The sequence below is a fragment of the Pyrgilauda ruficollis genome, unplaced genomic scaffold, assembly GCF_017590135.1.
Source record: "Pyrgilauda ruficollis isolate IOZ18807 unplaced genomic scaffold, ASM1759013v1 scaffold154, whole genome shotgun sequence".
In the NCBI taxonomy this organism is placed as follows: Eukaryota; Metazoa; Chordata; class Aves; order Passeriformes; family Passeridae; genus Pyrgilauda; species Pyrgilauda ruficollis.
The window spans coordinates 310,694-432,059 of NW_024514099.1; the positions used below are offsets into that span (position 1 = coordinate 310,694).

At 37.8% G+C, this 121,366-nt stretch overlaps 4 protein-coding genes across 6 annotated transcripts; 2 read left to right on the top strand and 2 right to left on the bottom strand.

Annotated features, from left to right (window-relative positions):
- Positions 1–33,274: 33,274 nt before the first annotated feature.
- Positions 33,275–37,100, top strand: SCOC (short coiled-coil protein). Its single transcript, XM_041461772.1, has 4 exons — positions 33,275–33,379; positions 34,027–34,098; positions 34,199–34,282; positions 34,844–37,100. The coding sequence occupies exons 2-4, from the start codon at positions 34,077–34,079 to the stop codon at positions 34,984–34,986; spliced, it is 249 nt and encodes an 82-aa protein (XP_041317706.1). The 5' UTR covers positions 33,275–33,379; positions 34,027–34,076; the 3' UTR covers positions 34,987–37,100.
- Positions 37,101–37,783: 683 nt separating this feature from the next.
- On the bottom strand, positions 37,784–63,022 carry CLGN (calmegin). Of its 3 annotated transcripts, none has more exons than XM_041461771.1 (16): positions 62,687–63,022; positions 58,228–58,398; positions 57,378–57,448; positions 55,553–55,611; positions 53,361–53,502; positions 53,084–53,165; positions 52,084–52,333; positions 50,129–50,318; positions 49,424–49,537; positions 48,705–48,861; positions 47,629–47,844; positions 46,107–46,226; positions 45,791–45,929; positions 44,276–44,356; positions 42,086–42,210; positions 37,784–39,865 (listed from the first exon to the last, which is right to left on the bottom strand). In XM_041461771.1, the coding sequence occupies exons 2-16, from the start codon at positions 58,387–58,389 to the stop codon at positions 39,794–39,796; spliced, it is 1,980 nt and encodes a 659-aa protein (XP_041317705.1). In that variant the 5' UTR covers positions 58,390–58,398; positions 62,687–63,022; the 3' UTR covers positions 37,784–39,793. The 3 variants fall into 3 exon arrangements, with proteins under 3 accessions (XP_041317705.1, XP_041317704.1, XP_041317703.1); XM_041461770.1 differs by lacking the exon at positions 62,687–63,022 and adding an exon at positions 62,424–62,646 and having other exon boundaries at positions 52,141–52,333; XM_041461769.1 differs by lacking the exon at positions 62,687–63,022 and adding an exon at positions 62,424–62,646.
- Positions 63,023–65,781: 2,759 nt separating this feature from the next.
- MGAT4D (MGAT4 family member D) lies at positions 65,782–101,418 on the bottom strand. Its single transcript, XM_041461786.1, has 15 exons — positions 101,259–101,418; positions 91,166–91,327; positions 88,990–89,118; positions 87,153–87,286; positions 84,818–84,864; positions 82,879–82,992; positions 81,490–81,565; positions 76,625–76,736; positions 75,943–76,073; positions 71,850–71,957; positions 70,818–71,011; positions 69,075–69,153; positions 68,889–68,967; positions 67,769–67,881; positions 65,782–66,867 (listed from the first exon to the last, which is right to left on the bottom strand). The coding sequence occupies exons 1-15, from the start codon at positions 101,347–101,349 to the stop codon at positions 66,841–66,843; spliced, it is 1,596 nt and encodes a 531-aa protein (XP_041317720.1). The 5' UTR covers positions 101,350–101,418; the 3' UTR covers positions 65,782–66,840.
- A 5,689-nt stretch (positions 101,419–107,107) lies between these two features.
- ELMOD2 (ELMO domain containing 2) lies at positions 107,108–117,671 on the top strand. The gene is made up of 8 exons (XM_041461784.1): positions 107,108–107,312; positions 108,481–108,509; positions 109,110–109,204; positions 109,947–110,076; positions 110,896–111,029; positions 111,591–111,659; positions 112,779–112,912; positions 113,264–117,671. The coding sequence occupies exons 1-8, from the start codon at positions 107,168–107,170 to the stop codon at positions 113,419–113,421; spliced, it is 894 nt and encodes a 297-aa protein (XP_041317718.1). The 5' UTR covers positions 107,108–107,167; the 3' UTR covers positions 113,422–117,671.
- Positions 117,672–121,366: the final 3,695 nt, after the last annotated feature.

The window sequence follows — 121,366 nt, forward strand, 5'->3', positions numbered from 1 at the left end:
CACAATTTATGATACTGTGAGTCTGTAATACATTATTGGAACTTTGTGGATGCTGGGAAAGGACATGATATACAAACACAAAATGTCTCCAGACACCCTCAGTTTTTTCATACTTGCACTGCTTTAAATGCTGAAGTTTATTTTCCTTTCTTCTCTAAGAGTTCACAGTACACTGGGATCTCTCCTAGTAACTGAGGTACACCTCTTTCCAAAGAGGAACAAACCAGAGCTCTTGTGGTTTAATAGAACACAGCGGTTGAGAAATACCTCTAGATTAAAAACCCACAAACCCTAACCATTAAATTTCATACTACTACAAGTTTATTTTATTGTGTAAATTGCATCAGAAGAAATTTCTAATTCAGGAACAGTGATCCTTTCCTCTCACTTAGTCATGTTTGATCATCCACTGAACAAAATCTACTTCCCCGAAACAAGTAGTGAAGATGTACAGCCAACACTGACAGTGACTGTTTAAAGGCATATCAAACCAAAGCAGAGCTGAAGTACCTCATTATTACTTCCCCTCCAAAATGCAACAATGGGACTAGATTCACTAGAACTTTAAAATATTCTTTGTTGTTAATAAAGTTTATATTTAAAGAAAAACAATTCAGGTGAATATGGCATACTGTATAATCTAAACAGATAACTGCAGATCCACTAAAAACATTGATCCCAAGCTAAAAGCATTTTTTAGCAGCCCTGTTCAGAAAATTCTTTCTAATCATCTTACCACAAATGCTTTCTTTTTGCAGATTTCTGCCATGATGTCCCAAATAAACCCTGTCTCTTCTTGCCACACTAGTATTCTGCTCTCCTTTCAGCTTGGCAGCCATTTCTCCAAGAAACCACTACAGACTTCCAGAACCCAATTTCAGAACCAGCACTGTGGCTATGACAGTGTAGTGGCAGTGTTCAGGATGGAAACTCTGCATGAGGAAAGCAATAGTGACAGTGCTGGAGATGGAAATACAGCTGTGGCACACATCAATGCAAGGCCTGTCAATAAACATTGGGAATTTCTTCTTGATCCTCAGCAGAAACTTAATTGTCACTCCTGTTGTTTGCTCCATAGAACAGCATATTCATGTCCAGATCTGACATTCATTTTTCCTGAGCATCTGTATAAATTTATCACATACTTAAGTGACTGAGATTATTTATATACACCATGTTCCTCATGTGTGCACCTATATTTGAATATTTAAGAACACAATCCTGGAAAAGTAATTGGAAAAGTAATTTCCTTTTTGCATACCAGCTGCTGAGATGATTAAGTCACCACTTATACAGTACTTTTTAAGTTCTCCAGCTCTCCAGAGATCTCTTACATTTGGCATTATTTGTAGAAGTGCAAAATACCTAATTCTCTTCTAGATTTACTTAAAAGTTGCAATCAACTAATCTTAAAAAATATATTATTCTTACAAAGAAAACATGTCAAAACTTCTGCTATGTTCCACTGCTCTTTTTTTTTTTTCTTTTCTTTTTTTTTTTTTTTTTTTTTCTTCTGCACTGCTTTTAAACTGATTACTTGTCCTTTATTACAACTCTAGATCCTTAGGGACATGGCTTAGTAGTGAACTTGGCAGTGCTAGGTTAATGGTTGGACTTGATGATCTTAGAGATATTTTCCAACCAAAATGATTCTATGGAGACAAGTATAACAAAGTACATTTAAAAGCATATTTAAAATATTTTAATAACTATAGTTCAACATAGGAGTTGTTTTACTTTGCTTTCTATCAATACATTTAAAGATGCAGGGAAAATTTTGGCAAAGATGTGACCAGCAATCAATGCTTCTAGCACACAGCATGTCAAGGAAAGTCAGACAAGTTTACCCTCACTTGTGCTTGTCAAAAGCCTTCTCTGCAAGACGTATCATGTGGCTTTTGCTATTAAAAAAAATCACAATGATAAGCAGAAATTGAGAGAGATTATCAAATATATCATTAGTGGAGCTGCTCAATAGTTAGTACTATACATTATTTTTAATCTTTGCTTTCTGCAACTCTCTAAGATTTCAAGTGGAAGCAGTGTCACTGCCATCTGTACTTGGGGAAATGTTTCAACCTTCTTCAAGACCTTTCAGTGGGAAAATTTGTGAGAGTCAAGAGTCAGTTCTCAGTCAGGTAATACAGTTTATTGAATCAGCTACAGAAGGGTCAAGAGTAAGGCATGAACCCCTGCAGTTCTGAAAAAAGACCTCATTTGGGGATAGAGTCAATCTGAAAACTGAAATAGGGAAGGAAGCAGACGAATTCTCCTGAAAATTAGTGTAGGGATATGAATCAAGGAGGGAAGCTAAAGATGAAGAAGGAGCTGATTCATTGAGGTACCATAGTAAGTGAAGTTGACCTGCAAACCAGGGGGCAGTTGAGTTTAGGTATGATGAGATACCTGAATATCTAGGAGAGCTAATCTGATGTACGAGGACCAAGAAGTGACAGAAGAAAAGGGAAGAACCAAAATTTTGCAAAATGTCTAAATAAAGGAGACGGAATTAAAAACAGGGCAAAAAACAGGTTTTTTTTCTTTTTCAAAAAACCCTTACACCATGTCCCTGTAACCCTCACACCATTGTTACTGTAACCTGTAGTTTCCAGGTTACAGACTTCTGTTTTGTTACACAGACTTGTTTCCATTTAACATCAGCCTTGCTAGACACTGAGACAGATCATTAAGCAAAAAAAAAACCCAAACAGCATAGAATGATATTCAAATTGTACATCACAAAGCAAAATACAAAAAGGATAAAACTAATAGGTTAAATATAAGGTGTTAATTATGACAACCCACAATTTTAAATACTTGACTTTGCAGTCACAATAATGTTATCACAAATTAGTTGTGTGCACAGAGTACAGACAGAAACATAAATTATTCTCATAAATGAGTCTATAGAAACACTATGAGCAATATATGATTTTAAAATATTTAAACAGTAAATTAAGTAGTCTCAGATATTTATATTTTATTATGGAAAAATACTTTTATTTTGGAGAATGGAATGTTGGATTTATTAATGCTAACTATTTAATAAATACTCACTATTCTCAAAGCTGAAAATTATTCCAAAGCAGTGGATTGTTTTATTTGTCAGCTACACATATTAGAGCAAGAAGAACCTAATTGAAACAGGTTCTTAATCTGCATTAAATTGAAAAGCTGTCAATCAAGTAAACGTCATGCAAAAGACAGGGCTATTGATATCAGAGTATGAAACAGAGGTTCAAATCCTATAGTCCCAAACTTGTTCACAAGAGAAGGTATTTGGTCCAATTAGTGAAAGATGAAGATGACTAGAAGCACAAAAATGTAATGACACAAACACACTTAAAAGCATTTTAAGTGAGACCGTGGGTTTTCAGTCAAGATACACAAATATCAACATTGATTCAACTGAATCCCTCCTCTAAAAACATTCTCTATGCTTATGATGCTACAAACATTCAGATCCAATGAAGTTAAACAGAACTGATGGAAACTGCAGGACACCCAATGAACTGACAGAAGCCATCGTTCCAATAGACCAATATGTCGTAATTCAGGACTAACACCATCTACTTGCTATAACTTCAATGATGGTACAAGAGACACTATTTATAGCACAATATGAATAGTTTCTATTAAAATTTGAGTACAGTTTTTTGATGGAATGTGCTTGAACAGCTACAGAAGAGCTACTGAACAGTCCATCCAGCCTGAACTGTTTGTAGGTCAGGAACTTCCTTGAGCTAAAGGTAGAGATTAAATAGGTCTCAGTCTTTTGTGCTTTGAAAATGCGTTCACTAACCTTGCTGTCAGACTTTTTGAAGAATACAGCATGATAATGCAAAATAAATTGTGCATAGTTTCATGCCAAGTTTCAGGATTAGCTGTGATGCAGAACAGATGAATTTTTGAAGCAGGATTAGATAAATTATTTAATTAAGCAAGTTCAGATTCTTTAGGAAAGACACTGGGGTTAAAACAGAGTGAAAAATTCTGCAATAGCAGAAATATACATGCACAGTGTCAAGTCAGTACTAGAATTAGCAGAAAAGGTGAAAAAGTAGGGTTTTTTCTCTCCCAGAAAAACCCATCCAGATTTAGGAAATTATGATTAATTTTAGCAAATGACAAAAATGGCAATCACTTTGGACAAAAAGCAGATGAAAAAAGTTGCAAAATCCACTCTTTCCCTTCTGAGAAGCTAAAGGCATCCAATGTAAATAAAACTGCCATAATGCCTGCCACTCACCCCATAGCATATTAGATATTTTAGATGAGACAAGAAAGTTTTTAGGATGCACAGTTCTGTAATGTCTGTGCAAAACCAGATGAGAACTATAGTTCATTTTCAGTATATCAAGGCAGTATGATTTGGCACTTGTGATGGCTACCTTGTATTTCAGAGCACTTTTACTTAAGAGATGCTTTGTTGGGAGCCTTGCAAGTGGGGGTTATCACTGCATTCAGAATCTGCCCAACACACATGTAAATGCACTTCCAATTTAAGCTTAGCCAGCAGACTATCTGTTTCATGCACAAGTACTGTGGACTAAGTTTGGAGGAAGAAATTGAAAACAGAATAGGGAATGGATTAAAGAACGGGAAAAGGGCCTAATTTTGGAAGACAGTTAAAGATTAGGTTAGGTAGCTCATAAGAGAACACTGGAAGGAAGTAAATGTGTGATAAATAAGAACTAGAAAGTAATTTTCTTGAAGAACACCGGTTGTTTTGTATAGGAAATGTATTACAAAAACTGCAAGACAAATTCTATTTTAACTTACAGCAACATATAATCATGCATATGTGCAGCTTCCCTTGAAACCTATCTGCAGGTGGTTTTCTCCAGAGAAGTTAGCTCACAAAATTTCTGCTGCTTTTAGCTGCTGAAAAATTGGAGCACAGAATATTATTCTCTTAATGATGAAATAATTCTATAGGAATCCCATTGTTACTGAATCTACATTTCAGTTTGTGTTTTAGCTCAAGTTAAAGACACTACTTTATTCTAAGTTAAAGAACAGCACTGCTCTAGACATTTCAAGCCCTACTACTGTGTGGTTTGGTCCCTGAGGCAGATGCCACTGGATACAAAGAGTGGATGCTTTTGAGCTGGGAGACATGTACTAGTTTTATTATTCAATTAACAGAGCTCCATGAATACACTTGGCTGTCTATAAATACCAATGTGCTGTCACAGCTCAGAGCTCCAAACTGTTGACATTAAAAAGAGGGGATATAATTTATTTCATTCTCATAACCAGGAATGTAAGTAATTTAGAGAATAGACCATATGAGGAAGTACAGCATCTGCCTATAGTTTCGTATTTTCCAAACAGGAATCACTTTTAATTATAGAGTTATTTCTAGTAAATCTCCAAAGTTATGCTCCTGGTGTGCCCAGAAGGACTGCCTCCTCAGAAAGGAAGTGTGGCCACAGCAGCTCTGGGGGCAAGAAGGACAGAGAAGGAGATACTAACAGTGAAATATTTCAGACCAAAGAAAAGTTTCTTTTGTGGAAAGAGCCATATTAAGCATCTGTAACCCATTATGTAAGACAAGGAAATTGAAGGGAAAAAAGATGGATACCTCAAACAAGATGAAGCTTAGTTTGGCTAAATGAATTTATGGGTATGTAGTGAAGCAGAACAGTAACAAAAGCAACAGGATGCACTAGGTTGTTAAGGTATTTCTGCAAAAATACTTTTGTGATTTAATTTGATAAATAAGAAATGAGAAGGAAGGGAATGAATTGCACATGAAGGAAATTTAAAATGCCTGAAATATGGGAGCAGGTATTGAACTTGTTAATAAAATAGAAAAAAAAATCAGTAAAACAAATTTCTCTCATTCACAACCTGAATGTTTTCTTCCTTAAAAATATTCATAGTCTTGAAGAAATGGAAAAAAACTACAAATAAGAGAAAAGTTAAATAATCACCAATCAGAGTTGTTTTCATATTCACAGCATTGCTTTATTCACTCAAGAGTAATCAAATAGTAAAACAGAATTTTTTTTTAGCCCCAAAAACTCTGTAAAGATGATGTAAGGAGAATTGATGAGTATATTTTTGAAGAAAAATGTCTCATCTGGTTTTGAATTTCTGTGTTGATCAAGGAGTTAAATGACTGGAAAATGGACAGTGCACAAGAAATTCTTCATTATAAAATAAATTGTTTACATGGATTTCACTTATTTGTGAAGAGTGAAATGTCTGGGGAGACCTCCTTTTTACCCAAGAATTTTACAGACCATCTCTAATATAAACTGATGTGTAGACAAGAAAGAATTTAGAAGGAAGAGCCAGACTTTATTGACTGAAGGCCTGGGATAAATCCTGACAATATTCACTCTCCAAACTTACACAAGGCTGCAGTTGTGAAGTGATGGCATTAGTAAAACACATTCAAAATACTGCAAATCCAGAAAAATAAACCAATGGAAGCTGCATAATTAAATCCACTGTTGCTCCTTCACCCTTGACCAAAAACCACAGTATGTTGACCCCTTCAAAGGGCCACTGCAAAACCAACACTGAGTATTTTTTTGGCAGGATAAGATTTCTCTTCTAAAAAAATATATATAAAACTGTGGTTCTCTGAATGTACTAGGGACGAAGAGCTGTCATTCAAAAATGCCAGCCTGCCTTTTAATCAATCCTGTGCTTTAACGAGCTGTCTCTTTAGCCTCTCAAATAATCTATACTTAGAAATACCTTAGACTTTACATCAGGCAGCAGCAACAGCAGGGGAATCTCTCATCTCCTGAGCTGGCTTTTCCACAGTTCTTCTCCATGAAGACCATGCTACTGCAGGCAATAGCTTTTAGTGTTTCACTTTTCTTACTGCTAAAAGGACCTAATTCCATTAAGCCCAAAGAAAACCTGGTTTTGCATGCCAAATGATTTCATCATTAACTGACACACTTCCAGTCTGGGTTCCAAATGTCAGTTCTAAGTCCAGCAAGGATCAGGCAACTCAACAACTGACTTAAAGAATAATTGTATTATCATTTTTATCTCAGCATTTTCATAACAAAAACCCAAAATTATTTCCCTCTTGTCCATGTTACTCTACAGCTTTTTTCCCCTTCTCTCCCAGATTTCTTCTAGCAAATCAGGAAAGGGTATTTCTAGTTCAGAACAGCAGGAATAGAACATGAACATTTTGTTCTAATCCATTACTAGAAACTAAAATTGCTAGTCATACATTATTCCAGTATCATGGAAGCTTTAACTGCAATAGAGGCTAATTCTGGTCTCTATGTTCCTTCTTCCAGAGGACAGAGATATTTCTACTTCTGACAAGCAAGGAGGAAAAATGACAACTGTGCTTTCTTTGCAGCAGTCACATTTTTTACTGAACAGTTACTTCCCTGCTCCCCTGCATGGAAAGACAACAAACAACCTGCAACACTGTCTACAGACACCAGCAGCATAATTTTGTTGATGCCTGGACTTAAAAGCAGCAGCAACACCAAAATATTAATTTTTCTATTATCAGGAAGAACATCTGAATCCAAAGTCCTCATAAAAGTAATGCACTTCATCTCCTGCCTATAACCTTTCTTTCTTACAGATACCAAGGGGAAAGTTGTGTATGTTTAATCACTGCTGTAAATTTCAGATAGTTCAACTCATTTCTACATGGAGAGTTTAGATCTCTCCTGTAGCAAGCCAGCAACATCATTCGTGTTCTTCGTCAGACAGTAAGTTCTAATAGCGATGCTCAGCATCAGAGGGACTCTGAGAGCTGAAAAGTTGCACAAACTGAGTTGGAAAGTGCATAAACTCCCTTTTCAGTGCTGAAAAATGTTAAATCATGCAATTGACTCCTGAAATGTTGTCCTTTTTTCACCCAGCCTATGCAGGGATTGTGAAATATGGTTACCCATACCAATAAACCTTCTGTCATGGGAATGGAGCCCTTTAAAAATATGCAGGCCAGTGAGTTTTGCATGGAGTTAGATAGTTCTGCAGAGTTTCCAGCCTCCCTACTCCCTCTTCCTCCAAGAAAATTCTTGTCTCACTAGTTATGCTGGAAGTGGTTTCTCTCTTTACAGAACAACTTCCATTTCTTTTGCTTTAATTAGGATTGGTAGCCTTCAGGTAATTCTTAACAATGTCTGAGAATATTGATTCCTTTTCAGAGTTGTGGTAAGCACCAAGACATCTTCTAGGTCTTACAAGTCTCTGTGAAGCTCTGAAGCATGTCCCAAACAAAAAAACCCCAAACCCATTCATATCACCACAGGACATATCCTGCAATGAAAGAATCTATTTCCTCATCTTTTAAAATTATTTGATTTTCAAATTGTCCACTGAGATCTAATGCTGGTAATTTTCCCCAACTATGTTCAAGATCCAAGAAATGGCCAACAGTGCAGTTAGATTATTCTGACAGATTTCCCCAGGGATCTGGGAAGCTTCTGCCCTCTTTGAAACTGCTTGATAAGCTAGTCCATAATCCACACATGCATTTTGTGCAGGACCAATATAATAGAACTTGACAGTCAAAATCCTAATCAAAAATTCTCAGATCACTCTGCTCCACCCAATTTGAACAAAAAGCACAGTGCTGAAATATTGTAAACAGAATCTGGACTATGGTCTGGTGAGCATTTTTGTGTCAGCTGGTTCTGGCTCTGCTGGCTCACACTTGGTGAAGTCAAACATCATGATTATTTTGTGCAGAGAAGGAATATTCAGCAATTGAATGTGGTCATGTTGTCCTTCAAACTCAGAAGAACTTCAGCAGGTACAATCTCTTCAGGAATTTTCTCTTCAAATAACTCTTTCTCTGGCTATGAGATTAGTGTGACTTCTGAGCTTTGAGCTCAAGTTCTACCTGTCTTGTCAGGTGGAAGCACCACACCATAACAATCAAAACATCAACCCTATGTATTTAACAATTCTCCTTCTCCCCATATAGTCTCCATTCTCCAATTATCAACAGTTTTTTCTGCTTCACTTAATTCCAAACATTTTCATACAGAAACACATGCTGTACACCTCAGTCCTTTCAAAGATTGCTCTCAATTGTGTTTTATTTCTTGTGCTTTTAAATAGTTTTATTTAATTTCAGTATAAAGATTTTGAGAATCCTTCTGGTTTTAGAAAGGGTATGAGAAACTTTTTTTTTCAAGTTTTAAGAACTACACTATTCAATAAATTTAGCTCTTCATATTCCAAAATGACAAGAGTAAATGAAGTTACATCATGTGAATTATGAAGGCATAATGTCTTTAGTTCTGCCCCAATCAGTAGTGTAACTGTTTAAAGCTTGTAATAATCATGTTCAAGCATATTCAGATTATAATTACTTTTCTTCTGATAATGATACCCTGTCTGATTGGATGATTACCTGTTTGACTTTGATAAGTCTCAAGGTCAAAGAAGATAATTACAGACATCTGTTTTCTAAGAAAAATAAACTCTTGAAAAATACTGCTTAAAGTGACATTTGCAAATAAGCATTTTAGAACCATGCTGTTAATGTGAAAGTCATAGGCAAGCAAATAAAACAACAAAAGCAAACTTTGAAGCTACCAAGTGATCACATTTCATTTGTAAATGTGCATATTTTCTTTTGTTACTTATATAAGCATAAATAACTTCAGTCTGGTCAGAACATTTTAAAGTAAATGTTAAACATAAAAATAAATGAAACTCAAGTAATGCATATTCTATACATTTTAAACCATTCCTGTAGGCAACATTTGTTTGAAAAAGAAAACTTTTTTTAACCACTAAGTGGGCAGCAGATTATGTACCCTACCTGTCGCTATTTCCAAGGAAAGAGAGGGAATTGTATTTTGCAAAAATAAGCCAAAGTATTTCAGTTCCTAGCATACAGTAATCAGAATGGACTCACTTCTTTTTTTAGCTGTCATGCTCCCCAGTGTCCTGATCCACAGTTAGAACCAAGGAATACTGGCAGCATTAATTACTGGCAAACAAACAAACCTGGAGCAAAAGGCACACACGTGTTTCTGGAGGAGAAAGAGGCAGGGGAAGAGCTACAAGAATTAATTTTCTATAAAACAAATGTAGTTCACTTGGATGCTTTGCCTTTGCCTTGTACAATCTACAGCAGTTTTCTCTTCAGGCAAGTGAACATTAAAATGCTGTCAAATCAAGATACTCTGCTCAAATTAAGGATAACTTCTCTAACCCCAGTCTTAACCCATTTCTCCTATTTCTTCTGCATCAACAAAATTCTGTAGTTTCAACTGCTCTTTTTCCCAGCAGAAACTCAAATAGAGACTTTAAAAGAAACCTCTGCACTCCTATCTCATCTACAAGAATGTAGATTTAAATTTGTATTTTTTTAAAGGTCAACAATTATACTTGAGAACTTTCTGGATGCTCCCCAGTGATTCAGATCTAATTTATGTAGTTCAACAAAAAAAAACAGAAGTCACCATAACCTACTAAAGCAACCTTCTGACAAAACAAACATTCTCCTCCTGTTCTTTGTAATACCAAGCCATAATAGCATCAGCTTCAATATAATTACTTGAAATATTCTGTTAGATTTGTACACACAACCATCTATTTATGCTGATCTGTAACCTTTCCAGTTTTTTGCAACTTCACCTTGCAGTAAATTCCTAAATTCTTATGCTTAGAATACAACTAGTGAAAAGAAATCAAGATACTGTAACTTATCTTAGGAGAGTCATCAACATTAGATTCAGGATGCAGTCAGCTAGCCCATGTACCTGGAAAAGCAGCTAGATGGATTTATATTTTGTGCACTGAAATATTAAATCAAAAGATATGGGGCCTGAAAACTTAGAATCTATTCCCCAAAAGAATAACCACACAGCTCAATTTAAAGTACCAAAAAAGGTCCTGATCAAAAGTTATGCAAATGGAAAATATGGAGAGGTAGATGGGTTTTTCTACATTCCTTGAAAATCTAAAAATCCTGACAGTCACAGAGTAGTGGCAAATCCTTTTGAGGTAAAGTCTTATTTACAGGATTGTGCTATAGCCCTAATTATTATAGTAGACACCTCTCTTTTGAAACAAAGTCTGCTTTCAATTGCCAAGGAAATAAGATGCTGAAGACAATTGCATTCAAACTTCGCTAGTCACAAATTTAAATCTTCACTAGAAAACAGAAAGTTTTTTTTTAAACAAGTGCAAGTAAGTATTTGCCAAGTACTGGAACAGGAAGAGCAACTGAACACCAAATGAGAACAGAGATGACTAATGTGATAAATTAACCCTAACTAAAATTGGTATTGTTCAAATATAAAATAACAAAGAGTTCTCCAGAGTAGGGCAAACAGTCTAAACAGGTGAGCCAGAGAGATCATAGAAGAGATATTCCCAAATGAGAAAAAGGAAGAAGAGCGCCAGACCTTGCCCAAACTTATCCTAGACATTTTTATCAGTGATACAGTTTGAACTTCTGTCTTCTGATTTTCTAGTGTCTCAGTCTCTAAGAAGCATTCCTCTTTCTCTGCTTCCACAGTGGCACAGATGAAAAGAAAATGTCACCCTGAATGCAGGGCCACTTACAAACTTAGGAACCATTTCAACAAACAAGCACACTGATGTTTTAGTTTCTTATATGTAGTAGTTCTTAAGGACTTGAACATGCACTTTGCAGTACATGTAAAACATGTCATCTTTCCAGCCACAACACCCAAAGAAGCGGGGTACAACAAATGCAGAGATCCAGGTTGTGTGTAACTGGGCTGTAAGTATTTTAACTGGTAATAAACCAACACAAAAAATAATAAAATAACAAAAAATAGTTAGGAAAGTTTTGAATTTTAAGTAAAAAAATAACAAACCTCTGGCAATGAACAACAAATGCTTAAATGCTTGTTTCTGATGTAGCTGTATGTTGCCATAATTTCACAAAATGGAAGCTGTAATTCAAGTACACTTAATTGTAATTGTGATTCCTAATGATATTTTTATTGAAATAGGAGACCCAGGTATAAAATGACCCCAAGATAACGTAAGAGTTAAATGTTATTCAAGTCTCTCAAGTGGCGTTGAACCTACAGGTGAAGGTGCCAATCAAGAAGCAAGGATTATATTAGCCAACCAAACATTATTTCACCTCATGGATATCAGATTTTTTTTTCTTCCATAAGCAACCTAAGCAAAGATTTCTGGGATCCTCAAAGATAATCCAGGAGAACACATTCTTCTGCTGCAACACAATTGACAGGAAAAGAATTTTCATTTGTCTAATTATTGCAGAAGACCTTGTCTGCCTCCTTGGATTATGAAATCTTAAATTAGTGTTAGCAGAAAAGAGGTATCATGTCATCTACAACTTTGCATGACAAATTACATGATTTTTGAGCTCTCTTTGTATTCCTTCCTCTTCTTACATCACCTATTGCTCTTCAGGAACAGAAGGAGCTACACAATTATTCAGAAATGTAAATCTTGCTTCCCCTTGTAATATATGTGTTGCAGTTTTGGGGCTTTTTTCCTTAAGTAGCAAAGTCACTCTACCTAATGGGTTCCCAGGTCTCAGCACTCTTCTCCTGTATTTCTAAAATCTCACAACACGCAACTGCAGCTTTTGTGAATTCAGGAGTTCTTTTCATCACCTAACAAAGAAAAAAGGAGTAGCTATCAAAACATTTGCTTGTTTGGAGCAATCTTCCCCTCACATTCTCAACAAGATTTCACAGGGAAATATTCCAAGGAAGTTCTCTGAGCTACGAGCTATCTTTCACATGAACTCATAATTATTACATAGAAAAGATTGTTTGGGGACCATACAAGAAAGATGCCTGGTAACAGAATATAGTAATGACTCACTAGGACTCAATGCTTTATATCTGTGAAGTATAATACTGAGACAGAATTATGTATCTTTTTAACAACATAAATCAATTGACATTAAAGCTTTATTCCATGGATTGAATGTCAGAAGAAGAAAATACTCGATTACCACCCTTAGATGTTCCAGAGAGCAGCAAATTCTGTGATCACTTCTTTGCCAGATTCTGTCTGCTGTCTTAACAAACAAATAAACTGGTTTGCTTGTACATGAACTGGGAGAAAATTATGTACTTGTTACCCCAGCCAATAGAATTTTCAGTAAATAACACTGAAAAGAACCCAAATGTTGTTATGAAGTAAAGAAGGAGAATCAAATCAAACTTCATTAGGAAAGTGATTACTGTCAGCAAAACACAGGGCTGGTGAAAACCCATAAATCAGGGCTTGGTTAATAATTTAAGCCCAGCCAGTTGCTCTGCTGGAGCTTGAGACTGAGGTGTATCTATCAAGTCCTGCAGGCTTGATGGTTCAGTTTAGCTCATGAGAATCACCACCTCTAAGGGTGGATGCACAACACTCCTTCAATGTTATAGCATCAAGGCTGCTGATTTGAGGAACAATGAAATAATGAAGAAAAAGACCAACTTTCACCTTGTGATCAGATATATGCCATCAGCCTCTGGCTGCAGTATGGTGACATATGAAAGCAGTGCTAAAAACCCTCCTACAGTTTACTCTTTACCATCTGTCTTTTCACCTTTCCTCCCACTTCCTCTGAAATAAACAGTTTGACAACTGTTTTAATAAACACCTGCTTGAGGCAGATGACCTGTACTTTCCATTAGAAGTATCTTGTATGTTCTTACTGGATAACAAATCTAAGCCATGACTTTTCTGACCCATCCACATAGCTGAAACTCTGATTCTCATCTTGATTACCACAACATCCTTATCCTTGGCCTTGGCAGATGCAGTCTTGTCTGTCTTATTTAATTCAAAGTACCACTGCAAAGATAATATCTCTTGGCTCTTTTTTTTTTCTTCTTTGTTTTTTTTTTTTGACTGGGCCATCTCTCTCTCCTTATAGTTTTTAAACAGTAGCTGCTTCTCTTCTACAAACTCAACTCATTTTGATTGCTTAGACTTCTCAGTTCTCTTCTTCCCTCACCTTCTTGTGCCTTACTGAGATGCTCCACGCTGATCACACTGCCAAGCAAGCTTGGATGCTTAATTGTTATATTCCCAAACCAGCAGTTCCCTAAAGATAGTTGCAACATATCAACAATACTGCCTGATTACCTTTCTCCACAGTTTTTCTTTGATGCTCTAAAGAAAACTTTGACAACAGTCAGATTGTGGGTGTGCTGAAAATACTGCCTAGCATAAAGCCAACATTATCCCACTGGCTCTTCATGTTTCCACCTCTTTGTAGTTTCTCTTAATTGCAGCCTCTTTGGAACAGTGATCCTTTTGTTCTGCATTTGTACAGCATCAAACACAGTGAACTCTCCATCTGTGGCTAAGTATCAGGTACACAGCATAAATATAAACACTAATGAAATTAAAGAGGTTCATAGTTTCTTTGAGAAAATACTGCAGGGCAGAGCCTGAGGAGCTGCCAGTAAAGCTCAAGTCATATTTTTTATGGAGGACTACACTTAGGTAAATTTTCCTGGCACGCTCTTTCATTTCTATAGGAAATTGTTATATTTCTAGGTGGCATTTCTGTCAAAATGTTATTTAAAAATATATTTTTTCAGAAATACTTCAGAGCTAAAAAAATTAAGAAAAAGCATTTTTGCAGGAGTGTTGGCACAGCTGTAAGCAAGATTTTCACAAATTACTGCGCTCTACGTTAAATCCTGAGCTAAGTTTTGCTGTGAAGGCAACTATGGGACAGGGAAACTCAGCATTACAAATATTGCTGTGCTTATTGAGCCACTAAAAGACCTTGAATTCCTAATATTTATTAACATATCCAAAGAACAAACTTTTAAAATCTGTATGCATAGATGTCCTAGTTTAGGGCAAATTTGTGAAAAAACCTCTGAAGGGGTTTTTTCTAGAAAGCATATTCAAGTAGTCCCTCCCCCAACCAGTTCAGGAAAAATATTTCCTTGGAGAATGGTGGGAAAAAACCTGTTTATTTAACAGGCAAAGCTTTCACCAGCACAGAAAATGAACAATAGTAAAACATAAAACTTCTTGCTGCTCTAAAGAGATGACAAACTCAGAAAGTCCCCTTGGTGGGCTGTAGCTCAGCTCACTCAGTCTCTGATCAGTCTCTCTGGTGCTGGAAATGCCACAGCCCAGGCCCGGCCTGGTGGCCACAGGTGGAGCTGCTGGTGCTCTTTTGGGTGTTCAGTTCAGAGCAGGTTTAAACAGGCCCAAGAAAACGAAAATCCACAGTGTAGGAAACTTCTCTGTCTCAGCTAGCTAAAAACTAACTAAAAAGCAAAGGAAAGCTCTGTCCCACCATCTGTCCGTCCATCCACAGACAGTCCAGGAGCAGGAATGTAGAGGAGTGAATGCAGTTTCTGATAAAAAACTATGCCCTTCTTCTCTCCCTTCCTTCACTCTCAGAACCAGTCTTAAAAATGCAAAACGTATTTATGGGCTAAACAGATGAATGGGGATACAAGCATCATAAAGTTACCCCAGGACAACAGATAACAACTGCATCACTTAAGTGAGCCTCATCACACAAAATTGACTTAATTTAGGGATATGTGTGGATATTAGATTCACAGCATAAAAGTGCTAAAATTAGGGGTGAACAACAACAAAAAGCAGAACTAGAAATGCTGAGGTTTGATTTCCTTGCTGTATGTGTGTACGAATTTGCTGCTGAGTTTTGTTACTTTGTCACTTCAAGAATAAAGCAAACATTCCCACCAAAACAGGAGACTTTATAGATTTGTTTAGTTCCACTTTCTAGTCTGCTCAGAAATACATTCTGTAAAAAAACCCAAACAAACTAAAAAGAACCAAAAACTTGCAAGAACTGCATATAAATGTTAGGTATATTTAGCAGAATGAAATGCAAATTAACTATCCTTGGACTTCCAAGTTAATCTGCAGTGATGACAGATGCATTCCTACTATACTACAAGCACTTAGTCTAGCTATGTTAGTCTAGCTCACCTTGGTGAACTGCTTTGTGAGCATATGAGAATACTCATTACGTCATCCATAATTTAAAATCAATGACACTATATCAAGGCAATGATTTAGTAAAATGCATTTCTCCATTAGTTACTGGTAATTGGAAGCTGACCTTGCACTCTGCTGACCCAAGTAACAACTGTCACAACAACTTCAATTTAAAAAAAAAAAGTCTCTCAGTCAGACTTTTCCAAACAAACGGAAACACTTCCTTTCAAAAAAAAAAAAAAAAAGGAAAGAAGAAAACATTGCCCTCCTTTAGATCAGAAGATATCAATGCTCTCCAGTTCAGAATACAGCAAGAAAATCCCTTCTGGAGGAGTCAAGTCTGGTATTGCATCCTTTAGCTGATTCCCATGGATCCATCTTTGGAATTCAACCAAAAGAATCATGATTTAAAATCTTATCTGAAAAATGCCACCCTGAAACTCCACACATCTTATGCCATGCTTGCTATGGACCTGGAGAGGGAATATTTATTAAATTTCACATTATATGCAGCAGTCCTTCAAATTAGCTTCAATCTAAATGAAAGGGGCCCACTTCCAGACACTTATTTAGGGACATTACAAAATGGCTTGGAAATATCTTCCCTACTTTCATTAGAGAAGATAATTTGCATACAAAGCAATGGATTTTAGAAAACTCTCAGCTAATCAAACAAAATAGCTGTACAGATGTGAGGTCCATACACATGCAGAGGATACAATACACAGAGCATGAATAATTGGCATTAATGAATGTCAAACTCATCACTGAAGCCTGGCAGTTGATTCACAACACTGCTGGAGTGTGGAACTACTACTCCACTGGGAACAAATTCAAGGAAAGGGACTGAGGTCTATTGGGAAAGTCAAAGATGAAGGGGACCTTCTATGGAAAAGATTATCAAGAAAAAAGATTACTCCTTTTCCCTTTGTATGGCAAATATATCTTCTTACAGTTTGGTATGACTAATGAGAAAAGTACTGTAAAGAGTCATATCCTGAGACAATGCATAGGTGGGTTTGTTTGTTTGCTTCTTAACCACAAATTCCCTCAGAGTTTGTTAAAGGAAAAACCATGTGTGTATCTTAGGATCTGGCTCTTCATACACTAGATGAGGAGAACTAATAAGCCTTTTTTTTTTTTCTTTTTGCAGAGAATCCATGGAACTTAGGAAAACTCTTCACCCATTAATTTCTTGTATGTGCAGACATCTTCACTTTCTGCCTGAAACTGTTCCAACAGAACACCCCTACAGTTACTGCATTTCATTCCCAAAGGACAAAACCCATGACAATTATAAAGCAATCTTAACTTTGCCCTATAAAGGTATCGTTTCACGTTAAGTTGTTCAGTGTAGTCTTCTTAAAAATAAGGCCAGATTTCCCACCCATCCCTCTCCCCAGGTACTAGACCTTGCCTTATACATATGATCAAAGTCTAGGAAGCTGTGAACCACAGCACAGAGGTGAGTGAAGAGCTTTCAGTTCCTCCCTATATTTACAGAAATTCCAACTGAGGCACAGACACGGGAAAGCTTTTTGCTGCTCCTTCACCTGCTCCATCTTTTGGCCCATGCCAGGTAATTCCATTGTTAGACTTGCAATTTCTGAGAGCAAATTTTCTGTTTGCAGGCTTTTGATGAGTGGTTTTTTGGCAGCAAACATTCAAATAGAATGTGTACTGTTAGTGTTGCACAGGTCTTGCAGCTGGTTCTCACTATGTGAGGCATCATTACAACTCTTAAAATTTTATCCTGGACTGTGTCCAAATAATGGTGTATTTTCTCCTGTATCTTGAACAGACACACTTTCATAACATCTTAGCTTTGATGCCCTATACAAAAACAAAATTTGTTTGGGCTCAAAGAGGTGTTAGAAGTATTAATGTCCATGGCTAAAGAGCACAATGATTAAAACAATCCAAATATTTATTCTTTCAGGTTGAACCACTTGCAGAGTATCATTTTTGAATCTTGAAGTTTGGCATTTCAATCACAGCTTCATTCTCTCCTTTTTGAATAGTTTACTTGGTTGTAAATTGAGCTTCATTTTGTTCTTACTGTTTTCTCTTTCCTCTTGTCTTAGGTTACAATGCAAGATTTAACCAAAAGTATGTATTTTATCACCATCTACATAACTGTTAAAAACAGGTGGGACAGTGTTCTTTATCTCTTCCATGACTCATCCCTGATAACTCCAGGGGATATCTTCTGTTAATGGGCCATTGAGTGTCACTGCATGACTGATAAAGTTACATCGTCCCATTGTGAGATGCTCCGCCCAGGGGGAGGAACCAAGCATTCCTATCTGAAGATACTCAGCGATTTAGAATACCACAAGCAGCCTTATGGATTCCCAGAGGACAAGAGCTACAAAACCACCACTGGACATTCAGAAGACCAGACCTTTCTACAGGATCACTGCTTCAACAGAACCTTATCTCTCACTCCAGGAGGACTGCAGCCACCACTTAATCAGACTGCTACCAACACCCTGACCAACAGGGTGTCAGGTTGTACTCTGACTGTCAGGTTAAGCCAGTGTTTCTGTATTATTGCATTTATCCTAATTTTCCTATTAAATTGTAATTGTGACTTGGGATCTCCCACTGGTTTGCATTCAAACTAGTACATCCATCTACTTTCAGCTTTTCCAAACCAAAACTGAAAACCTTTTCTTCAAGATGATGTAATTCCCACCCAGGGAATTTGGTAAGCAAAGCTACTCAAACACGAGTACAAGAGATAACACCTTGTAACCACTTCCACAGTCTCAAAAAAAGAAAAAAACTTAAACTTCTTAAAAAAAACCATCCTTGCCTTGATAAAACATTTTTAGAGTGAAACATGGGAACAAAGTGAGTACTCCACCATTTAAATGCTGTGACTCATGGATTTAAAGTACCAGAATTTCTCCTTAATACATTCAGATACTTCACATTTGTGTTCAGTTTCTGTCACAGTTCACAAGTATCCTTTTAACTTTCATTCCTTATCACAAGACATGCATTTTAAAAATAAAACCCATGAAGATTCTCACATCATTTCAGTTTGGTTGTTTTTTTTTTTTTTTTTAAGGAAACAACATTTTAAGATTCATGATTAAACTAAGATCTACACACAATTCTACTAAAGTCACTGGGAAATAGTGATTGTAGGGGAAAGAATATGTCCAAAGACCACTTCCTTCTCCAGAAATTGCTTTTATCATATCTGAAAACATCTTTCACTCTCAACTGAGATTTCCCTACTATTGTATTGTTATATGCACTATTGATCATCAAGTCCATTAAATGCATTAGTCACATTAAATAATTCATCTCTCCAGACAGCTTTGGCCACAGATGCCATCAGCAATAACCCTCCAGGAGACTTGTACTAAAGGAAAGACAGCATAGCTGCAGCTCAAATTGACAACATCCAAAAATAAGCAAGAAACAAATGACTGAGCAAATGTGTTAGATGTTTTCATTCCACTGCAGATTCCTCTAGAAACCAGATGTGTGACAACAGGAAACTTGAGATCTTTAAAGAGGGCATCTGCATGCAAGTGACAATAGTATTTATTAAAGTATGGGGCTTTGAAAAAATAGATATACATGCACGGACTTTGTCATTCTTTGACACACACCTTATTCTGCAGAGTGCTCCAAGTGAGGAGCAGCAGCCTGCTTATGTGCTTTGGTCACTTTGGTCAGAGAAAATGACAAATGCCATATTTGTTCCAGCTAATAAGTCATCAAGGTCTTGGAATTCTGCCTGGTATTCTGGACCCAGTCCTCTTCACCAGTTGCACATTACAGAGCTATGAACAAGCCAAAGTCCTCCCTCGGTACACACACAAAGTACCCAAGACCAGCATATGCAGCTCCCACACAACCCTCTCCTTCAAAGCCTGCAACAACAGCAGGCAGCCTGGTAAGAGAATCCAATTAAATTCATCAAGCCCCATGAAGGCAGGATTCAGGCCATGAAGAGATTGCATCTGATTTTGCAAAAAGGTTTGAAATGGTAAAATGCTTTATGTATCTGCCCTATTTTCCCCCCTGGTAAGTGGTAAGGTTCTGAGAAAAGATGCAGAAGAGCTGGTAGGCTGACACCTTGTTGGACCTAGTACCAATGTCTGCCTTGCTGCTGCAGCACAAGGCACTTACTCTTCTCCTGAAACCAGCTCTGAGGCCAGCACTGAAATCAGTGCTTAAATTACATTGCTTAAGTACTCAAACTAGAGATCTCAGCAAATAAACTGTTGTGCAGAAAGTTTCTATGGCTGCATTGAGATCCATCCATTTCTGCAATCATCTTACAAAGTAAAATCTATTAGTATTATATGCATTTAATTGTTGGTTAATCAACAAGCTTTCTTTGGATTAAGCCTTCCCCATCCATTTGACAATGACAATTTTAATGGCTACACATTTAAAATCTGAAATGTTTTCCATTTATCTGCACTATGGAACAGAAGCAGCAAACAGGTCAGCTGGTTACACACCTTTAGGGGCCTAGGGACGCCCAAGAAGAAGGAAGAGTTCCTCTGTTCTGATCACACTCACTTCAGAAGGATGCTAGTGGTCAGATACATTGTCAAAAGCAAAAGGAACACACACCCTGGGACAGGGTCAAATGCTCTGTACATCTCTGTATTCCAAAGACATAGAGGAAATAGTTAGGATGACTATAGAGTAACGAAAGAAAAAAATAATTTTTTACACTGGCACCCTCTGGTGAGCTAACCAACAATTTCCTAAGTGTCTTTAGTGAACACGGTGAAATATTATCAGAGATGCAGAAATTACTTGAGGCCTGTTCCTAAATTACTGCCATCTCTGGAACCATAGATCAATGAACTGAAGCAGAAAGGGCTTTCACTCAAAGAGAAGAGATTGATCATTCCAAAGTTCTGGGAAGAGTCCTGTTCTGCTGCACACTGCACATATGCTGAAGCACCTAGTTAAGAATGATGATGTATCAGATGAAAGAAAAAGGAATGGGAAATGGAAAAGCACACACTAGTGAAATATAGATAGGCTCATCCATTGCCCAATCACTGTCTGGTTTACACAGGAATCATAACAGAATTAAACTTTAAGGAGTATGCGAAGCAGTCTGAAGCAGTAGATTTTTTTTTGTTTTAATTTTATTTAGAAGACAGATGTTCTTCAAGTCTAGAAAGACACAGGACAGGAAATCTGAGAGGTTAGAATGTACAAGTTTGAATTAAAGTGTGTCTATTTTAAGACATACCTACCAGATGTTATGAACAAGTCACCCATTTTGAGACAACAGATCTAAATTTAAAAAAATTACTCACGCAGAAAAAACCAATATGTACACATTCATAAAAATCAAATGTAGTAAATCTGAGGATATGAGTACAAGTTGTGGATGGTTCCTAGGCGGTAATTTTAGATGCAGCTTCAGAAGCAGCATTTGCAAATAATGATGGGCATCTGCATAGCATGAGCAGCTTGAAATCTTCCAAATCAAAATTTGGAAGACAATTTCCACCACAACATGGCTTGTAAGTACGTTAAAAGGTAAGAGGGTAAGTAAGTAAGGAAGCAGAGGAAGAGAATAAACACCTAAGACACTTACTAACAAGTATAAACATAGCTCAGTTTACAGATTAAATCTGTGAATAACACATTTAATACAATGGTGGTAATTCTGTTACCACCTTAGGAAACTGTTCTGCAAGTAGGTTACTGTCCCACAGTGTCAGCCAAGCATTGAACATCCGGTGAATTAATTGGTATGATTAATGCTTTATTAGCATGCACTGAACACATGCCACAGCTCATTCTATCAAAGTTCATTAAAAGAGAAATGGACTGGCAGCTGCCATTTCCTAACAAGGCATGCAGTTTTAAAATGCTGTGGTTTATATACAGTGGGAAACTGACATGTTGGATGCATTTTAGAATGTTTTGTGTAAGAAAAATAATTCCAAATACTGCTCTTTTCACAGAGCTTACTGTCTTGGAAAAAAAGTAAAAATCAAAAGGAGTATTTTTGGGTTTGTTTTTAAATGTGCTGAATAAAAGCAGAAGAATGCACTTCCTAAGAATCTAAAACATAGTTTCCTTACTTCAGAGTTTTTAGTGGCTTACTTACTACACTGCATTGCTTACATCACACTCATCCACATTTGCAAAACTTGTGTTAGACTCTTGATCAAACCACTGTATAACAAAAGCAGAACACATTAGGACTGCACAGAGCAACCTAATGGAAGATCAGCCACTACAACTGCATTGCAACAAGGATCTTACCTACCAACAGTGCTCTGAGTCTGTCCCAATGTTCTCTGAAAGCAACAGTAATGTTCTCTTACTTGTTTTTCTGACTTTAAAAATCCCCAAACTTTTATATTATTCATACACAGAAAGTACCAGAGCAACAGCAGGCACATCTAGAGGATTACACCCTTGGGACAAGGAGTCAGTGAGGTTTTGCCAAGTGGTGCAGACAGCAAAAATGTCTCTCAACTGGCTAAATTCTTCCCTTTTTGGAACAGAGTCACTGAAAATTGTTTCCAAAAAGCACCACATCTGTGGACTCACAGAGCTAAGAAATTAGCACTGTAATAGGAAACAAATTAAGCACGTGAAGAGAGCTGTTGAATGTTTGATGTTGTAGCTCAGTTTGAAAATGCAAGGCTGAACCCTAAATAAAGGAGTGGTATTGAAGTCTCCCTCAGCCATGCTGCTATAAGCACTGTTACAGTGTTGGTATATACAGGAGCCATAGCACATGTTGCGGTTTCGCTAAAATACTCCACAAACCCATACTTAACTCAGAGCCAACTTCCTTTTCAGGTCACTGTAAAAACATTTTTATTAGAAAACATGTACACAGTACTTACAGTAATGAAAATGCAAACGTACTACCAGGGAGGTTTATCTATGGTGTTTTCAATCTAAGGATCTACACCCTTTTGCATTTGTGTCCTTGACACAGATCAATCTCAAAATCTTGGGCTTCATTTCAGTACCAAGCCTGAAGACATTCTTGGGCGTTTATCTATTGCTTTCATGGCAATCATCACAGTCCAGACAGTGATCTGCTGATGTGCTTGTTATCAAACACTCATCAGGCCAACACATGGCTACATGAACTGATGTTACTGCTATAAAGTCAAACAAAAGCCTCAGGAGCAGCTGTAGAAGATGCTGTCCCCATACTTCCCCAACCCTCAACCTCCTCTGCCAGTTCCTGACACCTACTTTAAAAGGCAGCCAGACAGCTGCTCAGCATTCTACAACCTCTGCTCAACTTGGTAATGAAGTCCTCAGAAAGATGAACTGAGTTTATAACCAAATTAACTTTTACATTAATGTCCATTACTCCAGTGAAAATAATTCACTTGTGGAAATAACTAAACTTCTTTTGCTCTGACAGTTAATTCCATTACATAGCTTTCTTTTAAGCTTTTTTTCTACCTGTCTGCTGCTGTTCCTTTGTGTTCCTCCTATTAAATGACACATGGTGACAGCAAGAAATGGGTACTTGTACTTTAACATGGCATCTCCTGTCCAAAGATGTTTTTTCACCAGTAAAATATCAGGACATCTTGAGATAAAAGGGAAAGGGGTTTTTTTAACATTGAAATGGACTGCCCAGGGAAGTGATGGAGTCACCATTCCTGAAGGTGTTCAAGAAACAACTGGATGTGGTACTCAATGCCATGGTCTGGTTGACATGGTGGTGATCAGTCAAAGGTTGGACTTGATGATCTCAGAGGTCTTTTCCAGCCTAATTAATTTTGTGATTCTGTGTCTTCCGTCCTTTGTCCTCCAAAGTTATATGCATTTCCTTTGTACATAGAAGCTGTCTCGCAAGTCCAAGATTACATCCAAAAGTGTGAAAGGCAAACTGTAAATTCAGAGAATTCTAATTCGATAGTTGGTCATTGCTTCACAAAACTTGGGATTTGATTTTTAGGGAGACTTTAGAAAGGCTCTGAATTACAATTAAGAAAAAAAGGATTTGTCAACACCTTTAATTAACAGTCTTTTTCTGAATACAAAATTTAAAAAAAAAGGACAGATTCTGATACAACACCCTGAAAACAGTGATTCCACTATTCACTATTCTGTCTTCAATCAAGGCCATTTTATATTTTCTAATTAATTGCAAGAAAAAATATTGTGTGCCAGGAGTACAAACAAAATATACTCTTAAGATATTCTTAAAGTAAGTAGTTTGAGGTGAATTTTTAATTTGTATGTTCAAACTATATCAGCATTAAGAAGCAAAACAAGATGACTAAAGTGGGGTTTTCTTCGAACTTGATTTCTCTTCTTACTCCTGTCTTCTACCACAGAACATCTGACACTCACATACCTTCACTTTTTCACATTACCTAATGGTTTTGATGCAGCTGTTTCATGTAAATATAATCACACACATTCCTAAATATTTGAAGATTGTATTTTAAAATTGCTGCTCTCAGGTCTGTCCATTGCATTTTCATGGACTGTAAGCAACATTTCTTGAACACTAAGTTACTTTTGCTCTTTTCTCTATCAAAAATCCCTCCAAGAAAATCCCCTGTACAGCCCTAGAGAAAATAAAGGACAATGATAACAAAAAGCCAGCCAGGATGCATACAATTCTGTTATAGAAAGAACTTGTAATAGCAATGTTTTTTCAGTATTTGTTTGACAAAGCAGTGAGAAGTCAGAAACTTTCCAGCTGAATGATTTCCGCAAAAGAGCTCAAGGTTCAGAAGAGACGGCACACAGAGCAAGACGTGTGCAGCTGCCAATAACACCTGTGCTGGACTCATTAAAGATTTAACCAGAGAAGTCACGTGTGCACTTAAAAATGGCTGACAACTGCCATGCTTAACACACATCTCAAAAACTTTGGGAAAAGGCAGAAAAATGGAGTTACCTTTGGACGAGGAGGATGGCACATTCACCAATATTTCTTTGGCAGATGATTCAGGTAAGAGACTGCAGTACCCTACTTATACAATGCAAATCCACAGGCTGAATAACAGCACTGTTAGAGCAGACAAGATTGTCCTGATTACTAGGTACAAGGTATTTTTAGCAAATACCCTCAAGCAGACTTTTTTAGTTGAGTGGTTTGAATAAGCCTTGTGATGAGAAAAGAACTGAGGGTTTTGGGGTATGAAGGCTACGAGGCTACCACAGTTTTCATATATTAGCACTTGGCAATATACACTCATCATCTGAGCACATAGAGCCTTTTACTGGTTAGAGAGACACTGTTACAGAAATATTTATTCAGTAGTTACTACGATCAAATAAAATACAGATAATGCTGTATACAGAATAATAAACCTCTGACATACTGCAGCGAAAACTCACAAGAAGTGATGCAATTTAATTGGTAATGGAAATAAGGTGATATTTTAAATCCCCACTGTTAAGCATTTAATTGTTTTAAAAGAAACTACAGAAGCAAAGACTGCCTACCCTCCACCCTCCTCCTCTCCACTTACGGAATAAAAATTACTTGGAAGGGGAAGTAGGAGAGTCCTACATAGTGGAAAAATGAAGTGAGTTAATATGAATTAATAATAAATTATTTAGAAACGTCTGGTCAGAGTATCAACTTGATTATGTCAGCATTGCTGCCAAAGAGCTGTGCTAATTCACACTGCTAGGGATCTGGAGGGCTTATTTTTTGAACAATACAAGCTACATTTCCTTCCCCCCCCCTTTTTTTTTTTAAGAATCTTATTGTGCGTGCTGTATTTACCTCCTATATTAAAAAAAAAACCCCAAATTCTACTAAGTTAATCTTATTTTTAGAACATAATTTTCTATTAGCAATTCCATATTAGTGTGCCGGAGCTGAGCTGGACGTTTGAATGCACTTTGTTTGTACATCATACAGGGCTACTGACACCAAGATATGTTTGGTGCAAACTATTCTCATGAAGACAATTTGTCAGAGCTTGGTCCAAGCTGTAGAACAATGAAGGGTTCTGCTGACAATGAATCTCACTCTTTTCCTGTAGCAGGGTGTAGAGAAAAGGTATCATATAGGACACAGTTTTGTGACCTGCTGCACAGCTGGTAACATATCAAGAACAGATGGGGGGCCCACATTCAATGGCACAGTCATCTTGTCTTTGCACAGCATCCAGAAGAAGCTGAGTTAGGGATGACTCCATAATACTGGATGGGTTTCAACCTGCTCTGTCTCTCAGGGGGGTGTTTTTCCCATATGACTATCTTAGTCTTTCATGAGATGTCAAGTCTCTTTCTTCAGAAAGCAAACACCCACCAGCCTCTTCTCCTGCTCTAACCTCAGCACCCTGCAGTTTGGAAAATGGTAATACCCATGAGAAAATAGAGCAAGGTTAAAAACCCTCTTATCCAAGCACCAACTGCCAGTGGGTTTCCAAGTCAATCTTGGTATTTGGGGCTTGATAGTCAAAGCTAAGCCCTGACAGATGTCACTGCTGTAAAAGAGATCTCCTCAGCAACACAGCAAATAGGACTGTACTGCACCTCAGAAACTGAGCACTTCAAATCTGCTGGACTCTTGACTGAAGCAGAACACCCAGGGTCAGAGAAAGCTCATGTTCAAAACACAGAAGCTTCTTTATTAAAGATTGGCTACCAGAATTACAGTGTTTCCCCTGGTAGTGAAGAGATGGGGAGTGCCAGTCCAAAAGTAGAAGTAAAATCAGAATAACTGAAAATAAGTGACATTTTCAGGCAAGCTTATAGCTTGAAGGCACAGAGGGTAAATATAATATGATTCATGGAGAACATGTTAACCCTGATCCATTTCTTCTGGCAACACTTGGAGGTTAGAAAGTATAAGAAAATTCCTAACCTATAACAGGAAGAGACTAGGCTATACTTTGTAGGAAACGGTCTTCTTTAACTCTCCCAGCAGAAAACTAATTACAGTAACTCTGGAGCATTGAATCTAACAAAGACAGTGAGCCTTATGGCTCTAACAGTAAGACTGGAGAATAACATCAATTCCAGTAGAGCAGGGAACCTAAAAGTCTACACAGTGAGAGAGAGAAAAAGATTCCTCAGGACAGACAAGAGCAAGTTTGAGCAAGGAGTAAGGAAACTAGGCTTGCAATATGTAGATCCTAAGTGGACTTTGTCTGAGAACAACGACGTTTTACATGCAAGTGTTCCTTAATTATTGTCTTGGTTTGAAAAGACAGGTGTTTGCTAAGGAAGGCAGGAGCCTCCCTTGAAATGGAAAATGTCAGGTTCTGTGGCAGCATTCCTAGTTTTTGGGGCCATGTCAGGTTCTGGGGCAGCACCCCTGTTCTCTGGGGTAGGTGTCAGTGTGGTTATCCAAGTCAATCTTCCCTTGCCTCTGAATGCTAAATAGGACAGGCATATCAGCAACACCAGCCACTGTATGATATAATTAGTATTTAGAGAAGGTTTGAACACTTTGAAAACTGGTGGGGCAGACCCAAAGAGCTGGGTGAAGAGTTGTGAGAAAATTTCCCCTGGTGTCATTTCCTCACAGTAGGTACCATTATTAAAATAACCCCAAACACATACAGTTAGTGTGTGATAGCTCTGAATCCATGTGCTCACCTTGCAGAGGAAGGTAAAAATCCATTAATTCCTCCCCTTATTAACCCATAAAGCAAACTGGATAACAGCCACAGTAACCCTTAGAAAAAGGTTTGCAAATGGGAGAAATTTAGTCACAATCACATGCCACCCAAACCAGGCTAAGCTGGACCACATGGTGACACCTAATGAGGTTTCTAGATCTAGCACACAAAAAAATTAGGTTACTCAAGAGCTGTTATTCCTTTTTTCACCCTTTTCTTTCTATGCCCTTGGGCGCCAAAATCTGTCTTGGTTTGAAAAGACAGGTGTCTGCTAAGGAAGGCAGGAGCCTCCCTTGAAATGGAAAATGTAAACCCCCTCCTTCCCAATTGTTATAATTTTGAAATTAAGGGGCGCTCAGGCAAATATATGGGAATAGGAATAACAGTTCTTTACTAGGAAAATTAAAATACAAATGCAATAGTACGAGAAAGCCACTGACAGAGTCAGAACATAACCTGACACCCTGAGGGTCAGGGTGTTGTAGCAGTCCCATTAAATGGTGGCTGCAGCCCTCCTGCAGTGACAGATGTGGTTCTGTTGAAGCAGTGATCCTGGAGAAGGGTGGAGTTTTCCCCTGAAGATCCAGCGGTGGTATAGATGGGCCTGGTCTTCCTCTGGGAATCCAGTGGAAAAGAAAGCTGCTCCTCTGGGAATCCAGTGGGAAAAGGCTGCTGTGGTGTTCCAAAGCTCCAGTTGTCTCCAGGTAGGAATGTTTGGCTCCTTCCTGCTTTGGGTGGAGCATCTCACAATGGGATGATATAATTTTATCAGTCATGCAGTAACACTCGATGGCTCATTAACAGAATATATTCCCTAGAGGGAGGATGGGTTGTGGAAGAAATAAAGCAAACTGCCCCACCTGGTTTTAACAGATGGCAATAGAATACACACCTCCCGCCACATCTTGCATTTGCAACCTAAGACAAAATTAAAATATTAAAATATTAGAAAGGTTCACAAAGGTGCACTGGTTTTAGTGAACTTAAGCACATCTGGTACTGCTAAGGTTTTCTCCCCATTTCTTAAAACATACCGGGAAGATACTAAACAGGCAAAGTAGAATAACATGCTATATATGTACAATCTGAACAATAACCAGAATACAGCCTTCATATCAAAGTTTCCATGGTACAGTAAAAAGCCATTGTGTCACAGCAACAAGGGTTACTGAGCCTCCTTAACCAAGCACAAGCTATGAATATTTAATAGCTATTGCTCTTTCAAAACAGCAGTGTCTTTCTATTTTTTGCACATGCAGGTGTTAAAAATAAAACATGTAAATTAACACAAACACAAAATGGTAGAAAGATAGAAACTTTCTGGATAGTATTTTAATAGCAATATTAACAGCACATGAAATCAAGCAAAACATGTGAAAATATTTTCACCTGTAGTGAAGTATCTTTCCATTTAGAAACTCAAAGCACTAGATAAAGTACCCTCAAAAAATGACCAACCCAAACAAAAGCACAGAGCAAATCAAACCAAAATTAAAACAAAACAGTGAAATGTTGTCTAACATCTGCAAAAATTTCTTTACTGCTCTTGCAATCAATGTTGAATAAGCAGATCAAGGCCCTCTTTACTCATTGAAGAGTACCTAGAAATTATCTTACTCTTTTTTCAAATATGCTTTACAGAAAGCCAACATTAGTGACTACGTTTCTCTTCCAACCCCTCCTTTTAAAAGCAGATACAAGCCCTTAACTTAAAGAAAGACAAAACAGTTTTTCATCTAATTAAGTTACCAGTAAAGTTTTATGGAACCTTGCTAAATATCCTTCCACAAAACCTGGTGGCAAACCATAGGTGACAATTACAAGGAGGATCAAACAGTTAAGAGGATAATGTTATATAATACATGTTGGTATTCACAGCCCAAAGCTGCAAAGTGTTCAATTCCTCAGTCTATTTAAAAATGAATTATTGTGGAGTCAGTAGAAATGAGAACTTTTGCTCTCATGCTCAGTCTTGCAAAGGACAGGATGCAGCTCTATGCTGGCTATATGGCTGTATGTAGCCATATGAAGGCAGGCCTCTTCAGGGATAAAAAGAAATTATTACTTCCTGAGGCTTGCTTTTTGTAGACTTTCTAAAGGGACAGCATTTTTTCATTCCAACTGTATGCTCACAGGTTACATCATCTGATGAGGTCCCATTCTCACTTAGACCTAAGGCAAAACCAAGACATACACAATAAGAAGGGACACAGATGAGTTAGAACAATGTAATGTTTGCTCATTTTGTATAAATTGATTTAGTTGGAAAAAGCAAAATCTAAGAAACAGTCAAATTCTGCATTTAACAGAAGACCCCCCATTGTAAATTTGCTCAAGAATATGCACTAGGCTAGAAAAGCTTTTTGAGGTTACTCTGGAAGAGTAACAAGAATTGCAGAGAATTTGGTGTAAAGCAACATTACATGAAAAAAAACCAAATCCTCCTCAGAGTCTGTTATTTCTGCAAAGAAACAAAAGAATGAAAATTTGATGTAAAAGGTCTTGAGAGTTAGCAATGCAAGGAAAAACACTTAAGCCACTTGTGCTCCTTTTTGTCTTTTTCTTTGTGGCAATAATTAGTCAAAGGTGCAAACAGTACAGTTCAAATAGCAAAGTAATCTCAGCAATGGTACAATGCCTTCCTCTGTTAGTGAAGAAAAGGATACATTTCTATTGTAGTGGTGAACAGTGAAGCCTCTGTCATCAGTCGGCTTATGCAGGCGCCTCTGCTGCCTGGTCGCCAGAAGGGAAGTCAGAGGCTTGTTGGTTTGCACTGTGTGCCATGGGAAAAACATGATGTAAACCAGAGTTTTAGAAATAAAATGTCTGAAAATGCTTGTCATTAGCAGCAATGACTGAGAGTCTGAGTGCAGAGCAATAAAATCCTCTCCTCTCAGTTTGTAACTTTACCTTTACACGAATTCAGGTAAACTATTAATGATACATTTTATCCTAGAGAGGTTGTTTTATTTCAAGGAAAAATTGCTCTTTCAGTGAAACTGATAAATTGATTCCTTTTGCCAGTGACATCAGCTACTTTTAAAAACTCTAACTAGAACTTAGGATACAAGTAAGTATAGATAGCTGCATTTGTAAACTGAAACTTGTTGCTATAAATTTAATATAATGACAATATCATGAATGCCTCCTCTGATTTAACCAAATGCCTTAGAAAATAGTCTGTAGCATTGCCTGGGGTTGTTGTGACCCAAGTGCAGGACCTGTTAGATGAACACTCCCACCCAGTTTGGTGTCATAATATGCATAGGTGCCTTTCCTGGGATACATTCTGTGTTATAAAAGGAATCTGATTGTTTGGGATACTTCATAAGTCCCTAAAGCTTTACACTTAAAGTGCACAAAAATTTTAATTTATAATATTACACAATGCAAGACAGGTGAGGTGAGGAATTTAAAAAGGTAGCAGGTAAACCATGTGATACGTTAAGCTTCTGGTTTCTTGGTTGATTTCTCATACAAGAATACTTTGGGCTGTGGACCTTTGTTCTGTGATATATTTGGTTCGGGCATTTTTGCATTTGTGTTTTGGGGGTTTTGAGTGTGTGCATGTTTTTTGGTGTTTGTTTAAAAGTAGTGATGCACAGGATATTTAGAATTCTGGAGTTGCCTTCTTTGCACTGGAAAACAGAGGAAGGGTTAGGAATGCAAGCCTTTTTAAGTGAACACAGGATGATCTGGCTTTCTCTCTTTGGAATTTGCACCCAGCAGTATCAATCCAAACCTTTTGGTCCCTGGACCGTTCAAAGCTAACCTCATAACACACAGCACTCTGCAGACTAGAAATGTCATCTGCTCTCCGCTGATAACCCCTCTGCAATGCCAACAGTGGAAGCTCAGAACAACAGCTTTCTCTATAGGAAAACAAAAAAAACCTCTCATAGAGGCTGATTTCTGAAAAGGTGTTCATCCTGGTTTTCATGCTCCGAGTTCAGAATCAAAAGAAAGTACTACAGTGAGAAACCACAACCAGGCAAAGTAGGATGGACCCCAACGGTACACATACCAAAAAGGAAACAGGAGGTAAACCAGCAGCTCTTGAAATTACTACTACTGTTTTAGCTACAACAGCACAGGAGCCAATATGTCTGGTTTCCATTTTGTCCTGTAATTTAACATCAAGGATTTCCCTCTTTTGCTCATTTTGGAACAGTTTTGGAAATAATGTCCAACTGTAACACACCAAGAAAAGTGGAATTTGTGCAGCAGAGGGGTGCATTTCCTCAAGATCAGCCCACTATAATTTTTCCCCCTCTTACAGTATAAAAACACAGCATGTCCTTCACCAGGTAAGCAAGGTCTCCATGCATTTGTACATACCTGGAGAATCTAGCCATAATTTTTTCCCCTGTTAATGCAAGTGCTGGAGATTGTCTCATTAGAAAGAATTAGGAGAACCTGCTGATTGCCATGTTTGCCAGTGCAGCAAGCAAGATTGAAACAGTGCAAGCATCTGGCATTTAATAAACAGCAATCAAGGAAACTTTCCAACAAGCTCCTAAAGCCCAGCTACCACCTGAGAGGACTGCTTGCAAGAAATAAGGAGGATTGCTGTGTTGAAAATTCCCTTTGTAGAGATGTTTAAATAAACTAGCTAATGGAACTGGAAACAGGTTCATTTTCCAGTACAGATGGATAGCAAGACTCTAATTGCAGTACATTTTCAGACCTTGAATAGCATTCCGTCTAATCTGAATTTACCTGATTGTAAGGTTAAAAAAAGTCATTGACACAATAATAGCGTGGAGGCAGCCAGAAGATGATGTTAGAAATATACACTTTCTGAAGTGTATTTAAAAATACAGTAGAGGGCTCACTTCCCAAACGCCTTTATCTTCCTGAGTGTCTGCACACCACTGAATTATTTATTTACAACTAGATATATTACTGCAATTTATAGATACAATGTGAATATATTTCACTGCAACATGTGGTTCAAACTACATAGTACTGAGTATTGCAGTGCAGTCACTTCAGTGAAGCCACCAAAATTAGCTCAGGTCACGAATGTTTTCCATTCCTTTGCTGTGGCTCATAGACTGTGCTATGACATTAAAGTGAGAACCTTGTGCAGCGTGTTCTGCAAGGGTTATTCCCTCCAGGGAGCCAGGGAAAGAACAATGACACAGGAGGTTGTTTTGGAGCTACTGAGCCATTAGATGAGAGCAGCTCCGTGAAGTTGATGAGGTTTTTATGTGATGTGATCTCAGCGCTGTGAGACCCAGAGGCACGGAGGTAAACCACAAGTTTCTTACTCTGGACACTGCTGTGGAAGAGGCTTCTGACGTGCCAGACTGGAAGCAGTTGGGCCAGGCGTACACGGCACTGAACTGCGGCAGGGAAAACTCGCCGGACTCCGTCTGGGAGGCTCCTTTCTCCCAGAGGCCACATAAAAGCACCTGGGCGTTAACAGCAGCCACACACACGCTGTTTTCTCGGATCTTCCTCAGGCTTTGCCAACCTACCTAAATCTGAACGGGTTCCACACCAGGGAACAAATGCATTTTCTTAATCTCTTCTGAACACTACGCAGAGCGACCAGCCATTGAGCACCGCTGCCTTGAACACTGGCGGCATATGAGCACAGAACGAACTGATCAGAAACATTATCTTACTTGCCACTCAGCGGGATGTCACGGGAGGGGGGCGGGTACGGCCGCAGAAGTCCGTGAGGGGGCAGAGCCGAGACGCACGCTCCCGCAGCGCACCGTGCCGGGGGAAGGGGCGATGGCGCTCCCGCCTCTCCGCGTGCCCGCCCCGCGCCGCCCCGCCCGGCGCGCGGCGCAGGCGCGTTGGCAGCATAGAGCGGGCCGGGCCGGGTCGGGCCGGGGCAGAGCCCGCGGGAGGCGGCGGCAGCGGGGCAGGTGCGGGGCGGCCGCGGCAGGCGGGAGGGAGGGGGCGCGGGGCCGACCCAGGCTGGGAGTGCATGGTAGGATGTGCGGGCAGGGCAGGGCAGGGCCGGGCGGCTGCCGGTCGGGTCCTGCGGGGACGCCCCCTGCAGTGCTGCCAACCCCCGGCTGGCGCTTCTCGGCCCGCTGGTGCTGCTGTTACCGCATCTGCCCCGTTCCGCAGTTCGAGGCGGGGATAGGAACGGCCGGGGTGCGGGGATGCGGGGCCCCGAGGCGAACACCTCCGTCTCGCAGGCCCGTGCACTGGCCAGGGGTGGCGGGGGGACAATGCAGAACCATTCCGCTTCGGCCTTCAGGAATATCCAGTTCTAAAATAACCCATTCCAGAATGATCACAGCTGAGAAGGCGGCGATTACATCATTGAAACGGTGGTATTTAATGCTTTGCAGTAATCTAGATCAGTTATTTTTGTAAACAAAGGCATAGTTACTCAACGAACTATAGGCATGTACAGCATTAGGCCTAGGAAAAATAATTAAAGAATGGTGAAGAACGTTGCTCCACCAGCAACTGACCCTTCAGAATTACAAAAATACATCTAAAATTCAAATATAATGGAAGTTCCAATAATTGCTGCCTCCATTTTTTTTCCTTTAAGCAGAGTATCGCTCAAGAAAACTCTCTTCAAAAGTGGAAAGAGCCCCTACCACAATGATGAACGCTGATATGGATGGTATAAATTCTTAATGTTCTTGTTCTTCATTGTTATTCTATTTAGTATAATTTTTAATTGTTACCAGAGGTTGCACTAAAACTCTTGTGCTTTATTGCAGCTGTTGAGGCTGAGAATCAGGTGGAATTAGAAGAGAAAACACGGCTTATTAATCAAGTTTTGGAACTGCAGCACACACTTGAAGGTTAGCAGCTTGACATATCAGATTTTTTTACAAGTACACAGTAATAAGCAGAAGAGAACCTGACTGCTCTGCCCTTAGTCACAGTGTCCAGAAGTATGTCATTTAATGTAGTTGAAGGTACAAAACCAAGGTCTTGGAAATAGTTTTTTTCTTCCTCTTTATGCAACATTACGTTTGCTCAACCTTGGTAGTACACAGCAAGTAGAACGGGTGATACAGCTAATATGTCTGTGCTTATCAGAAGATACACATCTGAGGCTGCTCATCACTGAACTCTTGTTTCCAAGTAATTTAGTTTGCAATAGCTTAATTCAAAAATTCAAGAAAGCAATAAACGTACAGACTAGCAGTCAGTTTAACAAGTTGGTCAAAGTACTGCACTACAAAATAATACAGGAAAAATGGCCTTTAGGTAAAACATTAGTAGGAGAATATTTTATAATACCCTATGGTAATGTTTTCTGGATTAAAGGTGTGACTAGTCTGATGTAGGCCCGTAGAACATATTTATTATTGTATGTAATAGTGTATAATATTTTTCTTATAATATCACCTTCACAGATCTCTCAGCACGAGTAGATGCTGTTAAGGAAGAAAACTTGAAACTGAAATCAGAAAACCAAGTTCTTGGACAGTATATAGAAAATCTGATGTCAGCATCTAGTGTTTTCCAAACAACTGACACAAAAAGCAAAAGGAAGTAAGGGTTGACTCACAGATTATGTCATTGTATTGCTGCTGGGGTTTTTTTGTTTTGTTTTAACTGGCATAGGCTACATAAGCTAAAATACTTTAGTTTGTGGCTTACTGGATTCTCAAAGATTATAGACTTTGATAATAAACAGAATTAAGAGCATTATCATGAACACGAGACAGAAGATTGTGTATTAAGATCGAGCAATGTGCAAATGTAGAGTAGATAATTACAAAATTTTTGTATGTTTTAAAAATTACCATATCTTGTTAAAAAGAAGATTAGTTTGTTACGTTAAACAAAGGTCTGTTGGTATTCTGAGGTCTTAGGGTAGATTTCTTGACTAGGTTGTGTTACAATGTTGTGTTGAAACCCCATTTGATAAAAATATTCAGAGTTTATTGCATCACTTTTTTGCACCTGAGATGTGTTTACTGCATAGTGCTGTTCACAGTTCTGAAAAACAAAACAAAAACCTATAAACTAGTTAAGCATTTCTGTGAAGTAGGAACAGTATGACATTGCTTGCAGGGCTTACTTACAGAAAAACACCTCAGATGGTTTTGGGAAGGGGGAAGGTAAGAGGAGCAACAGGGGTAAGCAACTTATCAGGGAAATACCAAACTGATGAAGTATCAGATGTAATATGTACACTTGAAACCATTGCTACTTTCCCATTTCCCTGAAGAATGCCCAGGCACATCATCACAACGTATGATCTTCCTGAAGTTCTTCTGTTGTGTGATGAAAAGTAAAGTAAAAACCTGAGTGATAAACTCTGCAAGAAGAGATCAGCAATGCTCCTCATGCTTGTGAATAGTGTGCAGTGAGGAACTGAGAACAAGTCTTTTCCTTCCCACCTTTCACTTCCCTCCTGCAGTGCCAAACTTGTCTTTGCTTCTGGCCTCAGAGCAGGTGTTTTCCTGCCTCACAGCCTACAATTGCAAAGTGCTTCTTGAGGCATTGCATAGAAACATCTAAAGCATACAGATGCAGTGGAACAAAGGTAGATTTTGCCTCTCAAAACTGTGCTGCTCTGAGCAATGCCTGGTGTCAAGGTGCTGTTTTTTCCTGTCTTGGATGTTAGGTTTTGTAGGGGAGCTCAGCCCAGATGGGTCTAAGCACTCCCCACAGAAGCAGCATGTCCAGCATAATCAGTATTAAGGGAGAGCAGAAGCTGAAATACAAACAAGTATGTAAATTTTAGCAGTACTTAGTTGCATCTGTTTCATCTTGCCCTACAGCAGCACTGCAGACTTACTTATGGATGTTGGCTAGGACTGAGTTGTTGCTTCAGTAATGAAGTCATTTCACTTGACCTTTTAAAAGGAAACCACTAGTTCAAGGATCTCTCTGAAGCATGGTGTGAATGAGTCAGTGTAATAGAATAATAAATCCCTCTCAAATCCCAAGTTTCTTAGCTAGGTACTGCTGTGTCTCAAGTGTAAGTTGGCATTGTGAGGTTTCCCCCTCCCAAAGGTGAGGTTGCCCATTTCTCCCCATTTAAAATGGTTGTACAATGCTCACCGGAGTCCAAAGACTCTAAACAAAGTCAGAAGACTGAAAACAAAGCACTAATTGTACAGTCTTGAGGGCTGCTTACAAGTCTGGGTCCAGAAACCCAATAATGAAAAAGGGATGATACCATTTGTGTCATGGGGTCCTTGTCAACACCTAGAATTAATTCTCATCTTCTATGGACTACTTTCTCACATTGCTGGAACTCTAAATTAGCAGGTAGAGTAGATCACTTGGCTAGTCCAGAGTTTGAGCATTAAAGGAAGAAAAAACACAGCAAGCACTTGACTTCTGAAGATTGCATTGCATTACAGCCATCATAGCTTTAAAACCATGTCACTGCCATCTCCATCTGCGCTGTAGATCACCTGGTAACACAGCATGCGCTTATTAGACTTCAGCAATTCCTAATATAAAGTAATTTTAAAATCATGGTTTTGTATTGTAGATTGGATAGTGGTATTTTATCCATCAGTGTGTATACAGCAGTTATTTAATCTCCATGCCATTTTACATCCCACTACTGTGGCCTTCATTTAACTTATGAACATTTTGAAGATGTTGTATTTCTGACTTTACACCAAATAAAAACTTCATTTGTCTCAATTAGTTTGGTTTAACATTTGTAAACCCTAAACCTTCTCATTACTATCTGTAGTCAAAAGGTGAAAAAGCAGTAGGGTTAGTAATCATCTTAATGGTTTTGACATAGCTGAACTGTCTGAAAAACTAGATGGAATTGAGATTAAACCTGAGTTAATTAATCTAGCTTTAACAAAGCTTCAGTTAGAAGCTCACTTGCTATTTTCAGCCATCAGTCTTAAATTTCTGTCTACTTTTCTGTTCTTGCTAAAGTAAAAGGATTGGTAGACTGCATCTACTGTTGTAAAAAAGCTAAAACTTGCAGTTCTCCATGTGGGAGACCACTAAGCCAAGTTAGAAATGTTACTTTTTCCTATACTTTTAGTGAGCTTTACATTAGACAGAAACCAGAATTATTACTTCATCATGCCTTCATGAATGTAAATGCCAAATGAAGAGTAGCTTAAACTGTAACTAAATAAAAGGGCCTCAGTACTAGTTGGCCTTCCCTGCATATAAAGTGTTCAGTCTGGGATCTGGTATCCTCAGTAAGAGCTCTTTGACCAAGCTACAACATAGAGGGAGTGCAGGCTGTAGAGGTCTTGTTACTTACAGAGTTCCAAAGACGATTGACAGTTTTAATAGCAAGACATGCTGGAACTGAAAATCATTATTTTGTTTATAAAGATCTTTCAGGCAACCATGATAGCAAGATGAAGCATGTTTCCTGAAATACCTGTTCAGATAAAAATGGACAGTGCACAGAAAGTGTGGGTGAAATCTCACTGTTGCATTGTATCAATGAACAGAGCTGCCCTTTTGCCTGGCTCTCTACCTCTAGAGTCTTAAATCCTCAACATCTCTGGTATTTCTCCTATAATTACCAGCATAAATCTAGATCCAAGTAAGTTGATGTACAGAAGGATGTATGCTATCTCTAGATTCTAGGTGATCAAAGCTGATGGGGCATCAATCAATGCTTTAGGAGAAACTAAATTCAAAACCCTAAGGGAAGATGAGCATTCCCCATGGGGTGACCAATCCCTGGAGTAACTAAATCACATCAAAGAAACAATAGTAACTAGAGTAACTATCACACATCAGAGAAGCAAAACCCTCCAAAACCCCTAAGCAAACGAACAAACCAGACCCCCAGGACATGCAAATGCTGTAACAATTCCAAAGGACTTCTATCAGACTCAGACATTCATTTCAAAGGTGAGCTGAAATAATATAATTCATTTAAAAGATGAGCTCCAACAGCTCACAGTAACTGTTGTCAGCAGGATACTATACTGGTAAAAGCTTCTATCTATTGCTGAGGAGTAATCTGGAGTCTTCTTACCTTTTGCATGGAGGCCCTAAATAAAGAGATGGGAACTTGCAAGTCATTTTTAAAAAGACACAAAAAGTCCCAAATTAAACAAAAACCTAGAGACATTTCCATGTAATTCACGCCAAAAAGAAGTCAAATATAATTAACTTTTGAACACTTCAAAACAAGCACTTGAGGACATTGGCTTCTTCATTAGGGTTAAGCATTCATTTCTTAGAGACTTCCATGGAATCTGCTGTGAAAATACTTCTTTTTAAAGCAGACAAATTTTATGACAGGCACAAGAAAATCTGTTAGATTCTTTATGAATTAATGTATTTCTACTTAGTTTGTAATGTATAACTACTTTTGCTAGCATTTACACATTCTACTACAGGCAGCGGCCAAAAGGTTTCTGGTGAGTGAAATTTTATTGTTTAATATACAGCTGAACTTCAATGAAACAATGTTTCTTTACAATAAGCAGTTTATTTCAACTATGAGTATACCCAAATTACTCACATCGTAAAAAACTTAATCCATCAAAAATTCTTATCTGTATTAATAAATTTCATATTAAGCAAGAATTAATACATATTTTTAGGTGACAATATACACTTAGCAAGTATTCTATAAACAGGTTATACCACTCTGGTTTGGAACATGAGAACTATAAAAGTTTGAAAAAATCATTTGTATATGACCTGCAGATTTGATACCTGCCTTCAAGAGTAAAACAAATCACAATTACCACTTGTATTCTATTTTAAAATATATCTTGAAAATAAATTACTGCAACCAATGCCTAAAGTGAACAGATCACCTCCCATGTAACAAGATCAACTAAAATAAATAATTTACAATAAAAATTGTTGCTAGCACGAAATCATCATACAAAAACAATTATTGCATTTAGCTCTGCACAGAAAATAATACCTTTTCTCACAGCAATGTGAACTGCTATAGATGCTACATCTGTACTACCATCTTCTTTAAGCTGAAAACTGTAAACAGCTTATTTTGTGCTAGAGCTACAAAATTATTATAATGCATTTATTTAAAAATATTTAGAGTAAGTTTATCTCCAACTAAATACTAATTTCTAAGAAACTTCAAATCTTAAGAATCTTCACATAAAAATCAGTTAGTCAGCTTGTAATTTCCTTTTTATTTTGAATTTTAAATACCAGCTAACACTTCACAGATAGCATTTCTCCTTAGAAAAAGGGAATTGAGGAAGTTTGGGATTGTTAAAGAGGCCAGAGAATTAAAATAGGAGGTTAAACAGCAATGAGCCCCTCCTTTTCCTATCAAAGCTCAGGAATTTGCCAGGCCCACTAAAATGGCACACCAAAAGTTACCATCACTGTCTCTAGACCTGCAAACACCAGCTGGAAATAACTCAGTCCTTTCGTACTCTTCTTTTGCGCACCGATTTCAGTGGACGATCTCCCATTCCTTCAGCTTCTTTCTCCTGGAGAAAAAATAAACTCAGCATTAACATTTTAAACTTATTTTGATTATTGAAACTGGCATGCTACGTTATTCCTCTTCCTGAATTCCCCAGTCATTTTATCACTAAATGTATCACTTAAGTGATGAGACATTTTTTCCACACTACTAATTGTCCTAGGGTGAGGTTATGATGCTTGTATCCCCAGTCGTGTGTTCTGTTTATGCTGGATATGATGTTCTGTGCCTTCAAGACTGGCTATGAAGAGCAAATGTTTTGTTTTGGTTTGTTATCAGCCTGCTCCCCCACGGCTGGCGGGACACAGAGACAGGGCAGTACATAGTGCGGCTTTTGCTTTTTCCTTTGCTCTTGCTTCTGCTTTGCTCTTGCTGTTTGCTTCTGCTTGTTAGTTAGTTCAGCTAAGCAGTCCAAATTTTTCCCTGGACTGTTTTTCCTTTCCCTTTCTGGAACCACTGAAACCTGCTCTGGACCGGGACCTGGGAAACACCACGAGTTTGTGGCCTGCAGCAGCTATCCCCAGCGCCGGAGGGAGCAACAACAGAGCGACCACGCCCAGGAGAGACTTTCTGAATTTGTCATCCTTTTCAGAGTGGTGAAGGAGTGTTGTCATATGGTATTGTTCATTTTGTGTGCTGGGGGTGTTTTGCCTGTTAAATAAACAGGTTCTTTCCACTTCTGTCTGAGGAATCCTTCCCGAACCAGTATGGGTGGGTATGCTTTCTGGGGGGACCCCTTTTGGAGGTTTTCTCCCATATTTGCCCCTAATCCATGGCAATGATTAATAAAGTGGGTAGAAGACTTTTCATTTCTATATTCAGAAAGAAGAGAGCTGTACGTTTAAACTGATGTCAGAAATTTGTTTTTGCCCATGTCTTTGCTGGTTTAAAAGCAGTGATTTTTAAATTAATTTACCAATTTCCTTAAAGAGCACCTTTTGCTAATTTTATTTTCGCTTCTGAAGTAAAATGCATTTGAAACATTTTAACTGTTCCCCTTGGAGAGCTACAAATAGAGCAAACTGTCCTTAAATCAGATGTGGTGTTCCCAGTTTAAAAGCAATGGGCTTACGGTGGCACAGGAAAAGCCTTTCCAATGTGAAATCCATTCTCATATAATGCATTGCTTCCTCATTTTGCTGCATCACCTAATGGCAGGCACCTCCTTTAGAAGGAACAGCTGACCGAGTGTGGCCTAGCCTGAGTGAGGACATGGGGTACATGATGTGTTCCAGACAACTCACAACAGAAACACCTACACGTTGAAAACACTCAGAGAAAAGCAAGCCATGGCCTCACTGTGACACTGTGTAATGCCAGACACACTGAGAGCTTGCTATTACTTTCATAAGGAGTCATGTGAATCTTAGTAGGTTCTGTATTGCTAGGTAAATGTACAAGGAAAAGAAAACTTCTTACAGGAATGAGAGAAAGTACAGATTAAGGGGTAATTAACAAAGACTTTTAGTGCTGAAACAACACAACCTCATGCAAGGTACAGTTTCCCAGAAGAGTTTTACATGAAAAGGGTTAACATTACATTAAACAACTCCCTTAACCTGGAAAGTGACTCATTTAGGGAGTGACAAGCACAAGATGATCAATGGGTGGATCTAAAGTGTTTCAGACACTTAGCAGTTTCTAAATGAAGAAATAATGAGTAGCTGACAAACAAGAAAAGCACAAATTCCATTATACAATGATATTTTATGAAAATAATTTAGCAGAATATCTGGCTGACTGGATTAATCTGCACAAGAAAAACGAAGCTGCAGATGCTGTGTTCAAAAACAGTATTGTCATTTTGCTTAACACCTTATTTTGGAATAAAAAACCCCAAAACGTAACTGAAAAACTTAAGGCTTTTCTAGGTCTTGAGAAAAGGCTACTCAGTTGGAAGCATGTTCTATCAGTTGAAAAGCACAATGAAAACTGACCAATCTGCTGCAGCAACCAAATTTTCAAGACCTGCAATTCATTTAATAATCTGTTAAAAACTATACTCCTGTAAAAATATGTCATGTTTAGAGAGCTGCCCAACCACTTCTATACTGTACCTGTATTTATGCAGAGCATTTGAGGTGTCAAACTGAAAGGAAAGCATATTTCTACCTCACAATTTGTTTTATGGCTCAGCAGAAGAAAAACACTTGTAGGTAACTGAGCTTAGTCAGAAGTACGTCAGACAATGGCAAGGAGAAAGTAGGGAAAAATGCAAACTTACCTCATCTTCTGAATCAGATTTATTTGACCTATCACCTTCTTGACTTCCATCTGGAACTTCATTTTCTTCTTCACCTGGAACTTCATTTTCTTCATCATCATAAATATCCTCACCACCTTCACCTTCTGCAGAAGAGTTAATTTTCCTTTGTAAACAGAACTGTATTACAAATACACCATATCCAGACACACCAGTAAAGGAAAATAAACCAATTTCAGTCTTAGAATGAATTGCTTTTTCAGAATAACCCATAAAAACATCTCTATGATACAGAGTAGAATTCTCATGAATTAGTAGAAAGTGGTAACTGCCAGATTTAATAGCCAATTTTAACACCTCCAACTTTGCCTCTTTTCATAACAGTCTGTCTTCAGACTTGTTACTGACTTAAAGGACTTGATTTACTTTACTTTAAAACTAGCTATTGTATTGGACAGTTTTGAGAGCAGAGTCCAAAATAGGACAACTGAAAAAATTCTGAGTTAGACAGGGAAGTAAAATATTGCAGATATCAGTCATCCATCACGGGAGACACCTACATCCTAAGGGCACATCCCCTTTTCAGCAGGGAATTCTTCTGACATACTGTTTTGTTTGATGGAGAAGCAGCTTTTTATTTCCACCCTTCTTGTGCATTTTTGCAATGCAGAAACTAGTCAAAAAAGCACTGTACTCCCTTAGTTCACTCAAAGCATGTCCAGCTTGCACTACTACTGCAATACCAGTACCCTTTATAATACTTTCTATCAAGAGTAAACAAATCTTAAATCTCACAGAAAGGATATTCATCAGCATTTTGCAACTTAACAGTCTGCCAGTGGCTTTTTTAAAAACAGCAGTGAAGTAGTGCTCAATTCTGTCCTTGTCAGGTCACACCTACTTGTCATAAGCACTGCTTAGGTGTGAAAAAAATTGGAAAAAACCAAAAACAAATAACAAAAATCTGTACTCACATCAAATTCTTACTGTTGCATTTGAGTTAAACTGAAACAAACGTATCCATACAAATTAAGAATGTAGTCACATATCAGACTAGACTTTCCTGATTCTTGGTGATGAAAATCTAGAAATACCTAATTTGTTAAAATATTTGAGACTTCTGTCTCAAATTGAGGAAGTCAAATCTTTGTACTTAAAAGTTCCAAGAACTCTGGCTGCAATATAGCTATAAATTGAGCCAAACAGAGCTTCACTGGTTATGAACTAAGAAGTTCGTTTTGCCATGCCAGTATACCTGGTTCATGTCCACTATGTCTCTATTTCTATTATCAAAAGGAGAAATATGACCAAATAATGAAGATTATGTTTAGGAAAGACACAGACAAAGATCTCAGTCCTAAAAACAAGCCCTTAATAGAAGTGCTTGGCAGAAATTCACAAAGCCTTTGGTGATATTCTAATAAAGAGATTGGAAATTATAAATTATGCAAATCCAGCTCCCCCCATAAGTATGAATTTCAATAGAGGGGAAAAAGCCCCAAAGAAAAAACACTTCAGATATCATAAGCTGTAGAACTCAGAAATGGAAAACTATACTATGTAAAATTATTATTTTAAGTTGAACCATTTAGTAATTTAAGCATTATTTCATATAAATAAATGTAGAACTTGACAAATAAGGTTCAGACTGTGCCCCTGAAACTCCATTTTGTGGCAACATTCTTTTACTTCCTGCAATATCTTTCTACAGGTCAAGCAGACAAATAGACAATGCCACAAAAATTAACATAGAACAAAATAAAACAGTAAATCCCATGGACAATACCCTTCAAGAAACACTCTGCCAGCAACTCATTGTCGCTGGTATTAAAGAAATCACCAGGTGTTTCTAAAATTTGCTGTTGTGCCGCACTTCCTTTTTCTTTATTTTTAAATGGTCCCATGATACAATGTGGATTTCGAGTCACTCAGTATCCACAGCTCAAAACCCCATTGCCTTCAACTCCAGAAAAAACAGAGGAGGTAATGACTACGAAGGAACCGTAAAAATCATAAGGAGACAAAGATACTAGTAGAAAATATTTATGACTATGGATACCATAGAGAGAAATCTCAGAGGAAACTTGCATCTGCACCTGATTGGAAGCTGGCATCCACCAGCTGGAAGTTCTACCATCAACAAGGAAGAAGAGGGAAGGAAACAGATAGATGACTTGCAAGTCCTGGCCCATTGCTTCCCTTTCCCAGTACCTGAAAGAGGAGCCTCCCTTCCCATCTTCTTTGTATTATCCTTTTTAAGTTCTTTTCTTGTCTCCTCCATTTCTCTTCTTTCTGTAGCAAAAAGAATCAGGAAAAGGAGGCAGAAGACAAAATTCTCTAATGCTTTCCAACACAGAGGCAAAAGAGCAATAAATTAACTGAATACTGGAACTGAGGAATGTCAGCCTTGCAACAGCAGCATATTAGGTACAACTACGATTTGCATCAAGACTGGGTCAAATAAAACAGAGTCTGTAATTCAGGAGCAAAGAACAGGTCGAGTAGGGTAAGATCAAAAGGAAAATGTAGGAAGATACAACACTGAAATCATGTACCTACAATTTAAACTAAAGTAAAGAATGTATATAGCATAACCAGAATAATTAAGTACCTTGGTAAGGCTCTCCAATAGCAAGGCAAATGGACTAAGTTTGGTGTGGCAAGCACTGTGCCAAATATGTACTCAATTCTGTCAGTAATGGCATGGGAACTGCTGATGATGAGTGAGCTTTTAAGTAGTGCAGACAGAAGCCATCTACACTCATGGAACATGGTGCAAAGTCAGACAAAACCCACCATGTTTCAGTCAGTAATACAAAGTGATGTCAGTACCAAGACAAAACCCCCAAAAGATGAATGTCTGCTATGTCTGTAATTAGCCACACCAGTCCCTTGTCACTTTTTTTTGTTCTCATCAAGGAAGAGTGAAATAAGAGGCAGAATCTTGCAGAGTTCTGAAGCTAAAAATTTTCTCATCAAAGTCACAATAATGCATTGGAAGTTAGGTGCTTTGGTTTTTATTCATTATGTAGATACAGGGAAATGCTAACAGCACCTCAAAGCTATAGCTGAGTAGTAGCCAGTAATCTTTGATACAGTAACATGGGATGATTTTATCCTTGGATGCTGGATATGGAGTCATTAATTTCTCCCCTGGGCAGTAGGACACACCTCTGCAGGCATGCAATATGTTGCTAAAAAGCAACATAAAGGAAGCTGCAGACGTTAGTAGTTCAAGCCTACTGTATTTTCAAGTTTTAACAAGAGTAACTCAAATCAGTGACCAACAGAGTAGTATAATCCTCCCAGAGAGGTGTAAGCAGATTTATATTAGAGACTTAAAGCTATTCCAGACACATTTTAAAGAATAAAGTGACTTTAACTGTTTCAGGTACTTATATGTGAATAATTAAAATGCGTTTAATATATGAAATATTTAGAAGGGACAACATATGTATCACTGTCTACAAACATAAAAAAATAGTGTTGGAAGCATGTTCATTTCTTGAAAGTGAAGAAATGCTGAGTAGAGCCTTACTTTCTGCTTATATTTCTCAGACTTATTAGCCACGGGATGCCACTCACTGGAAGTTACCAAAGACAAAAAAAGGCTCAGAGCAAGGCACATTTCACATAGTCTAAGAAAACAGGTTGTAATTACTGGCAATGTAATCCATGAACTAGTTATATTCATGTCTTTAACCAACACACTCTTACTCATCTTACCATCTTCATCAGTATCTTCATTTTCTTTTTCCTCTTCTAGTTCATCATCCTCAAACTCCTCTATCTCTTCTTTTAGTTCTCCCTTTGTAATTTGCTTAGATACATCAGGCTTTTTGAAGTCAATATATTCATCTGATTTCTACAACAAATTAAAAATCTATTTATATTTCAACTCCAATTAAGAATTAAACAGGCACTGTAAGCTAAGTAATACCAATGGCATATTAAAAGGGCATATTGTTGCACTGATGCTCAACAGTTTCCAAATAAATTATTAAGAATAAAACCAAATAAAAATATAGTAAATTTCACTAACCTTTCCTGGCCAGCAGAACAACACACTTAGACCAACAGGGAGAGCTAAAGTCAAGATGTAAAGAACCCAGAGCCATGGGTGTTCTTCTGCAGCAGTCACCAATTGACTAAACATACCAGGCTGTATTTAAAAAAAAATTAAATTAAAAAAAATTGCATTTATATCCCTCTCTACACTTAAATAAGTTTATGAAGTATACTGTATACATTTGTATTGTCCAAACCTCTTCTTTACCTTTGCTTTTTAATGACTAAAGCAATATTGCATTTCAATACCAGTAAAGTAACAACTCTACAAACTGCAAATAAGTGGCAGGTGTTGAGTAAGGAGGAACAGATGTAGAACTCCAAACACACCAGACCAGCCACAACTCAACTTTGTAAAGTAGTATTTGGAGTCTTGGCAACCTCACACTTTACACCCTTCCCAGCTACCATTTTTCCTGCACACTGTACTATCTCAGCTGAAAGCTTCAAAAGCATCAAGAGGCTGAGGAGCAATGCTGGCTTCACTTGTATTACCACCTTCTCTCCTTTGACAGCCAATTATTCAGGGAGTGAATTGTCCTCCCAGTACAGCTCTGACTTACAGAGTAGAGACACTTAGGCAAGTGCCTGGTGCATCTCTGTAAGAGGGACATCAGGAACTAAGGAAGTTTGAGAGGCACAGTGGAACAAGGGGACTCAAAGCAATTGTTGTGTCATTGTGCATACAGGTATGGATACAGGTTCAGACATAAACCCAAACATATTGGAAAAGGGCAAGGTTGTGTGAAGAGATAGTCTTCCTGGACAGATATGCTGCTGCTACTTGCTGACTCTGTGACAACAGCAGCTGTAAGGAATTGACCACATTTGCCACCAAGCCATCGTGTCTCCCCCCAGAACAGTAGCCTGCTGTTGCCATTTAATCAAAGGGAACAGAAACAGGAGTGAAGGTGGAGCCCATGATCCCCTATGGCAGGGCAGATCCATCCCACAGCACAGGGAAGGAGAGAGGAAGGCTGTCAAAGTGCAGTACACAAAATGTGGATGCACACATAGAAATGCACACCTAAACAGCCAAAGGCCTAAAATTATTAAACAGAAACAAACACTAGACTATTCATTCCTCATGGGAGGGAAGCATCAAAATAATATATATCATGGATATAACCACAAGGGAAAATAGGCGGTGAGGGGCAGGAGGGGAAGTCTTTGAATGTAAGTAATTCAGCCTTTATGCTTTCACTTGCTGTCAGGTACTGAATTTCCAATATTACTGTGAACAGCAGAAGGCTTCACAGAAAGTCAATTTCTTATTAGGTTTTGAAGTAAAATGCAGAACCCTTTTAACGTCAAGAAAATATTCAGCTGGGAAAGCTGGGAAAAGCCGAACTACAAGACAGAAAACCTATCAGAGTTACTCAGCAAAATTATTAATTGCAGACAAATTAATACTCGGCCAGGATGGATAGAAAATTCTTCCAACAGCACAGCTTCCTTACTACTTTCTACTATCAAGAACATAGTACAGTTTATACCTCATTAGCACTTGCTACTAATTTCTTCAAGCCCCAGCTATCTGCTGCCCAGCGATCTGCTACTTCTTTTTCTGAACATATGATGAAGTTATCAAAGTAGATATCAGATGTCATAGACCACAGTTCTAAACCAATAGCACTGACAGCAGTCATCTTGAAAGGGTGAAGATCTTCAAAATAGTCTGGGTTTGGTATTTTCCGAGGGCTCCAGATTCCCTGTTAATGGAAACAAATGTAATCACATTACCTATAGCTCACCAAAAGAACTATTTCTGAAAGAGATATCAAAATAATAAGAACTTTTATTTTAGAAGACAAGCTGTAGGAGTTTACAGTAGTTATCTAAAACAGAACTGGAAATAGCCTGTAGGATTTTGGCAGATGAGTCTCAATTTTATGGTTTAGGGCAGACCTCCTAAGTAATTATTTTCCTTTTTACTGTAGAGGTTACAGTGATAACTGACTCTTACCAAAAGTGTTAGAGAAAATTTTAGGGAAGGAAAATTCAGCCTTATGATACCTGCGCAAATTAGAGCCCAATTTTGTTTACAAACCTGCTTACGATCTTACCCTCCAAGACATCAGACTGAAGTACTCCCATAAATAATACAAAGTAACTCTCTTTAATATCCAGCTGATTACCTCTTATATTTGGAGGGGAATTAAATTCCCCAAAATTGATGCTTCCTGTAAAATTGAACTAGTCAGGCATTCTCCTTACTGAAAGGCTTCTTTTGTTAATATTAAAAAAAAGACTAATTCAAAAGACTCATATTTAAAATCCTAATGTAATTCAGAATACAATCCTGAAGACCATACTAAATAAATGGTACCAATGAAAATTGTACAAAAGGCAACTTTAAACAAGTAAGCTGTTTTAATACCAGAAGCATTATTGTTTCCCAGTATACTTCAAGGGAAAAAAAGGCAAATTAAAAGCAAAACGATCTTCAATTAGGGAGGGTATTCAGACTCATTCTAAAATATAAGTATACTGCAAAAAAGCCTAAGTAAATATACTACTTTGACTTGCTTGCTCTGTATCTTTTAGCTATGACCAACAATTTGGCTATTACCTGATAGTTAGGATTATCTATCATAGGTGCTCTCCATTTTCCTTTATACTTTGGATTATTCTTCATGGGACGAACCCACTCTCCACAACCTGGTGCAGCCTCACATTTTGCATTACGGATCTGAGGGGCTTCCCACTCCCCATCCATTTCTTCATCCCTAGGGAGAAAAAAAAATTACAAACAACTGCTTCAAGATCAGTGAAATGTCAAACACTGGCAGTCTGAAGTTAGGGTTTATTGTTGTAACAACTTCAGAACCCTGACCAGCTCACAGAACTTTACCAACAGTATAAACACTTTTTTTAAGGAGTGCTACGCCTTTTTACTTAAAGGTCACATGTTCGTAACTACCACAGTATGACTGACTTCAATTACATTCCTGCCTCTGCAGACAGCTTGAAAGACTTCTACCCAGGATGCTTAGAGATCCCTTTTAGACTTACATTATGATTTCAAGTTATCAACTTAAACTGTAGCAAATTATTTCAAAGGGGACCTTCATATTCTGTTTTTACTTATGTATCTTCAGAAAACAAAAGGCAAGGACAAGTTCATATTTTTATAAAAGCAGTCCCCCACACCAACAAATATTTGGCCATACCTTACACATTCCAACTTACTACCTCAAAAGACAATGAGATATGGACTGACTTCTGCAACTAGTAATCTGCCGCATGGAACAGTCTTATCTACAAAACACATTACCAATCTGCACTTACCAGTCCTTTGGTTTTTTTGCATTAGGGTCTGGAACATACTGTGGTTCACCATCAAGCCACCCCTCAGGCTTAACAGCATCAGGATCTTCTATCTTGGCAGGTTCATCTTCATCCCTTTAATTACAGACTTATGTTAGAAAATACAGTAGCCTGACTTTGGACCAATGTTTGGACCAATGTTCGTTTCAGATGACTACAACTGGCATGAAAGAGATGATTTTCAAAACCACAACAGAATAAGACTCACTGATCATAAGCATGACACATATAATTATCTGCTTATAAATAACTGGATTATATTTACATTGTTTTATAGTGCTATTTAGTCCACAAATTGCTGGTATCAAATGGCAGGTGTCAGTCAGGTGTTCCCATTGAGGTTTCCATACTCTTCCTGAGTTGCCATAAGAACAGTAGTTGACACAGAAGTAGAAATTCATTGCGCATTAGGACTATATGGTAGAAAAAACTTATTCATATGTAGCAACCTTAGTTACTACTTGCAACCATGAAAGGCACAAAATCAGCAAGTAACAATTTTATTTGTCTCCTTATGCCCACCTCAGATATATTGTCAAACTTCAGTGCTTTTAGTGAAACGTATTTCAATTGTCATTAGTAAACCCCAAAATAAAACCAGTCAAATCTTTCAAGTAAATAACCTGTATGTAAAACACATGGTAAAAATGAAAATGTTCTCCTTACCAGTCATCTGGTTTGACAGCATTTGGATCAGGTATTTTTGGTCTCTCATCCCAATCATCAGGCTTCTTATCAGTAGGATCCTCTATTTCTTTGGAAGGATTTACTGGAGGAATCATATTCTCAAGAAGACTTCCTTTACTAACAACCGTTTGGTCAATTAATATTTCAAACGTGTCATCTGGTTTCAGCACTAAATTGAAGAAATTTATATTGAAGAACTAAGGGAGCCATTCAATTTTACAGATATATTTAACCAAAACTATAGAATAAGCACAGACTTAATCAAATAACAGCAAACAGGATCCCCACTAGTAGAGGAGACAAACTCCTCACTCAGGCACTGAAGTTTGTTGGACACAAAACATTGCTCTTGAGGGAATGTATGACCAGCATCAGGTCCCCAAAGATTAAACTTGAAAAAAATTCAATTGCTGAAACACATCCAAACACATCCCAAGACATTTTTCAAAAACCCACCAACATGGCCAAAATTCTGTGTTTTTACTTCAAAAGCACAGACAGTGCAAAAAGAATCTCTATCCCAAAAGGCATCTCTGCTAATAAATTACAATCTCACACTTGAAAGCATGGGAACACAAAAACTGTACCAGTAACATAGCAGAAGGATCAAAGCAGCATTTTCTGTCAGGTTCTAACCTCTAACAGCCACACTGCAAATGCTTAAACATTTGAAGAGAATTTCCTGGATGTTAGCAAGTGTGAGTAACTGAGAAGCCAAGGTCACAGAACTGAACAGTGTTAGACTCAGTATCCAGATGCATCCAGATCTATTTCTAATTAGCACTTATAAATGTGCTCACTGGTTAAATAGCAGGTTCAACTGTCCATTTAACATAATGAAGATTACTAAGTAAAAGTAATTACTATTACACTTTTATGCCAGTTTTCTAAAAACAGGTTAAGAAAACCACAGTAACAGTCTTGTAACAGTTTGATAATATCTAATGATGGCTTTCCAGCCTGAAATTTTCAACAGCATTAAAATATCCATAAATGCAAAAATGAAACCCCCATTTCACCTTTAGATAAAACACAACTAATTTTTAAACTCCTGTTACCAGTCACATAAATGCATTGGAATCACATAGCTCTATGGAGTCTGTTTGAATAACTGTAACAGAATAAATGCAATTCAAGTTTAAGTACCTTGATTAATAATTTTTAACAAACAATCCAAATACAGAAATGCATGCATTCCTTTATGATGAGATTCCTAAAATTATTAGGAATTAGGACTTATTATCTAAAAGTGTAAGTTTGCTGTGGCATACTACAGCAATCTATTTTAGAAACCACTAAATTTTCCCATGGCACAGCACTTGAACTTGCCTTCTGTTATCACTATTCAGTGAAGTTCATAAGTACAGTCAATTTGGCTGGATTTGCAGCATGCCACAGATTAGCCCATTCTCTGACTGCTATTCTCCCTCAGAAGTTAGAAAAAGGGGATAAAAATTAACTTTTATTTCTCTGTACAGTTCACTGGTACAAGAAGAGTTGTCATATGAATTAAAATCAGCCCATACTCATTCACTTCAGAGTCTGTGCTGACCTGCTTCAGATGCAGGTGTTGGTGAGAACTCTTAACATGTGGAAAAGAGTGGTGTGTGGCATGCAACAGATTTAACTGAATTCGTATGAACTCTGACACCTTCCCAGAATATTGGGCAGTTGTACATTTTAACATCTTTCCCAGTAAAAATAGTTTTATTATAATAATTACTGAAGGCATTTATTATAAAGGCTAGTCAGGGCTGATAAGTTTTTTCTGTAACTGAATATTAAGCTGTAGCATCTGAAAGCTACTTTATGTCCTGCAGTTAAGCCCTGTCATTAAGCCATTTAACTCAAATCATTAAGCAACCACCACTCAGAATTAACAAGCCATTACAAACAAAGACTCAATTACAAAGCTTCTGCAGAAAAAAACCCACATTTTTCATCTCTCCAATATAAGAACTGGAATTCCACTTTTAAGAATTTAACAATACCAAGAGTATACAGATGTGTCTTCTTGTCCAAATAGAATTTTTTTAGGTCTACATCAGGACGTTCAGCATGTTTTTCATCATATTCTCCAGTTTTAGGATTCTTATGTCTGAAGATAAAGTGTAGTTTGTAATCTTCTCCACATTTATCTGGTCCAAACATAATAGTGTAAGGTGTTTTGTCAAAAAAGTATTCCTGTAGAAGCAAGAAAGCTGAGCATGTGTTATACTGGACATTTTATTATGTCACTTTTGGTACTTCTTTTTCTTGGCATAAAGCATAGTTACCTATTTCTAAAAGGTAAATGAAAAGTGGTAGGGTAAATTATTAAAGGAATTCAACAGTCCTATGGAGTAGCTGGGTGCTCTCTGTTTTCAGGGAATGGACTTACTCTCAGTCTCTTTGAGAAAGATGAATACCTTTATATATTTAGACTTTATCCTTATGTTAAGTAAGAATGCCTGTTACAAACCAAACCACCCAAGTATTTCTCTCCCTCTAAAAACATTACACTAAAAGGTGGAAGGGAACTGGTTACTGTTCTTCATAACAATTTAATTTTCCAATAAAGATAAACCCCAGGATATTAATATCCAGTATTTTATAAGTATCTTTTTCTCTCTGCATTAAGTAACAGTAACAAACAACCCTGAAAATATCAGATACAGTTATTCTCCTTCAGAGTATGCTGCATTACACAGTTATGTCAGTATCTTTTAACTATTTAATGTTTTCTGTATTTGGAATACACAGTAATATGCATGTGCTGATCAGTAAAATTGTTTAACAAGTTATGAGTTAAGATGCTATGGTTTCTATTAAAACAGAAAGTCATACTAAATGTACACAAAAGTCGTCTATCCTGGATATCAGACACCACCCATGGAGAACCAAGCTGTTCCTCAAATGAACAACTGATAGCAAATATTAAGCAAGAAGACATACCAGATTCAAGTCATTGCTACTGGAGAGAAGTTTAATATATGCACCACCACAATCAATGCCTTTTTGAAAATTCACTTCGTATCTGGACAAAGAGAAAGAGACAAAAACATTCTATCAGAAAAGTATCAGAAAAATATGAATAAACTGGTAATCTGCACTTCTAATTATGAATATATTGAGACTGCATATTAGTACCTACTGTCAAAACACCTCTATGTAAGCAAAATGTTTTAACTTACTAATAAACATCAAGTAAAAAATCTGAAGGATTACTTACTGAACAATCAAAGGTTTATCATCAAAAACAAATGCTTTTGCTAGCATTGCTGATATTGCATGATACTTTGCCACTGATTTTAACACTAATCCTCTGTCTCCAGGCATTGCGTTTTCCTTCAGCTCTTCTACTTCCCATCTTCCTAAAACACACACACACACAGTCTTTGAAAAAATGCAGTCTGAATAAAGAAATCACAGCCTTGTTGAAAGCAAAGAGTTGGCAACAAATAAAGCCTAGCTGCCAAAGTAAGGCAGAAAGTTGGCATCTGATGTCAATGATGTTATTTCTTGTTCTCAAATTTAAAAAAATCTATCAGTAAACTTTATTAACTGTAGATCTGTAGCTTTAGGTTGTGGTATCCTACAATGGCTGGAGGAACGAAATATTTCTCCAGATTTTACATTTACTTCTACCATCATCACATAAAAAACATTAGTCACAAAGCACTGTGTAAAGCTAAAGACCTGCATAATTACTTTTTTTCTGCTTAATAAAATTAAAATCTCTTGATTCAAATCTAATCACAGGGTAGATGAAGTTCCCTCCTCCTCCCCAAAGTCTTTCCAAGAATTATCAGATTTAGTCCAAAACAAGCCTACAGCTTTGAAAACAGAAGATTCTATATTTATACATTCTCCAAGTTTGGGATAAATACAAACGTGCCCAATATCCAAAGAACAAGATCTCTTCTAAAAGGGCAGTTACATTTTCTCAGAGACTAACAGGACAAGATTCATTGGGGTTTATTTTTCCAGGAAAGAACAACACAAAACACCCTACTTTTACAATCCGCTGTAATTTTGAAGAACGCCTGTGTCAATGTAAAAAAGAAGAAAACAGCAGGAATTCCTCAGCATGTAATTTAGAGAAGATTCATAAATTGTGATGTGCAAATGAAACAGTGATTTACTTTTATTCATCTGAAGTGTGATTAGTAAAAGTTGTTAAGGAAGGGCAGATATGCAAGTCAATAACAAATTCCTAGTTTCTTCTAGCCTCATAGACAGGAAGGAGGAGAATTCAATCCTCTTCAATAGTGTTCCTTCCTGGAAACTAAGGCCAAACAATAATGCAAGGCAAAACAATAAGACTGGAAAAAAGAATCAGAAAGTAGTTCAAAAATGTATCTTTACCACAGACTTTATTAAATGTTGAATTTTCTGACCTCAAGTAAATAAGACTGCTCTGACATTAAAGACAATTTTTTATTTAATATGAAGCCAAGCAATCAGAGAGGCCTCATTTCTCATAAGCATCTCACCTGTGCAGGTATCTCCTCAGCAACTTCTTAATTTTACCAATTATTTTTGGTAACCACTAAATTTAGAATCATCAGTTCCTACTCTGTTCTGCAAGTTATGCTTGCTTGCCACTTTCTATTAATATAATAGATTTCACTTGACATAAGAACAGTAGCAAATACTTCTCTGTTGCAGTAGAAACTTGTTCTCTTCTCCCCACTCCTCTTGAATGAAATAAAACTCAGGTTGCAAAATTATTGGTGCAGATCACACATCTGCCAAAATTTTAAGCAGCCAATTCTTGACTAGGAAATCACAAGTGCAAACTGCAATGATTAAACCATCAGTACAAGTTTCATTATTACTTTCCAAATTTGTTTTTGGCTATTCTAAGACTAAACTGTACAAGAACCACTGAAGAGCCCTACATTCAAGCACAAGCAATCTGAAAAAGTATTAAAAAAAATGCAGTTTTAACTTTCTTGTTTCAGAGGCTATACCAAGAGACCAAGCCATGAATCAGCAGAAGGTCAGATGGAGCAAAATGGAACACAATGCTTTAGAAAACTGTTTAACAACTGAAATTGAAGTAGTAAATCTCTCTCTGAAATCACAGGATTTCAGAGAAGACAGTTCTAAAGAAACAATACTCATAAACAAACAGTATTAAATATTCAGTTTCCAAAGAGTATTCTGGTATCATCCATGGCAATACATTGTTGGAATGACAAAAAAAGTAATCTTCACACTAAATAACCCAATGAGCAACATTTCACATTTTAGTTTCAGGATAACAGTCATTATACAAACTAACATTTTTGACCTATGCCATCTAGACATTAAAAGACAAGTATTCTGTGTTATTTCTCAAAGAAATGGTAGTTATTTCTCAAAAAGCAACGGAACATCACAAACTAAACAGTGGAGGTAAACATTAAAGCTACTTACCATCATATTTAGCAATGTTATCATCCATGTCATCTTTCAGAGTTACAGACAACACCCACCTAAAAAAAAAATTGTACTGGTCATTGATTTATCTAGGCAAAGCTGTATTATTTAACAAACAAAGGAAAAAAAGCTTTTGCTTCTAGGCTGTGAACCTGTAATACTGATTTTGAGTCAGCATCATGGAATTGCATGTAGCTCTAAGAACATGCAAAGAAAAATTAAAGGAGAGCAATCTAATACAGCATTTCCTAAAAATGTAAATGAATAGACAATTAAAAGTCTAAAGTAATTAAATTTCTGAATTATTTAATTCTGAATAAACTTCAGTTTTATATACAAATTCAGTTTGGCAGAATGTAATATGCATTTAATATAAAAAATGCACAGAAAATAGCAAGTTTCAAGTATAATACCTTCAATAGAGGAAATAATACCTTTCAATAAAAAAGAAAAAGAAATCAGCCAAAGGAATCTTAACTTTATCTGACAGTAAGAGTACATATGCATAGCAAAGGACAAAAGGGAATGTAAGTGACAAATGCAAGATTCCAACTGTACTGCACACAGGAGATCCAACAGGGCAAACACACTCCTGATCTCCTTGATTCTATGAGGAACGCAAACTTGGCTATCTCATTAAGGGTATCACAAGATATGCACAGTCTCCACACAAGTGTTCCTCTGGAAAGGAAAAAAAAGGGCAGTCCACCCTCATCTGGACATACAGCAGCTCTATCTGGAGCCATGCACAGGAATGTCTTAAACCAACAGCACTGCTGAACTCTTTATTGTGTCAACCACAAGGATACGTTCTAATGATTTATTCTGGAAAGAACTGTTTTCATTCAGTCTGAACTATCCTCTGCATGGAGTGATTCAGGGATGAATACCTTCTCTTTTCTGCTCGAACTGCAGTCACATTTGTTCACTGTTAACAGAGATGCTGGAAAAGCTTCACAGTATAAATAGCAAACTAGATCCTCGGCCTACCAGGAGAGAGACCAGTGAGGACATAAAACATCTCTACAAGCCATGTGAAAAATTTTCAAGGCCCATTCTCAAAAAAGCTACTCTATTCTTACCTATCAATTTATACATACTCTTTTCCACACTTCAGGGAAGAAAGTAAGCAGCATGCTGCCTCTCTCATAAAACTTTCTTCCATACTCCTTAGCCTTATGTAAATTATGCAAAGATGGACCAAAAAATACCAAGCATTGTAGCTAAAACTCTGAACATTAGATTTAATACGAAGACAAACTAATCTTCGAACAGTTCTCAAAAAAGCTAGAAGCTTGGATGAATTACCTCATTCAAGTACCCCAGTTAAATCTTTGCATCTGTTAATCAAGGTTTTCAGTGGTTTGTTTGTTTTTTTAACAACCATTATCATCTCTTCTATCTAATATTTTTTTTCTGTCATCACAGGTGCTGCTTTTGCACTTAACATTTAGAACTGACACATACCTAAGATCACATGAAAAGAAAGAGTTTGCTACTGAAATGTAATGGCACTTCACCTCTCAGCTAGTTAAACCCAACTGGCTAAATCTTTGTATTGTTTTTCTTAATGTCCACAAATCCAGAGTTTATTAAAAGCTTCCTTAAAAAACACACAGAAAAGTAATATATCTGAAATGTCAAGTGTCCAACTTAACATTATGACGTATTTGGAGCAAGCATTAATAGTCTTCCAAATTCTAATCCCCATAAAAATTATTTTTATAAAGATAGTAGCAGAAAAATGAATACAAAATAAGTCCTGCCACTGTAAGTTAAACTGCTGAAAGTAAAAATTTATAATTTTAAGATGTAAGCTTACCCTGATAATCCTTCATCAAAGGTTTCTGTAAAATACACTTCCCCAGTTGGCTTTGGAGTCTGGTACACAACCTAAGAAATATGTACAGATAACATATCATAACAAACATAAATTACAATTGAAATACACTCTCCTATCTCCAGAAGTAATCCACCCAGGCAGACCAACAGATATTGTTCATTAGAAATACCTAGCAGCATAAAACCACTTCTCCTCCACCCACATTTCAACAGTTTGTGTGCATCCCTCCAACAGTGAGCAGTTTCATATCTCTGAATTTTCAAAGTTGCTTCCTCTATTCAAAGCTCATAACTAAAGCTTTGTTACATCTTCTGTGAAACAAAACCCCAAACATTTTTATGAACCTGGACCAAATCTGCTTCCTCCCTGTTTCTTTCTTTATATGTTTTCCATTCTTCTGTTTTCCCATCTATTGCCTGCATCTATTTTGAAGAATAGCATACAGATTTTCTGGTAATAAAGACAGTGTCAAGAGGCAGCTGTGACTGATGAAGTCAAGAAGCTGGTTGAAAGTCAAAGTCTCAGTGAGACCAAGGTGCTTTCTATTTACTTCTTTAGAAGCAGCATGTTAGGACTTGCAACAAAAGGTTTTGTATCTAGATTGAAGAAAAACCTTTTTCATGACTATTGACCAGAGGCAGGAGATTTTACACTCAGGCATACGAGATTCATTCATTAAGTTTGCCCTGTATGTCACATATAGCAAGCAAAAAACTCAGACTGCCATATTTGAGACCCACTCAGCTGTCAAATGCAGATTAACTTGCTCTAGTTAGAACTATGTGTCTTGTATTTAACCAGCTTGAACTAAAGACTTCTGTAATCTTACCTCTAGAGAAGATTTATCTCTGTCAACATCAGCTTCTTGGGACTGCTTGTCAAAATTCTCCACTTCAACATCTGCATCCAGATTTTCTTCGTTTTCCATTCCTAAAGTCACTGAGCTAATTACCAGGACACCCAACCACAGCCAGTCCCACTGGAAGTGCATCTTAGTTAACTAAGAAGAATTGAAAGTTTAGAATTTAAATATAATTTCAATGATATTATCAATATTATTTCAATTTTACCCCAGACTTTATCTAAAAGAGGAAAAAATCCTATTAAAATAATGAGAAATAACTATCAAAAAGTGTTGTCATTATAATATTATCTTAATTTGCTTTCTTAAATTTTTTTTTATTTCTCAGACTCTCTTTTCCCTCCTGTTTTCCCTATGGAAGTGCCTGTAGCATGTTGTTCCTTTACCTTGCCAAATCTAGCAACAATCTGACTGCAATATGTATGCTTTTTAAGAACTAAGCAAGACTGCTTTTATTTTTCTCATTCGTAAACAATCTGAACAAGTAATTAAATTGAATCAGTCTTTACAATGCAGCAATAAGCAACATCCCTTTCATTAGGAAAAATTAAATTATAGATTTAGAATGTATTATTATCCACTTCCAGAACTGCATTTGTATTTGCCCCTACTACCAATGACTACGTTTAGATAAGTGCAGAGTGTATACTGCCTCCAGCTCTAAGTGCCAAAAGAAAGTGTAAGATAGTTTCAGAAAGGATTTTCTGATTAAAATTATTATCCAGTAATTTTCAAGCTTAAGTAAGGTAGAGCAAGAGTTTAAATGCAAATACATTTCTTATTTCAGGGAAACCTGAAAATCTTTAATCTGTGTAAGTATGAATATGTCAATAGCAGAAAATTGCCCCAGCCTCTCAATCTAATCTGCTGTGAAATGATTATTGCCCAGTCTTCACATCTGGCAGACATACAAATCCAATTTTATGTTAGAGCATCCAGTGGTTTGAGGAAGTGCAGTATCAAAAATGCCTATGCAAGCTTCCTCAAAGGTCTTGCAAAAAATGTGTTTTTTTAAATTATTTTGTCTGAATTTGTAAACAGAATGAAGACAGATTCTAGACACCTCTGCACAGGTATTTATAACTTGTTTCTTACTAATTCATATTCACAGTAAGCTTAAGTAAATGCTGGTATTTATTTTTCTATTTTAAGACATTTTCAAGCCTTGCATTACTTGTAGCCAGTACCAGTTATATTAAAAGTTCTGGTGCTGAGATACCTTTTGCACCTGAGACAGTAGCCACGCTCTCAGTTACATCATCACTCCTTAGAGATTAAATTGTTTACCACTACAACTCTAAATATCCCAGCAATTATAGATACTATCTTATATTGAAAGTATGAGTCTCTTCCTTTCTTTCTTCCTGGCTTTATCAAATTTGGTAAGCAATTCAAACATTGTAACTGCACCAATTATTTCTGTAATTATTTCATCATTCATTTTTTAACACCTGCAAGTTTTATCAAGCAACACAAATATAGATCAAACTGTATCAGGGCTTTATTTCTTTTAAGATCTGTTAATTTAATATAAACTGCACTGATTATATTTAGAGCCAAAACATAATAAAACACAGGATTATCATAAAGAAGTGTTTCACACACTATTACTATGTCAATACTAGGAAATAATCAAAAACCTCTTTTTTTGGGACTAATACCTATTTTCCACAAAACTACATTAATCATATTACCATTCTTTTTTTCTCCCCCACTCCTATCCACAATTCCTGCCATTCTTTGCAGGACCTTACAACCTTGCTCGAAGATGGTGAGTCTGTGGTTCCTTCTTTTCTTCAGGTAATACATTTCAATAGTTATCTGCAAATTTTACTAGTGTTTTGTATTAAGACTTTTTTTTTTTTTTTATTTAAAACTAGAGATACTGTTAATTCTTTGACCTCCTTAGCAGTTCTAGAACTTAAAATAATCTTGCCCTGAAGATTTAAAGTAACTGAGTTTATCACAGGTGATTATTTAATCTTATGGTGTATTTTTGAACACCTTTGTCTGAGCACTATCAGTTTTACCAACCCCATTTTCTTGTTCCTTAACCATCGTATTAGGACAAGTTCTCACAGAATTCCATATCAATACCTTTGGGACTCCTTAGCTCCTAGCTGAAGTGTCAAATATTAACCAAGTATCAGACTTGCATTTTTAGCATATAGCTTGCCTACCTTACCTTTGCTAGTTTGTCATGCACATGGTCTCTGCTTCCCCTAAAGCAGAACGAGAGGTACAACTTTCTCCTCCAGTACATTTCAGGTGTGTTTGTGTATGATCCAAAATGCTTTTCACTTACATAGCCAAAATTTTACTGTAATTAGCCCCATTCACTTTTCACTTCTGTTCCATATACAGACTAACACAGGCATCCAAGACACACTAGTACTCACCTTTCCAAACAGCTCCCTTACAAAATTTCTGATGCTTTCACTTTGTTCCCACTGAATCTTACCACTACTCCCTGATCCTACCTAGGACTTCCCTAATTTCTTTCAGCTGTCAATTATATCTCTTACTTCTTACTTCAAGAAGAGGCGCATTTTAACCTTTGACCTTTTGATATACTTTTAAAATAATCCCAGAAGTGCTGAAATATGTTATCAAGACCAATTACAGTTATCACTCAAGTGCCAGGCAAAGATGGTTTTAACCAGCCCATGGCATCTTTCACTTTTGTGAACTCTGCCACACTACAGTCTTAGAATATAAAATAAATCTTTCAACTAAGCCAATGAGTCTCAAAACAGAACTTCACACTACACATTTAATTATCTTTAAAACCTACTGAACTTTCCTAATTAACACAGGAAGACTATGAGAAACTTTTCTTACTCTATTTTCAAGGTGGCAGTGAAAATAAGCCAAAAGGACTCTCACAGTTATAACTGCCAAACAGCAAAACAAAGCAAATTGGAAGAGTCTATGGCTCTCACAAAACACCAAACATATTTACTAGCAGTCTTGTCAATGTATCTATGTTCAGACCTGTAATTTTAAACATACATTTTCCATAGCTTGGTCACTTTTTGCTATGGGCAACCACAGCACAGCTACACATCAGCAGCACATTTAAGCCAGCAGTACTATTGCAAAGCATGCTCTAGGGACCACCAACAGTGCTGCAACATCAGCAGAATATTGCACCTAAAGTAACAAGCTGCTTTTTCTGAGAGACAGATTAGTATTTATAAAAGACAATACCATAAGCTGTAAACATATTCTGACTGGCTATTAGAATGTTTTTCTCCACGAGGACAGGTAAGCAGCAGTACAGGCTGCCGAGTCTCAGTCCTTGGGGTTTTCCAAGACAGTCAGAAAAAAATCTCTAAGCAAGCCTGGACTAGCCTCAGGACTGCCCCAGTTGTGAACAGCAGGTGAGGAGAGACCTCCTGGTGTCCCTTCCCACCTGAATGATTTGATTTGGGTTGCATGGTGCAAATGCGTCCACCTCTGTACCGTGGTCTTTTGCATACTGTGTACATGCTGTTAAGTTAGCAGCATCATTATTCCATCTGCTGCAGAACTAAGTAAGAGGCCAGGATCTTTTAGATTACTAACTTTTTTCTGGACTTTGAAAACGGTCATGCCTTTTCCATGTAACTCCCAGAGTTCTGGATTCTCAAGCAGAAAAGGAATGAGACAGGCATTCTCACTCTGAAGTCCAAAGCTCCTGCATCCAGTATCAACACATGGGCTTTTCATAGGGCCAAATATCAATTACATCCAGGGCCATGAAAAGTGGAGGATTTTTTTCACACACCCCTTCTTCCACCCATAACCATGAGCTGCTTTATTCCTCCCCCATTCTGCTACATTGGCACCAACCTGACATAAGACAACATTCAGCTGTAACTGCTTCATGAAATGCATGCAAGAATTCCTACACAACTTGAATTTTTTCCTTTATTGGGTATGAAAACTGGACCTCCCTTCCTTTACATGAGATGCTAAGCACGCTGCGCTGGAATGGATGCCGAATGTGAAGTTCAGCAGGTACTCCAGCCGCAATGCTGCACTCCCGCAGGTCCCTCCAGATATTTTGCTGCTACAGCGAGCTCGACTAAAACCTTCAACAGGACCTTATTTCCCAATTTTAAAAACCAGACCTTTGGGTCAAACGGCCGTCCGGTGTTCTGTCAGCACCCAACACAAACCTGCTTTTTGGGATACCTCGAGGGGAGAAGGAAGGCCGCGACGCCGCTCTTCTCCTGCCCGCCTCGGGTAAGGGGCTGAGCGCCCGAACCCTTCCCTGCGGCACCTTCACCCAGTTCCCCCACCGCACCCTCGAGACTCGTCGCCGCCGCGAGACAAGGGCGAGCCGGGGGCGCCACCGCCCACCGGGGACTGAGGAGAGCGAGGCGGAGCAGGGCAGCCACCATCCCCTCCCCTCGCCTCGCCACACGGGATCCACACACACCTCCCGGCGGCGCGGCGGGACTGGGCGGCTACCGCTTCTCCCGGCCTGGTTACCAAGCACCGCGACGCCACTCCTCCCACGGCGGGCGTTTGCCGGCGGAGGTCCCGACGCTGCCCGGCCCGCGGCGGACGGTTACCGGTGGTTACCGGCGGCGGTCCCGGCACTGCCCGGCCCGCGGCGGGCGGTTACCAGTGGCGGGAGTGGGAGCCGGAGCCAGGCCCGGCCCCTCGTCCCGGCGCATCCCCGGCCGCGCACGCGCACGGCGCTCCTGGGGATGCGGGAGCAGGTGCGGGAGCTCGTGCCGCACCTCGTGGCGTGCCGCGCCGCGCCGCGCCGGCCAATCACAGCGGTGCGCGCGCACCCCGGCGCAGCCGAGCGGAGCCGCCGCGGAGCGTGTGGGGGCGCGGGAGATGGGCAGCCAGCTGCGCCAATCGGAGGTGCCCGAACTAAGGCGAGAGCCAATGCGCGGTGATTGCGGCTGCCGGCCTCAGCTAATCGCCCGCCGCCTCTGGCCGGCGCCGCCCCTCGCCATTCGGCGCCGTTGAGGGAGGCGTTGTTGGTATGGCCGCGGTCCGCGGGACGGGACGGGACGGCGCCTATCGGCCGTCGCCCTGCCCCACACGCCTGCAGCCAGGGAGCCGCCAGGATAAAGAATTTCCCAACCTGTAACCTCGAATTAACGAAACCCTTAGTTACAGTTGGACACTCACCCTTACGCTTGAACATACGTGCCGCGATGCCGAGCGAAATAAAAACATTTTAAATTAGTTACTAAAGCCAAGTTCATATCTGCCTCTTGTACTGAAGACAAGTGTTGGCATGTGCTTTGCAAAAGTCCCTAAAAAGATTTAAGACGAGAATGGAGACACATAATTCAGAGAATTTCATAACTGTGCTTCAGTGAAAATCAAAATTGTTTGAATAAAACATTATTAATATTGAACTGTTGAAAGTCGTATGTTTCTTAATTTTAATTAGTTGTTTTCATTAACTGTAAGCAATGCCTGCTTTTAGCCAGCACTAGTTTTCTTCACAGGCTCTTACTGTGATCCTTAAATCAGTGAAACCTTAAGTTTGCTACAACTAACCTAACAAGCTTCAATACAGAGAGCCAAAGGGAACAAAAGATTGGACAACTGGGATCTTAAGTTTGTGGCCCTTCAAGGATATTGAAGTAACCAGAAGACAGAGACAGCATTAATGCCTGAAAATTTGGGAACTTATCATCTGAGAAAAAGATTATAAAAGGAGTAAAAAAAATGGAACAAATTAGCATGAAGAGCATGAAACCAATAGAGGACAGAATACTAATGAATGAAGAGAATTATGTAACTTGGAACCAATGAGCATTAATTCCTTTCTTTGCTAAAAATATATAAATAAGTGAGGAAGTTTTGTATCTGTCCCAGCACGGAAGCTAGAACTGTCAGCTGCACACACCTCTTGGCCAAGAATAAAGTAATGCCTTACTCCCTAACAATAAAAAGGTGAGTGTTGAGTGAGTCTTATTTTTCCCGATGTTTTCAGAGGATTTTGGTAACAGAACTAGCTTGAAAATTGTGGTTTCTTACCACGCAGACATTTAACATGATTTAGTAAAATGAGCCTGAGGTAGACCTCATTTTTGAGACTTATGTTTTAAACCACATGAAATTACTGAAGTAAAATTCCCCACTCAGTGAGCCTGGTGATCTGGTTTGTAATGTGGAAACTCTTTTCGGAGTTATTTTTTTCACTTACGGTTTACAACCTTTGGTTTTGTAAGTGACAATCACAATGCCTAGACTTCAAAAGCAGTCACTCATAAAGTTAGAGGAAGTTCCTTATTCCCTGGACCTGAACTGATGCCTTCCTGTGGGAAGGCTTCTATTCAGCCTTTGATCTGGCCTCACAGCCAAGGAGTGGGAAGGTTCAGTGCACAGATTACTACATGGAAGACCACAGGTAAGACCTTGCTTGCAAGGTGGAAAGGAAGCTGCAGGTGTTCCGTAACCACTCCTTGTGAGCAAACCCCTCTCATTCACTCGCTGGTGATGGCTGTTGCCAATAGCACACAGTTTCAGCATTCAGTTGTTGCTGAAGTATTCTTCCACTGCACTCCCTTGTCGTAAACTTCCTGGGGCTGGAATACTTGCTTTTCCTCTATTGCTTCTTCAGTGAAAATCCAGAATTCCTCTTAGGAGGTTCCTTTGATTTTATAGTGGAGCTGTGGTTCTGTAGACTGTGCAAGAAACCTCTGCTCTTGTGAAAGCACGGGGAAGAATTAATGGTTCTTGTGAAGCATTAATTATTTGCAACATCAGATAAAACCTCATTTACATCAGAGTGATGAGAAGGGTATTCTCTGATTTACAGTTATGTAAAATATGTAAAAACAGAAACAAGGAATGAAGCACCAAGCTGGAATCACAGAATGGAAAATTTTATTTAGTTCTTTTTTTTTTTAAGTCCAGTCATTTCCTAATACAATTTCAAGTACTCTGATGAGCTTAAAAGTACGCTTCAACAACTAGAGAGAAATCTCATTTCACTGTGAAAATGAGACGTTTTCGTTAAAAAATCTATTATTTTAGCATATTCTACGTTTTCACTGATTTAAATAATTGCTATGGAATTTCTTCCTTAGTGACACTGCCTTGTAACAAGTGAATGTAAGGCACCCTGAGTGCAGACACTACTCCCAACAGTGAATCTGTTGCAGAGAAAGCAATGGCAAAATAAGGTTTTATGTTTTCACTGTAAGTGCTGAGGAACAAAGGTGTTCCCCAGTATACCTCTAAGCATGTTGGATTACTGCACTAATTCTTAACTGGCATTAAATTCCTAACCTAATGAAGGCTGCAATATTTGTTCCAATATATGTATGTACATACTTGTACATGCACATATATATATAGCACCACAGTATATAAACAATCCTGTACATAAAAGTCTAAATAAATAAAGTAAAAAAAACCAAAAAACAATAAACTTCTAAGCAATATTATCAAAATATTAATAGAGGTTGTCATTGGAAAAAACACTCTTCTGAACTGTTTTGATGTAAAAAATTAATTCCATCTCATTCTAAAGGAAAAACACTGTGGCATTAGGAATACAACTCTACATTAATGTAACCCATTCAATACAAATCCACATATTGCAGTTTATTTCCTACTGTCAGGATGCAATGCCTGTGCAGGGGAATGAGGGTGCAGTCGTGCTTCATGTGCTAAGGAAGTGATTCCAGAATTCTGACCATTAACAGGTAGATGTCCAAGGTAGATTGTCATTTCCCAAAAACTTTTCAAATGAGACTACTGTGGTTTACTCTTTATTTTCAAATTTATGTTGAATTTGAACTTGTGGCAAGGACTGAAATATCAGTGCACGCTGATTATCTAATTCCAGGATCCAAAATTTTATTTAAATAGATTTTCTTTTTACAAAAATATAGTTACACATAATACTCTTCTTTCCTGTAATTAATTCAATGCACAATTCACTGAGAAGTTTTACAATCTTCCAAAAAAACCTATTTAAGCTTCAAGTTATTCAAATGATAATTTGTAGGCAATTTTCATTTTAAAAAATATTGAACATAACATGCTACATTAAGGCTGAAACACATTTATATTAAGTTTGAGATCAATTTTCATAACATTAAATTGTTCCTTTGAACTACTTTAAATACTTGCATGAATATTGACAACTTTTCCTTCAGTTCTAATTTCCCTGCAAAATTGACCAGAGTTTTTAATGGAGTTGAACGCCGTGTCCTTAATATTTTTCAAAAATGTCTGTTATTTTTAATTCTGGTGAAACTTCTTCTTTATGCTTTAGTCCCTGAGGCAGGCTGTAATGCCTTATCAATTGTTTGTAATAATATCTATTTAATGTTGCCAAACTAAGGTGAGATTTTTATATATGACATATTATGCAAGAACATTTTCTAGAAATTACTAACATTCTTTTCATATACCTTGTCATATAAAGATCTAAGATGTATCTCAACTCTTTCCTAATACATAGTATTAATAACTAAATGGGTATGGAATTGATCTTTTGACCCAGTATTTTTGTTTTGTTTTGTTTTTTGATTTGTTTTGTTTTGTTTTAGTCAGCCTTGTTTTCAAGAAATACAAAACAAGTGACACATCAAAAAGGTATATTTTTCAGTTTTCAGATGTCTTGATAAGTACCTGGAAAAAAACAAAGTGTATTATTTTCTAAAATCTGTAGGAGCTTTGCCTACGACATTAATTTTTTCCCTTCTTCCAGCTATGGCTACGGTTCTGTTGAGGTGAACTCTCTGTGTTTGGAGACACAAGGTTTGACTCCATTTCAGAAGGCTGATTTATTATGTTATATATTATACTAAAATACTACATTAAAACTATACTAAAAGAACAGAGAGAAAAGAAAGGCTACAAAGAATAGGAATAGAATAGAATGCATAACAAAATCTTGTGACTGCTCACAGCCTTGGCACAGGTGGCTGTGATTGGTCATCAATTGAAAACAATCCACATGGACCAATGGAAGATGCATCTGTTGCATTCCACAGCAGCAGATAGTTATTGTTTACATCTCTTTCCTGAGGCTCCCAGCTCCTCAGGAGGGAAAAAATCCTAGCAAAGGATTTTTAATAAAATATCATAGCTATAGGTTTAAGGCTGTAGTAATGCTCTTCAGTGACTTCTGCTGAGAATTTCTATTTATGACTTACTGACATTTAAAAACTTGGGAAAAACTTGGAAGAACTAAAAAATCAGAGGCTCATCTGAAAATGTTGATATAATGTAATTAATATCGAAGATGGTGAGTGAAAAGATCTTTGTTTGTCAAAACCCAAGTCCTAGCAACTACAGTTACAGCACTGCAAAAGTGGAGAATCATCCCATTTGAGCATTTCCAGCACTTTCAATGAAGTACGTTTAATTTCTCTCCTGAAAATAATTAACGTAATTCTTCACCTGTCTTTTTTCACTCAAAATTCTATTCAAAATTAAATAAGACAAATGATTACCAATAGTATACAATTGGAAGAAGCAAAATTTGTTTAATAATGAATAATAAAAATGCTTCTATTGACATGCTTACCTCACTCAGTATTGCCCAGACTGGAGAATCAGAGCTGACTGATAAACGAATAGCCTTTATTCTTCCTATTGCCTGATTGATGCTGCCTTCTGCAGTGCCATTTTCAAAAGCCCCTTAAGAAATCCACAAGACCCATGTGAACATTTATTAGAATGAAAGAACTTCCAAGCAAACTTTGTGAAAAAGCTCTTAATTACAAACTATAAATTAAATCCAAGAATACGTTAGGGAAAAAAATGTTTTGGAAAAGACTTGTGGGTTGAAATAAGGACAAGGAGAGATCAATCAGTCACAAATTACTGTCATGGGCAAGCCAGACTTGACTTGGGAAAAAAAAAAAAATTATTCATATCAGAGTAGGGTAATGAGAAATAAAACCAAATCTTAAGAACACCTTCCCCCAGCCCTTCCTTCTTCTTGCGCTAAACTTTACTCTTGATTTTCTTTACCTCCTTACCCCCAGGTATGCAGGGGGACAGGGAACGGGGATCATGGTCAGTTCATCGCGTGTTTCTCTGTTGCTCCTTCCTCCTTAGGGGAATCAGAAAGGCATCCTCCCCTCCTTCATCACTGACCTTGGTGTCTGCAGAGTTTTTTCTCTTATGTGTTCACCCTCCTCTCTCCAGCTGCAATTGTTGATACACAGAGCTTTTCTGCCCCCTTTTTAAAATGTGTTATCCCACAATGGATAACACCTCCCATCACTGATGGATTCAGCCTTGGGCAGTTTTAGGTTTGTCCTGGAGCTGGCTGCCACTGGCTCCACTGGACAAAAGGGAAGCTTCTGGCAGCTTTTCACTGAAGCTACCCCTGTAGATTCCCCCCAGCCCCCGGCCCAGCTACCAAAACCTTGCCATGCAGACCCTTTAGGGACTGTAATTAGTTCACCTTCTAATTAGATGTCTTGGCTTTTGCCATTGGTGATAGGAGTGTCAAAATAGGAGAGTCATTGGTCAAACACCATACACTACAATACGCAGTAATGCAATGGGTTTCTTTTCCTTACTAGTTCACCTTGTAAAGTTGAATTTATCAAAGAGTTAATTAAATCATTAAGAGCAGAAACATTTGATATGTAGGAACAAAATTACTGTTTTTTAAGTAACAATAAATAATTTACCTATTTTTAAATATCCATCTTTGGTTGCTGGATAGTTAAATTTACTTCCATTATCAACCAATTCTTTTCTTAGCGTTTCCTATAAAAAATAAAACAATAACATTTCAAGAAGTATTTTCTAGGGTATGACATTTTATGCTGAATATAATTCTGATAATGAAATATGGTTCTAAATGAGAGACTTACATCAGCTGGCAATACTTCCACAGTAGTGTTAAACAGTTTATCACCAGGGTGCTCCATGTTTCCACTTCTGAACAAGTACCTGATGATAAAGGTGTATTATTTCCAGGTATTTTATACTTCAGAAGAGTTCTAGGGAAGTAATTCTTTCCAGTTTTGAAGGAAAGTTTCAGATACCTTTTCTTTTTATATTTTGGGCTATAGAAAACAGAAATGGGCCTTGAAACTATAAACCAAACCATAATATAGTATTTTTATTTTAAACAGACCAAATAATTAAACCACCTTTCTCTGGGACCACAAAGGCAAGTGTTCCCCCTTTTTAGTGCTCAAGTTCCAAATAAATTAACTACTCATGTTTAAATGGCTAAGGAAGATCTGCCCTCTGCTCTGTTCCTTTATTTGTAAGGCTGAAGTGGAATGGCCTTCTGGAAGGTGAGTGGCAGCAAAAATTTCTGTTTCTACTAGGCCATATACTACATGCCAGGAGAATTCCCCTTTTTTATCAATACTCGTCAACTCAGGTGCTTCTAAAGAATTTCCTTTATAGCCAGTAAGCAAGAACATTGACCAAACAACAGTCCAAGCAAAAACATATAAGAATAAAAATCCCTGTTTGGTTGTAAATTTCTGCCATTAAGAGTTCTTAGGGTTTTAGATTCAAAAAGAACTAGAAGAATTTAAATCATCAAACTCTCTCCTGTGATATCAAATATTCAAAGCTTAAACCCACCAAATATTATAGGATTTACCATATATTTTCACAGACTAGCAACGTAATGGGGCTGGGACTGATGCCTTAAGTTTTAACCTTCATATTCTCCAGATTTTGTACTGCATTAGTATATAACTCTGAACTTCATATAAAGTGTTAGCAAGTTCTCCTCACAGTTTAGTTAGACAAAACAATCCTTTTCCAGCCTGAGAACCAAGTTGCAGTTTCAGGCCCAAAAAGTATAAACAACAGCGAATTGAGGCGAGCAATCTGGGAGGATGGGACTTCAGAACCTGAAGCTGTAATTAAACAATTAACCCCAATATGAAAATGGACCAAAACTTATAAAAATGTGAAAACTCATGATCCATCGTCCATCTTGGGTGTAGTTTTGGCCAGGCTCATGTACTGCCCAAGGTACTGTCCTTTGAAGGCCTTTTAATAAATACCTACTTTATTCCTTTAACCCTGTCTAGCCTCTGTTCCAGGTAGCCTCTCAAGGTGTCAGGACCAGCCATTAGACAATACCATATGTAAGTGAGCTTCATCCAAGGCAGCTTCACAATAACAGGAACATGCAAAACTACAACGTATCCAGGTTTCATAAAGCATGAACCAGTTAATTAATACAGGACAACAGTGTTAATTGTAACAACTGTCATTCACTGCAGCTCACTAGGTGGAGATACAGACTTGACATCGTGCAAGCATCCTTTCTGTTGGCAACTACACAAATAAAGCTTTCACTGACACCAATGATGAAAGTCATCAGTTAAAAACAAATTCCTTTGAGAATTATCATGTAAAATATTTACCTGAAGAAATAAAAGAAAAAAAAAATAAGAAGCTAACTACTGATGAAGACGTGTATTTCAGGAGGAGGAGCTCAAGAGCAGATAAACAGCAAATCATGCATTTTTTTAGTAACAAGGTTTGTGCAAACAGTTGAGCACCAATAACTTCAAATGGACTCAAGCATTTCCAAACTGGGTATATGTAGGCTTCCATGTTCCATATCATGTAATACTTACTTTTCAACTTCTAGTGGATTTAAAAATGTGAACCTGATGAAGTCACCTGCCACTGGAGTTAAAGCCCAAAAACAGTCCTGTCCTTTATAAACTTTTTCCAAGGTATATTGCTGGTATATTCTTAGGCTTGTGTCCACTTTTGCAGGTGGATTATTATGTGCTTTATGTAGCACATTTTTTCCGAAATCTTTATCCTGTTGATATAAAGAAATGTAATTTCACTCATACAATGGAAAAAAAGTGCATTGATATCTGTAATTAGTACAGGAAGCTATTCCAGAAAATAATCACCTCAGTGTCAAAAAATACACCAACTATTTTTAATACATATAGAATATTTATTTCAGTGTAATCACTGGGACTCAATGTCACAATTTGTATACAGAGCTGTACTGATTGTTTCTTAGCTGCCAAGATTTAAAAATAAAAATCTTCACAGGAGGCCGTTTCATAGTTGTCTAGGATGCCTTCTGCCAGAACATGTGATTGCTGGGCTCTGCTAAAGGCAACGTGAATCTCTGGTCTGATCCAATTGAGAAATCTTGTCGCTAGTCTAGATGGCACCATCAGGAGATTCCTCAAGTCTGGTTCATCATTGCTCATGTGCTTATTAGATGTGTGGTTTGCCCTCCAAACTCTCCCTAAAAATCTGTGACCATCAAGTTAGGCACACCTTTGTCCTACTTTCTTAATTGTCGCTCATATTAGGAATGTGAACTGCTCAGTCAAAACAAATTGTCATGGCTTTGTTAGCATGGAGCAGAGCATCTGAAACTTTCTGTTGTGAAGGGGGTTCCTACATGCCATGAAATGCTGTTCAGATGAGAGATTCAAAGGTATTTGTGCAGGAGCAGTACTCCTCCTGCAGCTTAGATGCCAGATCAAAATTCTCTTATCAAATCTGTAGAACAACATAATTAGATCTTGATATGCCATATAATGCCAAAGATGTGGTCCTTGAAATTCATTTGAGAAATAAGTTAGAACACAAGCATATAATGTAAAAATATTGCATTAATTTCTTAATCTTACTTTCAAATTCTGTATCTTCCCAGCCAATGATGAAAAAATTCCCATATGCTGAAAGAGAGATGGTTTAGCACGGATACGTAACTTTGACTTTTCCTTTTCACAGTGTGTCTAGAAAGAAAGTAAAAGGGAGTGAAAGATTATTTAACCAAGGAGAGACAAACTGTGTTCCATAGGGCAATTTCATTATGTAGGTCAGGGTATGGGTTCAGATTTTCTATCCATATTTAAATGAGTAATCCTTAAATTAACAGTCACCTTCTGTCACATACACTGTTTCTAGACCAAATCTCATAATTTCACTCATGCTGTTACTTAGATTTGAAGGCTCAATCACCAGTAATTTAGGGATTTCTGCACAGTATGTGATTAATCATTCTCAGGGTGACAAAAATGGACTCAAATCTGAAACTGATTGATTTCTTAGCTGTTTCTGGCAAACTTTATTTCAACTCTTAGTCTTCCCATATCATTCTAATTAAACTATTTTGACCAAAACTGACCTTCTTAAGATGGATTCTGGTTACATTTCAATACTCATAATTTTGCCTCTTTCTGTTGTGTTTGGGAGGCTTTAATGTATAATAAGTTATGGATCTTTTATCACATAATTAGATATTAAATACTTAATACTGTTAAATACTGTTTCAACCACTATTTTCTGGTTTACTACACCTGGGACATGACATATATCAAGGAATTTAATAACTATAATTGGTACTAATTTTGTATTTTCTTGGTCTTTGAATGATAGCAAACTACTTCTTTAAATGTAATTTTTTTCTTTGTATATATAGAGCATTGTAGTTTGATACAATCACACAATCATGCCACTGTAATTAATATGACAATAAAGCATAGTGGGAAGGAACAAAGCAAAGAGCTAATATGAGGCTCTCTGGGTTGTACTCTTGGTGCTGCCACAGAATTATTATATGATTTTGGAAGATAATTTAACTTTTCTGTATTCCAGGTCTCAGACCTTAAAATTTGAGAGGATAATGTGCTTACCTGTTCCATCAAGTGCTTTCAGTTCTATAAAAGAAAAATGTTACATTAAATATATCAATGCCTTCTAAAGCCAGAAGTGATTAAGTCTTCACTCAACTGGCTTAAAACCATCAAAACTCATGAGGGATTTATGATTTCCACAGGAATTCTAATTAAAAGTTCAAAATGCCCTGGAAAGCGATTAAAAAAACTAAGGTGGTTTTTTTTTTTTGTTTGTTTGTTTGTTTTTTGGTTTTTTTTTGTCCACAGCAGATGTTCAGCAAAACAATGTAAAACCACAATACATTGTGTGTAAATTGATTTACTGTCAACTGTTTCTCTGAAAGGCATACTAGACTTCAATAAAGAAGAAATATTTTTAAGAAAATAAATTTGTGATCTTTCTACTGACAGGGTTTGAAATTCATCCCCTGCCATAATGCAGGCTCTAGAAGTCTTGTTTTATTCAATGGCAGCACTACCAAAGAGCTGCTTCTGGCAGCAGCTGAGAATAATCAGTGTCATGAAGCTGGTGTGGTCATTTCTGCAGAAGCTGAGATAAGGCTGCTTGTTGAGTCAGGGCTCCCACCCTTTCAGCCTGCAGTTCCCACTGAATGTGATAGGCACAGGCCACTGCACAAAAACACAGAATGGTTGGGTTCAAAGCAACCTGTAAGGATCATCTTGCTCTGACTCCCCATGGACAGGTTTCCACTAAACCAGGTTGCTCAGAGCCCCATCCAGCCTGGTCAGAAACACTGGATGTGGCATGTATACCTTTCCTGGGCAACCCGTTCCAGTGACTCACCACCCTAACCATAAAAAATGTTTTCCTTATATCCAATCTAAATATACTTTTTCCAGTTTAGGATTCTTGCCCCTTGTCTTGTCATAACACACTCTTTCCTACAAGCTCCCTTTAGATATTGGAAGGTGCTATATGGTCTCCCCTGAAGCCTTCTCTTCTTCAAGCTGAAGAGCTCTGACTCTTTCAGCCTGTCTCCAGCCCTGTGATCATTTCTGTGGCCTCTCTGCCTGCTCTAACAGGTCCATAGCTTTTTTTTTTTTTTTTTTTTTTTTGTACTGGGGGCCCCAGCAGTGAATGATGGTTCACAGGAGGCAAGCATGAAAAAGTTTCTAACCATGCAGAGATCTGATGGCTCTGATCATCACAAACTGTCTCAGCGAGCAAATGTAGCTGAACCTTGATATGTTAATAGTCAGTCCAGGCTGAAAATTTTAACAAGGTTGAGAAGTGGGCCCATGGGAATATCACAAGGTTTAACAAGACCAAATGCAAGGTGCTGCACTGAGTCAGAGCAACCTCCAGTATCAGTCCAGGCTGGGGGATGGACAGATTGAGGGCAGCCCTGCCCAGGACTTGGGGGTGCTGGTGGAGGAGAGGCTGGTGACCCAACCTGCACTTAGTCCAGAGAGCCAAACATGTCCTGGGCTCATGCAGAGCACTGTGGACAGCAGGGGAGGGAGGGGATTTTGTCCCTCTGCTCTGCTCTGGTGAGAGCCCACCTGTAGTGCTGCATCCAGCTTGGGGTTTCCATCACAGGAAGGACATGGACCTGTCTTGTTGAATCCAGAGGAGTCCATCAAGGTGATCAGATGGCTGGAGCACCCCTCCTATGAGGAAAGGCTGAGATAATTGAGATTGTTCAGCTTGGAGAAAGGAAGCCTTTAGGAATTGCAGCCTTTCAGTACCTGAAGGGATCCTGAAAGGAACACAGAGAGAGGCTTTTCACAAGAGCCTGGGGTGACAGGACAGGAAGAAATGGATTCCAGCTAAAAGAGAGTAGGTTCAGATTAGCTGTTAGGAGAAAGTTCTTTCCTGTGAGGATGGTGAGGCACAGAAACAGGTTGTCCAGAGAAGCTGTGGATACCCCACCCCTGGAGATGTTCAAGGCCAGGTTGGATGGGGCTCTGAGCAATCTAGTGGTATGTGTCCCTGCCCATAGCAGGGGGTTGGAATGGAATGATCTTCCAGGTCTTTTCCAACCCAAACAATTCTGTGATTCTACATAAACACATGCCAAACTTCCTTCACCACAGGATGTCACAAAGAAAACACAAACAAGTGCTCTGCTGACCCTCCTGTGTAGCACAGTGTGTGATTACTTTGTGACACTCTTGGTTGGAAAGGAGAAAGAGTGAGGAGCTCTCAGCTCGCCTTCTCTGATGCCTATAGGAAAAGTTCAGTGCTGTAACCTATCAAACAGAGAAGGTACCACAGCTGGGATCCCCAGCCTTGTGCCAGTCTCCATTTTCTGCATTCTCATAAATAGTCTCAGCAGGTCATGCCACTGGTTATTCCCACCCAAGAGCCATGTGAGACTGATTTGTCTCAGTAGGTTTTCTCTACTCACAGCAATTGAAATTGCAAATGCAGAAGTGAAACTCAGTAGAAAGCTGGGGGCACCACTCTGCTTTTGCTTGATCAGAGCAGACTTCCACAAGCTACCTGCCTGCCTTTTGGGAACACAGCTTCATTTTAGGTAGGAATCAGGTCTTAGAAGATGGAACAGCCGTAAATGAAGTATTTAATCTATTGGATGGAAGTTGGCACATGTTAGATCTGGAATAGGTGATGTCAATATAATAGCATTCTGTTTTTTAATCTGTTTTCACAGGCAGGCAAGAACTGAAATTAGTTTCTTGAGGCACACTCTTAACTCCTATGAACTGGCCTAACCCACAGGGCAGGACTTAAAAGCTTGCTCCTATCTGTACAGAGTGGTTCTCCAGTGCACTACTTAGTCTGAAACCAGGAACCTTCTGCTATCCCCAGAAGTCACTTATGCTACAGGGTAAAACTTGAAGCTTGCTTGTTCCGTTCCCCTTAATCTCCTGCTCTGCACAACTCCTGTCTGTTTCTTCTTGGTCCTTTATCAACACAAAAGTAAAACATGCAAATCCTGGAGCAGAAATTGGCTGCACCAGTTAAAACTCCTGAATCCTAAAGCTCAAGAAGCAGAAACTCTGGTCAGTCCAAAGTAAGTCTAGTTTGAGAGATTTATATTCCACTTTTTGAAAATGAATTTTGTCACTGAGAGTGTTTGAATGTTATTTATCTTTGTAAACTCACAGTTATACTTACTGCATCCTTTTCTGGATTGCACACTTTAACCCAGAGCAGGTGGTCTATAAGCCAGTCTATAGGCTTGTCCTTATAGAACATGAGGAAAAAATCCACTATGAGTGGTAAGTCTTCCGATTTAAACAATTTTCCTGAAAGCAAGACAAGAAGTTATATTTTTATTGCTATGCAGGAATCACCAGCTTTATGTTTAAATGTAATTTATTTAAATAAACATTTAAGTATCACACCAGCCTTGCACACATGAATGGAATTATGATGTTTAATGAAAAACTTCACATAGAGTCTGGCTTTGAAGAGTTGCTCATCATCCACCCCTATGATATGGGATGTGTATTCTCCTCCACAAAGAAAAGGAAGTTTTGGGGTTTTTTTTATAGATTGTTCAAATTCTGTTCTTGAAAAGAGAACTACACATTACAGGGGCACATAGTTCCCTGAGAGGGAAAAATTTCCTCCTTATGGGAACTCAATTATAGATTCTGTGCTGAAGAGACTCTGTATTAACCAGACAGTTTTAAAGAGAACAAAAAGTAAACTACTTTCAGTGAGCTATTTCCTGAAGAACCAAGGAAGTTTTGATATGCAACTTCTTCCATGCTTTGTGACGTGATTCTGACTGAGACCTTTTTGATCTACATAGCTCCAATGCAGTGGATCTTGCTGAGGTCTTAATACTTACCAATAAATCCAAGTTGTGAGAACTCGAGAACCATCCAATCTTGGGACTGTTGAGCAGCAAAGCTTTTTATACTTTCAATAAAATCAGGTTTGGCTATAATATCATCTTCCAGCTGGGGTGGGGGGGGGGGGAATGCAACAGAAAAAGAGAAGGCAAGCAGTGATTTTATTGTTCACAGAGGGGGTGGTGACATTGCCACAAGCAAGTGAAAACTGTGTTGTGTTTATGCTGTACCACATGTAATGAAGCTGTGCCAAACAATCCGCAAGTGGATTGGTATTTAGTTTCTACATATATCTCTGGTTTTGTATCACTCATTAAGTAATTATCTATAGGAGTGACCATAACACCATGGGTGCTTCTCTCTATTATGATGAAGGAGGACTCCCTGCCTTAGAGATCTCACTTAGAAGAAAACATTAAGCAAAAAGACAAGAGGTTAAGGAAGACAACAATAAGCAGTTTGTTCTTAGGTTGTATAAGCATTGCTAAACTAGAGGAGCAAACTGTCTGAGAGGAAAGGTGTCTAAAAGCTCCAGTAGCCTGGGCAGACTTTGTCATTCAAACAAGGCGACTGAGAAGGAATGTGGATGATTACTGAGATGCCTGTAGAAACCAGGTTGTCCCAGGGGATACTGGAAATTATGGGGTATGCTCTGTGAATCACACTGAAGGACAGGGATACATAGAGTTTTCAAGATGTTGTAAAGTCCAGCACAGAGTACAGCAGTAGAGTCACTTAAAGGGTACTTGGAAGAGGAGACCGATACCCATCAAGGAAATTAGAAAGGTATTGGCTTCATTTTTTGCCTGGCTTTCAGACAAGAACTGGGCATCTGAAAAGCCAGAAGCTGTTTGTGCTACTAAAACTGAGGTTTATGAACCCAGACAAGGAGATTGGAGGCAATGACACAAAGGAAATAAATGTATTCCAGAAATAATTTAGGAGCGAGTAATTAATGGTTTGAATTCAGTATGGGTGTGAAAATACAGAAAGAGGAGGCTAAGACTTCAGGAAAATATTGCTGGGGTGTAGTGTAATCACATAGTAATTTATTCTAACTGCTGTACTTCACTGGCCCTGCTGTGTGTCTGATTGTGCTGGAACTGGCTTCAGAAAACTAAACAGCTAGAAAATTAATCCTTTGAGGAAAAAAACCCAGCCAAACAAAACATGATTTCCTGCTGGTTTTGGGTCTTCAACTGATTCAGCAGGGTCATCATCAAGAGTTTGAAAGATCAGGCCCAGATGTTTTAGCTGAATTTCTGCACTGCTACAAGTGTAGGGCTGGCTGACAAGAAATGTGTTGGCAATAGTGAACCCAGGAATAAGTAGAATGAAGTTAGAAAAATGAGATTAAGAGATCTGTTTTGACCCTGTCAGCTTTTGCTGATGGTAAGATAAAAAATGCACAGATAGAGACAAACTGATCAAGATTAATGTTTCTTAACAGATTCTGAGATCTGGGGATTGAGCTGAGTTGAGAGTTAAGCAGAAGAGAACAACGAAAAAAACCCAAACCCAAACATCAATTTACAAGAAATCTGGCATAAAATTAAATGAGCTCAAAGCATTAGCCTGGAGCAAGATGTAAAGGGACAAGAGCAAAGAATCAAAGAAGGTTTTAGAGAATCCTTAAAGAGAAATTGAGGGGCACCAAAAAAGGATGAAAAGCAGACTGGAGTATCTCAAAAACCTAGGGAGGCCACCATATTGAGAAACACCATAGAAAAGTATGCAAAACCAGTGAAGATTGAAAACACAGAGGTTGTGATGCAAAGTGACTGTGAATGTGGTTATGAACAGAAAGTAATTTTGAAGTCTTAGATGGTCTTTCCTGAAGCTGACTGTGATTATTAGAGGATGTAGTTTGATATCCCATGTAGCACAAGCCATTAAAGTTATTTATTTAACCCTGTAATTTGTGTTCAACTTAAGCACATCTTGAAGAAACTCTCTCATTGCTTAGAGATTCCAGTATCCTTTTTTTTCAGTATGTTGTACAACATTTTATTATCCTGAATATTTAGTACTTTGTACCCAAATTCTAATTTGATTTTTTTTCCTGCCTTCAGCTTACAGCCACTTGTTTTCTCATATGCTCTTATCTACCAAAGGAGGTTGTGCAGCTGCACACAGCTGGATCAGGAAATTTAAGATATTAACTGCCTAGTCCACTTGCCCCATTGCCAAGGCCAGCAAAACAGATAATCACAGCTAACTTCCCTTCTCTCATCAGTGCTTTTGAATGAAAAAATACACATCCACTACAGCAAGACTATGAAAATTTACTACATGAGAGGTACCAAATGGGTTTCCTTTCATTTTTCTTATGCAGGTTGTCTGTATAAGAGAAGTAAAAATGAAGTAGTAACAAAAAGTGGAAGAATACAATGAAAGTTCAGGCATCAGACAGGAAGGTTCTTCCTTCCTGAATTTTATTAGAGTATTTTTATATTTTGTCTCACTAACAATGAATTGTGAAAACTGTGGAGCTCCTTTTAGGAGCTCTACCAAATAGCAGGCACAACCTAGAGTCTAGTGAGAAGAAGAAAAAAATAAGTCCATATAAAGAGTACTAGTGATCTCACTGAGATATTGCTCAGGTTTTAAATCCATTAGAGACGTGCTGCTGGCAATATATATTACTAGTGTATATATATATATCTAATATATAAATACACAAAGTTTTCCCAGCCTCCATACGAGGTAATAAAAAAATTGTAGCAGTAGTTCAGGAAACAACTACAAGTTAAGTTAGAACTTGATAAGAGATTTTATCTGAAGAACCTAAGATTTATTTAATGGTTTATTTTTGTTTCATCTCTGTGCTAATAGAAAACACTTAAAAACTGCTGTATCTGTGTTTCTTTCAGATTTGAAATGTTTGATTCCTGCAGTGAACTAAGTTCACATGGACAAGAAATAACTAATGCATGTCCTCACTATTAGGCTGGGATTGGATTGCCTGCTTTTATGGCTATGTTATGATCCCATTACTGTAAGTGCTTCAAGGGTCTCTGGTGAATGCCAGGAGGTTTAGTGAAAGTGGAAACAAGGACCCCAAAGTTCTCTCGGGGTGGCGGGGTGGGGAAAAGATTTAAGTAGATAAGTTGATCAGTGGGTAATCAGTGGCTAAGGTTCATCCCCAGTGTATGCCTGTTAGCTTCAATGGACTTCACAAAAAGACTTACTTAAATCCTGGTTCAGCACGATCCTAGAACAAGTGTTTATTCAGCAAAGGTCTTGTCTGACTCATGACATCAACTGTTCTGTAGACGTCAAGACTAATTATGTGTGCATATCTTCTTTCAAGGTTTGGGAGTTAGTGTCAGCCACTCAATCAATACTATTCATGACTAAACTAAATAAAAATCTAACCTAGCTCAAGTTTTGCTTAAGCTTACTGAAGTAAATATTGTACCAGTCTAAGGAAAAGTAGTTTTAAGTTGTTTGCTTTCCTTTAATACAAGACTTCCAAATAGAGGGAGGACATAACAAAGTTTATGGCAGCAAGTGTTCATTCTTTACACCTGCACTCTACAGAGTAGCTTTTGGGCAGACCAGCATCTGTGCTACAGGAACAGCTGCAGGCTGGTCATACAAATGAAGAATGGGATATAGTAGGAACGCTATGAGGAATGGTATGAGGAAAGTATAGTTTCTTTTTAAGAAAATTCCAAAAGCAAGCATAACTCCCACCAGACCAGCACCATCCAGGCTTTGTTCTTAATAACACAGTTCAGTTGTTTTATAATGTCTCAGATAAGAAAACACATGTTCTCAAATTCCTTTAGAAATACAAATACATAAGTCATTGTGGTACAAATATGAATCCTTGGAGAACTTGGTAATAGGAAGGGACATCAAGTGTCTGGCAGCATCCTAACGTTTCACTTCACTGGGTTTCGTACACCTTGATGCTCTAGTGCACTCAGTAAACTTGTATAATGTTCTTAAAAATATACAAAAGCCACAGGATAATACTTTATTTTCCATTAAATTGTTCAAAACATGGTATTTTTGTTTGTCCATCTGCATCCTGAGCACCTATGCCACATTTGAGAACAGAGCATGGGGACTCTTAAGTAGCCCAGCTCAAATGTGGTTTTGTTGAATCCTGAGAAAAACGGTAGGAGATGCCAGGTCCTGCAGTCTTCTGCTTCCAGGAAACCTGTGATGTCCTTATGGAATACCAACTCTGAGGCAAAATGCTCTCCTGAACTTTTTTTAAAAACTATTTACATTATTGAGCTACGTGAAATTGTATAGACCTGTTCCATGACTGAACAGCTCTCATAAATTTTAGAATCTCTGGTGGTGATTAAGATCTTTATGGAGTGCAAATTAGCACAAATCTAGAATGATGGTTAAAGCTAAGCTTAAATGCATGGGGATCTTCTTAAAGGCTAACACAAAATCTGGAGAATTAAGGATCTGTGCCAACTTGTAGTTGACCTTAACACAAGTATCACTCTACTGGTATTTCCCTGTCTGAAATATTTCACTTAATTGTCCTCTGGGCTATAACCTGAACCTATCACTATTTTTCCTGGCTGCAGTAAGTAAAAAGATACTAAACTCTGACTTTCTTAACCTAATCAAATGAGTGTTTCATGCTTCAGTTACCTTGCTCTTCAGCCTCACAAATGACAGGAAGGCAGAGATGGTTTTAATCAAATAGTACCTTGCTGCAAGATGTAGATAAATACAGAAACATGTGGATGCTTGTAAAGAGCATAGGCAAAATACACCGAAAATAACATAAGATTGCTGATTTTATTAAGGCCTTTGAAATAAAAATTGCCAAAACTAATCATCAGTAGAGGTGTATTGCTGCTACTTAATGATAATATGGACATACCTGTAAATAAAATGTTCCCTTAGGTTGAGCATATAGCATTAAAAAGCTATAATCCAAATTCTGTTTAGTTCTCCACCTAAACATAAGCAGCAAATTCTGATAAGCTTTTTGAGCGGGTTGCAAGAGTTATTTCTATAATAAGAGAACTTTTAATGCTCTGCATTTTTTGTCTCTACAATAAAATTGTAAGGTTGTATATTCTGTATATTCCATTGTTAAGTGCAAAAGGATTCATCTACAATCAATACAAACATTTGTAAATAATTTTAGTTTCCTATAAAAGTTAACATTAAATACACAAAAATAAACATTAAATAAACAAAAAAAAATTATCTCTGTCAATGGAGCTTGAAACAAAATGTCTAACAAGTTATTAATGTCAAATGACTTAAAAGATTCTACTCATTATTTTATGAAGAGTAGAAGTAAAGACACATGGATTATTTAAAGATTAAAAAGTAAATGGTTTTACGTATGAACAGCACAAGAGCAGGTTGATAACTGTAATTTTTGGGTTTAAATATAAACACAAATTATGTACAGTGTCTCATTTTACCAGAGGATGATGACGATGTTTGATAATCAACACTGAAAGACTACAGACTAATTTATCAATATTTAATTATCGTAAACATATAAATGATCCAAATCTAATAATATCTAAAACTAAATTATAAGTATGTAAACTTGTTTATGGTCTATGGTATGAACACATAAGGTTTATCTATAAAGCCAATATACATACACACATATATGTAAATATACTAGCTGATTTCGTCCAGCCTGAACTCCTAGTACTGCAACTCTCTTGCTCCATTGTTGCAGTGGCTTCTGATAAATTAGTTATTGTTGATTAAGAAAATTACTTTCCTCCAATAAATATTTTTTAAGGTTATAATCTCTGTCTTACTGAATTTGGGGCATGGGAGTGAATGAAATCACCATTAAGCGTGTAGTAACAGTGATAAAAACGCAATGATCACCAAAAGTTAGGTCATTAATTAAACCCACAGTAGTTGTCAGTGGTTAGCTAAAGGACCACATTGGCTGTGTGTTCACAGAGACTCTCCCTCATCAGTTACATTAAAAATGTTTCTATTTTTTCCTTTATGACAAATCATATAACCTGTTACTTGTTGGCATTATCCATCTGGTTTAACACCTGTTGGATGCCTAGAGTCAAGACCTAAAGGAGAAGCCTTGGCTTTTATGAAGCTGATGTGCAGCATAGCATTTCTCAAGATCCCCTTTAAATTTTTTTTGCAAGTACAAATGAGGTCCTTTAGCTCTGAAACACAGATATTATCAGTTCAAACAATGCTGACTTTTTCTGAATTTTCCATTTTACACTCTTAGCAAAGGATCTTAGGTTTTATACAGCAATCTTACCTTACTCGGTCCTCAGAATCTCCAAGTGTTTTCTTCAGGTTGGAAAGATCTGGGTAATAGGAAGCAGGAGGAGAAATAACCTCTAGTACTCCAGACTGGACTTCTCTAGGGAAGCTGGGAAGAGAATTCTAGTGAGACCTCGTTCCTCAAAAAGACTTTTGAGGGCAACCAAAGAGAGCAGCTCCCCAAAGTTAGGTCTGCTCCTCCAGAAGTGGAATTCACCACTCTAGCAAAGAAACTGACTGCAAACTTGGAACCAAGAAGGAGCCTTTAACAACCATCAGAACAGACAGGTCAGAAACTCATCCAAGTCTCAGAAAACACTGGAGAGAAGTGTGTCTCAGAAATCCTGTCCCTCCTGCAGCTGTAGATGTTTACTAACAATCCAGAGATAGTTGCCAAAATGCAGCAGTAATTAACAACCAAACACACTACCTAGAACAACACACAACTGTTGTTCTTGCATGAGAGGTCCCAGTTTCCTTACCATTGCTCCAACTCTAATTCTACTTTCTAAGCAAAATTATACTGTCCCACAGCAGGAGTTTAAAATGGGGAGTCTGGGTCTAGTCTCTGCTCCAATAATTAAATTTTCCATTTAAAAAGAGATTGAAAAAATGTGTAACATATTTTGGGAGCCAAACTTGGAAGTCAAATCTCCCTTTCCTCCAAAACCCACAAAACAACCAATCAAAAAATCTAAACAAAAAAACCACCAACCCAACAAAAACAAACAACCAGGCCTCAGGTCCATAAATTGCATAATTTTAAAATCCAAACACAAAACAGGTAGAGTAGTGGTTCCAAAACTGAGTTTCCCATTTCCTATGATTAGTAAACAAAAGATAATACTAAAAATTAAACACATCAGAATACCAGCATTATGGGAAAAAATATCAATCTGACTGTGTAGCCCTGACAAAGCAAATACTCTGCAGTAATTTTTTTCAAAAACCATACAGCAGTAATTAAAATTCTCTGAGTGTTTAAATTGCTGTAGGTATTGTACCCTGGCAGTGCCAAGAAGGAATTGCTGTAGGTATTTTACCCTGGCAGTGCCTCTTCCCCTTGTCCCCTTGTCCTTCCAGCTGAGCTAAATCCTCTGAAGGCAGGAAATGATGAATATTGCTTAGCTAACAGCCTCAGTATGAGTCTTCTGGGGGAAACCCACACACAAAACACAATGTGGGAAACCCTTGAGTGAAGGAGGATATGCAGAAACCCTCAAATGTGGAAGAAAAGGTCAACTCCTCCAGGGATCTTGTTCAAGGAAGATAAGATCAAGCAGAACTGCAGTGGGAACCAAGCTTCCATTTGACATCTCTAGGGTTACTTTGGCAAGGAAAAGACTACCCATCTCATGTTTCCCATCATGTAGTAGCATTTAAGATTATAAATGTAATCCCATCACTGTCCCAAGTCTATTGTCTTCCTGAAAAATAGTAAAAAAAATGGAAACAAAGACGCCTGGGAAAACATGGCTGTGTTATGGCACTAGGGGACATAGTTTAGTGGTGGCAGTGCTGGGCTAATGTTTGAACTCTATTGATCTTACAGGGCTTTTCCAACCTAAGGAATTCTGTGGTTCTATGACAGATGCCAGATTATACTACAGGGTTGTGTAGTCAGTGGGGACCTCATATGTGCAACCTCAGGTGCATAAATTGCATCATTAATTTCGTCGGAAAAAGACTTAGGCTCAAGTAAATATTTATCAGAGATTTAAGCTGAGACCTTGACTGGTTAGTTAAAGCATATTTATCAAATAAGAAATGAAAAATTAATTGATATACATACTTCTGTTCTCAATTTCAGAATGTGTTATGGCATATATAGAGAGTGCACCTTTGTCTCAGTTCCATTTCAGTGTTGAAATGTTCTAGTTCTTTCCATAAAAGCTTCAAATATGTTCACACTGGTGGTTGAGTGTAGGACTTACCTGGTTTTAACACTTTCTGCAACACTCTTAACATACTCTGCATCCACCTAAAGAAAAGAAGGGAGGGTTTCATTAAAAGTCTCTCATTTTTGTATTAAACAACACTTTGTAGGGATTATGTATATGCAAACAATTTCTTTTCCTTCCAAACAAATGTGGTATGTTACAGCAGCATTTCTAGTAAGGAACAGTATGGGCTTTTCAAGCCAACCAAACTTTCAATATTGTTCACTTTTGCTACCAAATATCCCCAGCTGCCATTTCTGGCACTTTGTTTTTCACTGCTTTTGCAGAAGACCAAGCTATTTTCTGGCTAAAATTCTGTTTTGCTATGCCAGTAAAGCACAGCCATATAACTATCAGTAAAAAAAGCTGGTTTGGGTTAATAATTCAAAAATCACAAAAGAGGCCTAAGGCTGATGAGAAAAATCACCTAAGCAAAATATTCTAAAGCCAGCAATACTTAAATTTTTATGCAATTTCTTCCTAATATAACAAACTTACAGCTCTAAGTTTGGAAATTTTGAAGACCTTCATTACTGCTGTTTCATAAAAGTAACAATGTTAGTATGCCAAACATATCTGTTAACTACATTTAGAGTGCAAAGTTTTATTTCTAAAACAACACAATAACTGTCTTAGAAGTTCAGATTTTTTCTTTAAATAAACAAATTGTTTAATATATAATTGTTACCAATTATATGTTAAACTTGTGGTAAGTAAAATAAAAGTGAAATACAGAACTGTGGTAAGAAAAAAAATACCCAGGACTTAAAACTCACTCTCAGTCAATAAGTTACTCAAGCTTAACCCATGATGTAAACATTCACCTTGATCTTTTAAAACTTTGTGGGAAAAAGGAAGGTGTGGATTCATGACCAGTGAACACACCTGTCCTTCTCCCATAATAAAATTTCTTATCACTTCTCATCAGATCAGCATGGATATCTGCTCCAATTTATTGCATGGCTGAAAAAATGGAAGCTGTGAGAACATGACTTTTGAGTTGGGAGAAAAGGGAGAGTAGGTCTTACAATGGCAGTTTAATCCTAAATTGGCTGATATGGACTATTACTAAAACCACAGCTCCTGTTTGTTCAAAGCGTCACATAAGGACTCTCCACAGCGGGAAACTATTCAAAAGTCAACCCTTAAAAACTCACAGAATCCTCTGAAGCCCTGTAATAAGAAGTTTACCTCAATGGCAGCCAGGCAAAGATCATCACTGCCAGGGCTCTTCACTGTGAAATACGAACTGCAAAGTAAGTTCAGCTCCTAAAAACTATGCTGAAGAGGAAGTACAGCCAATAAAATTGGTCCTCTGTACTCATCATTGTGATCCAAACAGAAAACTGGAAGTCATGGCCAAAATTAAAGTGAACTATACTCTGTTTGACACTTTTACACCAGCAAAAGTGATGACTAAATAATAAAAAATAGCAAACTGTAACTGTTAATGAATACATGCATTGATTTAATGCTGTCTATGGAAGAACATAGAAGAATAAATATGAATTCTGAATAATTGCACAGTCATTTTACCTGCTAGAAGCTATTACTAGCTAATTCCTTTCAGCAGCTTTTTTTTTTTTTTTTTTTTTTATATTTTTTTTGTGGTGTTTTTTTTTTTTTTTTTTTTTTTTTTTTTTTTTTTTCTGATGTAATCAATGTATTTTTGAGTGAGGAAAAAAAAACATTTATCTTTAATATCTTACCTTGAGCACTGTTTACTTTCCCAAACAGGCTCAAGGCTCTGAACAGTTTTCTTTTGCATGGGAAATGCCAAAACACATGCGGAAGGCTCCAATATGTGAAGATACTTTGCAAGATACATGTTATCAAACCAGAAGATATATAATTTGAATATTTGTTACACTAAGTTTACTTTCTTCAGGTTCTATGGCACTTTTCTGTGGAGGACTTACATTTCATTCTGGAAGCAGAAAACCTTACTTTCAAAGATGAATAATGAGTTCATATGCTTTTGATGGAAAATCTGATCCATCAGATCAAGGACTGTGTTGGTAAATGTAATAAGAATTTTTACCCTTAGATCATCTGCTTAGCAGGGTTTTTTCCATATATGAACACTGAGGCTCTTTTTCCACATATGAACACTAACTGCTCACCATCTCCTCCAGCCCTGAAGAAATCCCTCCCAAAGGCCAAGCTAGTATTTTGCTAGTACTATTGCAAATAGTGCAAATAGTATTTACAAATAGTATGGCGCAAATAGTATTTGCACTGTATTGCAACAGTATTTTGCACTATTACATTGAGACATAAATCTTCATGTTTTCTTATCAGCATCCTGCATCTTTCCATGCACACTTACCTCTGCTATAAAGATTATTATTATGCAGTCCTTCTTTTGCTCTTCAGATAGTTGGTACAGTAGGGAACGCAATGTACCAATCAGGTAATTTTGTTTTTCCCTTTTCACTGTAGGAATACCCATCACTAGGGAGACTGCAAAGAGAGAATGCCTCAAGCCATGTAACTTAAAGGGAAATTGAAATCACATTTTAATTTTGATTTGATGTGACCATGAAACTTGGAGACAGTTAATATTTCCTTAGCACTGTGACAGCATTTGCACTACTACCTGGGAGGGGAGATACCTCCAGCTATGTTTAGTTTAGAGACACCTGTGTCTGTGTTACAAACACCAGGTCTACACTTGAGAACTTGGAGATACCCCTGCCTCTGGCAAACACGTAGGTGTTTGCTACTGAGATTCAAAAGTGAATATTGCACTGCTCTAGTGAACAGGTTCTCATAGGAAGAGAATGCTGTGTATTTCAGAAAGGAATCCAATTCAAAAATCCTTCTGAGCAGTTTAATTGATATGTATCAATGGTTTTCATAGCATCAATAAGAAAAAAAGAACTAAGATGTTATTGTTATTAAAAAGAAAGGAACTGAAAGTGTCTCTGGCAAGGACTCCACTAGTAGCAAACCTATGCTGTGTCACATCATCAGATCATAAGCAGGATGTCTCTTTTTTCATTAGTATGGGCATTACTTAAATCAGCAGCCAAACAGCTCAGTAAACCTGTGCAATCTTATTCTTTGCAGATGGTTTCTATTCACCAAAATCCCAGAAGGCTACTGAGGAAACAACAGTTTGAAATAAAACAGTAGGTGCAGTTAGTGACTTCCTTCTGACTTTAACTTCCATGCCAGTGTCAGCTCAAAAACCAAAGTGCCAATGTTCCTTTCCCAGCAATATCCCATTAAACTATTGGGCTTTGTTTCATTTTATACACTGAAGGTCAGCCTGTACTTATTAAACTGCAGTCTTGCTATTGTGATTTTTCTGTACAAATAAAAGTAGGTTAAACATAGAGTATTTTTTTATTAGTGACACTGATCTATGGGCACTCCAGTGAGAATTCCAACACTAGATCACATTACTACAACTACACCTACTAATAAGTAGTCTGTAGAAAGTTATCCATTGTCATGAGCATGGCCCAGGATTTGGGTTTTTTTTTAGTTAAATCAAAAACACTGCCAATGTTTCTTCATATAAAATCACCCTAGAGAAAAGTAAAAATTTCAACAAAATACAAAACTCAGCAAAATGGTTGACTAGTTTCTTCTTTGCTTACTATTTTTTGCATGTTCCTTTTACCTGTCACATGACAGGACAATGCATTTAAAATTTGTATTATAGTTCACTGGAATTCATTATGATTTCTACAGGTGCCAGCTGATTTGTCATGTGGATGAAAAAGCTACATTGAAGATATATTAATATTCTTTAAATTATCACATCACCCTTCCCTTTGCTTCTCACACTGGCAGACTGAATGCATTGCAAATTCGCCTTGGCTTCCTCATCCATACTAATTTTGTGGGGAAAAGATGTCAGCTACTGCATCTTAGCCATATGAACATATGCTTAAAAAAAAAACAAACTTGTTTTTCAATTAAGATTATTTTATTGCTGTTTCAAGGGGTTTTCAGAGTACTTTGAGATAAAGACTTGAAATAGGGGTGGGCATTTTAAAAGCACTTTTGCTATTGCTATTAAAATTCATTCAGCTTGGCAACATTAGTAAGTTAAGGGAGAAAATCTGTTCCAAACTTTTGAGTATGCTTCATTGCTAGAAATTAATAAAAAAACCCAAACATATAGCAAATAGAAGCCAAACTTGATTTCCTACCTCCAGTTCTCTGTTGCCCAAAAATAATATTTGGGAAAATTGCATCTTCATATTTTCGAAGGTGAGGGAGATAGTAGTAGATATTTGTAAGATGCATGGGGAGGTTTAACTCTTTCCACTTTAAATCACCTTAAAGACACAACAAACACACAGATCCACATAAATTAAAAAGCAAGGAGAGAAGCCTATTTCTTCACCTGTTTTGCTCAACTGAACACTGGCAGATTACCACACACAAGGTTATTCAATCAGAACTATCCCTCAGAAATGATTAAAACATTCCTCAGAAATGTTTTATAATGCTGCTTCTCAGATTATGATTAATGCCATAATATATATGACATTATATTAAATTGAGAATTTCCAAGTACAACTCCTTCCCACTCAGGTGCTGGTGCAGAGCTCCAAGCTTGAAAATACTGGGACACCATCCGTATTTCCCCATGCCTGCACACTTGCAATACTGAGTCATCTTAAAACACAGTAAGTAGTTATTTTAAAGGCAGCAGTAAAAAACTGTTTGGTTGGTTTTTTTTTTTTTTTAACATGGTTGGCAAACAATTTGTAAATTAAAAGAAACACATTCTGATTAATAACTTTCTTAACTACTTAATAAACATAAATGCTTTCCCCAAAAACTAACACATGGTGCTTTTTACAGCTCAAGCAAAAGTTCTCAGTTTATCAAATGTCCTATGGTAAAAAGAATGACCACATACAGGCCTTTAAAAACTATTCAAGAAGCAAAAGGCTACAGCAGTTAAGAGAAAAGTAGGGATTTTATTTTTCTTTACTACTTTAAAATAAACATGAAAGCAACAAAATGTTTATTGACTGGGATGGAAAGTTGCTTTTCCCAAGAAATTAATCTAAAATAACTCCCAAAATTTACCACCCTTCAAAGTTACATACGTGTATCACAAAAACCATCATCAGCTTTATTCACTCAGCTGAGATTAAGAAAAGCAGAGGCTTACTGAATGGGCAATATTTTAAGTTTTTCAACTCCCAAAAGATACTCCCACTGAAAATTAGTTCTAAAAAGAGATTTCCTACCTTACACAAAATACTTGAAAAACCCTGAAGCAACCATATATATATCTGCCCAGACATTTGTGTATGAGAGAGAGAGACTCACAAGTCCTTCCACACTGTTAAGCCATTAAATATACTGGAATTTTGCTGCATAGAAACCATCTTCACAACTTTTCAAGGACTCTCCTTCTTAATTTGGAAGTAGTACCTATCAAATATTGGGCAAGGGAGTTTAGTTCCATTGACTACAATAAACCTTTCAATTTTGGTTGTATAATAAAACATGGCTGGAATGGGAAGCAGAAGGATAAGTAAAAATAAAAGGAAAATTATTCAGTGATTTTAAGAAATTTCTGCCTTAAATCCTGTGAACTGACAGATTTAATACTTTCTGAAATTTAGCTGGCTCTAATAAGAACCGAAAGCAGAGGCAAGGGGAACTTGCACTCCCCTTTACTGCAATTTTGTGCATTAGGCAGTAACTGTTTGCCCACAGTATGTGGGGTTACTGGGGGCTGACAGCTCCTAAGGCCACCACCCTGCCAATGCTCAGCCCTTTGTTTATAAACTTCTGAACAGTCCCAATGAATTCTTATCAGATAAACAGATAAAAAACTGGCAGGGGAGAACAGGAGAAGAAACAACTCTGACTGTACAGAGAAGAAATGCACCTTGTTCTTTCCTCCCCTGTAACAGTCCTCGTTAATTCCCCATTTTAGTCTGATTATCAGCCTGCTGTACTGAATGAAAATAAGGATTGTTAAATGGTAGTTTTCAGTCACACCCAGACTCTTTCTGAAGTTGGGGGATACTGTGAAATGCCTCTAGCACAGAGATGCCTCTTCTAGTTTCCCTTCTCTCTCCAGGAAAGAAGCTCTGCCAGTCTCAACAGGGAGGAAGACAGATCCTGCATAACTACAAAATTTATTTTAGGTTACAAAATCAAACTGTCAATCTATTGCATGTAACTAGAGTGTACAGATAGACAGAGATGTACAACAGTCTGTAAAGCAAGGTAACTAAAAAGTTCTATTAAACAATGGGAAGAAGCCAGAGCACTAAAATTTATATGTTGGTGTCCTAAGAAAAAAAAAAAACCAATAAACCAACAAAACAAAAACCAGAGAAAACTCTTACACACCTGTGTGATTTTTTGTCATGTTCATTCTTCTTGCAACTATATGTTTAATTTCATCTAGGGCACTGCTCAGTTCATGTGATCTTTTTTTATTTTCCTTGTCAGCATACAACAGTCTTTGCTGAAGTTCCAGCAAGTGGAGTTGGTACATATCTAAGTCATTTCCTGCAATAAGAACATAATTTATTTTCTAAAAGGTGATTTGTGATGGAATGAATCTCAAGAATAGTAGATGGTCCAGAAGATCACATCACCAAAGTGCATAAACAATAATAAAGTTTATTCTGGATTAGAAGGAGTCTGGAAGAGTATTAAGAAGGTAGAGTTTAGGGAGCACACCTGGGTAAAGGTAAATTGAAGACAAAACCAAGAATACAAAATCCATAATAAGGAAAAAGTCAGTGAAAGACTGTGAGTTGCAAGGGAAGTTGCTCCTTTCTTCACCAAATAACAAATCGCGATGACCCTTTTCACACTGAAAAGTACAATTATGTAATGGCTTGTCTTGTGTTTCAAACACTGTTAAGAATAAAACAGAGGTAGTAAAAACATTCAGTTTTCATCTATGAGTTACAGTCTTCATCTATGAGTTTACAAAGCATTCAGTCTTCATCTATGAGTATGTTAAGAACTGTTACTAAAGACAATTAATATAAAGCAATACTTCAATAACATCACCCCTTTGCAACAGAGAGTAAAAAATGTAAAAGTGGACTTCTGCCTCATTTTAAAATGTTTTATAATGCTGCTTCTTTTATTGGTTTTGTTGTGGTTTAGTTGGTTTGGTTTGGTTTTTTCCTAGTTAAATGCTGTTATTTAGATAACATATTATCCCATTCTATTTGTAGGCTGTGCTACATTTTATTTGTGGCAGCTCTCATTTTCTAGGACCCACCGTTGTCTCTCTGGAAAAGTAAATTCCCAGGGATTCTCACCTGTAAAATACACTACGAGCAAAATACAGAGGTAATGCAAATTTGTGAGGATTTGCAGAGGTGTTTCAAACTGGAATTAGTTTGTATTTTGGATAAACAGGGGGTTTTATCTGCATTAAACACAAGTCCTTAATTTAATCAATAAATGTGTGATTGAAAGACTGAAGTTTAAAACATCTAGGAAGAAAGTGGTTAGAAAAAAAGAAGTAAACATGTGATGTGTATTATCATTATTTACCTCATTAAAATTTTAAAGGATGTTTAATAAAATCCTATTAAATTAATGCTTCCTAAAATTTTTGACACTCTTAAAAATGTTTTGACTTACAAGAAAGGCATTCGTATAAATGAGTATTTTACACTATGGAGCTATGAACATAAATTTAGCATTGCTGAAGGAAGGGGAAATCTGGATTATTTCAGCTGCATGCAACAAGACACTTCTACTTGATTGAAGTAGGCTTCCCTAAGAAAATCAGAGAATAAATTAAAAAAAATGTGGTAGGTCAAAATAGATGAAGAGTCTATCTTTAAACAATATAAAATAGATAAAATAGATTAAAATAGATTTCAAATTTAAAAATCTGTCACAAGGCATCAAGCTACAGAGCTAGAACCCCAAACAGGCTAAATTTTTTGGCATACCTAAGGAAGATCCCTTTCATCAGATACCATGTATGAACATACTTTCTTGTTTATGCTTTTCTTTTGTAGCTGTGTTTCCAATGGCACAATCCAATCTTTAGGTTTTTTTCCTTTAGAATGTATATGAATAAAATGAAAACAAAAGGTTTAAGCTGATTTAGACGACTAACAGATAATCATGGCACCATTTTCATAGCAAGAAAGTGATTCCAGATAGAACATCAATAGACGTAAACATGGTGGAAATTTATCTTGCATTTCCTAAACAAATCCAGAACTATAAGCTAAATATACAGTAATAGACATGAGTTTTTCTTTAAATTCCAATTTATGGAAAGAATTAGTAAAGAAATTGCAGACAAATTACAACATCATAGTCCCTCTCTTCATAGTTCTCTCAGCTATGCATTGTCACTGTGACTCAAAATGACCAGTGTCACCTCTGGGCTGACATTTTGGCAAGCACCAAGTAATGGCAGTTGTATTTGCTTATTTACAGATGAGCCTACCAAAGTGTCACAGGTGCCTCTTGGAAATAAAATATCAACACTCAACTATCTCTGAGTGCAGCCAAAGAAGCTGGTATTTGTAATCAGCCTTATCTATTTCTTCAGAAATAGAAGAGGGAAACTACATTTTTAAGTCTTTCAGAATTGAACCCTCTCTTGAGTCAGCAGAACATGATTCTTATTAATCACTTATCTCATTTGTTTTTGATGGCTCAGGAAGCAAGGGTTTGACACAAGGAACATAATATTCACTCACCCTAGGTAAAGAATTTATTATAAAAATATATAGTTTGAAATAGAACATGAAATATTCTAAACTTTATTAGAGCACAGGTAAATAAGCAACATTGACTATTACAAAACTTTTGTTAAAAATGTGTGTTTAGAAAGCATTATGAAGCTAAACACCCAAAATATTTCAACAGTCATTGAGTTTAAAAGGACTTGTGTGAATGAGTGTGTGTGTGTGTGTGTGTGGAAAATGTTCTTTCAGCATCTAATGATCCACAGAGAACTAAAACAGCTGCTTGCAATAGATTGCTTAGAAAGACACAGGGCATTTCAGCCTGAGAAGACTGAGGAGAGACCTCATTGTGGTTGACAGCTTCCTTGTGAGGGGGAGTGGAGGAGCAGTGGAGGGGCAGGCACTGATCTCTTCTCTGTGGTGACTGGTGACAGGACCCAAGGAAATGGCATGAAGTTGTGTCAGGGGAGGTTTAGGTGGGGTATCAGAAAAAGGTTCTTCACCCAAAGGGTGACTGGGCACTGGAACAGGCTTCCCAGTGCAGTGTCACCAAGCCTGACAGAGTTCAAGAAGATTTTGAACAACACTCTCAGGAACATGGTGTGACTATGTGCACGGCCAGGAGTTGGACTCAATTATCCTTGTGTGTCCCTTCCATCTAAGCATATTCTGGGATTCTACGTAAAGACTTCTTCTCCCTTTGGTGAGCAGAAGATTAGTCTCTCTGATGGGCTTAGAGTGGTTCACTGAATTTCCCTTCTAAGAAAAGTCAATGGGACTACACTAGCCACAAGCCATGGGAGCAAAAAAAGACCCAGCCACCTCCCAGACACAGTGATGGCACTCAAAAGCTTTTGCAGTGAATTTTCAGCTCTACTGTAGCTTTCCTCTGACTGTTAACTACACATTGGCATACATACCTATGGATACTGTAATTCTAAAGCAGCAACATTTAAAAAGGTTTTAAATGCTCTCTTGTGTTATCTCCTAATAGATACGTTTTTTATATATAAAACTTTCTGCACTGCATATTGAAACTTTAGAAACAATACCAATCTCTAAAGCAAATACTCATTCTCAAAGCCAACTGATTATTTCTCTTAGCTCCATACATACATACTTCCTGTATGATCATAAATGCTTCAGTCTCATTAACGACTTCTGGCAATATCTAAGAGCTGTGGAACAATTCATCACTATCTCCTCCTAGCACTCAAACAGAAAAGAAAATATAAGGAGAATTTGGAGTGGCAGAAGGGAGGGAAGAAAACACTTCAAAGTCTAGCAGTGAATCTTTTTCCTATTTCTTGATTACAAGCTAAATTGCTTATCATACCCAAAGACTTTTTTCTTTTAGAAACTGAAATTTGGTTAATGTCCTCCTTAAAAGAAAACTATATAAGCACACTAACTGCAAAAGATCTTGTCATACTCTGTGCCTGGAACCACTGCTCACTGTTCAGGTTAATGAGGCATATTAAACCACTGAGGCATGCATTGCACTAATAACTGGCAGTTTATTATCTCTCCATAATTGATCCAATATGAGATACCTTTCTGAATCTTGTTACATGCTTTGCATGCTCAGGTTTTGTGCTCTCTGAGTAAGGAAGGAAAAAAAAAATCCCCAAACAATGCCTCTGTCTCAGGTCAGAACAGCAAGTTCTTAGGCAAACACATTCAACAATGTGCATTACCTTTAACTATTTTGTTTCGAGTCTTACAGCACAGTATTATTTGTGTCTTCCAAAATGTTAGAGACATCTACTTGGCATTGACAGTGTCCACATCAGGAGTTACAAGGCAGTAGAGGGACTTTGCATTAACCCAGGGACATCAAAGAAAAGCACTGTGCCAGCATCTTGGAGCAGGGGAGAGAGGGTTCCTCTATTCCCATACAGGCCATATTGGGAAGAGGATCAGAATACTTTCAATATTAAAACAAACACACACCTTACAGAGTTAAAGGCAGATCAAAGTTAATAAGTGGATTTTAAAAACTCACAATATTGTCTAATGAACATGGGCTCAGTCTTGAGTTTGGCACAGAATACTTTTACTGAACAATTTACATACTGTAACTGAAAATAGACAAGCAAACTTGTTTCAAAGAAAATACAACTCAAGCTCTAACAATATTTTCTTAAATGTTGGCAAACAATCCTCATTTTAGATTCAAGTCTTTTCCTATATTAGAATGTAGTGAAAAGTGATCATAAAAATTCAGTCAGAACATCACCATATAGGAAAGCAATATTATTAAAATGAATGAAAAAGTATAGAAATGGAATGGATATTGTATAGTGTTTGGTCATAATTGGTATACTTTTGTTTTAAGGTAGTACTCAATCACTTCAAGCAATTGCTATTGCTTTGTTCTGGTTGGTATTTTAAATATTTAAATATTTTACTTTTCTTCCTGAGGTAGCAACAACCACCAAATTATACACACATGTAGTTAAATGCCTAGCCACTGACTAAGGTATTTCTAGACAAAACTCTGTTACTCAAGACTCAGTGTACAACACTAGGAAAGCAGAAGGTCATATGGTTACACTTGTCTAAGGTTATGACAAGACACTGTACAGCAAAGAGAGGTCTGAAATGCTCCCTTATCTCTTTCTTTACAAAACCCAACAATAACTGGCCTCCTTTTGTGCCACAAGATTTATGGCTAAGTTTCTTTACTCTTTAGGCACAGTCATGCCTGAAGTATCAGTAAGAAGCAGCAGAATCTTTATTTAATAAATTGCACATGTTGAAGCCAGTAAAACTACACAGCTTTTCTAAGTTTTGGATATGAATTTTGATACAAAATTTTGGATCAGTAAATACTGAGCTTTAACTGGACCCTTTGAGGCTGTTGTATGTTGGAGGGTTTTTAAAATGCCAAATACAGAACTGCACAAAGAAACCGAGTAAGCAACTGATGGACTGAAAAACTCTTTCCTTATCCCACTGTGCATTTCAGCCACATCCCAAGTACATGTTGAGGCAAAACCTGAAAGTGCAATAACCTTTGTTTGCTCTCAGTGTCACTGGAAGGAAATGTACACGTGAAGGGAAGATGTAGCCTACCAGTCAGCTGGGACAGCTGGGAAAAGTGGTGGTTAAACACAGCCTAGCAGTTCTAGAGAAGACAGGAAGATGGGCTTCTGCATGTTCAGAAATCTGGATAAGCTGTATTGGGTGATCTGAAGTGAGAGCAGTGTAATTCAAGACTTCCTTATCAAATCTGTCAATTTGCCACTATTTTATTGAACCTTTGAGTCAGAGTATGCCAGTTGGGACTGGACAGGAAACCTGCAAAGAACTCCATCACAAATGGCAGAATCTCCTGGGGACCTGCACTTGGCTGCACAGCTGAAACAAAGCATAACACCATAGACAGAAGATTACTAGAAATACACCCCTCCCTCCCAAATTTGTGGAGCAAATTCAAAATGCAGATTTTAAAAAAAATTATGATCATTACAGTTCATCCCACCTCAAAGGAATAACTAAAGAATGTCAGGTTTCACAATGTTTGACACAATGTGTATATGCCTAGATCCTTGTGACATCATATTTCAGCATCAATTTCTCCTAACTTCCAGGCAAAGATTACTTTTAATTTTCTTGGACAAAGTATCCCACAAATTTAGGTAAAGAGGGCAGCAACATGTTACAAACCAATTCAAAGAGATTTAATCTTGCAACCCTTGAGAGCAACATGAAGAAGCACTGCCAAAATAGATGATCTGATTTACCTCATTGCTGTGACTTACAAAAATGTCACTGTTATTCAGCATAGACACCAAAATTTCTTTTTATTCAGGAATACTATTTCCTCTGAAGAAACTTTATGTAAGTTCATAATGGGTTATAATATGGTTTTGCCTTCTGTTTTTCAAGTGGCAAAAAAATTACTGCCTCCTTACATTTACTTTATTATTTATATATGGGTGATTTTTTTTAAGGGATTAGTATTTACATGGAAAACAATAGTTAAACTGTGTGAGAAAAGCACTATGTATACTGTAAGTTCTATGCTATTTCTCAGAACTCCAAACCCATATGAAGAGCATTTTTGTGAGAGCAGACAATTTTGGTCAGGTGAATTAACAAGTGAATTGTAACTCAGTTTCACAAGCAGAAACCTCTGCATCATCCTAACAACAGCCTTTCCTATGTTCAGATACAAATTGTTTGCTTCAGACAGGTTTGGCTTGGGGCCTGGGGAGGGACCAAGAAGTTCACAGCAAAGCCATGTAGGACATGGAAAAGGAATTGCTGCAGCAGCCCAGCTGACTGCTCACTAATAGCAGCCTGTATTCACAAGCACTCCTGTGGATGCTTAAGAAATCATCACACTACTTTAGACACAGCATTTGCTTTCGCTGAAGATATGATCATTACCAGTTGTCTCCACAACTATTTTAATATCTTTATTTATTTTTTTTTCTGGCCGCAAAAATATCAGCATATTTAGTATGAAACCTTTGCTTATATTTATAAAGCAATGGAAAAAGTGACTATAAAAACATCTTTCTAACCATAGTTAAAATATACACAGCATTATCCACAATAACTGAAGTCTAGTGAATGTGATAGATTCTGATCTTTCATTTTTAAGTGAATGAGCGAGTAGCATCTTCCCTGCTATGCCAGTGTGAGTTACGTGTACTTGATTTTAGTCTCACAACTCCAAGTCAATACTGAGCCTGCACATAATAATCAGCAGCAGCACCAAAAGGCCAATTATTACTGCTGTCTTGACAGTAAATACATTCCAACTCAAATCTCTCAAGCTACCTTTATTATAAGGTGTTTAAAGGTCACTTTAGCTTAAAGATGACTTAAGGTACTGATTTTTATTTGCACAGAATGTGGGACAGAGCCAATATCTGATTCAAACTTATAATATTCAAGGGCTGAAAAGCTCTGAGACTGCAGACAAACTGAAGAATATTTTACATATTTTTATATTATAAAAGTACTTAAGGCAACTAGTCTTGAGCTTGGTTTTACAAAGCTTATTTACTATCCCAAAATCACTGCTTTCCAAGAAACAATCAACTAGACAGAAACCTGAGGGAATACTGCAGACTACACAGCAATAGTAGTCTACACTGCTTAGTGTGATAGACTGTAGCCAAAAAATCAAGAGCAGCCTAAACGTTTAAATGGGCAGAGCAGAGAAGTTAAAAAAATTTAGGGGAGATTTAACAAATGTATGAAAGAAAATAAGCAAGAAAACACTTGACAAATGAGGGAAAGAGATGGGGGCTGACAAGCTGCAACAGTACTCACAGTAACTGGTGGGCTAAGTGAAAATGGCATCCTGCTTTGCAGGATAAATGACCTTGATAACAGAATCTCTGGCAATAAGAGTCATGATAAAGCAAAGCTTAGGTAAATTAAACATTTCCTCTGTCCTCCAAGTGTATTATATGCATTTATATATTGCATTTATACCACCCACATTGTGTAGAGTAAAGCAATTCTTCCTACATGTAGCTCTGGTATGAAGAACAACTAGTAAAAACAAAATGATGGAGGGGATTCTGGTAACAGAAAAAAATTGTCTGCAAAGCCTATAACCAGTCATACATAATTCTTGACTTGCTCCTATTGCAAAGGGGAGGAAAAGCCCCTACAGCTTTAATATGATAAAAACTGCAACTATGAGAATGTAGAGCTCATTAATCAATGTGCACTTAGAAAAGAAAATACACATTGCAGTTTGAGAGGCACCAAAAGTGGAAATTCCTATAGTGCTCTAAGCATGACAATGGAGAGCAAATTCAGCAGTGCAGAAGGAAAAAACCAGAGGTTGAACAACATCTAAGCAGAGATATCTGCCTGTTTTCAGAGCAAAATATTAATTTTAGACCATTTTCTTAAACAAATACCCTGTGACAACCAAGAGCATTAGTGGGTTTGCTCCCAATAATTGTCTCTCTGCAGAAAAAGGTAACAACCTTTGTTATTGTTACCTATGGCTGGCTGTTCTTAAGGTTTTCTGGATGGGTAGATGGCTTGTCTTCTAACACCCCTTGGGAGCAAAGACTATATTTTCAGTAAAACAAATATAATACAAAGTCATTCACCATGTACTGCTACTTTCTCCTTCAGTTACTAATATTAATTATTTTATTTACATATTTGTGAGATTTACCAAGCTTAAGAGAGTCTAAAGACTACATATTCACATATGCAAAGATCTAAAGTTTGATACAAAACAGGTGCAAATAATATTAGTTAGGAAAATTATACCATCTGAGAGGAATTAGTTACTCAGTTTTCTGTGGAGGAGGAGCCAGCTGTGGAAAGAGAAGTTAAGACAACACATATACCACAACACCTTATCCCTCTTGTCCAAAACAAACAAACAAAACACAAACAAAATCCCAAAGCAAAACAGCCCAGTATGGAATGTCATCAGAGAAACGTCAAAAAGAAAGTGAAATGAAAATGTAATGTCAGTAATGAGGAGTCTGAAAACATGAACCACAAGACACAAGACACCACAATGGTAACTGCAGATTGGATGAACTCTTTAATTCTGACCTCTCTTTGATCTCAGTCTCCTAAGATTTTTCCTCATTTTTCCTTCCCCACTCCTTGCAGGAGTGCCACTGAAGGAAACATAAAATGTTGTAAGGTAAACAACTATATAGTTGACCTAAAAGGCAGGAGGATCAGCACTGTCTTGACTCTATTCAATATGCCATTGTGGGGCAAGATCTCTACCACCACTTTTATTTGTTACAGGAATAATTAATATAAACAAATTATCTGCTATCTGGAGTTGTGTTCATCCCAGAAATTACTTAGTGGTTTATTTTAATTCTTCTGCATCTATAAAACCAAACCTATTATAAAGGTAGGAAGCACTCAAAGATCCACTCTCTTTCCCTCACCCCAAACCAACCACCTCCTTCACCCATAACAAGCCATGTCGGCAACTTTCAGAGATACCATTTGGAAAGACCTTCTCATTTCTTTTTGGAAAATACCATCAGTTTTATCTTTCCTGCATTGGCTTAGAGAATCTTAGACATGGTTTTATGAGGATCTATTTGGCATGTGCCACCTACATAACCTACTAAAAAGGTAGTGTATTATTTTAAAGTTTAGAAATAAAATATAAAAATTCAGTTTGTTTTTTTTTTTCCTCTGCATTCCGGACCTGGAAATATGCACAGGAAAAAGTGACGATACATGAGGCACAAATACAATTACAGGATGGACAATGTCACTTTATCCTCCCCAACAATAAAATCAAAATCACTTTAAAAGTGACAGCCACAGCAATCACGTTTAGATTTTTCTTTCCATCTTAATGCAAGATGCTTGTTAGAAAAGAGCTGAAAAAATAAAAGAGAAAAAAAAAGAGCAAAAAAAGTTAAAACGAAACTTTTATTGTTTCCTAAATTCAGGGTTGTATTTTTAATAGGGCAAGTATGGCCCAAGGATCCAATCCTGTAAGCTATTTCGCAAGGTTGTGCCTGGGTGCAGTTAAAGCACGACCCCGGGGAAACAGGCGAGACCCGCACGCCCAGCCTTACACGCTGCCAAGCCCCGGCGCCACATAGGTTCCTTATTTGCCCAGCACGCCCGGAGAGCCGATCGGGTCCGGAGCTCCGGGAGGGGATGGGGCGACCCGCCGCGCTCCCCGTCGCAACCATCCCTGCCCGGAGCTCCGGACCCGATCGGCTCTGCCCTTCGCGCCCCGAACAGACGAGACGGGACGGGGCACCCCCGCCGCCCACTCTCACCTCGGCTCCCCTGCCACACCGCATACCACAGCAGGGGGAAGGCGGCGCCGAGGCACAGCGCCGGCAGCACCCGCCCGAGCCGCAGCCGCATCTCCCGCGGGCGCTGCCCGCAAGACCCCCCACGCCACCGCCTCCGCCCGGGCAACGCGGGCCGGGCGTCTTCGCGCCGCGCTGCCCTACCCTGCCCCGCCACCGCCTGCGCAAAGGGCAGGGCCACGTCCTGCCTCGCTGATCGCCGGGCGGGGCGGCCGAGCTCCTCCGCTGCACATCGGCGTTCCCCGAGGAGCGGGTGCCCGTCGGTAGGGACACGCAAAGTGCAGCGGGGACACCCGTTCCTCCCGCCGCCCGGCTTTCCCTCGGGAGACACCAGCCTCGTGCCCACGCCCAACGTTGTAATGGTGAACATAATTTTGCTCATTCAAAACCAATGGGGCACTTGGTTTTACACTGCTTGTAAAATTGTATCAGGAAGCCAAGATGTATACAATTAATACGTGCATTTAGCAGAGTCACAGAACCAGGTAAATAAACGAAGCTTTTCAGTTCACCTTTAAAGAGGAAGGAGGGCAAGCAGCTGCAAAATCTAACCCGATCAAAGTCTAATGGTACACTGGTACCTCTACCCTGATAACAGTATTATACTGCAGCCATTGTACCTTGCTTCACACATGCCTTTCCATTCAGACACGCACACCTTTTGCCTGTTTAGGTCTTCAGCAATCCATAAGAAAACAAAAAACTAGTCACTGCTTAGAATACATCTTCTACAATATAGTTTATAAAGGGAACAGATACCTCATTTACCAAGGTTCCTGGAACCACTTAGAGCAACACAGTTCTAATAGAACCACCTACATTTTATAAACAAAAATGTTCCTCCTTCTTATACCTGATTAGCAGGTATTTAGTGGCTTTTGCTTTGAAAAGTTCTCTACCTGCTCACAAATCTACTTTTCATTCTACAGCTATGATAAAGAAAATGTGCTTTCCTGTTCTGTGTGGCAAACATGCAAAGGACAGCTTCAGAAATCAGACTGGGCTTGGGTAGCTCTCAAAAGCAGCAAGCTATTTGCTATCTAAACTGTTGTCTACTTCTTAATGTATTACTAGCACATATAATTCATTACCTTATTTAGCCAGAGGAGATAGTAATTTAGATAATTTGTTTTCTAAAAATATGCTTGTATTATTAATACAGTATCTCTTCCTTCCTTTTCTCTATTTGCTTACTTAACAATTTACCTCATTTTGTACCAAACCCCCAAATCATTTTGGTGCAAAATGAATGGTGTGGTGCAAAGCAATGGCAAATCCTACAACAGTTGTGTCCAGACACAGGTGTGCTGGAGTCCTAATGTCAATGCTGCCTTTATGTGCTACTCTTTATACTAACAACAGTATAACTATGTCCATTTTGGAAATTTTAGACCTCATAAATTGTATATTGCTGCTATGGCAAGGTTAGCATGACCTTCCTGTTTTTGAATTATGACATGGGTGGGTTTATATCTCTCTTTACTAATTACTTTGAATTATAAATGTTATTATTCATTAAAAATGCAGGAGACTGCTAGTAGCCTGCATCAGTATATACATGAACTAAAAATCTCAGTGTAGCTCCATAAATTGCCGTGAAGCCTTGAGTTAGACCTCATTATTCCTGTCCTGTACGCATTTCTTATGAACTTCCCTCTACCTTCTGTTTCTGTGCCATTGAAATATTTTACTGAGAAATCTTCTTTAAGCTACACTTTGGATATGCATTTATAATTGGCTAATAAGATGCAATGCAATCACAACAAAATCCTCTTCTTCTACTGCCTTCCCATCACCATGTCCCTCTCCCACTTAATAAACTAAAAGCTCAGGGCATGAATTTTGATGGATGGTCAATGTAGATTTTGGCACATTTGCAGTAAAATAGAGATTTAGAACTAAGAGGAACAAATGAGCATTAAATACCACCCAAATAATGAATAAAATGTCTTTATTGGTTGGTGTTCTATCTGTAATAAAGCCAAAGTGAACATGTAAATGATGTGGTCAAGCAGGAGGACTGCTGAAGATAAGATTAGCAGAAATCTAACACACATTTTATTTTACCTTATGTTCAGAGCAAGTAAGGGAAAAAAAAAAAAAAAAAAAGACAAGACCATAGACTAGGTCATTAACTTTCAATGAGGTAGTGAATCTCATGACTGAAACTGTCATGAACTTCCACTGCATTGGACCTACTTGCAAATAGGGTCCCTTATCTGCTTCATGCTTTCACAGTATCTCTCTCCCAGGACTCTCTTCATATGTTATTTCACATGCTCAAGAACTGAACTGTGTATAACTGGAATAAGTTGTGTTGGGGTTTTGGGGGGTGTTAATTGTTTCAGAGCAGTTTTATCTCCCATCAGCAGACTTTCTGCATTTTTGGCAAACGGATTATCTTTAAAAAGACTCTATAGAAGAACACGTTGCTGAATAACCTGTAATACTTAATGCCAAGAAAGTGATTCACTGGACTGGTTCTCCTTACCAGCAAGAGAGTTCCTAAGCTTGTCCTTGTGCTTTGTAAGTGAACGTCTCTTCTTGGTCAGATGATTGCTCCACATTTTTATACTGTTTTCACACATCCGTGTGTAAGCAAGGGTAGAGAAACAAAACATTAAAATAAATATTTGACATAATACAGGCTTCTGGCTGAGCCAAGCAGTAGATTATTTTCCATGCCCTTCATCTGCAAAGGTATAGGAACAAAGAATAACTACCAGTAATAATACGTAATAGCTGCTGCCATGGAAAGTTTTCTGATTAGAGAGAGATCCAACTGCTAGTTATTTGCCCTGCTGGTCACCCAAGAAATGGGATTTCAAAAAGTAAACAGGTTATGATCTTTACTTCAACCAAAGTCTCTGTGAAGGTAAAATTTGAAGGCAAATACTGAACACAAGAGAAAAGTGGATTTTTATTTTTTTTTTAAAGCTACTGCATGGTATTTTTGACTGTCTTAATATAGTTTATTAATTGACTGCACATGATGATACAGAAGTATACAGTTTTACTTGCATGATCCAAGTGCTAACATTTGTATGAAATCAAACATGCTTGCTGTCTTGCAATTTACAAAAAGCTGTGAAAAAAACTGTCAAAAAAGCATGCTGTAATATTTTTAAATAATTAATTGGTTACAGATTTTACTTTAAAATACAGATTTAAAGTGAAGAAAACATAATATGAGCAAAAATAAGTGCAGGACTGAAACTTGCATCTTTTAAACACATTTCAGAAGTGCTTAATTTAAACCAACACATTAAAATCTGTCAAGCTTACCTCAACAAATCTAATTATATCACAGAGAAGTGTTGTGCAATGTACTGTCAACACCAGATAGTCTACACATCACTCCTGGAGACTGGAAGCAAAGAGAACCGATAAAACAATAATCCTGTACTGTGTGTATGTATTGTTACAGTAAATCACAATAGAAAGTGGAACAAATTCCAGAAACTGTAGTAAAAGTTTCTTTGGTTATTAACATTCTACACAAAATGTAATTTCTGTTTAAGCATAAATATAATGTCATATTTGTATGAAGCTATTTAAACCCTTAAAAGATCCCATGGAAAGGGAAACCCTTGAAGCAGTAGCAGCACAGTTTAATTTTGGTATTGAAAAATCAAAAGTCTCATCAGCTAGAAATTTCCCTGTGTTATTTGTGCACACACACACTTAAAGGATGCACCTGCTGGACTTCCTAAAATCTCAGTAGCTCAGACTTTTAATAAACTACCTCAGTGAAATCCATGCGTGGGCATAAAGACTGTTAGGAAGAACCTGACCACCCTTACATTTCTTCACATTATTGCAATTCTCCTGTCTTCCCAATAATGCTCTTCAGCTGCTGGTGTAGCCAGGACTCCTCTGACAAGATTATTTCAGCCCAGATATGTTTAAATATCACAGCAGCAGTGTGCTGCCAAGTTGTCAGATGGGAGATATAGCACAATCTTTTTTTCCCCAAGTATTTGCTCAGAATTGTTTCATATACAAACTAGGTGGGAGCTATAGTTTACACCCAGGTGCTGCAATACAGACAAATTTATTTCCTCCAGTTTCTGTTACTAGTTCTAAGGCATGGATCTTTGATTCTTTAATATATGTTTCCTGGGGTTTGGCTACCTTGGAACAACTTATATATAGGTAATGTGATAAAATCATCATGTCATCTTGTCACCAAGTAAGAATACTTTTAAATAGAGATAAATACTTTCAAGCTTATTTTCACCATTTTCAATGCTTTGAAAGTTAGATTGCTCACTAAGCAGTTACACTGCCTCTTAACATGCAACATGTACCACCTCTCCTCACAGTTTTTAAGTGTAGGAATAAGATATGCAAACAATTGAAGTTCACACATCAATGGTTTCCCCACATGAAACTAGGCACCCCTATGAGTGTAGGAACCCAGAGAGAGGATGCCAAACAAGTTGGTCTGTGCTCTGAAATTCTCTGTGGGACATAGGCCATCAGCCCTGCTGTGTGGCTTTTGATGTAGTGTAAAAGTTAGTTCAGTTTCCACATATCAAAAAAAAAATATCAGAATGCAGTCAAGCAAGTCTGCCAGCTCCCTTACAACACTCCAAATTTTGCATACAATTCCATGTTCAACCCATGTTTACTGAAACAATCAATTATAATACAATGGAAGTAGTGACTGAAACTAAATGGAACAGTCAGGCTGAACCTTCATTCAGCAAAGGCAAGGCAAGATCCATGGTAACACACTCCTTAAAATCATCTAGCCCAACTGTTGCAAGATGTGGAATATGCAAAAATTTTCTTAAGAAAGAATATCCTTTGGTGTTTGATCTTTATCTACTTTCAAGCCTAATCAGCAAGAGGGGAGATTTAAGTCATGAAACGGAGAGCACCCAACAAGCTCTAGGTGATGTCCAGGTGTTCTACCAAAAATTATTTTTTGGTAAATTGTCTTGTTAAGGTTTAGGGCTGGACAGGCTTCAATGTTCTCAGACCCAGGGGAGGTTAACAAATCTGGGCAAGAAGGATGGACCACTGTGGACAAAGTGGATGTCCCATAGTGCACACCACAAATGCAGAATTTAGGGGCCACAAGGACATCTGGCAGAATTCCCAAGATAAGGAAGAAACAAATGAAAACAACTCAGTAATTGTGCTGAAATTGGCTCCACCTGGGTAACAGAGAATTCCAGCAGGAGCAGATCCCGACCGACTCACAGAGCACCGACACAAAAACCAACCGGCCACAAAGAAAACAGAGACTGAGCACGGAACTAATTAGCACCAGAGGTGAGAGAACCATTAACCAGTAGAAGACAGCATACTGATTAATAAGAGAACTGTGTAACTTGTAGCCAACGAACACCAACTCCTTTGTTTGCTAAAATGTATAAACAGGAAAAAGTTCTGACAGTTGGAGCGCTTGATCTGTGGATTATCTCTGGATTAACCACCCAGGGTTGTGTAACACTGAAACAGATACTCGATGTCTCTCTCGAGTGTCTCTCATTATTGGCTTCTTGCACACCGGGCGATCAGTCCGGTGTTTGTGGGCAGCAGTGACAGCGCAGCCTGGCCCGGCGGGGCAGGAGGCCGGCGGGCGGGCAGCGGGCCAGGGAGCGCGAGCGCCCTTAGCCGACAAGGGCCAGAGGGAAAAGGAAGCCTCTTCCCAACCACCACTTCCGCCGCGTCCCGTACCCACGATCACTTCCAGGTCGGGAGCTGGCTTCCGGCGGGATGCGGGGGGCGGCCGGGCCCCGCTCGCTCCCGGCCGTGCTCTGAGGGGCCGCGGCGGCCCGGCCGCGAGGGGGCGCCGGCGGCAGCGCGCGGGGCCGGGCCGGATTCGCGCCCCGCCGGCGCGGGGCCGCCGCCCACGGAAGATGTGGGCTCACGTCTGGGGGTTCCTGTACAGCAACTACTTTCGGTTCTGGCTGAAGTGGATCCTACGGCTGCTGACGGGCAAGTGCGAGCTGCAGCGCCTCCTGGGCGGCGAGGAGGCGGGCGCGCGTCGGACGCTGAGCGTAGGTAATGGAGGGGCCGGGGCCGGGGCCGCGAGGTCGCCTCCGAAGCGTCGTGTATGGCAGCAGTCACAGGAGCATTTAGCGTGGAAAAGACCTCCGTGATCATCGATTCCGGCCATTAACCCAGCACTGCCAAACCCAGCACTAAACCATGTCTCCCAGTGCCGCATCCACACGTCCTTTAAATCTCTCCGGGAATGGTGGTGACTGAACTACTGCCCTGGGCAGCCTGTTCAGTGCTTGACAACCCTTTCGGTGGTGACATTTGCCCTCATATCCAACCTAAACCTCCCCTGGCACAACCTGAGGACGTTTCCTCTCCTCTTGTCACTGGTTACTTGGGAAAAGGAATCGACCCCCTTCTGTCCACAGCCTCCTTTCCAGTGGTTGTAGGGGGCGATGAAGTCCCCCCTGAGCCTCCTGCTTTCCAGGAGCTGGAAACCAGTACCTGGTGTGTATCCCCAGAATTGTATTTTCACTCTTCCTTTCATCCCAGCAATCCTGTGAGAATTCTAAATGAGTGCTAGAACTAGCTTCCTTGTCTACTTACTAAGGAAATTCCAGTGTCATCAAAAAGTGAATCAGAAATCGTACCTTCTCCCCCAGAGTTTTCCCATCACTTTGTGTATATGCTTTTACCTTCCTTTACTAAAAAAAATCACATTGAATATACATAAATGCATTTTTTTGGAGGTGAGGAAGGAAGAGTGATTTAACTTACAATTCTGCTTGATGAAGAATTTTGATCTAAAACAGCAATTCAAGAAACTGCCAAACATTTTTGTGGCTTTATAATGAATTGCAGAAGTGACTGTACTTCCTTATTCTTCAGTAATAAAAATGAAATAATGTCTGAGAACAGGAAAATATCAATTGACATATTTCTCTCCTGACATCTTTTCAAATTTGTCTTTGTTTTGTACATGTAATTTATGCTTTAAAAAATCCAAATCTACTTTCAGCATTGTACTGAAGAGTTATAAAAAAATCTGTGTAAATTAAGACATTTTGTTACCTGATAAATTGGTTATTTTAAGATTGATTCATTTTTTATTACAAGTATAAAAGGGATGTAAAATTTTATAATACTTATGTACTGCAAGAACACTTATTGTCAATTATTTAGAACAGTTCAATTTAATGGTGAAATCTACTTTTTTTCCATATTGCAGAACATTCACTGGAATCATCAAAAAATAAGGTAAGAGATGATAGAGATGAAACTGTAATAAAACCTTTTTTCAGTGACAGATCCCAGAAAAATAACACATGCATTTACTTTTTGAGAGGGGTGAACTGAAGACAAGTAAATGACAGAGAGAAGAGAACTTGGAATTTTGTGTTCTGTGTGCTAGGTTTATTTAAGGTTTCTCAAAAATAATCCATGTCCCTTCAAACATTTGTTTCATTGAAATCTCAGTTTTGTTAGCTACATATCTCCTAATTCTGAAGCATTTTCTTAGCTGCACTTTTTTCAACTAGATTAGGAACAACATAATTCAGCAGCTGAAAGCAAACAAGAATCTAGACCAAGCAACTCTCCAGCTTTGCATTTATCCTTTATGCAACTCCTATGTAAACATTGTTGTTTACAGCCTGACAAAGTAAAATCATGCTTTCATGTAATTATTGCAGATCTTTTATATGCAGTTTGAGCCAGTGCATTGTAAGCAATTGCCTTAAACTGATCTTTTTCCTCTTACAGTAAATAATACAACAGATATACAGAAACTGAGCATTAATAATGAGGTAGATAATGTGTTCATTCCTCATGAAGTCCTTTACTGTATTAACTGCCTAGGTTTTAAGAAATGCTGTACATGTTGAAGAAGCTGAAGTGGAGAAATATGTCAGAGATGTAATGAAAGAAAAGAAGATTGAACAGAACGACACAAGGTGTGTTTGGAAACCTCTCTCTGTTCTCACTTTTTTGCATGTTCTTCCAGCTGCTTAACCTGAAGCAATATTTATATTCAATGCAAGTATTCTGAATGAAATCTGAAAAAAAGGTGTGGTTATGTTCTCATCAGTTCTAGAAAATAAATTGCAAAGTTTAATTCATGTGGATTTGGCATTGCTGTATCTCTGTTTTGCAAGTCCCTTCTGTTACTCCACATTTCTAACTTGTATGATCATTGCATAGGTTGATTACAAGAACTGTATAATTCCTTAGATATATTTAAGAGAATATAGTGATGCCTGATTAATGTTTGCATTCATCTCCATAAGTAATTAGTGAGTGACAGGGAATAATCAAAATTTCTTCTTTTTTTCTTTCTTTTTGTGTGTAAGACTTAAAAAAAGTTTGGGGGTAGGTGAAGGTACAGTGGTCAGGATAATATATGGAGTTTTGTGCCATAACAGATTTTAGCTTTTTTTTTTTTTTTTCTCCATAATTGAAGGTAATAGAGGCTGACTGCAGCACTGGAATCAGCTAGAGATATTTAAAGTATGCAAGTGTACTTAACCAATATGCTGTAGTTGTAAAGATACACATAAAGCACTTCCCAATTCTGGTGTTTACATTGCATTAACATAAGAAAGGTCTTACCTGGTAATTCAAGCTAGAATTTATGGCTGAGTAGGCCTATTTAAAAACTTCTCTATGGTTTTTTTTTTTTTATTATTATTATTTCAGGTTTAAGACAAATTTGCGTATATCCTTGCTACAGATATCAGGTTATAAAAAACTGTATTTGAATGTGGAGAACCTAAGGAAGGTCCCTTATGATTCAGAAAATGAAGAACACGAGGAACAGTTAATTGAGGTGAAATAATTTTTAAAATACATGTGCTGTTTGGTTTTTTCCCCCCTCCAAGTCCAACACCTTGAAAGAAGTTACTGGTAGCATTCTTACCAGCTTAAAGCTCTTTTCTACTTACAAACTGCAAAGTAGAACTGCAAACTACAGAAATGACACATTAAAATAAAACCTCAAAGAAAAAAATAAACTAGAGTTACTTGCAATGGAGCTACTTTGTGTGAAATCAGACATAACAACAATATATATGTAGAAAAATTAATTTGTGATGCGTCACTGAAGAATCACTACTAAAAAGATTTATAACCTTATGCACACGTCTAACTTTGTAAACCACTAGTTACTAAATAAAAAAGACACTTATTTTGTCTTATAACTGCATCCCAGCCAATGTCAAGGAAGATAGTTTGATGCTGGAAGATAAAATTTCATAATTATCTCAGCTTGCTATGGAAGCCCCAACATTGACATGTTGAATTTGAGTATTCATTGAGAATTTATATTTCAGTTTGTAGCTGTCCTAATGCAAAATGATGCATAAATTAATTTCTGTAGTGAAACAAGTCTTTGTTTCTTTGGTATTCATGCAGCATCTTTGTCTGTGAAAGGAAATTACCACATTTAATGTTATATATAATAACTTCCATAATTGCTGAAGTGAGCCATTGTAGCAGACCCCAGATTGCCACTAACAGAAAAAAGCAGCATGCAAATTGTACCCTGTTCAATACCTGGTGAATGGTTTCTAGTGCGCAGCAGCAATTGCTTTGAATTAATATGACTTGGAATACTTGAGCAGCATAACGTGGAAATATATTTGTGCAGCTCTGGAATTTGCTGATGCCTCACGAGAATCTGAAGGCCAGAATCAGCAAACAGTGGTGTGACATTGGCTTCCAAGGCGATGATCCTAAAACAGACTTCAGAGGAATGGGGCTGCTGGGCTTAGTGAATCTGGTGTAAGTGAAAAGAAGTATTTCATTCTTTTTGTAACTAATTTTCAGTATCTGTATTTTCTCTAACTAATGCTATTTCTAATAAAAACTGAGTAGAAGCAAATAGAAGGTACTATGTTCAACATTTCTAGTGGCTGCACATTGTAAACATGTGATGTGGTTGGATGAGGACAAGAAGTGAGGGAAGGGACAGAAATTTGCCCAAGGCACCTTATTTTTTTGTTGCCTTATGCTAGAGTTGGGAGGTTGTACCTAACTTTTCAAAAGCTTTAAAAATACCTGAATGTAAAAATTCCTACTGTAATTTTTGCATATCTTTGCTAAGCTAACTTTTGGACTAGGTTGAACTTCATATTTGATGTTCAGATCACAATGGGTTTTTTTTACAGTATTAGTTCATGCTGAATATAATTTATTTTGCTCCCTTTTCCTTGGTTTTCATTTTGTGCCGTTTTCCAGTTACAGGTTAGTTTTCACCTTTAGTTTAAAGGTACAGATTTTAATGTTGACACGAACAAAGTATTTTTTTTTCAAAGAATTTAAAATAATATTTTACTTTGCCAGGTATTTTAGTAAGCATTACACCAATGAAGCTCGTCAGATCCTTTCTCGTTCAAATCACCCAAAGCTGGGGTAAGTCGCTCTAGAATTTTTTCTGGCTGCTTCTATGTAAGAACTGAAGTGAAGACTGCTAAACATATGTCCAGAAAGTAAAGAGGAAAATACATGTGGGCTTTTTCCATTAAAGAATGAATAAAGGGTCAGAATAGAAGGGTGTGAGAAACCTAACACAGAAAGCAACTTCTAGCTGGGAACTAAGTGCAGCTTTTTTTTTTTTTTTTCAGAATTGATTTGTTGGGGCAAAAATGTTGCAAAATATCATCTTTATTTAACATAGTAAATGCCTTTAACGTTGTAGTTAGTTTTATTTATAGTAGACTTAGATTAGATTTAGAAATTCATACTTGTTTTTCACGTTCTTACTGATCCTGTGTTGGGATAGTTTAGATTACCTCTTAAGGTCCTTTTTTCCTCTCTAGGTTTCTGCTTTGTAATAAGTACTTACAAACAGGTAGTTTGTTTGTTTAAATTTGTTTCTGAAAACTTTGCATATTTAAGCATTTAGCTGATTTTACAGGGAAATATACTCTCAAACCAGTCAGATATAATAATCTGATCCATCTAGCTCATTGTTAACTTGATGACCTACCAAAAAACAGGAGCCCTTCATAACTTTGATTGTAAATAACAGTACCCTGTGCAACTCTGTCATGAACAGTATATGTGAGACTTTTTGCTCAATTACATAAGTATATAATTGGCACAAATTAATGAATTTTTACTTTTTCTCTTCCTCCACAAACACTTTAACGGTTATTTAAGAATTTCTATTATAATACTTTCTATACCATGCAACAGAAAACCAGATTCTTTCAGTTTGAGCAACAGGTTGAAATAGCCATTCCATTTACACTACAACAATGTTTTTCACATGCAATTTTTAATATTCCAGCAGATCTAAGGATGTCAAATGAATAAGTTGAAGTCAGTGTCGATTAGCTTTGCCACCTCAATATTACTGTGACTTTTACATGGGTGGATGCACCAGGGAATGGTCTGTAGATTGGAATCAGCTCATCAACAAGTATTACAGGAACAATTTGGACTATCACAGCTATCCTAAAGCAGACTGTGCCAGGGAACCTTTTAAGTCTTTCAATCCATAATGTAAACCCATGATTTGTGTTGCAGATACTCCTATGCCATAGTTGGGATCAATCTGACAGAGATGGCATACAGCTTGCTCAAGAATGGTGCTTTAAAGGGTCATCTCTACAACATGGTCTCTGGGCTGCCACAGATGGAGCACTTCCATCAGTTTTACTGTAAGTATCTAGTACTCAGGGTAGGCCATAACATAGAGTTTAAGCTCTTTGGAGTGCATTTCCACTCTTTTCTCATTAGCCAGAGTAAGCTGTTTGTCTTCTGTATTGGAAATGCACCTGCTGCTTAAACATTGTGCTGCAGAAATGTACATTTAAGGATAATTTCTGTGGCGTTCTATATTTTAGATACTCCAGTCTGAAAACTCAGTATTTGCAGATTTCTTTTTTTATTTATTATTAGAGCATCCAAAAGCTTGCTGTAGATCAGGATGGGACTAGTCCTTGTTTTAAGGGGTTGAAGAGAGTCTAAAGGATCACTCTAGGACTGGCTGTATTTTATTTTCTTCACAGGTTATCTAGTTTATGAGTTTGACAAGTTCTGGTTTGAAGAGGAACCAGAAAGCATTATGCACTTCAACCAGTACAGAGAGAAATTCCATGAAAAAATTAAGGGACTTCTACTGGATTACAATGTGGTACTGACCTTACAAGATACAAAGAAACCTTAATTCCTCTGCAGTATATGAGGTTCTGTATTAAAAATTGAGTAATTCATTTGGATGGAAATTTTGTGTGTTTCACCAAAAACTGTCTAACAATAGAACTTTTTTTTTTTTTACATTAAGAAAAAGAAAATTAGCAAAATTCAGTTAAGGAAGCTTGGACAATCAACCTCTGCTTACAGGTATTTTTATGCTATTCTCCAAAGGGCAGCTTTTTGAAAAGGAAGTGAAACAAAACCCAACCACTAAACCAACACAAAGAACAACCCACAAATCTCAAGAACCTCTGGATTGCTTACTTTTACTTTTTTTTTATACTTCTTGTTGCAGAAACATGAAGCAGATATTTATGCTGCATCATATTTTTTATGAATGGATTTGACTGTTAATGGTCCTTTAAAAGACAGTTTAAGTTGTACTTTTCAAATGTGAATTTATATTCCAGCCTTTTAACATAACGATTGAAGTTCAGCTTTTAGTTGAAATTATTGTTGTTTTAGATTTTTTGTGTTCTTGTTCCTTTATATATCATTGATCGTTCACTCAACAATTTAGTGTTAAATTTCTTTGTAATTAAGAGGTCCTCAAAGGAGATGTATTATTTGTTTATAATTTTGGAAAAGAGGCTTAATCCATCAGCATATTGTACTTACTTGTATTCTAGTACTTACTAGAAATTACTTCTGGAAAGGAAGTTTATCTTTAGATTTGTACTAGCCAATTCCTATGCTTGAAAGTAGTTTAGTTTGCAAACAAAAAGAACCACGTGTCATCAGCATGAGGATAAGATCTTCAGGCTAAAGCTACTCTTTTTTAAAGTATTTCTATTTTAAGAACTTTTGATTCTTTCTAATCTGACTTCAAATGATGAGGATGATTGACTCAGAATCTGTTGTCAGCCCTTTCTTTTAGCAGCTAAAGGGGTTTTCTTAGTGGGAGGTACAACAGATTTTCTTTAGCCATTTTATAAATTAAAAAAAACCTCCTTTATTGCAGCTGCAATCCTTATTTTGTAAAAATAAATTTACATCTGAGTACAAGTCTAAAAAAGATGTATTTTCCATGGAGTGGATGCAACTTTGATGTGTTTCTTAGTCTTGCCATCCTCAAGACAATCCAATAGATAGATCTTCATGTCTGTATTGTGACTAATTATTGCTTAGAGCAACTTTAAGTGGATTTGGTATGACCATAATTTTGTTTTCTAAGACCTTCTATTAAATAAGTGCCTTCTGCTGTTTTCAATCAGCTTTTTATTTTGAGTCTTCTAACTAGATCACAGCCTTAGAAACTTGAGTAATTTGAGAAAGATTTTTTCACCGTATACCTAAATAGCTCACAGTGGCACAAAATTTGTATGTTGATACAAGCTTTCATATATTTTTTTTAATCATCTCAGGTAAACTAATTAGTTAATTTCTAGTCAATGACTACTCCAGAAGAGATTCCTGAACAATATAAGCATTAAAAACAATGAATGGAAGCATGAGGGGAAAAAAAACCTGAAAAAAAAAAAGACAACCTTCTGTTTGTAATGAGTGTTATTACACTACATAAGTATGAAATATAATATGTAATACTGCATTTCTTGGAGATCATCAAAACCCACCTGGATATAGCCCTAAGCAGCCTCCTTTGAGGGTCCCTGCTTTAGGCAGGGGATTGGACTTGGTGATCCCCAGAGGTGCCTTCCCAGCCCAGTAATTCTGTGATTGTAATTGAGTAAGTAGTGACTTGTTGCACTGCATCCGCCCTTGTGCTCTCAATCCCTTAAACAAGGGGATCTCTTGCTTTTGGGGAAGCTTCTGATCAGGATTCACAGTACCTCTGTATGGGGTAACACAGGTCTCTTTTCTTTTTATGATACCTTAGGTACAGGCAAGAGTCAGACAAGTTGAATGTGTTCAGGGTGGGGAAGGGTTCAGTCTTACCTCTGTTGGGTTGATGCTGTTCTACCAATATAAAAAAACCCAAAAACAACAACAACACTGTGAAGATGTGCACAGGCAGAGTATTTATGGTTTGTCCCTGGCTTGTAAACTGAACAGCTGAACTGACCAGATTAGATCCAAACTGACAATGGGAAGCCCAGTTCTTTTGCTACTCCCCTGGACGTGGACCCTAGAATACTCGCCAATGAAGAACTGTGGTCCTGTGGAGAGTATTCTGGGATTCATGTCCTGTGGTGCAGCTCTGTTTCTCTGAGCTTTGCAGACCCGGGACATGCCAAAAATCCAAGAAAGGAAGTGGAAAGTGGCCCAAGTAGTTACTTTCTAGCCCCATCTTTTGTCGAGTTTGTCTTCATTAATAACTTTCTCTACTGCTTGTAGATCTCCTTTGCAAGTAAACACAACTGACTTTTTGAATTCGAGAAGTGATCCCAATTATGTTTGGCAGCAGCAGCAAAGGAGATGCTATTTGTTTTCATCTACTGCCTGCCAGCTAGTTACAAAATTGTTTGAGCAATCTATAAAGGCTCCCCTGAGCTACGCCTGCAAGCTTTTTTTTCTTTTTTCCCCAACAGTTGCAAAAGTAATCTACACCCTTGTCTTCCCAGCACTGAAACTTTCACTGGGCTCCTTGTTCACTGGGAGACTGACATTTAACTATTGCTGAGGCTTCTAAAGCCCAACCATAGATCTCAGGGTTCCAGTCACACACCTGAGATGTTTTAGTGTCAAATGTAGTTCAAGCTTTTAATAAGATGCATCTTTCTTTGCTAGTTTTTTTTCTTCTTAAATCAGTGGGTGATCTGGGAGGTGCACTGTGACAGTAGACCCAACCATCATCAGATGAGTGAGACATAAGGGAGTACATTAGTTTGCATGTAGTAATTAAGGTGAATGTTTATGTTAGGCTCCAGTACACCTTCCCAGGAAACAGTTAGAATTTGCATGTGGTTTTGTGTGATCAATCAGTAATTCTGTCTAGGAGTCACTCACTATATGTAGACTAATACTGCTGTCCCTGTTTGCACCCCTGGTAAGTTAACTGCATTATGGTGGTAGCTAGAAAATGTATTGAAATAGGTAAAATTGTGTTTGGAGAAGGCAAGAACAAGGCTTTACTAGTCAGTGGTATTTTATGCTAATTCTGTTGTAAGGTGACAATCCTAAGGTTATGGAAGACTGGAAATGGAGGTAGGCCACTTTTCTGCAAATTGATATAATCTTCAACATCAGAATTTGTTGCTCACAGGTTATTCTAAGAGTCTTAAAAACTCAGTAAATTATTATTTATTAACCATCATGTTTTAAATACATATTATCTTACTAGAACTTGCAAGTGCTGTTAGTTTTCTAACCTGCTGCCTCTTTAAAACATTCACTATGTGAAAACTTTTATGCAGTAGTATTAAAAAAAAAATTAAAACTGGAGACAATGTGGTTTTCTAAATTTGTTGTTGTTGTTCCTGTAGCAAATGTTTAACAAACTACCTTCACTTTTGTTATTTAGTGTATGCTTGAAACATGGTGCCACTCTGTGAACAAATTAATCTGGAGATAAGCAGAAGTTTACTACAAGCAAATGTAAAATCTAGTCTTTCACTAAGTAAACATATTGTTTCAGAAGTAACTAAAACTTGATTGGAAAGCCATCTGAAGACAGTGCTACATAGGAAGAAAGAAACAATCTTTTTTAACTGGTTGTGATACATCTGATACAACCATGTAAAGAATAGGGCATTTTGTCCTAAGTGCAATAGTAAAAGGGGCCAATTTAAACACACCAGGTAAATAGTTTCAGTCTTTGAAAAACAAAACAAAACAAAAATGCAACAAAAATTAAACACACAGAGCTCCATTGATTTTCCAGATTTTCCATCCTAGTTTAAATAAAATTTCACAAAAGAAATTACTTAACCTTTTTTTTTTAGGAATTATGATGAAAAAGTTGTGTTTAGTTAGGTGGGAGTTGAGCAGTCAGCATTCTTGACAATACTGCTAGTGATGAGTGGTGAAAATGTAGCCTGTGGTTTCCTTCTGTCATTCTTGTTTGTGTTGCTGTAGTACCATGGTGACCCATCTTTGGACTGTTGTTTTCTTGTGCCAGTCTAGACACTGTCTTTCTCTAGGGAATTAAGAACAACCCAGCCCAAGACGACTTGTGGGCAATTTCTTCTTACGACAATGTGCTTAGACAGCTGCATATTAATAGGAATTCCTGTTTACCACAATATAAAAGCAATAATGTATACTGTGATGTCTGTGTAATAGAGATACTTACAATGGTAGCAAATAAAGAATGGGTTAGTCTAAAATACTGTCAACAGTCATGTCTTTGGCCTGCTAGAAAATGCAACAATTGTCAGTTTCATGTACCTGCACTGGGATATGAATGAAAGCTTTATCCTACTTTTTTCTTCCCCCCCATCCTCCTAACTTGCCTTCAGCTTGCTAAGAGGTCCTTGGTTCTCGATCCTGTTACACAGATGGGCTACTGTACTCTGCTGCAAGTGGTAGAGGTTTATTACTGCTTCATTTCAGTTGCTTTTAAAATCTTCACTTGAAAAGAAGCTCTGTATAAGACTTTAAAAAAAAAAAGCACAAAAAATTTAAAAACAAATCCACAACACAAAAAAAAGCCCCTACCAAAACCAAACCCCAAAAAGCTCCACAATGACTTTATTTGAAGGACCTGGAAGGCAACTCAAAATCTGAGCGTTTTTGCTCAGGAGGAACAAAATTTAAAAGCTGGAGAACAACTCTGGAGATAGAAACCCTCAAGTGTTGCTGGTTTGTTGGTTTTTTTTTCAGACTCTGTATCTTCTGGCATGCCTTCCTACAAGATATGTTAAAAAATTTGCTTGGGGTTTTTTTAGTTTATTTGTTATCTCTCAGGCAGCCTTTACTTCTCCTCCTGAATTCTGAAGAACAAATGCTTCTATTAAGGTACTGAAGTGTCATTCCATGAGAACTACAAGATCTCATCCACAGTGGTTTTTTATTTCTGTAGAAGCACAGAAGAGGCCCTGGCACTACAGGAACATCCTAGTCCTCCAAGCTCCAAATGTCAGGTTGATCAGTTATGCAAATGTGTTATTTTAGAAAATAGGACAAGCAGGCAGCTATTCAGGAAATTTAAACTAAGATCTTGAGTACCACAGGAAAGAGAAGAACCAAATCTTAATTGTCTTCTGAAGTGACCATCTATCAGGAACATCTTGCACTGCTCTTAAGACTGACTAAGCTGTATTTCACAGCTGGTATTCCCAGCTGTAAGCCACTCTTGCACAGTGATGCTGCTGCTATCAGCACATGTTGCAATTTTCTATTATTAACCATTTTCCAGTGAAATGTTCACTGCCTCATTTTTGTTATTATTTGCTGTCAGGCCAATTTCTGGCTTTGCGATCAAATAAATCAACATTTTAAATTGTGTCAGTTTTGGCTGGGGTAGATTTAATTTTCTTTCCAGAGGCTGCTATGGGGTTGTGTTTTGGATTTGTACTCTACATAGGCTACAGATAATACAGAGATGTTTTCATTATTGCTGAACAGGGCTCCCATAGAGCCAAGATCTTTTCTGCTTTTTGTGGAGCCCCACTGGAGGAAGCTGGGGGGTGCCTGGGAGGGTGGGAGGAGACACAGCCCAGACAGGTGATCCCAACTGACCAAAGGGATATTCTAGATCATGTGGCATCATGCTCAGTACATAAGGGGGAAGAAGGAAAGGGGGTGCATGAATGATGGTGTTTGTCTTTGCAAGTTACATGTGATGGGGCCCTGCTCTCCTGGAGATGGCTGACAGCTTCCTGCCCATGGGAAAGCAGGGAATTCATTCCTTGCTTTGCTTTGCTTGTGTGTGTGGCTTCTCCTTTCCCTGTTAAACTGTCTTCATCTCATGAGTTTTCCAGCTTTTACCCTTCCAATTCACTCTCTGATCCCGCTGGTGGGGGAGGGAGAGAGTGGGTGCCTGGGGCTTGGTGGCTGCCTGGAGTTAAACCATAATGTTAAAAGTCACAATTGCAGCTTGAAGTACGTAACACTTGACTCAAGGCTATCTTCTAGTTGAAACAGAAATAGCATAGGAATGTTTTTTCCAACGAGAGGATAAAGCTCAGTAATAGATACAACAGCTTCACTTTCAGTCTCACCATAACACTCCTGCTCAGCTAAACTGGTGAGCTCTAGTCACAGACCAGTCTTTTCCCTCAGCACCAGGAGCTGACACCAGGATTTGAAGGGACACTGGAACCTCAGAATCTAACCAAGCCAAGTACCATGGCACGCTCTGCCAAAGGCTAAGCTGACCCACCAACTCATATACCATTCCACAGTATTTTCTCATTTGTTTTGCTCTATGCCCAACTAGTCCATGTTTCTTACCAAAATGGGTACAACACATAAACTACATTTTACTGTTAATACCTAATTTCTGATAAAAGGCATCTTCTAGCTACAGCATCACTTGTTCCTGGATTACCAAGAACTGGAACAGACTGGGCACTTCAGGGATGCCAGAAGTTTGCAGAGCAGCAGCACTGGGATTCACCAGGGCACATGCAACAGGTCAAGCTGTTCTCCCTTCCTTTAATACACTTGGACAGCCTTCTCTGACCTACTGCTTCCGCATTCAAACAAGCTGTAGATTTAGTGTTTATGCAGGAGCTTTGTTGTGTTGCTGTAAGTATTCTGATGGAATTAAAACTCCTCCCGATGTTTATTTTTGTCAGTTACTATATGGCAGCTACTGCTGACAAACCCAGTTACCACAGTTCCTTTCTGATGCTGCAAAATTAAAGGTTAGTAATGAAGACCCTCTGACAGGCCCTCCTCCAGAAGCTTCTGGAGTACCTAGGACCACCTAGGACTAGGAGGTACTAGACCTGGCTGCATAGCCTTCCAAGCAAAAGCACCATCTTTGCCAGACCAGCTGCTTTCAAGCTGCTCCTGTTTTCTCCCACAGTTCCTTATATTCCACACTATATATCCTACACCAGCCTCCACCATCTGAATTTATGACACAATACCTGACTTCTACTCTAACAGAAGCTCCAGAATCATTGTGTAAGAACTTACAAAGTGCTTCTCTCTTTGCAAGTTTTGATGTAATTTTCCAGTAGGTTTAATACATCACATAATGAGCATCTTATCTGTGTAACACAACTCATATAACAAAAACATATGCAGGTCTCAACCCTCATCTCTAACACCTAGAACTCAGGAGCTGCAAGATTGCAGGATGCTACAATGAAGGAGGTAAATACCACAGAACTTCCAGGTGTTAACAGCTTCTGACTAAGCTGAAAGCCAGCCATAAAGAAATATTCTTCTCAAGTTTGGGGTTTTTTTTTTTTTTTGGGTTTTTTTGTTGGGTTTTTTTTTTTTTTTTTGGTTTTTTTTTTGGGGTTTTTTTTTTTTTTTTGGTTTTTTTTTTGGGGTTTTTTTTTTTTTTTTTGTTTTTTTTTTGTTTGTTTGTTTGTTTGTTGTTTTGGTTTAAGTAGTGCAAGTTCTATATAAAATAGCCTACAAAAAAGCTCTAAAATAGCAGCCCAAACTGAAATCTACAATTCACAGAATAAATAGATTGCATCTCCAAGCACAAAAAGAACAAGACATAGGTACTCTTCTGCTCAGCTTCACTGAGTAGCACACCTGCACATACAGTAAGCCTTTAAAAATACTTACATATTCGCAAAAGTTTCACTCCATTGTATGCTGGTCAGCTGAATTCTTGTGTAGCTTTCTGTTCACCAGCTCCCACACTGCTAGTAAAGAACAGGGCACAGCAGATCTTGTCATCAAATAACCAACTTCCAGGTGGTCCTGATCAAGTGGGCAGCCTCATCCAAACAAACTTGGAAAAGATCAGCTCACCTGGCTGCTACCTATAGCAATGCCATTCTTAAAGAGGACAAGGCTACTGGAGCAAAACAAAAAAAAAGTAGCCTTGTAAACTGGCTCATGTTACACCACAGATCCACTTGTGGATGCCTCTTCTTGTTACA

What these genes read in the sequence shown, in the direction of transcription:
- ELMOD2 (XM_041461784.1), top strand. Translation starts at nt 107,168, where the DNA reads ATGTGGGCTCACGTCTGGGGGTTCCTGTACAGCAACTACTTTCGGTTC. An exon ending in ATTGAACAGAACGACACAAG is followed by an intron (nt 109,205 to 109,946) that starts GTGTGTTTGGAA and finishes TTATTATTTCAG; the next exon opens with GTTTAAGACAAATTTGCGTA. An exon ending in TCAAATCACCCAAAGCTGGG is followed by an intron (nt 111,660 to 112,778) that starts GTAAGTCGCTCT and finishes TTTGTGTTGCAG; the next exon opens with ATACTCCTATGCCATAGTTG.
- MGAT4D (XM_041461786.1), bottom strand. Translation starts at nt 101,349, where the DNA reads ATGCGGCTGCGGCTCGGGCGGGTGCTGCCGGCGCTGTGCCTCGGCGCC. An exon ending in TAATAATCTTTATAGCAGAG is followed by an intron (nt 84,865 to 87,152) that starts GTAAGTGTGCAT and finishes TCTTTTCTTTAG; the next exon opens with GTGGATGCAGAGTATGTTAA. An exon ending in AATCCACTAGAAGTTGAAAA is followed by an intron (nt 69,154 to 70,817) that starts GTAAGTATTACA and finishes CTTTATCATCAG; the next exon opens with GTACTTGTTCAGAAGTGGAA.
- SCOC (XM_041461772.1), top strand. Translation starts at nt 34,077, where the DNA reads ATGATGAACGCTGATATGGATG. An exon ending in GATGAACGCTGATATGGATG is followed by an intron (nt 34,099 to 34,198) that starts GTATAAATTCTT and finishes GCTTTATTGCAG; the next exon opens with CTGTTGAGGCTGAGAATCAG. An exon ending in ACTGCAGCACACACTTGAAG is followed by an intron (nt 34,283 to 34,843) that starts GTTAGCAGCTTG and finishes TCACCTTCACAG; the next exon opens with ATCTCTCAGCACGAGTAGAT.
- CLGN (XM_041461771.1), bottom strand. Translation starts at nt 58,389, where the DNA reads ATGCACTTCCAGTGGGACTGGCTGTGGTTGGGTGTCCTGGTAATTAGC. An exon ending in TAACATTGCTAAATATGATG is followed by an intron (nt 53,503 to 55,552) that starts GTAAGTAGCTTT and finishes TGTGTGTTTTAG; the next exon opens with GAAGATGGGAAGTAGAAGAG. An exon ending in ATATTGGAGAGATGAAAAAT is followed by an intron (nt 50,319 to 52,083) that starts GTGGGTTTTTTT and finishes TCTTCAATTTAG; the next exon opens with TGCTGAAACCAGATGACACG.